Source organism: Oncorhynchus keta, chromosome 12 (genome assembly GCF_023373465.1).
Source record: "Oncorhynchus keta strain PuntledgeMale-10-30-2019 chromosome 12, Oket_V2, whole genome shotgun sequence".
In the NCBI taxonomy this organism is placed as follows: Eukaryota; Metazoa; Chordata; class Actinopteri; order Salmoniformes; family Salmonidae; genus Oncorhynchus; species Oncorhynchus keta.
Window position 1 is genome coordinate 3,465,920 of NC_068432.1, and position 121,373 is coordinate 3,587,292.

At 41.9% G+C, this 121,373-nt stretch overlaps 1 protein-coding gene across 3 annotated transcripts; it reads right to left on the bottom strand.

The window, feature by feature from the left end:
* Positions 1-23,062: 23,062 nt before the first annotated feature.
* LOC118390876 (gamma-aminobutyric acid receptor subunit gamma-2) lies at positions 23,063-94,107 on the bottom strand. Of its 3 annotated transcripts, none has more exons than XM_035781587.2 (10): positions 93,335-94,107; positions 86,491-86,633; positions 82,599-82,666; positions 72,159-72,379; positions 71,461-71,543; positions 69,663-69,800; positions 42,107-42,259; positions 36,516-36,721; positions 32,329-32,352; positions 23,063-29,757 (listed from the first exon to the last, which is right to left on the bottom strand). In XM_035781587.2, the coding sequence occupies exons 1-10, from the start codon at positions 93,448-93,450 to the stop codon at positions 29,476-29,478; spliced, it is 1,434 nt and encodes a 477-aa protein (XP_035637480.1). In that variant the 5' UTR covers positions 93,451-94,107; the 3' UTR covers positions 23,063-29,475. The 3 variants fall into 3 exon arrangements, with proteins under 3 accessions (XP_035637480.1, XP_035637481.1, XP_035637482.1); XM_035781588.2 differs by having other exon boundaries at positions 23,063-29,754; positions 93,335-94,105; XM_035781589.2 differs by lacking the exon at positions 32,329-32,352 and having other exon boundaries at positions 23,063-29,754.
* Between the last annotated feature and the right edge of the window lie 27,266 nt (positions 94,108-121,373).

The window sequence follows — 121,373 nt, forward strand, 5'->3', positions numbered from 1 at the left end:
CCCAAATAAATACTTCACAGAGTTCAAGTAACAGACACATCTCAACATGAACTGTTCAGAGGAGACTGTGTGAATCAGGCCTTCATGGTCGATTGCTGCAAAGAAACCACTACTAAAGGACACCAATAATAAGAAGACATTTACTCGGGCCAAGAAACACAAGAAATTAACATTAGACCCATGGAAATGTGTCCTTTGATCTGGAGTTCAAATTGGAGATTTTGTGTGTCATTTTTATTTTATTTTACCCACTGTAAAGCATGGAGGAGGTGTTATGGTGTCGGGGTCCTTTGCTGGTGACACTGTCTGTGATTTATTTAGAATTCAAGGCACACTTAACCTGCATGGCTACAACAGCATACTGCAGCGATACGCCATCCCATGTGGTTTGGGCTTAGAGGGACTATCATTTGTTTTTCAACAGGACAATGACACAACACACCTCCAGGCTGTCTAAGGGCTATTTTACCAATAAGGAGACCTGGCCTCCACAATCCCCTGACCTCAACTCAATTGAGATGGTTTGGGATGAGTCAGACTGCAGAGTGAAGGAAAAGCAGCAAACAAGTGCTCAGCATATTTGGGAACTCCTTCAAGACTGTTGGAAAAGCATTCCAGGTGAAGCTGGTTGAGAGAATGCCAAGAGTGTGAAAATCTGTCATCAAGGCAAAGGGTGGCCATTTGAAGAATCTGTTTAAGACTTCTTTGTTTACTACATGTTTCCATATTTGTTATTTCATAGTTTTGATGTCTTCACTGTAATTCTACAATGTAGAAAATAGTACAAAATAAAAAAAACGGTATATATTTTTACGTCTGTCTGTCTGTCTGTCTGTCTGTCTGTCTGTCTGTCTGTCTGTCTGTCTGTCTGTCTGTCTGTCTGTCTGTCTGTCTGTCTGTCTGTCTGTCTGTCTGTCATTCTACAGTAAAAATAATCATCCCTCTTGGTGTTTTTCCTATTTTGTTGCGTTACAACCTGTCATTTGAATGAATTTTTATTTGTATTTCATGTAAAAAATAGTAAAAAATAAAAATAAAAAACTAGTTTAAAATTTTTGGGAAAAATACAAAAAGGAAAAGTGGTGCGTTCATATCTATTCACCCCCTTTGCTATGAATCCCCTAAATAAGATCTGGTGCAACCAATTACCTTCAGAAGTCAGATTATTTGTTAAATAAAGTCCACCTGTGTGCAATCTAAGTGTCACATGATCTGTCACACGAGCTCAGTATATTTACACCTGTTCTGAAAGGCCCCACCGTCTGCAACGCCACTAAGCAAGGGGCACCACCAATCAAGCGACAACATAATGACTAAGGAGCTCTCCAAACAGGTCAGGGACAACGTTGTGGAGAAGTACAGGTCAGGGTTGGGTTATAAAAAAGTATCAGAAACTTTGAACATCCCACGGAGCACCATTAAATCCATTATTAAAAGATTTGAAAGAATATGGCACCACAACAAACCTGCCAAAAGAGGGCCGCCCACCAAAACCACGGACCAGGCAAGGAGGGCATTAATCAGAGATGCAAAAAAGTGACCAAGGGTAACCTTTAACTTCTCTGGGATACGCTAGCGTCCCACCTGGCCAACATCCAGTGAAAATGCAGAGCACCAAATTCAAATTAATTACAATAAAAATGTAACTTCGTATTTCGTCGTCCTAACGTAGTCTACACTGCTATCTGCCCAGCAGCTAGCCAGCTAGCAAACGTCCACCGTCTACCGAATAGCAGCACTGTAGAAACTATTACACTCAACTGAACGACTTGATTAGTGTAGTGTTAGCTAGCTACATAGTTGTCTTTGCTGTCTTCGTATCCAAGATAATTGTGTAGTTTAGAGCGTGTAGTCTTAGAGTGATTATCTTAATTTACCGAGGTTAGCTAGCCAGCTATTTGTCGTCCTTAACGTAGGAGACACTGCTAGCTAGCCAACAGCTAGCCAACGTCTACTGAATAGAACTTCCGCACTCAACAACCCGGTCGCATTCCGCTCGCTCCACAGGTAGTATCACATTTTCATTTCATTTCATTACAGCACAACGGTTTGATTTGTTTGATCGTAGCTAGCTACATAGCTAGCTACATAGCCGTCTGTGTATCAAAGATAATTGTGTAGTCTAGAGCGATTTTCTAGGTTAGCTAGCCAGCTATTGTCGTTCTTTTAACGCAACGTAACGTAATCAACACTGCTAGCTAGCCAGCTAGCCCCGAATAGCAGCACTGTAGAAACTATTACACTCAACGGAACGACTTGATTAGTGTAGTGTCAACAACGCAGCCACTGCCAGCTAGCCTACAAAGTCAACAACGCAGCCACTGCCAGCTAGCCTACTTCAGCAGTACTGTATCATTTTAATAATTTTAGTCAATAAGATTCTTGCTACGTAAGCTTAACTTTCTGAACATTCGAGACGTGTAGTCCACTTGTCATTCCAATCTCCTTGTATTAGCGTAGCCTCTTCTGTAGCCTGTCAACTATGTGTCTGTCTATCCCTGTTCTCTCCTCTCTGCACAGACCATACAAACGCTCCACACCGCGTGGCCGCGGCCACTCTAATCTGGTGGTCCCAGCGCGCACGACCCACGTGGAGTTCCAGGTCTCCGGTAGCCTCTGGAACTGCCGATCTGCGGCCAACAAGGCAGAGTTCATCTCAGCCTATGCCTCCCTCCAGTCCCTCGACTTCTTGGCACTGACGGAAACATGGATCACCACAGATAACACTGCTACTCCTACTGCTCTCTCTTCGTCCGCCCACGTGTTCTCGCACACCCCGAGAGCTTCTGGTCAGCGGGGTGGTGGCACCGGGATCCTCATCTCTCCCAAGTGGTCATTCTCTCTTTCTCCCCTTACCCATCTGTCTATCGCCTCCTTTGAATTTCATGCTGTCACAGTTACCAGCCCTTTCAAGCTTAACATCCTTATCATTTATCGCCCTCCAGGTCCCCTCGGAGAGTTCATCAATGAGCTTGATGCCTTGATAAGCTCCTTTCCTGAGGACGGCTCACCTCTCACAGTTCTGGGCGACTTTAACCTCCCCACGTCTACCTTTGACTCATTCCTCTCTGCCTCCTTCTTTCCACTCCTCTCCTCTTTTGACCTCACCCTCTCACCTTCCCCCCTACTCACAAGGCAGGCAATACGCTCGACCTCATCTTTACTAGATGCTGTTCTTCCACTAACCTCATTGCAACTCCCCTCCAAGTCTCCGACCACTACCTTGTATCCTTTTCCCTCTCGCTCTCATCCAACACTTCCCACACTGCCCCTACTCGGATGGTATCGCGCCGTCCCAACCTTCGCTCTCTCTCCCCCGCTACTCTCTCCTCTTCCATCCTATCATCTCTTCCCTCTGCTCAAACCTTCTCCAACCTATCTCCTGATTCTGCCTCCTCAACCCTCCTCTCCTCCCTTTCTGCGTCCTTTGACTCTCTATGTCCCCTATCTTCCAGGCAGGCTCGGTCCTCCCCTCCCGCTCCGTGGCTCGACGACTCATTGCGAGCTCACAGAACAGGGCTCCGGGCAGCCGAGCGGAAATGGAGGAAAACTCGCCTCCCTGCGGACCTGGCATCCTTTCACTCCCTCCTCTCTACATTTTCCTCCTCTGTCTCTGCTGCTAAAGCCACTTTCTACCACTCTAAATTCCAAGCATCTGCCTCTAACCCTAGGAAGCTCTTTGCCACCTTCTCCTCCCTCCTGAATCCTCCCCCCCCCCCCCTCCTCCCTCTCTGCAGATGACTTCGTCAACCATTTTGAAAAGAAGGTCGACGACATCCGATCCTCGTTTGCTAAGTCAAACGACACCGCTGGTTCTGCTCACACTGCCCTACCCTGTGCTCTGACCTCTTTCTCCCCTCTCTCTCCAGATGAAATCTCGCGTCTTGTGACGGCCGGCCGCCCAACAACCTGCCCGCTCGACCCTATCCCCTCCTCTCTTCTCCAGACCATTTCCGGAGACCTTCTCCCTTACCTCACCTCGCTCATCAACTTATCCCTGACCGCTGGCTACGTCCCTTCCATCTTCAAGAGAGCGAGAGTTGCACCCCTTCTGAAAAAACCTACACTTGATCCCTCCGATGTCAACAACTACAGACCAGTATCCCTTCTTTCTTTTCTCTCCAAAACTCTTGAACGTGCCGTCCTTGGTCAGCTCTCCTGCTATCTCTCTCAGAATGACCTTCTTGATCCAAATCAGTCAGGTTTCAAGACTAGTCATTCAACTGAGACTGCTCTTCTCTGTATCACGGAGGCGCTCCGCACTGCTAAAGCTAACTCTCTCTCCTCTGCTCTCATCCTTCTAGACCTATCGGCTGCCTTCGATACTCTGAACCATCAGATCCTCCTCTCCACCCTCTCCGAGTTGGGCATCTCCGGCGCGGCCCATGCTTGGATTGCGTCCTACCTGACAGGTCGCTCCTACCAGGTGGCGTGGCGAGAATCTGTCTCCTCACCATGCGCTCTCACCACTGGTGTCCCCCAGGGCTCTGTTCTAGGCCCTCTCCTATTCTCGCTATACACCAAGTCACTTGGCTCTGTCATAACCTCACATGGTCTCTCCTATCATTGCTATGCAGACGACACACAATTAATCTTCTCCTTTCCCCCTTCTGATGACCAGGTGGCGAATCGCATCTCTGCATGTCTGGCAGACATATCAGTGTGGATGACGGATCACCACCTCAAGCTGAACTTCGGCAAGACGGAGCTGCTCTTCCTCCCGGGGAAGGACTGCCCGTTCCATGATCTCGCCATCACGGTTGACAACTCCATTGTGTCCTCCTCCCAGAGCGCTAAGAACCTTGGCGTGATCCTGGACAACACCCTGTCGTTCTCAACTAACATCAAGGCGGTGGCCCGTTCCTGTAGGTTCATGCTCTACAACATCCGTAGAGTACGACCCTGCCTCACACAGGAAGCGGCGCAGGTCGTAATCCAGGCACTTGTCATCTCCCGTCTGGATTACTGCAACTCGCTGTTGGCTGGGCTCCCTGCCTGTGCCATTAAACCCCTACAACTCATCCAGAACGCCGCAGCCCGTCTGGTGTTCAACCTTCCCAAGTTCTCTCACGTCACCCCGCTCCTCCGCTCTCTCCACTGGCTTCCAGTTGAAGCTCGCATCCGCTACAAGACCATGGTGCTTGCCTACGGAGCTGTGAGGGGAACGGCACCTCAGTACCTCCAGGCTCTGATCAGGCCCTACACCCAAACAAGGGCACTGCGTTCATCCACCTCTGGCCTGCTCGCCTCCCTACCACTGAGGAAGTACAGTTCCCGCTCAGCCCAGTCAAAACTGTTCGCTGCTCTGGCTCCCCAATGGTGGAACAAACTCCCTCACGACGCCAGGACAGCGGAGTCAATCACCACCTTCCGGAGACACCTGAAACCCCACCTCTTTAAGGAATACCTAGGATAGGATAAAGTAATCCTTCTCACCCCCCCCCCTTAAAAGATTTAGATGCACTATTGTAAAGTGGCTGTTCCACTGGATGTCATAAGGTGAATGCACCAATTTGTAAGTCGCTCTGGATAAGAGCGTCTGCTAAATGACTTAAATGTAAATGTAAATGTAACTTTCATGAAATCACACATGCAATACACCAAATCAAATCTACACTTGTTGTGAATTGAGTCAACGTGTCAGATTTCAAAAAGGCTTTACGGCGAAAGCAGGCGATGATATTATCTGAGTACAGCACCCCAGCAAACAAACACAGACAATCATATTTCAACCCGCCAGGCGCGACACAAGATGCAGAAATAAAGATATAATTAATGCCTTACCTTTGACGAGCTTCTTCTGTTGGCACTCCAATATGTCCCATAAACATCACAAATGGTTATTTTGTTCGATTAATTCCATCGATATATATCCAAAATGTCAATTTATTTGGCACATTTCATCCAGAAAAACACCGGTTCCAACTCGCGCAACATGACTACAAAATATCTAACAAATTACCTGTAATCTTTGTCCAAACATTTCAAACATCTTTCCTAATACAACGTTAGGTATTTTTTCGCATAAATAATCGATCAAATTTAACACGGGATAAATTGTGTTCGGAGGAAAACAAAGTGTAGAAAGCTTTTAGGTCACGCGCCTCTAACAAAGAGCACACTTCTCTCTACCCTTGTTCTGAACAGTGCTACTTCTTCATTTATCAAAAGAAACTCTGGAAATCTGGATTACCGAAGAAAACCCATTGAAAAGAGTGACTCTCAAAGAAAATGTCTGAATGGTTTGTCCTCGGGGTTTCGCATGCCAAATAAGTTCTGTTATACTCACAGATATCATGCAAACAAGTTTAGAAACGTCACAGCGTTTTCTATCCAAATCTACTAATTATATGCATATCATAGCTTCTGGGCCTGAGTAGCAGGCAGTTTACTTTGGACACGCTTTTCATCCTGACGTGAAAATGCTGCCCCCTAACCCAATAAAGTTAAGGAGCTGAAAAGCTCCAGAGCGGAGATTGGAGTATCTGTCCAATCTGGACCACTTTCAGCCGTACACTCCACAGAGCTGAGCTTTACGGAAGAGTGACCAGAAAAAAGCCATTGCCAGAAGAAAATAAGCAAATACGTTTGGTGTTTGCCAAAAGGCATGTGGGAGACTCCCCATATGGAATTTGTTGCCCTTAGTTTGAAGATGTAATCTCGAGACAGGTGTTTATCCATCTCCTTAGCTATCATACTCGAATTCCACTGATTTCAAAATTCGCAAACATTTAGAAAAAACATTATGGTGTATTGTTGATGATTGATGAGGGGGGAAACTATTTTATAAATTTTAGAATAAGGCTGTAACATAATGTGGAAACAGTAAAGGGGTCTGAATACTTCCGAAGCCTTTGTATGTATTGGAAAGGTCTAAGAAAATACAGTAATGAAACATCTATATCTTCATCAAGCTTGAAAATGTTATATACAGTACATTATTTTGTTTGTTACACATCAGAATAGTTATGCGGTGAAATATGAAAATATATTTATTTTGGAGGACATAGTCTAGAAGAACCTTTACCCTTTACCCTGGCTATTGAATGCCAGAATTCTATAAACCTAACAACATGCTGAGGACACAGCCCCAGTTAGGCCTATTAGCCTTTTGTTGGTATGCTAATAAATTGCAATAATGAGACCTTCTGTAACCTTAGGAGAAGTGTTACAGCCCCATCGCGGACATCGATGTCTTGCTCCCAGACAAGCTAAACAAATTCTTTGCTCGAATAGACACTGCAGCCAACGTGAGTAAAACATTTAAATGTGTTAGCTGCCGGCCCAGACAATATCCCTAGCCGCATCCTCAGAGCATGCGCAGACCAGCTGGCTGGTGTGTTTACAGAGATATTCAATCAATACTTATCCCAGTCTTCTGTTCCCACATACTTCAAGAGGGCCACCATTGTTCCTGTTCCCAAGAAAGCTAAGGTAACTGAGCTAAATGACTATCGCCCGGCAGCACTCACTTCCGTCATCATGAAGTGCTTTGAGAAACTAGTCAAGGATCATATAACCTCCACCCTACCTGACACCCTAGACCCACTCCAATTTGCTTACCACCCCAATAGGTCCATAGACGACGCAATCGCATACACACTGCACACTTCCCTAACCCATCTGGACAAGAGGAATGCCTATGTAAGAATGCTGTTCATCGACTACAACTCAGCATTTAATACCATAGTACCCTCCAAACTCGTCATTAATCTCGAGACCCTGGGTCTCAACCCTGCTCTATGCAATTGGGTCCTGGACTTTCTGACGGGCCGCACCCAGGTGGTGAGGGTAGGAAACAACATCTCAACACTGGAGCCCCACAAGGGTGTGTTCTCTGCCCTCTCCTGTACTCCCTGTTCACCCATGACTGCGTGGCCATGCATGCCTCCAACTCATTCATCATGTTTGCAGACGACACTACAGTGGTAGGCTTGATTACCAACAACAACGAGACAACCTACAGGGAGGAGGTGAGGGCCCTCAGAGTGTGGTGTCAGGAAAATAACCTCACACTCAACGTCAACAAAACAAAGGGATTGATCGTGGACTTCAGGAAACAGCAGAGGGAGCACCCCCCTATCCACATCGACGGTAGTGGAGAAGGTGGAAAGTGGTGGAGAATGTGGAAAGTGTTAAGTTCCTCAGCGTACACATCACGGACAAACTGAAATGGTCCACCGACACAGACAACGTGAGGAAGAAGGTGCAACAGCCCCTCTTCAACCTCAGGAGGCTGAAGAAATTTGGCTAGTCACCAAAAACACTCACAAACTTTACAGATGCACAATCGAGAGCATCCTGTCGGGGTCTATCACCGCCTGGTACAGCAGCTGCTCCGGCCACAACCGCAAGGCTCTCCAGAGGGTAGTGAGGTCTGCACAACTCATCACCGGGGGCAAACTACCTGCCCTCCAGGATACCTACAGTACCCGATGTCACAGGAAGTCCAAAAAGATCATCAAGGACAACAACCATCCGAGCCACTGCCTGTTCACCCCACTATCATCCAGAAGGCGAGGTCAGTACAGGTGCATCAAAGCTGGGACCGAGAGACTAAAAAACAGCTTCTATCTCAAGGCCATCAGAATGTTAAACAGCAATCACTAACATTGAGTGGCTGCTCCCAACATACAGACTCAAATCTCTAGCCACTTTAATAATTAATAATTGGATGTAGTAAAAGTATCACTCGTCACTTTAAACAATGACACTTTATATAATGTTTACATACCCTACATTACTCATCTCATATGTATATACTGTACTCTTTACCATCTACTGCATCTTGCCTATGCTGTTCGGCCATCGCTCCTCCATATATTTATATGTACATATTCTTATTTCTTTACACTTGTGTTTATAAGGTAGTTGTGAAATTGTTAGATTGCTTGTTGGATATTACTGCATGGTTGGAACTAGAAGCACAAGCATTTCGCTACACAAATCAAATCAAATCAAATTGATTCATATAGCCCTTCGTACATCAGCTGATATCTCAAAGTGCTGTACAGAAACCCAGCCTAAAACCCCAAACAGCAAGCAATGCAGGTGTAGAAGCACGGTGGCTAGGAAAAATCCCTAGAAAGGCCAAAACCTAGGAAGAAACCTAGAGAGGAACCAGGCTATGTGGGGTGGCCAGTCCTCTTCTGGCTGTGCCGGGTGGAGATTATAACAGAACATGGCCAAGATGTTCAAATGTTCATAAATGACCAGCATGGTCAAATAATAGTAAGGCAGAACAGTTGAAACTGGAGCAGCAGCATGGCCAGGTGGACTGGGGACAGCAAAGAGTCATCATGTCAGGTAGTCCTGGGGCATGGTCCTAGGGCTCAGGTACACTCGCATTAACATCTGCTAACCATGTGTATGTGAGCAATAAGATTTGATATGACAAAATATGTGTATGAATACATTAGCGGATCTCCTCAGCCTGTGTGATATGGCTGCTTACAGGATCCAGACTGCATAGATTAGAACCTACAGTAGGTTAACAATGCAGCCCTGTCTGATATCGCTGTGGTGCCAGTAACTAGAGGTTGGATTAAAATCCGTATAGTTGAAGTTTCAAGGAAGGTCCAAGCTAAAATGTAAAGGTAATTTCCGATTGAGCTGAGGTATGCAGCATTTATCATGAATGCAGTCTCCACTACTGAGGGAACATTGCCCTTAATTATCAACCGAGCAATAAAGTGGATCGTTAGCACTACGGATTGAATAGAGCCCTATGTTTACTCTCCACTCCCGGGTGCATGGGCAGTAAACACAGGCCTTTGCCGTTTCACTGTGCTGCAGATTTGATTTCCCCTTTGACGGGGAGCCCGGGCGGGTGCTACAGGGGTGTAAAGCACTCTGTCACTCCTGGCCTCACGCCCCATCAATCCTGCCAAAGCTCATTGCCATAGTTCATCTGGAACCCAACATGTGAAACGGTTGGTAATGGTGTCTGCCTGCCTTTTCCAACTTTGATTATCTTTAATAGTCACCCAATGCTGAGCATGAAATGATGTGCAGCCCAGACCAGGTTTGGAGAGTCTTATTTCATTAGTTATAAATAACAATAAGACAGACACAACTGGAAGTGCTTGCTCTCACAGGAAAGAAGACAGAAACAGTGCAGTGATCTTCCCACCTGGGTCATATTCACTAGCAACCAAATAGAAAAATGTTTACCGAAACAAGGAGGAGCTATGAACTTGTCCACTAAGAAACTCTAGTTTTCATTGGAAAACATTTTGGTAGTGTGCAGTAATTAACATTACCCTGACTGTATGTAATGTCCTGTAATAACATTACCTCTTTAGCATTGACTGATCCAGAGCTTGTGTCCGGGAACTTCTAACTTCTCCAGGTTCAGTCATAGTGAGGAAGTCACTGCTGGCAGTCTGGCAGATTATGGATTAAACGTTTGCATAATAAGCAGCCATAGAGAATGATAGAGGCCTCTAGTGTCCTAAAGCCTGTGTTTAGCATAGGCAGCGCCATTGAGAGCTTCCACCATTTCTATGTAGTCGACTGGATGGGACTTCCAAATTCGTTGGCTGATCCCTCCTGGTAACCCTGTTCTAGTCATGTCCAACCAGTTTATCAGGAGGGATCAGCCAATCCTGAAAAATAAAATGGACTACTTCAAAATGGAGATAGCCTTAATGCCGCTAACCCATGTTGTCATAGACGCGATAACGGCACAGATACAAAGATGAGTCTTCTATCTATCTCTATGTAAGCAGCATATCAGAAAAAATGGGTGGACCTTCAGATCTGAAGAAAATGAAACACCGCTTTATATTATTTATTCCCAGGGATGTAGCTTTCACAAAGTGTCAAAATGTCAAAGTAAAACCAATGCTCATACCAAAGAACTGTAAACGTGTGCGGTACCAGAATAGACATTTCATATGTATTTGACATATGGTTTCATTCATTTATTTTCAACATGTGAACTGAATCTGATGATGCCTGTTCAACACCTTTCATGGCTCGGGGATATAGGTTGCAATGAAGTCAAAACACACACACCTCCCATATTTAAACACTTTCCCCCCCCCCCATGTCACATAAAATTCACAGACTGTTCTTTTTTTGCATAGTAAACATAGCAGGTAGACTCCCTTTACAGGTTGATGCTTCTTGTTTAAAGAATAAGATATCCATGCACTGTATGGACAATGTTGCACACATCTTTCTATGGGAGTGTTGATGGCATCTGGTCTGTAGTTTTGATCTGGACATGATGAGACGTGGATGTTAGTTATTTGGACATAGTAGTGTACTTGTCAAGTCAGCTGCCACCACAGTAGCATGATATAAATATACACAAGACCAACCCACCGTGAAATCGTATCCAAAGTTTATCACAGCTATTTGCCTTTGAATTATATAATAATTCAAATGTGCATGTTTGGCATCCAAACAGCAAGTCCAATGAGGTAGAAAGTCTGCCTCTCTGCAACTCCCAAGTGTCTCTCCGTGAGGGGTGGCAGCTGATGCTTGCTAGGCAGCGTTGTCAGTCCCCTCCATGGTCTCTTTCCATCCTGTTCTTTTTGAGGACACATTTTTCATAAAATATTAAACTGGATAAATTATGAACTTCCCCAAAAGCACGATGGAATAACATAAGTTTGAGATGCGTACATACAAACAGGTGTATGTGCCGTTGACAGCTACCTAATTGGGGTGACAAGTAGCCTAGTGGTTAGAGCGTTGGACTAGGAACTGAAATATTGCAAGATTGAATCCCCGAGCTGACATGGTAAAAAAAAAAATGTCGTTCTGCCCCTCAACAAGACAGTTAACCCACCATTGAAAGGCCATCATTGAAAATAAGAGTCTGTTCTTAACTGACTTGCCTAGTTAAATAAAGGTTTAAAAAAATCCATGAATTCCACATCCCATTTTTCACTCCAAAGTTTAATGGGATCTTATTTTTATTATTTTGCTCAATGTGACAAACTTTGGATTGGCCAAGTCATTCAGCAGGGGAAAGCAGCATCGACTGTTTTCTGACTATCACCCTAAGCGTAAACATTCAAGTTCAAAACAAAACACCAGCTGATGTCATCAATATTAACTGCATCAAATATGTTTTTACAAGTTCAGCCAATGTAGTATTGCAACCCTGGAGATGATTAGGGTTAAGTGCCTTGTTCAAGGGCACATCGAAAGATTTTTCACCTGGTCAGCTAATCAAACCAGCAAAGTTTCGGTTACTGGCACCAATGCTCAAACCACTAGGCTAACTGCTGCCCTAATCACAACACATACTGCACAGTATGGTACTAATCATAATCAAATGAACAAATAACAACGAGCAAACACTTTGGAAAAACATTTGGAAACTGCAATGAAAGTGGAAAGTTAAATAGCTCACGGATCTCAGGGTTAGTTTTGTTCAGTTAAGGTTCATTTAACTTCTGTGGCCCTTGAGTGCTTTAGGAGACTGGGAAAATTCTGTTCACAGGTGAGAAAGCATCATGCCTGGCTCTCATGGTATATGAGCAGAGGACTCTACCATCTGGATTCGGGTCAGGTGGGTCTATAAATAGAAAAGCACTAACGCTCTCTCCCTTCAAGTGTCTTCACCTACTGTGCACTATGTCTTCTGGAGGAAACAATCTATTATCATGTGTTTATCATAATGTACGGTCACTGCCTATGGCATGGTGGCTAGAGTGGCTGGTGCGTCCTATCTCCTACCATTAAACTAATGTTGTTTTCGTGAACATAATCACCAGAGGTTCAATTAGTATGTAACAAAAATGAAAGGCTTAATAACTGGAGAGCGCCACAGGTTTCCTCTTTGAACTTCCAAATGTGTTTGCTTTCAAAAATAGACATTTAGAGGGAAATTAAGGGCATTCGGAAAGTATCTTGTGGACTTTGATCTTATACCTAAATGGGTTCTCAGGCAGTTACAAAGTTTCATAATATTTTATTTATTTTTTATTTAACCTTTATTTAACTAGGCAAGTCAGTTAAGAACTAATTCTTATTTACAATGACAGCCTACCCCGGCCAAACCCTAACCCGGACGATGCTGGGCCAAATGTGCGCCATCCTATGGGACTGCCATTTTAGAATAAGGCTGTCACTTAACAAAATGTGGAAAAAGTCAAAGGGTCTGAATACTTTCCGAATGCACCGTAGGGGAGAGTGGTATAAGTTGATTCAGCATCACTCCGTCAAGGGAAATATAGTATTATTTCAAACAAAGATATCTACATATTGTGGCAGACGGTGGGGAAAGGTGAGGGGAGTGATGATTGAAGAAAGATATCTTGCAGCCCGCTGGCTTCACCCCCGATCCTTATATTGACTTCCTGTCCCATCGAGGCAAGCCGGTGGTTCGTTAAGCCATTGAGTGCATGGGGATAAAAGAGGAAGCAGGCTGCACAAAGAGGGAGAGGACCGAGAGGGAAACAAGTGTTATGGAGAGTGTGAGAAGCGAGATAATTATCTGTACATTTACCCGTTGTGAGCTGGTTGCTGGATTCCCGCCATGTGCAAATATCTCTAATAAATTTCCCATTTTCATTCTAGTTGTGCTTCTTGTGCGTGTTTGGTTATTGAGCTTGGTGATGTCGAAACCCCACACCTTTGTGCCTGCTACAATATATTTCACGATGTTGTGTATCCCTGGAAATAATCAGAATTCATGTAAACAGCAAAATTGTGAAAACATGGCTTTCCCCAGGGTAAATTGAGCCTCGGGACTGAGTAAGTAAAGCAACCTACACATTTATGTACTGAATTAAATGTTACCACTACATTTTTAAAAGCAAACACATTTCAACACAATCACGTTCACTTTTTTGTCTTGTAATCATTTTAAGCATCTTTTAACACAAGTTTAACACCAAACAAAACATTGTACTTTTAAAACAATTTTAACATAGGCCAGGCCCTGTTGCTTCACAGATTTTAAGTAGCAGACACATCTCAACATCAACTGTTCAGAAAAGACTGCGTGAAACAGGCCATCATGGTCGAAAAGCTGCAAAGAAAGCACTACAAAAGAACAACAATAATAAGAAGAGAGTTGCATGGGCCAAGAAACACGAGAAATGAACATTAGACCGATGGAAATCTGTCCCTCTCCTTTCCAAATTAGAGATGTTTTAGTTCCAACCACCGTGTCTTTGTGAGACGCAGAGAAGGTGAACGGATGATCTCCACATGTGTGGTTACCACCCACATGCAGGAGGAGGTGTGATGGTGGGAGGGGGGTGCTTTGCTGGTGACACTGTCAGTGATTTATTTAGAACTCAATGCACACTTAACTAGCATGGCTACCAAAGCACACTGCAGCGATACGCCATCCCATCCAGTAGTGGGACTATAATTTGTTATTCAACAGGACAATGACCCCAAAAAACTGCAGGCTGTGTAAGGGCTATTTGACAAAGAAGGAGAGTGATGGAGTACTGCATCAGATGATCTGACCTCCACAATCACCTAACCTCAACCCAACTGAGATGGTATGGGATGAGTCAGACCACAGAGTGAAGGAAAAGCAGCCAACAAGGGCTCAGCATATGTGGGAACTACTTCAAGACTGTTGGAAAAGCATTCCTCATGAAGCTGGTTGAGAGAATGCCAAGAGTGTGCAAAGCTGTCATCAAAGGATGCTACTCGTTACTACGTGATTCCATATGTGATATTTCACAGTTTCTTCACTGTTATTCGACAATGTTGACTAAGTTGACTGTGCCTTTAACCAGTGTGGGAAATTCCAGAAAAGTATGTCATGGCTTTAGAAGCTTCTGATAGGCTAACTGACATCATTTGAGTCAATTGGAGGTGTACCTGTGGATGTATTTCAAGGCCAACCTTCAAACTCAGTGCCTCTTTGCTGGACCTCATGGGAAAATCAAAAGAAATCAGCCAAGACCTCAGAAAAATCTCTATAATCTGGATCATTCTTGGGAGCAATTTCTAAATGCCTGAAGGTACCACGTTCATCTGTACAAACAATAGTATGAAAGTATAAACACCATGGGACGATGCGATGACCGTACTTTGGTGCAAAAAGTGTAAATCAATCCCAGAACAACAGCACAGGACCTCGCGAAGATGCTGGAGGAAACAGGTACAAAAGTATCTATATCCACAGTAAAACGAGTCCTATATCGACAAAACCTGGTCCGCTCAGCAGGGAAGAAGCCACTGCTCCAAAACTGCCATGAAGATGCCAGACTACGGTTTGTAACTGCACATGGGCACAAAGGTTGTACTTTTTGGAGAAATGTTCTCCGGTCTGATGAAACAAAAATAGAACTGTTTGGCCGTAATTACCATCGTTATGTTTGGAGGAAAAAGGGGGAGGCTTGCAAGCCGAAGAACACCATACCAACCGTGAAGGATGGGGATGGCAGCATCATGTTGTGGAGGTGCTTTGCTGCAGGAGTTACTGGTGCACTTCACAAAACAGATGGCATCATGAGGGAGGAAAATTACGTGGATATATTGGAGCAACATCTCAAGACATCAGTCAGGAAGTTAAAGCTTGGTCGCAAATGAGTCTTCCAAATGGACAATGACCCCAAGCATACCAAAGTTGTGTCAAAATGGCATAAGGACAACAAAGTCAAGGTATTGGAGTGGCCATCACAAAGCCCTGACCTCATCCTATAGAAAAGTTGTGGGCAGAACTGAAAAAGCGTGTGCGAGCAAGGAGGCATACAAACCTGACTCAGATACACCAGCTCTGTCAGGAGGAATGGGCCAAAATTCACCCAACTTATTGTGGGAAGCATGTGGAAGGCTACCCAACACATTTGACCCATGTTAAACAATTTAAAGGCAATGCTACCAAATACTAAGTGAGTGTATGTAAACTTCTGACCCACTGGGAATGTGATGAAAGAAATAAAAGCTGAATTAAATCATTCTCCCTCCTATTATTCTGACATTTAACATTCTTAAAATATAGTGGTGATCCTAACTGACCTAAGACAGGGAATCTCTACAAAGATGAAATGTCAGCGATTGTGAAAAACTGAGTTTAAATGTATTTGGCTAAGGTGTATGTAAACTTCCGACTTCAACTGTATATATATATATATATATATATATATACAGTGCCTTGCGAAAGTATTCGGCCCCCTTGAACTTTGCGACCTTTTGCCACATTTCAAGCTTCAAACATAAAGATATAAAACTGTATTTTTTTTGTGAAGAATCAACAACAAGTGGGACACAATCATGAAGTGGAACGACATTTATTGGATATTTCAAACTTTTTTAACAAATCAAAAACTGAAAAATTGGGCATGCAAAATTATTCAGCCCCCTTAAGTTAATACTTTGTAGCGCCACCTTTTGCTGCGATTACAGCTGTAAGTCGCTTGGGGTATGTCTCTATCAGTTTTGCACATCGAGAGACTGACATTTTTTCCCATTCCTCCTTGCAAAACAGCTCGAGCTCAGTGAGGTTGGATGGAGAGCATTTGTGAACAGCAGTTTTCAGTTCTTTCCACAGATTCTCGATTGGATTCAGGTCTGGACTTTGACTTGGCCATTCTAACACCTGGATATGTTTATTTTTGAACCATTCCATTGTAGATTTTGCTTTATGTTTTGGATCATTGTCTTGTTGGAAGACAAATCTCCGTCCCAGTCTCAGGTCTTTTGCAGACTCCATCAGGGTTTCTTCCAGAATGGTCCTGTATTTGGCTCCATCCATCTTCCCATCAATTTTATGTAAATGTAAATGTAAATGTAAAATGTAAATTTTAACCATCTTCCCTGTCCCTGCTGAAGAAAAGCATGCCCAAACCATGATGCTGCCACCACCATGTTTGACAGTGGGGATGGTGTGTTCAGGGTGATGAGCTGTGTTGCTTTTACGCCAAACATAACGTTTTGCATTGTTGCCAAAAAGTTCAATTTTGGTTTCATCTGACCAGAGCACCTTCTTCCACATGTTTGGTGTATCTCCCAGGTGGCTTGTGGCAAACTTTAAACAACACTTTTTATGGATATCTTTAAGAAATGGCTTTCTTCTTGCCACTCTTCCATAAAGGCCAGATTTGTGCAATATACGACTGATTGTTGTCCTGTGGACAGAGTCTCCCACCTCAGCTGTAGATCTCTGCAGTTCATCCAGAGTGATCATGGGCCTCTTGGCTGCATCTCTGATCAGTCTTCTCCTTGTATGAGCTGAAAGTTTAGAGGGACGGCCAGGTCTTGGTAGATTTGCAGTGGTCTGATACTCCTTCCATTTCAATATTATCGCTTGCACAGTGCTCCTTGGGATGTTTAAAGCTTGGGAAAACTTTTTGTATCCAAATCCGGCTTTAAACTTCTTCACAACAGTATCTCGGACCTGCCTGTTGTGTTCCTTGTTCTTCATGATGCTCTCTGCGCTTTTAACGGACCTCTGAGACTATCACAGTGCAGGTGCATTTATATGGAGACTTGATTACACACAGGTGGATTGTATTTATCATCATTAGTCATTTAGGTCAACATTGGATCATTCAGAGATCCTCACTGAACTTCTGGAGAGAGTTTGCTGCACTGAAAGTAAAGGGGCTGTGGGAGTCCCATAGTGTGGGGCACAATTGTCCCAGGGTAGGTCGTCATTGTGAATAAGAATTTGTTCTGAACTAACTTAACTGTTTTACGACTGCTGGCGCGCATGGTAATTGCAATAGTTGAATAATCTGCGCCGTGCGGTTAATATTCTTTATTTGAGGATGAATATTATTTTTTTTTTGCTGTGTTACAAACTGTCATATTATCACAATGTTAATGTGTTGGCTACTCTTGTGCACCATGCACAATAGCTTGTTGAAAGTATGGTGTTAGCTATTGAAATTAGTGCATTTCCTCTTGAACGCTGTTGTGTTATGGTTTGTTTAGCAATTATTTCTAATGATTGTGTGCTTGGGAGTTGGTGGGAGTTTCAGGTGATAAGTGAGTCCACTTTGCTTGATTTAGTTGGGTGGAACCAGCCTGATTCTGCATGGAGAGCTCACATCTCTGTTTTTTTAAAGCGGTGTGGTCATGATTTATGCTTGTATCTATTCAGTTTTGGGGGGTTGGAGTTAGACACATGCTCTGCTGTACAATAGACAGTTTAGTTTGAGTCGGGTCCCTCTCCGTCCTCCCTGCCCCCCCCCACTCTCTCTCTTGCGGTGATCTGGAGCAGTGCTCACAATATTCTCCTACTTCTATTTTCTAATAGTTCTATTGCTTCCGTTTTCTTATAACTTTGCAAAAAGAGAATGGGAACCATTTTAAATGAGGAGCATGGCACTCTATCACCCTCGGCTTGCATGCCTGCTCCGGTCCATGTCAAACACGTCTTTCAGACTTGGTTAATTGTTGACGGCAAATATTTCAATATAGCAGGCAGGAGTGAGTACACAATCATTTGATTGTGTTGTTGTATTGGGTGTATCTACCAACGACCTGTATAGATCCGGAAAGATCCGTTGTTTTGTTATTTTTTGTTTTACTTACTCTGCATGCAGAGTGTTTATGTATTATTTCTTACATTATGTGACCAATACAATTTGATTTGATGATTCAGAATCCATTGAAGAGCTCGAACGATTCATCGACGAGAGATAGTTATGAGCTCAAAGAAACAAGTCACTGGATTCTGAGAATTCGAGCACTGTTAATAAAGACAACAAATCCAATCAACAAGACAAACCAAAGCCAAGTTGGCCAAGCGGTATCAGTGATGGCATCAAACCATCCCCAAGCCTGTGGGCGCGTGTGGAGAGGTTTACTGATATAGATGTTGAAATCCATCAATGAAAAAACTTGCCAAACCTGATATCTAACACTGTTCAAGATTTTATGTCAACTCAACTGAAACTGCTCACAGATGTCGTGCGTTATGTCACTTTCTCCAGAGTCCACATTTGGGCTATTATTGCATGTTTTGAACGTTTTAAGCAAAAGGAAGTTGTCACGACTTCCGCCAAAGTTGGTCCCTCTCCTTGTTCGTTCAGACGTCGACGTCACCGGCTTTCTAGTCACCACCGATCCATGTTTCATTTTTGTTTTGCTTTGTCCTCATATTATACTCACCTGGTTACCATTCCATAATCAGTGTTCCTTATTTAACCCTCTGGCTTCCCCTGTTGTTTTGTGCGTGATTGTTTTTGTCAAGTGGTTCCGTGTACATGATCTGGATTGTTGATGTTTATCTTTGGTGGATTATTGTTGAATTTGAGTAAATATCGTGGCTTTACTCATACCTGTGTCCTGCGCCTGACTCTGCCTTATTCCATTGACCTAGAACACTGACAGAAGTGGTGAAGAGCGGCGGCAGAAAACTCCGAAATACTGATTTTTGAATGAATGATCACTTCCCCACGGAGGTCAATGAAAGGAGAAAAAACTGAACTGAATCCCATCATGAAAGAAAATCATTGCCTGAACCAACGAGTCTCCTTGGTGATGGATCAAATGTACACCAACGGGCAACTGTATCGGGATTCTAGAGCAACTCCCTGGCTATTTTCATCCAACTGTATCGGGACTCTAGAGCAACCCCCTGGCTACTTTCATCCAACTGTATCGGGACTCTAGAGCAACCCCCTGGCTACTTTCATCCAACTGTATCGGGACTCTAGAGCAACCCCCTGGCTACTTTCATCCAACTGTATCGGGACTCTAGAGTAACTCCCTGGCTATTTTCATCCAACTGTCAAATCGGGACTCTAGAGCAACTCCCTGGCTATTTTCATCCAACTGTATCGGGACTCTAGAGTAACTCCCTGGCTATTTTCATCCAACTGTATCGGGACTCTAGAGCAACCCCCTGGCTATTTTCATCCAACTGTATCGGGACTCTAGAGCAACCCCTGGCTATTTTCATCCAACTGTATCGGGACTCTAGAGCAACCCCCTGGCTATTTTCATCCAACTGTATCGGGACTCTAGAGTAACTCCCTGGCTATTTTCATCCAACTGTATCGGGACTCTAGAGCAACCCCCTGGCTATTTTCATCCAACTGTATCGGGACTCTAGAGCAACCCCCTGGCTATTTTCATCCAACTGTATCGGGACTCTAGAGTAACTCCCTGGCTATTTTCATCCAACTGTATCGGGACTCTAGAGCAACCCCCTGGCTATTTTCATCCAACTGTATCGGAACTCTAGATTAACTCCCTGGCTACTTTAACCCAGTTTTCAAATCGGGGCTCTAGAGTAACTCCCTGGCTATTTTCATCCAACTGTATCGGGACTCTAGAGTAACCCCCTGGCTATTTTCATCCAACTGTATCGGGACTCTAGAGTAACCCCCTGGCTATTTTCATCCAACTGTATCGGGACTCTAGAGTAACTCCCTGGCTATTTTCATCCAACTGTATCGGGACTCTAGAGTAACCCCCTGGCTATTTTCATCCAACTGTATCGGGACTCTAGAGTAACTCCCTGGCTATTTTCATCCAACTGCATCGGGACTCTAGAGCAACCCCCTGGCTATTTTCATCCAACTGTATCGGAACTCTAGAGTAACTCCCTGGCTATTTTAATCCAGTTTTCAAATCTGAGTTTGTGTGTTGCAGTGTATCATGACAACTTCAACTATAACGAATACATCATCTATTTATCTTCACCTGACAAGAAAAGGGCTGCGTATAGCTCAGGTCAATTTATGTAGCCTTCCTAACAAAATACATGAGGTTTTTAACTTAAAATAAATAAATGATATTCATATTTTAGCTTTAACCGGAACACATTTGGATGCATCTGTAAATAATGGGCAAATGAACATTCATTGATATAGTCTACTGAGGAGGGACAGGAATCATTGATATAGTCTACTGAGGAGGGACAGGAACAGGAATGGTGGGGGTGTAGCACTGTGCATTCAGAATCATATACCTTTTAAGAGGAGGGATGACCTTAATGTGTGTCAATAGATGCACTATGGGCTCAAGTACATGCCCTGGGGCGGCAGGGTAGCCTAGTGGTTAGAGCGTTGGACTAGTAACCGAAAGGTTGCAAGTTCAAATCCCCGAGCTGACAAGATACAAATCTGTCGTTCTGCCCCTGAACAGGCAGTTAACCCACTGTTCCTAGACCGTCGTTGAAAATAAGAATTTGTTCTTAACTGACTTGCCTAGTAAAATAAAGGTAAAATAAATAAAAATAAACATCTAACTCACCAGGCACCCATATTGGTAGGATGTGTGTATCGACCTCCTAGCTCTAGTCTAAGATGTCCTATCTGGATGACTTATGCACTGGATTTGACCAGGCCACAGATAGTAACAGAGATATATTTATTGAGGGTGATTTTTATATCAATTGGAAGGACCCTAATAATTCAAATATAACTACTTTAATGAGATATGACGAGAGCTGTGGTTTGAAACAAATGGTTAATGACGGTACTAGATCATCAACTAAGTTAGGTCACCGTTCGGAAAATACAAAAAAAATGTAAGAGATAAGAATAACAAATAATTAAAGAGTAGCAGTAAATAACAATAGCGTGGCTATATGCAGGGGGTACCGGTACAGAGTCAATGTGGGAGAGTCTCACTCTCTCTCTTTCTCTCTCTCTCTCTCTCTCTCTCTCTCTCTCTCTCTCTCTCTCTCTCTCTCTCTCTCTCTCTCTCTCTCTCTCTCTCTCTCTCTCTCTCTCTCTCTCTCTCACACACACACCCATTGTAATAACTATGAAATGTGTGTGCTGTTCACAGCAGGCTTTAAAATATTTGACCAAAACTGGTCCTTTGCTTAGGCTGCTCATCACTTTTCAGGAATTGTATTTTATTGTTTGTCTGCATGGATGCATGCAATGGTTTATTATTTGCTTTTTATTTTATTTGAGTCATTTAGTAGACAATCTTATCCAACGCGTCTTACAATTAGTGCATTCATCTTAAGATGGCTAGCTGAGACAACAACACATCTGAATCGTTTCATGTACATTTTCCCTCAAACAAAGTGTTTATCAGCAAAGTCAGTGCTAGTGGGAAAGGGTGATTTCCCCCCAATTTTGGGAGGGATCTACTCAAAACAACTTATGTCTAGTGGACTTTTTCCTGGACATAGATTAAGCAACATCTTTGACTAAAACATGCTCAATGGAGCTATCAACCATGTTTAATTTCATCTATAAATCTAAATGCTGTGTTATTGACTCTCCAGGCCCATATAGTATTTTATAGGTAGCCTGTAGGATCAGAGACATTTATTTTTTGGACAAACTTCTTTAAAGTTCAGCATGTCTTATTATATTTCACATTTCACTAGAATCCCTCTTTTGTTATGTCCCTGGAAATACTTTGCTCTCCAACCACCTAGCTTATGTAGGTTAGTTAACCTCTATCTTGGCTTGCCAAGCTACAATCCCGGTGAAAAGCAAGTCCTATAGGGTTGAGTTTATGACAACATTCCAGGGATATGCACACTTCAATCAACGTACTGTAAGAGTGAAATGTAACTCCAGCAGCATAATAAATCCTGGATATTGCCTCACCTTGCCATGGACCAGCTAGAAGAATGTTTGGCACCAAGATGATAATAATGTTAATTAAAAAATGAGTGGCTGTGTTGCATTAGAAATGGTGGACCCTTGTAGTTCCAGCTTTTCTTCAGAAGAGCTTGTACCGCTGCAGATGAAAGGCTACCTTTTGATAGTGCGTTGTGTAATAACCAGGGGGATTCGCTGCCATCTCTGGCCCAGCAGCTGCGACTCAACCTCAGGGGATGAGGTGCCAAAGCAGAGGTCTCCCTGCACCAGCCAGCCTAGCACGCTGCTGCCCTGAAACACATCAAACACTGGGCTCCTGCTAATGCTCCCATTACATCACTGAACACCTCAACTCGCAAACCAAAAAAAATGGTTCACATGCCTCCAAATATGCATCTTGTTTTGTTCAGGAACAGCAGCAGCCACTTTATCGCGGTTCAACAAGGATTTTAACCTGTTCTCACAAGTATTCGATGGTCTATACAGCGTGAGAAAATCAGCAGCAAATGTTAGTCATGTTTGATGTATGGTCACATTTGTTTTGTTATAGCATGCCATTCCGTAGAATAACACAAGTCATTAAATGTGACAAACAAGACACATTGATAATGCAATCATTTTATTGCAAAATTCCACAACTGTGTGCAATTCCCTTATGAAAAGGATTTTTTCAGTACATTTAGTATATTATGCAGACCCTAACAATAATTAATCAGTGTCCCTTTTGTACAATACTCAATAAATATACAGAGATGGCAAACAACTAAGATATGAATGGAATTCATAATAGATGTATTTTGTTTTTGGAAACCAGGTACCCAGTACTGCAATTATGGTGTGGTATACTGTATACAGTAACAGTTGAAAGTTTGGACACACGTATCACTCCAGGGTTTTTCTTAATCTTTACTATTTTCTACATTGTAGAATAATAGTGAAGACATCACAACTATGAAATAACACACATGGAATCATGTAGTAACAAAATAACTGTTAAACTATTAGATTTTTTTAAATTGAGATTTTTCAAAGTAGCCACCCTTTGCCTTGATGACAGCTTTGCACACTCTTGGCATTCTCTCAACCAGCTTCACCTGGAATGCTTTTCCAACAGTCTTGAAGGAGTTCCCACATATGCTGAGCACTTGTTGGCTGCTTTTCCTTCACTCTGTGGTCTGTCTCATCCCAAACCATCTCAATTGAGTTGAGGTTAGGTGATTGTGGAGGCCAAGTCATCTGATGCAGCACTCCACCACTCTCCTTCTTGGTCAAATAGCCCTTACACAGCCTGGAGGTGTGTTTTGGGTCATTGTCCTGTTGAAAAACAAATGATAGTCCCACTAAGCGCAAAAGAGATGGGATGGCGTATCTATGCAGAACGCTGTGGTAGCCATGCTGGTTAAGTGTGCCTTGAATTCTAAATAAATGACTGATTTTGTCACCAGCAAAGCACCCCCACACCATCAAATCCTCTCCTCCATGCTTCATGTTGGGAACCACACATGCAGAGATGATCCGTTCACCTTCTCTACATCTCACAAAGACATTGTGGTTGGAATCCAAACTTTGGATTTATTAGACCAAAGGACAGATTTCTACCAGTCTAATGTCCATTTCTCGTGTTTCTTGGCCTAAGCAAGTCTCTTCTTATTATTATTGGTGTCCTTTAGTAGTGGTTTCTTTGCAGCAATTCGACCATGGAAGGCCTGATTCACGCAGTCTCCTCTGAACAGTTGTGATGTCTCTTTTACTTGAACACTGTGAAGCATTTATTTGGGCTGCAATTTCTGAGGCTGGTAACTCTTAATGAAATCCTCTGCAGCAGAGGTAACTCTGGGTCTTCCTTTCCTGTGGCGGTCCACACGAGAGCCAGATTCATCATCGAGCTTGATGGTTTTTCCGACTGCTCTTGAAGAAACATTCACAGTTCATGAAATGTTCCGGAATGACTGATCTTCATGTTTTAATGTACTGATGGACTGTCATTTTTCTTTGCTCATTTGAATTGTTCTTGCTATAATATGGACTTGGTATTTTACCAAATAGGGCTATCTTCTGTATATCACCCCTACCTTGTCACAATACAACTGAATGGCTCAAACAAATTAAGAAGGAAAGAAATTCCACAAATTAACCTGTAACAAGGCACAACTGTTAATTGAAATGCATTCCAGGTTACCTCATGAAGCTGGTTGAGAGAATGCCAAGTGTGCAAAGCTGTCATCAAGGCAAAGGGTGCCTAATTTGAAGAATCTCAAATATAAAATATATATATATATATATATATATATATATATATATTTGTTTATACATGATTCCATGTGTGTTATTTAATAGTTTTGATGTCTTCTCTATTACTCTACAATGTAGAAAATAGTGGGGGAAAAACTGGAATGAGTAGCTGTGTCCAAACTTTTGACTGGTATATTTTTTTTCTCCAGTCTGACAAAGTATATAACTATAGAAATTATTTACATGTGCTCTTCAAATAGGTCCTATTTGTAGTTTCCCCCAAATAAAATATCTCTGTCTTCTTTTATCGTTGAATGCTCTGTCCTCCTCTAACCTAAATTAGGTCATGAGATGGTCGAATAGATGGAGGCCAAATTAAAATAAGCTGAGCAATACCACATGAACTAAATGTTAAATATATTCATATTTGTGATTGACCTATACATCGTGTGCAGACTATCTTTTATGATTATCTCCTTCAAAGTACCAGGAGAATTCCAAAACCTTTAACTATGTGTAATACTGTATGTACCATATGTGTGTAAACTAACATAAGAAAATAAAGAAATCACAAAAATACAATATAATGTTTTTTTTGTGTATAGTAAAGCAACATTTAAATAGTTGATATAAATAATCAAATTTAGTATGCCAGCACCGTTCAATATGACTGGTTGGTCATTGGGTATTTATAAACCACATACATACACTTGATACCTCAGTAAGTACTTTCTCACAGTTAAAAACATCTCTACTTTCTGAATGTGCTCGTTCAGCCTTTCTTTCAAACAAACAAAAAAAAGATGCTAACTCATTCTCTTTATCAAAGGTTATACTTGAATGGATGAAAAGTGTGTCTCTGAGACAGAGGCATTAAGATAAAGCTAATGCACGTTTGGTCCTTGTGCTTTGATATTTGTTCATAAGCTATAGACCATGAGATAATGTTCCGTATGGCTCAGTTAGTAGAGCATTGCACTTGCAACACCAGGGGTTGTGGGTTCAATTCCCACAGGGGACCAGTACAGAAAGTGTACACACTCAGTACTGCAAGTTGATCTGGATAACAGCGTCTGTGAAATGTAATAATGGTAAATGAAGGTATACAAATAATGTCTCGTGTATGTATGTGTTAATAGTAAATTATATCTGTTAAATATTATTTCTCAAAGAACACAAAACGCGTTTCTCCCATTTCGCACATACTTCGCAAAATAACAGTTCATTTTGACTAAGAGATCATTGAACACTATTGGTTTCTGAATGGATGTATCACATTTGTGTCAAAGTTTGGCACTTAAAGTTGTTCTTCCACACCCTTACATTCCTCTCCATTTCAACTGAAGTAAACTATCAAGTTGCCAAAAAATCCATTCCTTTCTGTTCAAAGTGAGAGAAAAAAACACACACACCCTTAAGACAAAACCTTGTACTGAGTGATAGCTTCGCAACAGGTACAAAATAGAGGACCACTAGTGAATGCACAAGGGGAAGAGCTTCAAATTCCACTCACTTTCCACTTCATTCAACTGACAATGGGTAGTACAGTTGTTGCTAAGAAACTTTACAATTTAATGCAGAAACTCTGACGGCCACTTTAGACTAGAGTAGCACGTCTGTTCAGTACCTCAGGGAGTAGCTAATATAACAGTTGAATGTCTGAAAAGATATTGTCAATTGAGGCTGGTTAATAAGTAACTTCGCCACCTACCTTTTTAGTCATACCATTCAGTGAACAGACTATAACTGGTCTTTAGAGCCTATGTAGACCACAACATAGAAAATACAACAACAACAAGATAAATTCATTATAGAACGAAATTATGTCTCTATGATATTGTTGACAAAGGACATTCTCCATCTCTGTTTCGTTGAGGGCTTTCTAAATAGGGAAACACAACGATTTCCTTGAAAAAATACCCTACAACACTCAAACTCTACTCTGGACCTCAAAGCCAGTTTTTTAATTGTTCCCCTCTAATCAAGGACTTAGTGGGCACCAAGTGGGTGCTATTAATTATCAGGTAGAACAGAAAACCAGCAGGCTCCGGACCTCGTAGAATACACCTGCCCTACAATATCCCACACAGTCCAGCATAATGATAATAATGATATCAATGAAAGGGGATACATGAAGAAAATGAAACATATCATTGCCCCTTTCAAAAATTGAAGGGTTTGATAAGTGTTTGTTTCCTTTTGTGATCTACTATGTACACAATATCATGTGATTTACAATATGTACAGTAAAATTACTTATTCATTTCGATCAGGGTTTCCCAAACTTGGTCCCGGGTCCTCCCAGGGGGGCAAGTTTAGTTTTTTTGCCCGAGAACTGCACAGACGATTCATATAATCAAAGCTTGATGATGAGTTATTTAAATCAGCTGTGTAGTGCTAGGGCAGAAAACAAAAGGTGCCCCCATGGGAGGCCCCAGGACCGTGTTTGGGAAACCATGGTCTAGATTAAAGCACTGCTTTAACATCCTCTGGCTGCCTTTAGCTAAGGTACTCTTTTGGAACAGGTTGGCCATGATTTGGGTATACAAGTACCCCATAAGTTGCATTGTAAGCGTTCCATTAGCACATGATGTGAAGCACAAATAGTTTGAGTACTTATGTTGACATTCACAATGTGCCACACTATAAATGAGTAATGGTGTATTGACACATTAATGATTTAGTGATCCATTGTAAACACAGAAAAGCAAAATGAACAAAAAAAATAAATTCCTGAACTTCTCCCAGATCTTTCAATACATTTTCAGCGTCAGATCATTGTACTTTCCACAGTGTTTCTCTTCAAAGAGAGTAAGGCTTATGCATCTGGTCGGGTCACAAGCAGATGCTTTCTTCTCCACGGAGCTGTCATGTTCATCAATATTCCTCAAGTTAAATGGTTTGTTTTTGCCTTAAGTCCCTCTAAACCACCCATTGAGACAGATGGAATGGATCCTGTTTTAATGCGGTGACTAAGTAATGCAGTTCAGTCTTATGACAAATGGGAGTTTGTTTTCTGTCACTGTTAGTTTTGGCATTTTGACGGGTGTACGCATTCAGAACTACAGCCGCTTCCATTGTAGACACACAATTGTGCCAGCTGAATGAAGTAAAACACTGCTTGATGTGTTGGCGTGAAATTCACTTCCACCAAGTGGTTGTGGGGTAGAGAAAGGGAGCAGAATATGTCTTGATGTAAGAAAATATGTTTTGATGTAAGAAAACCATACATTTGTTTTTGATGCCTATTTCTTATCTACACACTTCCCAAAGGAGCCAGCACACTTGTGTGTCAATTGAAGATAGCCATCAATAGCAAAGTGTTTGAAAGGGAAGAGTTTTACAGAGCAGTCTACAAGTTAATAAAAGTTGATTTAACAACGTTTTCCCTGTAAGGTCTGGATTGATCCTCTTGTAATACATACTGGTAGAGATTAGCGTTCATTTATAAGACTAAATCTGACTTTGTCTCATTTTCTACTTTTCCTAAAAAGTAAGACGGAATCCAGATGGATAATCAGCAGTGTTCTTTTTTTGTATCCATAGCCAACAATAGAAGACCTTAAAGGGGCTATCCACAGTTTAAACAATAACAAACAGATACCCCACCTCTGTCTTTGCAAAAAGCTGAGGGATGGGCCTGAAGAAATGTAACCACTCTTAAATGTACAGACAGGGTTGTTGATGCAAGGACTGACCATCCATGAAATCTAAATGATGGATTTAAACATATTTTGAGGCTAAACAGTGTTTGTTTACATTTACAATGTTCACAAACATTGGAGTAAAACAAGTTTATATGCTGGGTTGGGATGGGGTAGGACAGTTGAAGTAAGCTCATGAGGCCTTTATAACTTATAACAAGTATCAATGAGAATATCGTTCATTTATGTGTCGGTAAATGGATGTAACAACTGTGAATTGCCCCTTTAAAACATGTGTTGATTTTGGGTCTGAAAGGTGCATGCAATAAATAAATGAAAACCACTACATAATAATAAAATATATACAGTGTCTGTACAGTTGACCATTGACCCATAAACAGTATTTTCTAGCGCTCCTGACCACACATTCAAAAAATGCATGTTTAACTGTGTAAAAGTAAAGTTTCACAGTTCGATGAAAGAAACCGAGCTATCAAATTATCATTGAAAATCATACTTACTGTTCAACCTACATAGCTATTAAAGTGCTTGAGATTTAGCTTATTTTGTATTTTGGATGGACGGAATACAGCAATATAAGTAAATATGCATATTTTAAAAGATGGGGAAAATAAGCTGATGTCAAATCTTCCGTTTTTGTCTTCTACGGCGCATGCGCGACTTGTTGCAAGAAATCGGGAACATGCCTTTATACTTTTTCAGTTTGAATGAAGTTTGTTTACCGTGAAAATGTTTACTGTGATCTAATATACTGACTAAGGGCAGATACAAAAAACAACAACATTGAAGCGGCCCTGACTGCGATTACCTTCTACGTAAACCAATTATCTGATCAAGGGGAATCTGGAAAATGTAGTCCTGCAGAATCACTACGGTGAACTTAGGTTCTTGCCTTTACCCAAAGCACAGTCGTAGTCCCCACTATCGGACTCCAGATCCCTGCATGCCTAATGGTTTTGCTACAACTTTTGCTTCAACCATATAAAGAAATTATGAGAAATATGAATTAACAAACATAGAAAAATCAAACAGAAACAAAAGGAAAACATTTCAGTGGGTCCCCTTCTGAAAAAATGGTCAAGTTGGAGCAGAACATATATTCTAAGTCTGGCTACACGCTGGATCTAGAGATAGAGATAGGAGATCCAGTAAACCAGGTTAAAGAGACCGAAAGCGGTGGGGAAACCGATGCGAGCGTACGAGTCTATCTTGGCGACACGGATATGCAACCGCCCGTGCCGCCAGGCCCCGGAGCGGCAGTCCTCGAAACAGCAGAAGAAGCTGGTGCAGTCCTTGCCGTCTAGGCACTCGTAGCCATACTCCTCATCCCGCTCCTGCATGTGGGTGGCGTTGTTCATCTGGATGGCGGTGGCTGAGCGAGGGCGTATGTCCACCGTAGGTGTCTGCTTATAACAGAGAGAGCACAGTTAGCGACTAGAGTCTAAGAGGCAGCACAGGGGACCTAATTTAGTCTCTCTTTATGTTAGTATACAAAATGTAATTTGCACCTTCACTTGCCGATGGGTTCTTTTTAAGCATGTCAGCAAATACATGTTTACATATCAGTGGCACCTGCATTTAATTAGAGTGGCTTAAAGATGACAGTGGACTATTCCCTTTGGAACGCGTAAGGCAAATTACACCTTAGGGTAAAGAAGTTTAGCTTCTGTCAGAAACATTGTGTAGTTTCGCTTTGTTTAGCAGAAAGATGATGCTAGTGTTGGGCAACCCATTATAAGCTCTGCTGTTGCACATCATGGGAAAACACGAGGAGTATCGTGGTTATCATTAGTCCTAAAGCTAAACCATAGTCCCCTTTCGCATTACGATTCACTCAAATTACATCAGTCCTGCACTATTTGAAGTGAATATTAGGAAGGCTTCATAAAGCAATTAAATAGGCTTATTAAGCACTACATAAATGGGTCACAAATCATCTCTAACCGTATTTCATGCAAATGTGAACAAATATCTGTACGGTTACGTCACACACGTATGCCACATTATGAATCTTTATAGAGCATGACATTTGTTAATAGATTATTTGTGAAGCATCTATGTAGTGCTTATGAAGTCTATATGAAGGCTTTAAGAAGACTTCATGAGATGCACTTCAAATAAAGCGGGACCAATTCTTGTTCTGTACGTGGATGCCCTTGTATGGATTTCAGAGGGAGGAAATCGGAATTTATTGTAAATCGCTTATGATTTAAGCTGTATGATAAGAAAGACTCCTGGGCAGGGACTCACTGTTCCTCCATCCTCCATTTCCTGTCCCTAAATGGGTTAAATCAACTTCCATTTAAGCCTGCTCACCACTTCAGGGCACAGCGTTTTATTTCGGATGATTCCTAAAATAGGTCAGTGACATCAGCGAGTCCTTTGCTCCATCAGTCAAAAGAGGCACAATTAGCATTCAAACAGGGCATTTTCATGGGCTTTTATCGCAAAACAACACGCCACCTTTAAAAAAATAAAAAATAAACTCTCATGATCAACTTTATTAAGAATGAGCTTTCTCTGACCCAGCATCATATTTTCTGTATGAGTCACTTAGAAATAGAATGACGTAGCTACATGTATTGCCCCGCTTAAAATAAACTGAATGGAATCGCTACTGACTGAACGGAGACCATGTGATGCCGTGCCAGTACTATGTTTAGGTAATCATACTACTTTCCGAATATTTGGTCTTTATAAAATGAATCATACGTGTGTCAAGTACCACTTCTCAAATGCCATAAGCATTGGGGTAAACTGTTTAAGGCATGTGTCATCATAAAAGCTCAAAACACTGATTTGACTTTAACTCGCTCCCTGCAGCTCAAATTTGCCCAGCACTAGAACACAAGAGTTGTTGTCGTCCCTTTGAAAACGATACATGGCTGGTTCCACAATATTGCCTGATTGATTGACAGCCGGCGGGGGATTTGCAGCAGGCGGCAGCATCAGGTCATGTGACCCGGGTCTCAAAGTGGCATTGCACGGGAGAAGGAAGGGTGTGGTAGGAGCTAGCTCAAGCAGTGTAACAAACACAGATACTGCAGCGTGGCCGGGGTTTGCAAAACAAAACATTGGCATTGCAGCTTTAACCGAATGAAAGTAGACAACCTCTAGGGAGGAATGATTGAAGGAAACACAGGCATCTGCTCTGGATCCGTACCACTTTAATCTAAGCTTAGTGTCAGCTGTAGTACATTATTGTTGTTGATTGTTTTGTTTTGTCCATTTTAAACTATCTATAGAAAATGCCCTTCCTATAAATGGCTGGTTCAAATGTTGACTTACAGTATTCTCTGACTAATGGTATTTAAATTGAGTCAAAGGACCCCATTAAGAAATGTTCTTTCATACCATAGATTAAGGGTGATTCAGGTTTTGAAAGCACACCATCTTCTTTACTTGAGTGTTAAATATAGCTCTTCAGTAGCACCCTCTACACTGTGAGTGGATGAAGATTATACTGGGGCCGAATCCACTCTGCTGCCGTGTGTAGCCGTTAAGACGATCACGACTAATGAGGCCTAGCACAGCGTAGGGGTTGTCTACTTCAGTCTGTTAAGGCTCTGCTGACTCTATAGGAAGCGTCAGGTTAAAAGCCCCACAAATACACGGGCAGGTTGAATGATAGTGGAGAAAAAGATGCCACCGGTTTACAGTCAAAATTGCACAGTGTGAGGCAGAAAGAAATGGGGAAAAAAAGCCAGAATGAAACCATTGCGTGCCATCTTTTTACTAGCGACATGTGTGGACTGGTTGAAAGAGCGCAATATTGCCACGACGCAAGTACGTCTGGCTGCCTCCGCACTTTCCCGTGAGCACTTTGTTTGATGGTATTGCGGAAGAGATTCTGGGGTAAAGGTAAATAAAGGGTATCTAAAACAGACAAGTAGCAGTGCAATGCGCTAGCTGGGGCCAGAAAGAGGCAAAATGCAGCAGACACATGCAGTCAATAGTTGAAACTGAAGGCAATATACCTTTGAGGAAAATAGCCGGAGGAGCTTTTGTCCCAACAGGAAACAAAGAATATGTGGAATTAAAAGAGAGCAACACAAAAAAGAACACATGTAATAAACAAAAACATAGAGAACATCAAAAGAACATCAAAAGTAGAAAGAGAACAGTATACTGTAGAGACACACATACAGGAGGAGGAAGGTGCATGACAGGACACATCACACTGGAGACCAGGTTGATCTCCAGCCAAATCTACCTTTAGAGATGTGCTATATCCATGATAAAAACAAACTTGACATCAATGGTTCAGGGGTGATATTGATCCTAGTAAGGCTCAAAGTTGACCCGTTGCACCAAAACAAGACAATGTCATTTTTTTTGTACAGTTAATGGCATTTGTATCTAAATAAAACACATTGAATATGGATTTGTAGTGCGTTATACTCTCTTTCTCCATCTAACTCAAAATACCTTAGATGACCTAATCAGTTCCAGTGCGCATACATTTAGTAGATTGATTATGAATGACCTGTTGTTGTTCTCATGCATAATGCAGATATCTGAACAAATACCATCATAACATGAAATAGGACATTATTATGTTTTATTTTTCATAAAATGGTTAGAAATCAAATGTATTTGTCACATACACATGGTGAGCAGATGTTAATGCAAGTGTAGCGACCATACAGTAATATAACCTAAACATTTCACAACAACTACCTTATACACACACAAGTGTAAAGGAATGAATACAAATATGTACAAAAAAATATATAAATGAGTGATGGCAGAACGGCATAGGCCAGATGCAGTAGATGGTATAGAGTACAGTATATACATATGAGATGAGTAATGTAGGGTATGAAAACATATGAAGCGGCATTGTTTAAAGTGGCTAGTGATACATTACATCAAGATGGCAAGATGCAGTAGATGGTATAGAGTACAGTATATACATATGAGATGAGTAGTGGGTTTGAGAACATTATATGAAGTGGCATTGTTTAAAGTGGCTCGTGATACATTACATCAAGATGGCAAGATGCAGTAGATGGTATAGCGTACAGTATATACATATGAGATGAGTAATGTAGGGTATGAGAACATTGTATAAAGGGGCTAGTGATAAATTGATTACATAAATTTTTCCATTATTAAAGTAGCTGGAGTTGAGTCAGTATGTTGGCAGCAGCCACTCAATGTTAGTGATGGCTGTTTAACAGTTTGATGGCCTTGAGATAGAAGCTGTTTTTCAGTCTCTCGTTCCCCACTTTGATGCACCTGTACTGACCTCGCCTTCTGGATGATAGCGGGTTGAACAGGCAGTGGCTCGGGTGGTTGTTGTCCTTGATTAACTTTTTGGCCTTCCTGTGACATCGGGTGCTGTAGGTATCCTGGAGGGCAGGTAGTTTGCCCCCGGTGATGAGTTGTGCAGACCTAACTACCCTCTGGAGAGCCTTCCGGTTATGGGTGGAGCAGCTGCCGTACCAGGTGGTGATACAGCCAGACAGGATGCTCTCATTTGTGCATCTGTAAAACTTTGAGTGTTTTTGGTGACAAGCTGAATTCCTTCAGCCTTCTGAGGTTGAAGAGGCATTGCTGCGCCTTCTTCACCACGCTGTCTGTGTGGGTGGACCATTTCAGTTTGTCCGTGATGTGTACGCCGAGGAACTTAACTCTCCACCCTCTTCACTAATGTCCCATCAATGAAGATAGGGGGCTGTTCCCTCTGCTGTTTCCTGAAGTCCACGATCATCTCCTTTGTTTTGTTGATATTAAGTGTGAGGTTATTTTCCTGACACCACACTCCGAGGGCCCTCACCTCCTCCCTGTAGGCCGTCTCGTCGTTGTTGGTAATCAAGCCTACCCCTGTACTGTCATCTGCAAACTTGATGATTGAGTTGGAGGCGTGCATGGCCACGCAGTCATGGGTGAACAGGGAGTACAGGAGAGGGCAGAGAACACACCCTTGTGGGGTGTCAGGTAGGGTGGAGGTGATATGGTCCTTGACTAGTCTCTCAAAGCACTTCATGATGGCAAAAGTGAGTGCTACAGGGCGGTAGACATTTAGCTCAGTTACCTTAGCTTTCTTGGGAACTGGAACAATGGTGGCCCTCTTGAAGCATGTGGGGACAGCAGATTGAATATGTCTGTAAACACACCAGCCAGCTGGTCTGCGAATGCTCTGAGGACGCGTCCTGGGATGCCGTCTCGGCCTGCAGCCGTGCGAAGGTTAACACGTTTAAATGTTTTACTCACGTTGGCTACAGTGAAGGAGAGCCCGCAGGTTTTGGTAGCGGGCCGTGTCAGTGGCACTGTATTGTTCTCAAAGCGGGCAAAAAAGTTGTTTAGTCTGTCTGGGAGCAAGGCATCGTGATCCGCGACAGGGCTGGTTTTTCTTCTGTAGTCCGTGATTGACGGTAGACCCTGCCACATACCTCTCATGTCTGAGCCGTTGAATTGTGACTCCATTTTGTTTCTGTACTGACGCTTAGCTTGTTTGATTGCCTTGCGGAGGGAATAGCTACACTGTTTGTATTCAGTCATGTTTCCGGTCACCTTGCCCTGATTAAAAGCACTGGATCGCACGTTCAGTTTTGCGTGAATGCTGCCATCAATCTACGGTTTCTGGTTGGGGAATGTTTTAATAGACGCTGTGGGTACAACATCACCAATGCACTTGTTAATAAACTCGCACACCGAATCAGCGTATTCGTCAATGTTGTTGTTTGCCGTAATGCGGAACATTTCCCAGTCCACGTGATCGAAGCAATCTTGAAGAGTGGAATCCAATTGGTCGGACCAGTCGTTGAACAGACCTGAGCGCAGGAGCTTTCTGTCTATAGGCTGGGAGCAACAGAATGGAGTGGTAGTCAGCTTTTCCGAAGGGAGGGCCTTATATGTGTCGCGGAAGTTGGAATAACAGTGGTCTAGGGTTTGGCCAGGCCTGGTAGCACAATCGATATGCTGATAGAATTTGGGGAGCCTTGTTTTCAAATTAGCTTTGTTAAAATCCCCGGCTACAATAAATGCAGCCTCAGGATATGTGGTTTATAGTTACAGTCTCGGATGTCTCTCTGGAATGCTACTCTTGCTCGGATTTTGTCTACCTTGTTGTCAAGAGACTGGACATTGGCGAGTAGCATGCTCAGCAGCGGTGCGCGATGTGCCCGTCTACGGAGACTGACCAGAAGACCGCTCCGTCTGCCCCTTCTACGGCGTCGTTGTTTTGGGTCGCCAGCTGGGATCCGATCCATTGTCCTGGGTGGTAGGCCAAACAGAGGATCCGCTTCGGGAAAGTCGTATTCCTGGTCGTACTGTTGGTGAGTTGACGTTGCTCTTATATCCAATAGTTCCTCCCGACTGTATGTAATAAAACCTAAGATTACCTGAGGTAACAATGTAAGAAATAACACATAAACAACTAAATACTGCATAGTTTCCTAGGAACGCGAAGCGAGGCGGCCATCTCTGTCGGCGCCGGAAGTAGCACACATCACCCTCACTGAGTGACCCTTACACCCAAAGCCTATGAGAAATTAAAGGATGTTATTTCCTCGATTTCCTCTTTTATTCTTAACTATTCATGAGGATCAAAAGGAGCTCAGTCAAAGGCTTCTGCATCACATCTTGGCAGACCATGTGAAGAACCTCAGTGAGAACAACCTCGGTGAGAACATCCAGATCATTACTCATTCATCCCGCACACATTTATATCCAAAAGCAAATCTTAGTTACAAAGAAGCTGAAACAGCATCATCCCACAGCCTGTTAAGTACCTTGCTAGCTAACTCCGGTGCTTTCACTTTAGCTACCATGATGTTGTGGGGATTTGAAGCCCCTAAGAAAACGTCTGGTCATGTGACAAAGGTGTAAATTACAACTGCACAGCTGTGGTGTAGATTAAGTACAGGTTCAATCTATCCCGTGCCTCTCACGCAGACTGCATGGCACTCACAATGACTTCTCCCTTAAGGGAACCTAGTAGTAGTTGGCTATACATTACAGTAATACAGTGAGAGTGATTGGTAAAGCTTTCAGAGGCTGGAAATAAGGTTAGAACTCTGTGAAAACACTCTAAGCTCAAATGTTAAATTCTTTGAGGAGAAATGTACACATATACTATAAGTTCCCTGACAGAAAATCTGACCATTTTTTATTTACCACTTGTGGGCCGACTTTGTTTTGGATATACAACACTCACCGGGTTTTTATTTTTCTTGTCCTTTTTTGTGCTTGGCTTCCTGTTGCTCACAAAGTAGTGCAGTGTTCCATACTCTATCAGAGCGGCGAAAACAAAGATGAAGCACACGGACACAAAGAGGTCCATGGCCGTCACGTAGGATACCTTAGGCAGCGACTTCCTGGCTATGGTACTCAGCGTAGTCATGGTCAGCACAGTGGTAATGCCTGTCAATGGACAAGAGGGTCAAGATGAGGGTAAAGAGGTTATAGCAGCAACGGGTAACATATACCATTTGTGACCTATTTAAGAAGCTACAATTGAGCAGTTGGCGTACAGTTGAAGTCGGAAGTTTACATACACTTTGGTTGGAGTCATTAATTAAAACTAGTTTTTCAACCATCCACAAATTTCTTGTGAACAAACTATAGTTTTAGCAAGTCGGTTAGGATATCTACTTTGTGCATGACACAAGTCATTCTTCCAACAACTGTTTACAGACAGATTATTTCACTTATATTTCAATGTATCACAATTACAGTGAGAATTAGTGTTTACATACACTAAGTTGACTGTGCCTTTAAACAACTTGGAAAATTCCAGAAAATAATATCATGGCTTTAGAAGCTTCTGATAGGCTAATTGACTTCATTTGAGCCATTTGGAGGCGTACCTGTGGATGTATTGCTTGACATTATGGGAAAATCATAAGAAATCAGCCAAGACCTCAGAAAAAGAAGACCTCCACAAGTCTGGTTCATCCTTGGGAGCAATTTTCACGTTCATCTGTACAAACAATAGTACGAAAGTATAAACACCATGGGACCACGCAGCTATCATACCGCTCAGGAAGGAGACGCATTCTATCTCCTAAAGATGAACGTACTTTGGTGCAAAAGTGCAAATCAATCCCAGAACAACAGCAAAGGACCTTGTGAAGATGCTGGAGGAAACAGGTACAAATGTATCTATATCCACAGTTAAACAGGTCCTATATCGACATAACCTGAAAGGCTGCTCAGCAAGGAAGAAGCCACTGCACCAAAACTGCCATAAAAAAAGACAGACGATGGTTTGCAACTGCACATGGGGACGAAGATCGTACTTTTTGGAGAAATGTCCTCTGGTCTGATGAAACAAAAATAGAGCTGTTTGGCCATAATGACCATTGTTATGCTTGGAGGAAAAAGGGGGAGGATTCAAAGCTGAAGAACACCATACCAATAGTGAAAGCACGGGGTGGCAGCATCATGTTGTGGTGGTGCTTTGGGGTGCAGGAGGGACTGGTGCACTTCACAAAACAGATGGCACCATGAGGGAGGAGAATTATGTGGATATATTGAAGTAATATCTCAAGACATCAGTCAGGAAGTTAAAGCTTGGTTGCAAATGGGTCTTCCAAATGTAAAATGACTCCAAGCAAAATGGCTTAAGGACAACAATGTCAAGGTATTGGATTGGCCATCACAAAGGCCTGACCTCAATCCTATAGAAAATGTGTGGACAGAACTGAAAAAGCATGTGCAAGTAAGGAAGCCTACAAACCTGACTCAGTTACACCAGCTCTGTCAGGAGGAATGGGCCAAAATTCACCCAATTTATTGGGGCAAGCTTGTAAAAGGCTACCCAAAATGTTTGACCCAAGTTAAACAATTTAAAGGCAATGCTACCAAATATTAATTGAGTGTATGCAAACTTCCGACCCACTGGGAATGTGATGAAAGAAATAAAAGCTGAAATAAATAATTCTCTCTACTATTATTCTGACATTTTACATTCTTAAAATAAATCGGTGATCCTAACTGACCTAAGACAGGGAATTTTTACTAGGATTAAACATCAGGAATTGTGAAAAACTGAGTTTAAATGTATTTGGCTAAGGGGCAAGCTTGTAAAAGGCTACCCAAAATGTTTGACCCAAGTTAAAGAATTTAAAGGCAATGCTACCAAACATTAATTGAGTTAATTGAGTGTATGTAAACTTTTTTTTTTTAAGTATGTGTTTTTTTGGCAGAAATCAAATTGTTTTGGTCACATACACATGATTATCAGATGTTATCGCGAGTGTAGCGAAATGCTTGTGCTTCTAGTTCCGACAGTGTAGCAATATCTAACATGTAATCTAACAATTCCACAACAACTACTTAATACACACAAATCTAAGTAAAGGAATGGAATATGAATATATACATATATAAAGAGCAATGACCGAGCGGCATAGGCAAGATGCAATAGATGGTATAAAAATACAGAGATGAGTAATGCAAGATATGTAAACAGTATTAAAGTGGCATTATTGAAGTGACTAGTGATCCATTATTAAAGTGGCCAATGATTTCAAGTCTGTACATAGGCAGCAGCCTCTCTGTGTTAGTGATGGCTGTTTAACAGTTTGAATGCCTTGAGATAGAGAAATGCCTTCTTGAACATGTGAACTCCCATGTGCCTTAATAACAAACGTGTATGCCATTTGTAAACACGAATACAATTGTTAAATTACAAGCCTAGTTGGTTTAGCCACGGAAAAAGTCAGGAACCTTCCCGCCAGCCATTATTGGATGAGATAACGGGGGGCTTGACATGCCGAGTGATAGGTTTGGATTAGTCTGCCATGCAGCTCGCGTCTGTCTAACATGAACTGCTCAGTATGTGTAGATAATCCTTGCTACCGCTGATTTTTTAAAAGCTATAATGTTAGCCATGGTGGTGTTGCTACTACTCTCAACAAAATGACTGTACTTAATTTAGCAGGCACTATCGTCAAAGATGGAGAAAAGGAGAAAGTTGTGATAGACTACTTTCTGCACACGGTCAGTGTAAACTGGAGTGACTTGACACAAAGGGCCAAACAAGCTACAATTTAAACAGAGAAGACACAGGACGTCTTACTTAAAGTGGTTCCCGTCTGCCATAAAGTTTTCAGATATTATAAATTCATAATTTTGTCAGGCAGTCGTTTTTTTGCAAGTTAAATCGTACTGTTCGCTAGCTAAAAAAATTGCTCGCTGTCTCGCAAGCTAATGTTACGCGTATAATCTGAGTAGTAATTGGATTAGTATCTCCGAAAACCATTTACATTGCTAGTTATAGCTTAATGTTAGCTAACTAACATTGAATCTACTTGATTAGCTTTAGCTACCTGCAGAATCATCCGACAGCATTTCATGCATGGTGGCTAGCTATGACATTCAGTTTGTACTGTAGCTATGGGGTTGGGATTATGGTTTATGTTTAGCTAGCTAACTTCATTATTTAGCTAGCTAGCAGTGACCAACCACCTAATCGAGGTGGTCGGTCACATTTTTAGGGATGTTGGTCACTTTTTTAGGGATGTTGGATTCTAGGATTTGGGGATATTGTGCAGTGGAGGCATTAAACAATGTAGAAGATGTAGAAGACTAACATGAAAAGTTGTGAGAGAGTATGCCTTTGTTTATTGAGGATTTATCTACTATTCAATGGTCTCAGAGATGTGAGGAAAAACAGTTTACAAAAACTCTAAATAAACTTTCTGTACAAAAATGTGTTTTCTCATAGGAGATTATTAGAATGGAGGAATCTCAGACTGGTTGAACAAAATCAAATATGCATGATATACAGTGGGGATGGTTGAACAAATTTAGCACTCTGCAAATGACTAGAGCTTGCTATTTTATCCTTATGGGTTTAAAATGCATTACATACTTCATTCCAGCAGGTTATACCAAAGTGCTTCATCTGGACACATAATCCATATCATAATTATACCCCAAATAAAAAGGAACCAAATGAAACAATATCATTTAGTATAGTGATCAGAAAAAAATATTCTGGAAAGGGTACTGGATTACACGAATCTAAAGGATTATGAAATGCACTGTCTGTTTAATTGCAACCAATTGACACAGTATGACGAGTAGTCTCCCATAACGGATGGCATAGGGACCAGCTGTTTTGGTTCGCTTGATCCACAACATATCCATGCTTTCGAATTCAGCCAATATGTTCATACCATGCCTTTACCACCAGCCATCTGGTGCATATAAGAGGCATGATGATGTTGAGGGAGATACTTCATCGGGGGAAACCCTTTAACGAAGCACACAAGAGAGCACAGATATGTGTTTATCGTGTACATCTTCCAACATCCCTGCCTCAAACACACACTCCAGCTCTTCAACAAGTCACTCTAATATATCATGAGGGCTTTAGGCTAATCTGGTTGTTATTTATCTATTTTTTTATTCAAAACGAGAGACATCATCATGCCTCAAGATTAATGTTGTAATATCCATAGGGGTGCCTGGAGTGATTGTGATATTTGGTTGGATGGCACTGAAGGATTAAGAATTATGTCACAGCCATTAATCCTTCCAGCTAGCTAACCAACATTTACCTCCCTGTTATCTTTGGGAAGGAAATTAAGCTATTTGACTCCATTTACATTTTGGCAGGCAACTCAATTTGTCATGATATTAGTCAAATGTTATGAAGATTATAAAAATAAAAAATAAATATATATATATATATATATAGAAGATATAGACACTGGTAGTACATTTAATAATAAATCAACCTCTCACAGTAATAGGGTATAACATTGTTTCTAAAAGTCAAAAAGCTCTTCTATGATAAGAAGTGGATGTCCGTGTGTCACGCCCTGGCCTTAGTTATCTTTGTTTTCTTTATTATTTCGGTTAGGTCAGGGTGTGACATGATGGATTTATGTGTTTTGCCTGGTCTAGGGGTTTTGTATGTTTATGGGGTGTTACCTCGTCTAGGTGTTTATGGAAGTCTATAGTTGCCTAGATTGGTTCTCAATTAGAGGCAGGTGTTTATCGTTGTCTCTGATTGGGAACCATATTTAGGCAGCCATGTTCTTTGGGTATTTTGTGGGTGATTGTGTCATTGCACCAGATAGGACTGTTTCGGTTTTCACATTTGTTATTTGGTAGTGTTCACGTTTATTGTCCTTATTAAATATGTTGAACACTAACCACGCTGCATTTTGGTCCTCCTCTCCTTCAACGGAAGAAAAACGTTACACCGTGAACTGGATTGATTCACATTCAGCGAAACTTTCAAGGATCCTGGTGTGAGTGCTTGTGGTCAGGGTCGAGAGGCTTGGAGGTGCACAAGCAGCTAACTAAGGAATATGTAACTAAAAGACGACGTTCTCTGAAGATGGCCACCCTTTCGGAGACAGGGGCAGGTTCAATAGCTCACATATTCTCCTCACACATCCCCCCCTTTTGCTTTAAGCAAAGTTTGGCCCCTGCATTTTTACATAGAGGCTGCATCTCCCCTGAGCTTTGCATAAAACATATGCGTACGGCTGGGCTCATAGAATCAAGATGGACTAGTTACTGAAGCAGCTGCCCTCTCTGGGTGCTAACGTTCGGTCTGGACCACAACAGGTCCTATTTTATGAGAGACCGTGATTAATTAGGGACCACACTGCTAATGAACTCCACTGATAAAGCTGCAAAAACCTATGTTTGCGTTGGGGCTAGGTTGGCTGATTGTGAATCTGATGAGATTAAATACAGAAGAGAGGCAGAATTTTCACTCTTTTATTCTCTGTTTATTTATCTTGAATTCGATTGATGAGATTTGTATTGCTTTGTTGTTACCTAAGGATGTTCTAGCAGGTACAGCATCCTTGTTGATCCAAAAGGAGACCCAGGAGAGGACAACGATGAGGGTGCAGGGGATATAGGTCTGAATGGTGAAGTAACCCATCCTCCTGCTCAGGTCGAAGAAGACTGTCAGAACAACGTAGTCTCCTAAAGACGAGAGACGACAAGAGAGAAAGCAGAACATTGAATCACCATATGGAAATTACACTGAACTAAAATATAAACGCAACAAGTGTTGGTCCCATGTTTCAAGAACTGAAATATAACGTCCCAGACATTTTCCATACAGACAAAAAGCTTCTTTCTCTCAAATGGTATGCACAAATGTGTTTTCATCCCTATTGGTGAGCATTTGTCCTTTGCCAATGTGTATGGGGGAGGGGGGGGGGTATGTGCTGCTGAGGAGTATTTATGTCTGTAATAAAGCCTCCCCATTGGGTGGTCCTGGCTGCCAAGTGGTTGGGCCTATGCCTTTCCAGACCCACCCATGGCTGCACCTCTACCCAGTCAATGTGACATTCATAGATTAGGGCCTAATGAATTAACTTCAATTGACTGATTTCCCTATATGAACTGTAGCTCAGTGAAGTCTTAGAAATTGTTACATTTGCATGTATTCTTTGTTCAGTAAAGATAATATGCAGAAAGGCAATGCAGTCAATACAACTTGAATCACCATAGAGAAATACATAAATGCCATACAGTCAACACATCAACAGTAGACAGGAGTAGGTAAATATGTGGGATTTTAGTAATGCGTATACTGGAAATTCCGATTTGCACATAACATCACAACATCCATCCTGAAGACTACATCTCCCCTTATCACAGGGTATCCCTGCCTCCTACACCTTCCGGGATCTGCTCAATTCTGTCTGCTATACTGAGTTACAAAGTTCGTGAGAGTGCCAAGCAGCTCACCCTGCGTGTGTAGGTTTACAGAGAGCTCACCGTATGTTGTACACTAATTGATTAACACCACGATGTAAGCCGTGTCAGAAACACCCCTGTCCCCTACTATAGTTTTGTGCTCGTAAGCCTGTGAGGCATCGAGCATACTCTCCTAGCCCCTTTTCTGCACGGCGAGTGGGGCAGCGCTGCTTCTCGGATGGAATGAGAACAGCTGGCTTTATTAATAAAGCACCAAGCAATTTGGCAACCTGGTAATTTATCTCACGAGTAAAAAAAAAAAAAAAAGAAAAAAAGAAACACACGTTGTCTGCCATTTCTGCAAAACACCAACATCTGTGTGTGCACACAGCAGGACTTTGTGATCAATCCCAGGTCACACCTTTCCTCACCTCCACACTGATGGCATCATTAGATAGCCGAGTACAGCGGTAGAGAGGGAGAAAGAGCACCATTACCGCTCATATCTCCATGCTATTTTCTGCCGATGAGGCAGTCGGTAGGAGGAGAGAGAGACATGAAGGATGATCTGAGGGGTCTGTGGGTCCACTATTTGTTTTTTATTAACATTACATAAGTTAAGGCCTGGAAGTTGCACAGAGAGCCCCTGGCAGCTGAGAAACTGCCAGTTAATACATTTATTGAGCTTGGTCAGCAGTGGCCTAGCCACATTGCATTACCCTCCACTATTTATAATGATGGGCTTCGCCAACGGACTCAAATACTACCTTTAGTGCAAGACACCCCCACTGCACAACAGTACAGAACATCTCTGGCAGTGTTTCCTACAGTCATTACAGAGAACAGTGCTCTCCTGATAGAGACTTGAGGTGAGGATATCGACAACCTCCTCCATTAGGGATCAAGGCTAATGTATCAGTAGCAATTCAAAAATGCCTTCCTGTTGTCATGTAACACTCAGCTTTCTTGTGTATCACCTTGTTAATTTGTGTAGCTCAGAACCCCATTATCTCTCACCACGGCAAACATTATTATTCCTTCAATGGACAACACAAGAGTGGAGCTAGCAAATGAATGAGAGGTAAAATGGAGATACGAATGCTAGATATACAGTTGAAGTCGGAAGTTTACATACACTTAGGTTGGAGTCATTAAAACCTTCCTTTCAAACACTCCACAAATTTCTTCTTAACAAACTATAGTTTTGGCAAGTCGGTTAGGACATCGACTTTGTACGTGACACAAGTCATTTCTCCAACAATTGTTTACGGACTGATTATTTCACTTCTAATTCACTCTATTACAATTCCAGTGGGTCAGAAGTTTACATACACTAAGTTGACTGTGCCTTTAAACAGCTTGGAAAATTCCAGAATATGATGTCATGGTAGAAGCTTCTGATAGGCTAATTGACATCAATTGAGTTAATTGGAGGTGTACCTGTGGATGTATTTCAAGGCCTACCTTCAAACACAGTGCCTCTTTGCTTGACAATATGGGAAAATCAAAATAAATAAGCCAAGACCTCCGAAAAAGAATTGTAGACCTCCACAAGTCTGGTTCATCCCTGAGAGCAATTTCCAAATTCCTGAAGGTACCAGATTCATCTGTACAAACAATAGTACGAAAGTATAAACACCATGGGACCTCGCAGCTGTCATACTGCTCAGGAAGGAGATGCGTTCTGTCTCCTAGAGATGAAGGTACTTTGGTGCGAAAAGTGCAAATCAATCCCAGAACAACAGCAAAGGACCTTGTGAAGATGCTGGAGGAAACAGGTACAAAAGGATCTATATCCACAGTAAAACGAGTCCTATATCGACATAACCTGAAAGGCCTCTCAGCAAGGAAGAAGCCACTGCACAAAAACCACCATAAAAAAAGCCAGACTATGGTTTGCAACTGCACATGGGGACAAAGATTGTACATTTTTGAGAAATGTCCTCTGGTCTGATGAAACAAAAATATGACTGTTTGGCCATAATGACCATCGTTATGTTTGGAGGAAAAGGGGGAGGCTTGCAAGCTGAAGAACACCATCCCAACTGTAAAGCACGGGGTGGCAGCATCATTTTTTGGGGGTGCTTTACTGCAGGAGGGACTAGTGCAAAAGATAGATGATATCATGAGGAGGGAAAATTATGTGGATATATTGAAGCAACATCTCAAGACATCAGTCAGGAAGTTAAAGCTTGGTTGCAAATGGCTCTTCCAAATTGACAATGACCCCAAGCAAACTTCCAAAGCTGTGGCAAAATGGCTTAAGGACAACAAAGTCAAGGTATTGGAGTGGCCGTCTGCAGAACTGAACCGCAGAACTGTAAGGAGGCCTACAAACCTGACTCAGTTACACCAGCTCTGTCAGGAGGAATGGGCCAAAATCCACCCATCTTATTGTCGGAAGCTTGTGGAAGGCTACCCAAAACGTTTGACCCAAGTTAAACAATTTAAATGCAATGCTACCAAATATTAATTGAGTGTATGTAAACTTCTGACCCACTGGGAATGTGATGAAAGAAATTAAAGCTGAAATAAATCATTCTCTACTATTATTCTGAAATGTCACATTATAAAAATAAAGTGGTGATCCTAACTGACCTAAGACAGGGAATTTTTACTAGGATTAAATGTCAGGAATTGTGAAAAACTGAGTTTAAATGTATTTGGCAAAGGTGTGTGTAAACTTCTGACTTCAACTGTATCTGGTTAATCCCATTTATGCATTGCATGAGTGCAGTAGACATTGTGATGAACAAAGTACATAGGGTGTAACGTTTGATACACACACCACTGATCAACACAACCCAATCATGTTTTGATGGGGCTGGGCACGGCAGCAGTGACACATCACACATTATCATGGCCCACGGGCTCACCATTCCTGGCTCTCCTCTTTTCTTTTTTCTGTGTTTCAGTAAAAGCCCTAAAAATAGCCCTCCCAAATTATTTAGTGAAATGTAATATTGTGTCCTTGGCATGTGCTGCATAGGTCTCCCTCTCTCTCTCTCCCTCCACAGAATCTACAAAGCTTCTGTGAGGGAAGTTGCCGGCTCATCCCAATGCATTTCTCAGTGCACTCCAGGACATCAAAGGGCCCTGTCTGCTTCTCCCTAATGACAGCCTAGCGTGTGCACACGAATGTCCGCACGAACACACACGCACCCACCCACACACGCACGCGCACACACACACACACCTCAAAGCTCCTCTCTTTCTGTCAGAAGATCTGATCTGTCAGCACACAGGATAATGGAACAAATGGCGTAGGTGTAGAAATGCCTGTCCTCCTTTAATCTTCACACCGTGGGAATGCATGAAGCAACGCTTCCTTCTCACAGGCAGGCAACTCTTCTGGTGGGATTATACCTAATATATTTATAATATTTCTTTTACTTCTCTTTGACGCAAGAAAATGCAAGGCCCTTATCCAGGAACATTAAAGATGGTTGGAAATCGGCTCAATGGTTTTGGTTGGATGATGCCTCTTCCATGTGCAGGTTGAGATACAGTAGACCTTGGATTCATTTAGCCTATGTGGGTTAAAATATTTCTCCCTCGTCTAGTGGTTAGCCTAACTGGTGGGCTATTGGTTGGAGATGCTCTGTTTTGTTCTATTCAAATAGACCTCTTCCTCTTCTATGAAACAGAAACATTTCGAAAAAATGATAATGCTGTGAAAAATCCACCATATTGCCTGAACAATGACTCAAAATCGAACTCATTGTTTATATTGAGATATTGCTTTCTGTGTTTGTATTAGTATAGCGGCACATTTTCCTGATGCAGGCAATTTAGTAAGAAACCTCACAGATGTAATCGTCTCCTCCTGTAAAGATTTATGGAATGCAATAATGTTTTGGCAAGGAAGATCATTCAGGGCACACTGTTAAAACCTCTGGGACTGCTAGATAGAATTAAACACACAACACAGGCCTCGCTCTGCTCGTACTCCTACCATCCGAGATCCCACTGCAACAAGATTACTGTGGTAAAAAAGCAGTTAAATTTCCTATTGTAGATGGAAAGAAATATTGTCTTTGGATGGGCGGAGGAAATGCTGAAACATCAGTCCCTGGAATGTTGCTGGCTGCATATTGCCGGGGCGACTGCTTTCAGGAGATGGGATATGGTAATCCCAGCTTGGGTTTGCTGACTAGTAGAAAAGCTGCTGCCACAGGAGAATCTCCCTCACCCCCTATAAATTGGCATGATGGAGACAGGCAGGCTTGGACCTGCGGCACATGTTGGCCGTCCCACGGTCAGAGGCATCTGGTGACAGGATGGCATGATGTCTTGCTAGGGCCTCAGCCTCGCTGTCAAGGGTCGGCTATGAGAGGAGACGGTATGCATAACCACAGAGCACAGTCTATGAGAAAGGATGGTAAGCATGACTGTGGGCTCAGCCACACTATAAGATGGGATGTTGAGCAGCACAATACACTGGGGAGTGGGGACACAGCCGTTACAGTGTCTGTCTAGGGTCTTTAGTAATGCCTATGTGCGGAGGATTATACAGCATGTCTTAGTCAGGGAATAGTGTGCCCGCTGTTCAAAGAGATTATCACCATGGTCTCAGGTCCAGGATCGGACTACCACATCTGGGGTTTACGTAACCACCCAGATCTGAATTTTAACTCCCAGTCCAGTCAGTCCCCACTCCCCATATCTAATACATTTATTTCCTTTTCTTCCTCTGCTTGCTACCCATTTGAACTGGTTTAGAGGGGAGACTTATCCCCTTCACAGAACAATCAGAGCGCTGATGAGCAAACTCTAATCCCAGATGTGCTAGGAAAAATAAGATCATCTGCAATTCAAAAAGACAAGATCTAATTAGTGAAGGCAAGCCATTGCGGTGGTTGGCGGTAGACCTGGAGCTTCGCCAGTAAGGAGATGCACCCTTATAGCTTAGAGGTATGCAGCACACAGTGCAATTAGGGAAGGCTTTCCAAACCCAAAACAGAAGGCATGGGGTCTGTTCAATCAGACTCATACTGTACTGCACATGCTGTCATTTTCTAGTTGTCATAGCAATATTTTCTCTACGCACGGATCCATCCTCACAAAGTAATACATTTAGAGGGGTTTTTCGAGGAGCTCCTACAAGCTGAGAATATTTCACATTTCATTTGGACATGGGAAAGGTGCAAAATAGCTTACACGACAGCTCAGCTGTAGTCGTGGAATTATATCGCAGAGATTCACGTGGAATGTACCTGGTACTACTATCTTAGAGAAAGGTCATCCTCTCATTGCCTGCAGTCTAAGTGATCTGACATCTAATGTATAGTCTCGGAAATGTGAGGAAGAGATGACATACTATATCACAGTACTACGGAGCACACTTTCTTTTGTAGTAAACAATTTTTTTTTAAATGATGTCATAAACTAATCAGCCATTAGTGAGACCAGCAAGTCTCCTCTTGTCTCATCATTTCCTTGTTTATTAGCTTGGAGAGCTATGAGGGCTAGAGTGAGTAGGGTGCCATAGATTCCTGTCCATAGGGGGCACTAAGGCACGTGACCCCCTCAGATTTGTCCCTGTTCCATATTTTTTCAGATGTTTTGACTGAACTTAATTTTTAAGCCCATGCTTTATCATAATCCATTCTCCCGAGTAAGTAGTGCACGGAAACAAAGATACCGGACGCTAGATGCTCGAGTGTCTGCAGTATCGTCAGTGGAGGAGGAGAGAGAGAGTATAGAGTGAGACTCACAGCGTTGGATTTGATCAAGCTATGGAGCCTATTGATTCCGTGATGAATAAATAAAACAAACTTTGTTTTTGTTTTTGTTTTTTCTCTGTAATACTAGCCACCGAGCAATTTTATTTGATGGAAATTCATAGACATAGATTGAAAGGCATTTAGATTGTTCTTTTCAAAACTGAAATTACATGTACATAATTATTGACTAAAATTAATGTAATTATTCGGTTATGATACTATATACCAGTGTGGTAATTCTACTAAACTTCTAATGATTAGAAGTTCTTAAAGAATCAACGTGCAACATGAATAAATAAAAATTACAGTTAAAAAGGTAAAGAGATATGCTTAGACAAACTTTGAGGAAAAAGAGACATAATGATTATGGTTCTAGATTGCTGTTTCAGGTCTTTGAAAAATGCTCAACCCCCCCCCCTCCATCCTCACGTACTTCCTGCCCCTCTAAAACAGTGGGTGCATGATGTCCCTGCTAGAGCAGTGCTTCTACACCTGCATTGCTTACTCTTTGGGGTTTTAGGCTGGGTTTCTGTACAGCACTTTGAGATATCAGCTGATGTACGAAGGGCTATATAAATACATTTGATTTGATTTAGAGCAAAAAGGGGAGCCCTGGACTCCTCTCCTCAGGAATATGATGGCAATTTACTGAGCTCTCATAGACTTTGTTTGCCTGGATAAATTGATAATTATCTCTACGACTCTCCTCTCCTCCTACCTTGACTGCACTGCTTCTTGCAGCTTAAAACTCAATGTACTGAGGATACTGGTACCGGACTGGCTGCTGTGCTGTCTCAACAGTGTAGGGTTAGGAGTGGAGAGAGGACATTTAAGTATCAACGATCATAAAAATGTATAAATGGTCAAAAATACAGGTCTGATAAATGTAACAGCTGCATAATGGAGTAAGACACTCAACAATTTTTTTATTTAAAAAATCCATGAAATATTGACAGTATTATAGTACATGAACTATTGGATAATGAGAGTGTCACGCCTTGGTCATTGTATTTTGTGTTTTCGTTATATTATTTGGTCAGGCCAGGGTGTGACATGGGTTTATGTTGTTGTATTTCGTATTGGGGTTTTGTATTATTTGGGATTGCGGTTGAGTAGGGGTGTTGTATAGGCTTGGCTGCCTGAGGCGGTTCTCAATCAGAGTCAGGTGATTCTCGTTGTCTCTGATTGGGAACCGTATTTAGGTAGCCAGGGTTTCATTGTCTATTCCGTGGGTGATTGTTCCTGTCTCTGTGTAGTTTCACCAGATAGGCTGTATTAGGTTTCACGTTCCGTTTGTTGTTTTGAATTTGTATAGTTATTTCATGTGTCACTTTTTTTCATTAAAGTCATGAGTAACCACTACGCTGCATTTCGGTCCGACTCTCTTTCTACAAACGAAGAACGCCGTTACAGAGAGACAGAAAATGAATGGATTCCAGACATTTTGGTGGGACTTCATGTATTCAATTGAATGTCAAATATGATAATTTTTTCTTCTTTGAAATTATATACAGTGGGGTAAAAAAGTATTTAGTCAGCCACCAATTGTGCAAGTTCTCCCACTTAAAAAGATGAGAGAGGCCTGTAATTTTCATCATAGGTATGGATACTTCAACTATGACAGACAAAATGAGAAAACATTGTAGGATTTTTAATGAATTTATTTGCAAATTATGGTGGAAAATAATTATTTGGTCAATAACAAAAGTTTATCTCAATACTTTGTTATATACCCTTTGTTGGCAATGACAGAGGTCAAACGTTTTCTGTAAGTCTTCATAAGATTTTCACACACTATTGCTGGTATTTTGGCCCATTCTTCCATGCAGATCTCCTCTAGAGCAGTGATGTTTGGGGCTGTTGCTGGGCAACACGGACTTTCAACTCCCTCCAAAGATTTTCTATGGGGTTGAGATCTGGAGACTGGCTAGGCCACACCAGGACCTTGAAATGCTTCTTACGATGCCACTCCGAAGCCCGGGCGGTGTGTTTGGGATCATTGTCATGCTGAAAGACCCAGCCACGTTTCATCTACAATGCCCTTGCTGATGGAAGGAGGTGTTCACTCAAAATCTCACGATACATGGCCCCATTCATTCTTTCCTTTACACGGATCAGTCGTCCTGGTCCCTTTGCAGAAAAACAGCCCCAAAGCCTGATGTTTCCACCCCCATGCTTCACAGTAGGCATGGTGTTCATAGGATGCAACTCAGCATTCTTTGTCCTCCAAACACGACGAGTCGAGTTTTTACCAAAAAGTTATATTTTGGTTTCATCTGACTATATGACATTCTAGCAATCTTCTTCTGGATCATCCAAATGCTCTCTAGCAAACTTCAGACGGGCCTGGACATGTACTGGCTTAAACAGGGGGACACGCCTGGCACTGCAGAATTTGAGTCCCTGGAGGCGTAGTGTGTTACCGATGGTAGGCTTTGTTACTTTGGTCCCAGCTCTCTGCAGGTAATTCACTAGGTTCCCCCGTGTGGTTCTGGGATTTTTGCTCACCGTTCTTGTGATCATTTTGACTCCACAGGGTGAGATCTTGCGTGGAGCCCCAGATCGAGGGAGATTATCAGTGGTCTTGTATGTCTTCCATTTCCTAATAATCCCACAGTTCTTCAAACCAAGCTGCTTACCTACTGCAGATTCAGTCTTCACAGCCTGGTGCAGGTCTACAATTTTATTTCTGGTGTCCTTTGACAGCTCTTTGGTCTTGGCCATAGTGGAGTTTGGAGTGTGACTGTTTGAGGTTGTGGACAGGTGTCTTTTATACTGATAACAAGTTCAAACAGGTGCCATACCCTTACCACCTGGGGGCGACCCGTCAGGAAGTCCAGGATCCAGTAGCAAAGGGAGGTGTTTAGTCCCATGGTCCTTAGCTTAGTGATCAGCTTTGTGGGCACTATGGTGTTGAACCCAGAGTCACTGGTGTGAAAAGCTAACACCTTATGCATGGAACCAATAGGGTTAACCCACTTGGTGGAAATTGCAACATGGCTCATATAGCAAGGATCGCTAACCTGCCCCTTTCGAAAGGGAAAGTCCAATTGCTTTGACTACTGAGCCCTCTTACATGTCTGGCCATGCATTCCGATGCCTCATGACCGCGATCCCACTTCTGACACCAGTATAGCGAACGACGGGGCAGGGATGTGATCCCGGGTCAATGACTTGACGGGCAAACATTCCTATGCATCGCACCAATAGGGTTAACCCACTTGGTGGGAATTGCAACGTGGCCCATATAGTGAGGACCGCTACAATATATACAGGTAACTGCCAAAATATAGGAAACACCAACATGAAGTGTCTTAATAGGGCAGTGGGCCACCACGAACTGCCAGAGCCGCCAGAATGTGCCTTATCAATGCGCTTTGGCATAGATTCTACAAGTGTCTGGAACTCTATTGGACGGATGCGACACCATTCTTCCACAAGGAATTCTGTAATTTGAGATTTTGTTGATGGTGGTGGAAAACACTGTCTCAGGCGCTGCTCCAGAATCTTCCATAAGTGTTCAATTGGGTTGAGATCTGGTCACTGAGACACACACACACACACACACGGAAAGAGATAGAAAGAGAAGTCCATTGAAAAAAAGACAACTCTTCAATTTCAAAATCTAGAGATAACTTGTTAATCTAACTGTGAGTTTTCATGTCATTTCGATATTTCGATATATTAGATGTTTGACAGAGTGAAAAACTTGTCAGACATTCCCATTCATATGAGCGTAGCCAAGCTACGCAAACAAAATGGCGTTTTAGCTCTTACATCGTTTTATTTGACAAATGATGGCTCATTTTATGTGTATTTACATGTGTATATATGAACCACGCTAAATATATCTATTTTAGAAGGTTACTTTTCATGAAATGTTTATCTAACGGTGCACTGCTGAGGTTAGCTAGCTACCATTTCGCCCTAGGTTATGTTGTTGTTAGCTGTCCATGGGTTTTTGATACATTTAATACATAGGTGTATTTTACAATTTGTTTGTACAATTATCACTGTATAAATAAAGTTAATTAGATGTACTGTTGTTGCCTATACAATGCATGGGTGTATATTTAGCTAGCAGGTGGTATTGGACACCACCATCTTTACTGATTAACAAACACTAGCTAGCTAGCTAAATTAATAGTTGAGAGCTAAAGTAGCTATATGTCATGAAGACATTCAGAAAAACACTTTTATTTGTATTTAAGAATGTGTGCATGTGTTTGCTATTGTTATCTAGTCTAGTCACAACTTGCAGACTTGTTTTCGAGTTGCTGTGCGTTTTGTTGCCAACCTATTTTGCTACCTGACAACTTTACGGTTTTTACTTTTTAATTACCATTTATATTTTTGTTTTTTCCCTCAACTTCTTCACTCCGGACGCTTTATCTGGACACGGTTCGTCAGGACCTCCAACAGCCGAAGCTAAGTAGTAACATTAACATGATGCCTTCTAATTGCAGTCGCTGTACTCATAATATACAGGAGAACGATCGCCTTACGGCGAGGATAGCTGTGCTACAAGCCCAGCTTCAGACGCAATCGTTAGGCAAGGGTAATTTCAGTGTAGGAAAGGATGAAACAGCGTCTGTGCCACCAGTAATTACAGATAGTAGTATACTGTAAATCCCCTCGCACAGTCCCTGCAGCCGGACAACTTTCTCATGGTTTCTGGAAGGAAATGCTTGTAGGAATGCTCAACCGGTGTCGCTCATTCAGCCGACAGAAACTTTCAACCGGTTTTCCCCATTAAGCAGCGAGTTGGAGTCAGAGGCCGAGCCTTCTCTTGTCTCTACTCCTCCCGTTACGGGGTCTGAGACGCCGAAGCTTCCCACCATTAGCTCTGACAAATTGAAAACTCTAGTCATTGGTGACTCCATTACCCGCAGTATTAGACTTAAAACGAATCATCCAGCGATCATACACTGTTTACCAGGGGGCAGGGCTACCGACGTTAAGGCTAATCTGAAGATGGTGCTGGCTAAAGCTAAAACTGGCGAGTGTAGAGAGTATAGAGATATTGTTATCCACGTCGGCACCAACGATGTTAGGATGAAACAGTCAGAGATCACCAAGCGCAACATAGCTTCTGCGTGTAAATCAGCTAGAAAGATGTGTCGGCATCGAGTAATTGTCTCTGGCCCCCTCCCAGTTAGGGGGAGTGATGAGCTCTACAGCAGTCTCACAACTCAATCGCTGGTTGAAAACTGTTTTCTGCCCCTCCCAAAAGATAGAATTTGTAGATAATTGGCCCTCTTTCTGGGACTCACCCACAAACAGGACCAAGCCTGACCTGCTGAGGAGTGACGGACTCCATCCTAGCTGGAGGGGTGCACTCATCTTATCTACCAACATAGACAGGGCTCTAACTCCTCTAGCTCCACAATGAAATAGGGTGCAGGCCAGGCAGCAGGCTGTTAGCCAGCCTGCCAGTATAGTGGAGTCTGCCACTAGCACAGTCAGTGTAGTCAGCTCAGCTATCACCATTGAGACCGTGTCTGTGCCTCGACCTAGGTTGGGCAAAACTAAACATGGCGGTGTTCGCCTTAGCAATCTCACTAGGATGAAGACCACCTCCATTCCTGTCATTATTGAAGGAGATCATGATACCTCACATCTCAAAATAGGGCTACTTAATGTTAGATCCCTTACTTCAAAGGCAATTATAGTCAATGAACTAATCACTGATCATAATCTTGATGTGATTGGCCTGACTGAAACATGGCTTAAGCCTGATGAATTTACTGTTTTAAATGAGGCCTCACCTCCTGGCTACACTAGTGACCATATCCCCCGTGCATCCCGCAAAGGCGGAGGTGTTTCTAACATTTACGATAGCAAATTTCAATTTACAAAAAAAAAATGACGTTTTCGTCTTTTGAGCTTCTAGTCATGAAATCTATGCAGCCTACTCAATCACTTTTTATAGCTACTATTTACAGGCCTCCTGGGCCATATAGAGCGTTCCTCATTGAGTTCCCTGAATTCCTATCGGACCTTGAGTCATAGCAGATAATATTCTAATCTTTGGTGACTTCAATATTAAAATGGAAAAGTCCACAGACCCACTCCAAAAGGCTTTTGGAGCCATCATCGACTCAGAGGGTATTGTCCAACATGTCTCTGGACCCACTCACTGTCACAGTCATACTCTGGACCTAGTTTTGTCCCATGGAATAAATGTTGTGGATATTAATGTTTTTCCTCATAATCCTGGACTATCGGACCACCATTTTATTACGTTTGCAATTGCAACAAATAATCTGCTCAGACCCCAACCAAGGAACATCAAAAGTCGTGCTATAAATTCACAGACAACAGATTCCCTCTGTCTACCCAAGGACGCCAGACGACAAAAATAAAAAAAACGTTGATTTGCTTGCGTAATACCCTAGATGCAGTTGCACCCCTAAAAACTAAAAACATTTCTCATAAGAAACTAGCTACTCCCTGGTACACAGAAAATACCCAAGCTCTGAAGCAAGCTTCCAGAAAATCAAAATGGAAATGGCGCCACACCAAACTAGAAGTCTTCCGACTAGCTTGTAAAGACTGTACCGTGCAGTACCGAAGAGCCCTTACTGCTGCTCGATCATCCTATTTTTCTAACTTAATTGAGGAAAATAAGAACAATCTGAAATTCCTTTTTGATACTGTCGCAAAGCTAACTAAAAAGCAGCATTCCCCAAGAGAGGATGGCTTTCACTTTAGCAGTGATGAATTCATGAACTTCTTTGAGGAAAAGATCATGATTATGAGAAAGCAAATTACGGACTCCTCTTTAAATCTGCGTATTCCTTCAAAGCTCAGTTGTCCTGAGTCTGCACAACTCTGCCAGGACCTAGGATCAAGACAGACGCTCAAGTGTTTTAGTACTATATCTCTTGACACAATGATGAAAATAATCATGGCCTCTAAACCTTCAAGCTGCATACTGGACCCTATTCCAACTAAACTACTGAAAGAGCTGCTTCCTGTGCTTGGCCCTCCTATGTTGAACATAATAAATGGCTCTCTATCCACCGGATGTGTACCAAACTCACTAAAAGTGGCAGTAATAAAGCCTCTCTTGAAAAAGCCAAACCTTGACCCAGGAAATACAAAAAAACTGTCGGCCTGTATCGAATCTTCCATTCCTCTCAAAACTTTTAGAAAAGGCTGTTGCGCAGCAACTCACTGCCTTCCTGAAGACAAACAACGTATACGAAATGCTTCAGTCTGGTTTTAGACCCCATCATAGCACTGAGACTGCACTTGTGAAGGTGGTAAATTACCTTTTAATGGCATCAGACCGAGGCTCTGCATCTGTCCTCGTGCTCCTAGACCTTAGTGCTGCTTTTGATACTATCGATCACCACATTCTTTTGGAGAGATTGGAAACCCAAATTGGTCTACACGGACAAGTTCTGGCCTGGTTTAGATCTTATCTGTCGGAATGATATCAGTTTGTCTCTGTGAATGGTTTGTCCTCTGACAAATCAACTGTAAATTTCGGCGTTCCTCAAGGTTCCGTTTTAGGACCACTATTGTTTTCACTATATATTTTACCTCTTGGGGATGCCATTCAAAAACATAATGTTAACTTCCACTGCTATGCGGATGACACACAGCTGTACATTTCAATGAAACATGGCGAAGCCCCAAAATTGCCCTTGCTAGAAGCACGTGTTTCAGACATAAACTTTTAAACTCGGACAAAACAGAGATGCTTGTTCTAGCTCCCAAGAAACAAAGAGATCTTCTGTTGAATCTGACAATTCATCTTAATGGTTGTACAGTCGTCTCAAATAAAACTGTGAAGGACCTCGGCATTACTCTGGACCCTGATCTCTCTTTTGAAGAACATATCAAGACCATTTCAAGGATAGCTTTTTTCCATCTACGTAACATTGCAAAAATCAGAAACTTTCTGTCCAAAAATGATGCAGAAAAATTAATCCATGTTTTTGTCACTTCTAGGTTAGACTACTGCAATGCTCTACTTTCCGGCTACCCGGATAAAGCACTAAATAAACTTCAGTTAGTGCTAAATACGGCTGCTAGAATCCTGACTAGAACCAAAAAAATTGATCATATTACTCCAGTGCTAGCCTCCCTACACTGGCTTCCTGTCAAAGCAAGGGCTGATTTCAAGGTTTTACTGCTAACCTACAAAGCATTACATGGGCTTGCTCCTACCTATCTCTCTGATTTGGTCCTGCCGTACATACCTACACGTACGCTACGGTCACAAGACGCAGGCCTTCTTAATTGTCCCTAGAATTTCTAAGCAAACAGCTGGAGGCAGGGCTTTCTCCTATAAAGCTCCATTTTTATGGAACGGTCTGCCTACCCATGTCAGAGACGCAAACTCGGTCTCAACCTTTAAGTCTTTACTGAAGACTCATCTCTTCAGTGGGTCATATGATTGAGTGTAGTCTGGCCCAGGAGTGGGAAGGTGAACGGAAAGGCTCTGGAGCAACGAACCGCCCTTGCTGTCTCTGCCTGGCCGGTTCCCCTCTTTCCACTGGGATTCTCTGCCTCTAACCCTATTACAGGGGCTGAGTCACTGGCTTACTGGGGCTCTCTCATACCGTCCCTGGAAGGGGTGCGTCACCTGAGTGGGTTGATTCACTGATGTGGTCATCCTGTCTGGGTTGGCGCCCCCCCTTGGGTTGTGCCGTGGCAGAGATCTTTGTGGGCTATACTCAGCCTTGTCTCTGGATGGTAAGTTGGTGGTTGAAGATATCCCTCTAGTGGTGTGGGGGCTGTGCTTTGGCAAAGTGGGTGGGGTTATATCCTTCCTGTTTGGCCCTGTACGGGGGTGTCCTCAGATGGGGCCACAGTGTCTCCTGACCCCTCCTGTCTCAGCCTCCAGTATTTATGCTGCAGTAGTTTATGTGTCGGGGGGCTAGGGTCAGTTTGTTATATCTGGAGTACTTCTCCTGTCCTATTCGGTGTCCTGTGTGAATTTAAGTGTGCTCTCTATAATTCTCTCTTTCTCTCTTTCTTTCTCTCTCTCTCTCGGAGGACCTGAGCCCTAGGACCATGCCCCAGGACTACCTGACATGATGACTCCTTGCTGTCCCCAGTCCACCTGGCCATGCTGCTGCTCCAGTTTCAACTGTTCTGCCTTACTATTATTTGACCATGCTGGTCATTTATGAACATTTGAACATCTTGGCCATGTTCTGTTATAATCTCCACCCGGCACAGCCAGAAGAGGACTGGCCACCCCACATAGCCTGGTTCCTCTCTAGGTTTCTTCCTAGGTTTTGGCCTTTCTAGGGAGTTTTTCCTAGCCACCGTGCTTCTACACCTGCATTGCTTGCTGTTTGGGGTTTTAGGCTGGGTTTCTGTACAGCACTTTGAGATATCAGCTGATGTACGAAGGGCTATATAAATAGATTTGATTTTATTTGATTTAGCTTTCAGTGTATATTTCTTTAGTGGTAACACTGCATTATTGTAATTTCTGTTCTTTACTTAGCTAGCTATTTCTTTGAGAAAGTAGGTAGTTGTGTCTGCATCCAGGGGTGGAGGTGAAGACCTTGAGGAAGAATGCTAGAAACAAACTTTGAATCTAACCTCCTGTGAGTGACCTCAACGGCAGAAGGCCTGTTCCAGCCCACTCACATAGAATTACAATAGTTCAATAATCAATGTAATGATTGATCATTATTCTTTGTTGTAGTCACCTGAGATATCATGGATCTAGTAGCTTTCCCTATGTGCATTTACTTTGTTTTTTAACCAATCAAGATGATGAAGACTATATGATCCAAGAGGACCTTTATCAATATGCGTTGAAGGTCTTTGTGGTCAACAAATGGACGAGGGATCAAAATCTGTATCCAAGGAGCCAAGGTCTTGAACACTCTTTCTGAAGCAGTATAGTTATTTTGTGACTGGGTTTGATGCTTTCATTCATTCAACAACATTTTTGTTTTTTGATACATTATTCTGTTCTCTTTTAGACAAGCCACATGGAAAAATTAAAGATGCGAAGATAGTCGCGTCAATTATAGGGATTGGATGAAGCTCAGTGTTAAATTAAAATCTTCCTTTCACCATATCTAAACCCATATGACACCAATCTCGATGAAAAATCCGAATCAACTTGATTGGAGGTACACAACACACTCCTCATGCGCCGCTCAGCCGTTACCCAGAACCACATACCGTATTTGTTAACAGGGTCATTAGCAATTGATTTCACAGGGTCATTAGCAATTGAGTATTTCTTGCTCTTACCCAGCTCAAATTCTAGACTTCAGATTAAAACGGGACTATAGCATCCATAAAGTGACCATTGGACAAATAAAATGGCAGATTTACTAAATTTGTAGGTGCAACATTTTTATTAAATGTATAATTTATTGCTCTTACATGCTCACTTCTGTCCGTTAAGAACCAACTATGTGCTACCTTTTTGTAGCATTTCTGAAAATGCTAATATCTCTTTTAGCCGAAACTCTAACACAGAGTTGGTTGCTCGGCAACAACACAGCTGCTTGCACAACCATGCCACTGCCAGTCATAAGAAGTGTATGCGAACAAACCTAGGCTACTGATAATATCTGGCTATATGGTGGTATTCAAGCTTAGGTGAATCAATAAAGACAAACAGATATTTTGATTAACTAGGTAGCTAATTTTACGTAGCTAACCTTAACTTGATTGTACAAAGCCTAGCAGATAGCTTATGTACCTCGCTAACAGTAGTCAGTTGAAAGCTTGCTAGTCGACACACAGGCAAATAAAGGCAACTAACCAATGAAGGGTTTTTGTTTTGATTAGCTAGCTAATGGAACGTTATACCAGTCAGATGAGAGCTAACGCTGTGTAAACTGCTGATCTAGACACTTGTGTGTAATTGGAGCACAAACAAATATGTACAAATAAACTTGTGAACGTCATTGGCTGCTATGACAGCCAATTAACTTTAGCTAGCTAAGTAACCTTATCCATTATAGGATTGGAACATTAGCTAATGTGTCTGGCCAGTGTATGCACCACAATAGATGATACTTTCTTACACAAGGCATTAAGTTTCAATCCACCAGACTTTGGGAAGTTGCCATGCTACTCACGTTCATTTGCATTGCACAGACCAAGCTAAGCACGGTAAGATGAGGTAGCCAGATTTCAGACAGGTCAAACACTGCAAGTTAGCTATGCTACATTTCCTCGAAGAACAACCGAGACCACTCAAACCATAGTCAAGAAAGTAAATAGTTTTGTTAAGAAACGGTAAGCTAGTTATGAACCACATAGTAAACGGCTGAACCCCAAATGCACACGTAAACAGGACCTCAGTTGTGCAGACTTGACTGACAGCATCACTATTTCAAAAAAGATTTAGATGCACTATTGTAAAGTGGCTGTTACACTGGATGTCATAAGGTGAATGCACCAATTTGTAAGTCGCTCTGGATAAGAGCGTCTGCTAAATGACTTAAATGTAAATGTAAATGTGTAGAATAAATTCCAGCTCCGACATAAACTCTTTCTTCTGCTCTCCAGTCAAACGTGTGACTGGTCAACACAGTGTCAAGATACTGTTCATTGTGTTCACAGAAAATCTGAAGTAACCATGCACAAGTAAAAAGTAGTCGGGGGCCTGCACAAAGTGCACCAGTGTAAAACAACAACATCAAAATCACTGCATGCGCAACATGCTGTGTTGCAGCCTGATGCCATAGACTAGACGTAGCATAGTAAATGTAAATCCGGGACACTGAAATTAGTAGTTATATCACCTTTGGTATGGTTACTTAAGACAGAAGGCTACAAGGGTGGTTGGTTGGGAAGGAAGGGTGGGCATATAACACGAAAGTCTAGTAACCCAAAGGTTCAGTTTTCCAATCTCATTATGGAAAACTTGATCCTTTTAGCGAATTGCAACTACTTACTACTTTTTAGCTACTTTGCCACTAGCTACTGTAGTTGGTGAAAGCTGTGTGCTGGAAAACCTTGGTAGAGCATGGGTGGAATAGGCATTGTGGTGCTCATGTGAATTTCCTTTCTTTCTCCACTTCAGACCAATGCCTATTCTCACTTAAAACATAGATTTTTAGTTTTGAATAAAGTTTACACAGAGAAACAACTGCCATTTGTAAACATTGTTATTTAACTGAAATCATTACATGTTTTATTTGTATGTTGTAAACACCTGTTTAATAGTCATGCTGTTAACATTATGTCAATTTATGTTAGTGTAGATTCAGGACTGTGCTATAGAAAGGCATTAAAGTGTTATGACCATAGCCATACTGTGCAACATTACCTGGACTAGCTAAATACACTTTATGCCACAGTCATGAAGCATTATAACCTTCATGTGTGACTTTACTTGAACTAAGTATATACACTTTATGACACTGCCATGAAGCATTATGACCACCCTGTGTCACTTTACTTGGACTAAGTAAATACACTTTGACACTATTAAGAAGCATTATGACCATCGTGTGTCACTTTAATTGGACTAAGTAAATACACGTTATGACACTGTCAAGAAAATATATTATATAACAAACATACTGTTTACATGTAGGCTCTGGTATAATGGAATGACTTGCCTTGTGGGTCTAAATAGGTCTAAATGTATTTGTCATGACAGTGTTAGGACAATATTAGGAGTGATTATGACAAGTCATGTCAGCTGTTGTGACATATTATGACATGGTTTTAGACTGTTATAACATGTTATGATGCTTCAAATAAAGTGTTAGCAAACTTTTATATCTACGATTTCTGATGACTGCCCCGATTCTTTTGTGACATCGTTTCACACTTTTCCCAATAGTAAAGTCCAGGAGAAAAGGTGATTCGCACAGGTAATAGTATGAATATTGTCCGTTTCTATTTTGAACGCAACCGTGAATTGAAAATGAGTTGACAAATATACTGAAAAATATTAACGTGCCATGTTTCACGAGCTGAAACAAAACATTCCAGAAATGTTCAATTTTTCTCATATTTTGTGCTTGTCAGTGAGCATTTTTCATTGCCAAGATAATCCATCCACCTGATAAGTGTGGCATATCAAGAAGCTGATTAAACAGCATGATCATTACACAGGTACACCTTGTGCTGGGGACAATAAAAGGACACTCTAAAAAGTGCAGTTTTGTCACACAACACAATGCCACAGAAGTCTCAAGTTTTGAGGGATCATGCAAATGGCCTGCTGACTGCAGGAATGTCCATCAGAGCTGTTGCCAGAGAATTTAATTTTTATTTCTCTTCCATAAGCTGCTTCCAACGTTGTTTCAGAGAATTTGTCAGTACGTCCAAACGGCCTCACAACCTCAGACCACGTGTAACCACGCCAGCCCAAGAACTCCACATCTGGCTTCTTCACCTGCAGAATCGTCTGAGACCAGCCACCTCGACAGCTGATGAAACTGAGGAGCATTTCTGTCCTTTTGTAGGGAAAGACTCATTCTGATTGGCTGGGCCTGGCTCCCCATGGCTGCTCCCCTCACCAGTCATTATGGCCTAATGAATTTATTTCAGTAAAATCGTTGAAATTGTTGCATGTTCCGTTTTATATTTATTTCATTATTCACTTCTGAATCAGCCAAATGATGGCTTAGAGAGGTGTAATCTCAGGTTTGTGTGGCATGAGCCTTGCTACATGAAGTGATATTAAAGTGTGTGCTGGCTGGGCTAGTCTAGCCCCCTGATGGTCCCCAGTGCAGCTCTCCCAGCTAAGATAATGATATGCAAGGATGTGGCAGCATGGCAGCCTTGCCTTGCAGACTGCACCAGAAGACACTGGGGAGCGGGCCAACCAGCAGCTCCCTAACAGCCTGGCCTGTTTATACACTATACCCATCTCGCCTCGCAGCCTCCATCTCGCGCCAGCAACAAACAACTGTCACGCAGCCTCAAAATGTCCCACACTCACAAATGATTTCATTTCTGCTCAATGTATTCCTGTGTCCTAGTTTACTTCTCTGACTCGCGCCGAGGCAGGATGCTGCGGTTACACTTCAGAAAATGAGGGAGAGAATCAGTGGAAAGTCAAAACTGTTCGGAATTTCAAATTTCAATTTGTCTGTTTCTCTCTAGCCCCCCCGCTCCCTTTTCTACTCTCTCTCTATTTCACTATTCCCTTTACTCTCTGTTTCACGATATCCCCCTCTCTGGCGCTACAGAAGCTCCTAATATGCAGGTGTAAGTCAATAGTGAGGAAAACAAAGTGGTTATTTTCCCAATTCAATCTCTTCTTTGGCTTATCAGGAGCATCAATGTCCAGGTGTTAATTATAGGCTTATTAGACTGTCACAAGCTGGATGTATAGGGAGGTATTTTCCTCAGCAGAGAGGATTGTGTCTGAATCACAGCCTCAGTCTCCACTCCCACTCATCTACTCTTCTCATCACTGGCATCACCCAGGAGGAAGACAGAGGTTCAGAGACCTGCTCCTTTTGAAGCACAGCTGTTCCGCCTTGGTAAATTGATTATGCAGTACATTCGGAAAGTATTCAGAACTCTTCCCCTTTTCACTTTATTTGGAATGGCAAGCCAGACAAAATAAAACATGCTTATTTATATAATGAATATGAGTTTGGTATTGGTATATTATTAGGATCCCCATTAGCTTTTGCAAAAGCAGCAGCAACTCTTCCTGGGGTCCACATAAAACATGAAACATGACATAATACAGAACATTAATAGACAAGAACAGAACTACATCAATTTTTTTTTAAAACATACAGTGCCTTCGGAGAGTATTCAGACCCCTTGACTTTTTCTACATTTTGTTATGTTACAGCCTTATTATAAAATGGGTTAAATAAAACATTTACTCAGCAATCTACATGTCACGCCCTGACCTTAGTATTCTTTGTTTTCTTTATTATTTTGGTTAGGTCAGGGTGTGACGAGGGTGATATGTGTTTTCGTCCTGTCTAGGGTTTTTGTATGTTTATGGGGTTGGTCCTAGTCTAGGTGTTTTTATGTCTATGGTTGCCTAGATTGGTTCTCAATCAGAGGAAGCTGTTTATCGTTGTCTCTGATTGGGGACCATTTTAAGGTAGCCATATTCCCTGGGTATTTTGTGGGTTATTGTCTATGTATAGTTGCCTGTGTCTGCACTCGGTTTATTATAGCTTCACGTTTGTTTTGTTGTTTTTGTAAGTTAAGTTTGTTAAGTGTTCTTCCTTTTCATTAAAGAAAAATGTATTCTCATGATGCTGAGCTTTGGTCTCCTCTTTACGACGAACGTGACACTACACACCATACCCCATGATGACGAAGCAAAAAAAGGCATTTTGATTTTTTTGTAAATTTATTGCAAATTTTAAAAATAAATATCTTATTTACATAAGTATTCAGACCTTTTGTTATGAGACTCGAAATCCTAGAGAATCATCCTAGAGAGTCCACCTGTGGTAAATTAAATTGATTGGACATGATTTGGAAAGTCACACACCTGTCTATATAAGGTCCCAATGTTGACAGTGCATGTCAGAGAAAAACCAAGTCATGAGGTCGAAGGAATTGTCGGTAGAGCACGAAGACAGGATTGTGTTGAGGAACAAACCTGGGAATAGGTACCAAAACATTTCTGCAGCATTGAAGGTCCCAAAAAAACACAGTGACCTCCATCATTCTTAAATTGAAGAAGTTTGGAACCACCAAGACTCTTCCTAGAGCTGGCCGAACGGCCAAACTGAGCTATCAGGGGAGAAGGGCCTTGGTCAGGGAGGTGACAAAGAACCTGATGGCTCTAGAATTCCTCTGGTGATATGGGAGAATCTTCCAGAAGGACTGCAGCACCAATCAGGCCTTTATGGTAGACTGGCCTGACGGAAGCCACTCCTCAGTAAAAGGCATGACAGCCCACTTAGAGTTTGCCAAAAGGCACCTAAAGGACTCTCAGACCATGAGAAACAAGATTCTCTGGTCTGATGAAACCAAGATTGAAATAGTTGGCCTGAATGCCAAGCGTCACGTCTGGAGGAAACCTGGCACCACCCCTACGGTGAAGCATGGTGGTTGCAGCATCATGCTGTGGTGATGTTTTTCAGCGACAGGGACTGGGAGACTAGTCAGGATCAAGGGAAAGAATAACAGTGCTAAGTACAGAGAGACCCTTGATGAAAAGCTGCTCCAAAGCGCTCACCTTCCAACAGGACAACGACCCTGAGCACACAGACAAGACAATGCATGCGTGGCTTCGGGACAAGTCTCTGAATGTTCTTGCGTGAACCGGATCGAAAATCTCTGGAGAGACCTGAAAATAGCTGTGCAGCGATGCTCCCCATCCAACCTGATAGTCGTTGAGAAGATCTGCAGAGAAGAATGTTAAATCCCCAAACACAGGTGTGCCAAGCTTGTAGCGATATACCCAAGAAGACTAGATGCTGTAATCACTGCTAAAGTTGCTTCAACAAAGTAATGAGTAAAAGGTCTGAATACCTTTTTGCAAACATAAAAAAACAGTTTTTGCTTTGTCATTATGGGGGATTGTGTGTAGATTGATGAGGGAAAAAACGTATTTAATCAATTTCAGAATAAGGCTGTAATGTAACAAAATGTGGAAAAAGGGAAGGGGTCTGAATACTTTCCAATGCACTGCATACAGTGTGTATCCTTCCTAACCCTTTTAACACAAGGGTACATGAGTCCTGGACTTTCTGACGGGCCGCCCCCAGGTGGTGAAGGTAGGAACCAACATCTCCATTTCACTGACCCTCAACACTGGGGACCCACAAGGGTGTGTGCTCAGCCCTCTCCTGTACTCCCTGTTCACCCATGACTGTGTGGCCATGCACGCCTCCAACTCAATCACCAAGTATGCAGATGACACGACAGTAGTGGGCCTGAACACCAACAACGATGAGACAGCCTACAGGAAGCAGGTGAGGGCACATGGAGTGTGGTGTCAGGAAAAAAAAACTCACTCAACATCAACAAAACAAAGGAGATGATCATAGACTTCAAGAAACAGCAGAGGGAGCACCCCCCTATCCACATCGAAGGGGCAGCAGTGGAGAAGGTGGAAAGTCAGTACAGGTGCAGGCCGGGTACAGGCGAGGTCAGTACAGGTGCATCAAAGCTGGGACCGAGAGATAGAGGCTGTTTTTCAATCTCAAGGCCATCCGACTGCTAAACAGCAATCACTAACTCAGAGAGGCTGCTGCCTACATTGAGACCCAATCACCCAATCACTGAGCACTTTAATAAATGTATGACTAGTTACTATAAACAATGCCACTTTAATAACGTTTACATATCTTACATTACTCATATCACATGTTTATACAGTATGTGATTTTTTACCAGATTAAAGGCAAATAAATATGCTAAATAGATAAATGTGCTAAGCACATTACTGCCATCGCTGAGTAAATGTTTTTATCTGGAAAGGAGAACCTGAAATAGTGTAGATGTACTGTAAGTATAGTTTATGCACTTGTGTTCCACATAGAAATATCTGTTGGCAGGAATATGTTCTTTTATTTCTACTTCATTCATTCCACTGCCCTGTGAAAGGGCAACTTTGAGCTTTCACTTCTTCTTGGTCATCTTCTTTCCTTAATCTCCTTTTGATTACTCCTATCGAACCTGAGACCATTACCACAGTGCCCCTGGGATGATTCCCAAACCTCTCCCCACCACAGTCACTATATTTCCACAAGGTTTGTCTCTTCACCCTAAGTGGGGATTGCCTCAGAAAACATCCTGTGTTGGTATTTGGGTTTTGTTTGTTTCTTTCCCGGGCCCCCATTGCGGGACTGAAGGGCTAAAGAGGGGAGAGAACAATGACGCATTAACCAGGCGGGCGGGCGGGCGGCGTTATGCCCTGTGTGCTGTGCTTGTCCCTCGTCCCTCACCCTTCGACCCGACCACTTCCTTTCATCCACAATGCCTCCGGATTTCATCTGCAAACTGTGGGGCTCCATAATCGGAGGAGGATGATGATGTGTCCCGAGGCTTTTTTGACTCCAGCTAAATCACACAGACTGACGCACACTGACAACAGAGCTGCACGCCACAGCATCTAAAAGGTCACTCTAAGAATAGCACTCGCCCACAAAAAAAACACACACACAAATACATAACAAATTAACCATCAGCTACTCTGTTTAAAACCGTACTATGATTCATCTTAAAGAGATAGAGGGGGGAATGTGGAATATGGGAAATTGAAACCTGCCAAATGCAGCTGATTCTTTTTACGGTTGAGAGTATAGCTCCAACCCGGGCTCTGTTAGAACAACGGTTTTCCAATTCATCTATTCAGCTATTTGCTGCACATCCTAATTCTGTTATTTGCATATCTTAGTCCTGTGACCTCCGACCTGTATACGCTAATCATTTTATAGATAACTCATAGCACAGTGGTATAACACATGTCCCAACCCCATTCACTTTTTTCCTACCGCAAACTTGAATCGAGTTTGGAGGCAGACACTGCAATTACTTACAGACAAATCCTCTAGTGTGTTGTCTGGTTCTCACTCTCGGACTGCTTGCCTATGTAAAGCTAGTTCCTTAGTTGTCAGCAGCCATGGACAACAGCAGGGGGCTAGATCAGGACACTGTCTGAGGAGGACGTAGGGATCCGCAGGTAGACTGGTGGCCCTCGAGGGGCCTTGATGTGATGTGACATAGTGAAGGTCTAGGTTTGTTGACATTGCCAGAGGATGAACACCAAATCAAAGCAGACACGGCCTCCTTATAAAGCAAACCTTAGTAAGAAACAAACATCTTGTTTCTCTGTGTCCTTGTGCTCCCCCTAACTGACCTATTTTACAACCGGTATAGAACTCAAAAATCACGCTAATCAAGTGACTCTAATGCCTTTATGTGCTTATGGCCAAACTTAAAATAAAACTCCAGCTATGTGCACTGAATGTACAATATACCTAATGCCCTACCAGTAGTCAACATTTCCCATATCAGCACAAATGGAACGGTAGTTAAAATGCAGAGTGCAAGGGCATGATCCCTCCTCTGCTACCTCTGAATACATTTACACCAGATGGTGAGTTCCAGAATCTTAAACAAAGGCAAACTCCACAATGGACAACACCATTACAACAGGGGCATTCACTTTCCCTTGTTATGTAACAGAACACCTATTTTGTTTACCTAACCAATATGTCAAAAGAATAGACAAATACTTTCCACTTAGTCCTCCCCCGCACAGCATCTATTGCTTGAAAGTAAAATCAGTCTGATTTATAGTAAACTATTTCCAATCAATGTAATTACCTCTCGGTTGCATCGACAGTGAGTGACTTTCCAAGACATTGTATCGTACCTCTGTTTTGTTCACTGACTTCAGAGAAAGTGTTATCCCAGGGATCTGAGGCTAGCATGTGAATATAAAAGGCAACAGCTGCCGGAGCAGCTGCGCATGGTAGATATAGAGCGCCGCTTTGTCATTTATTATTTGTTTTTAATCTACGAAAATGAGGTGTGCCAGGTTGTCACACTGCATGCAGACACTGACAGGTCTGAAAGACTGTGGCTGCCCATTCCGTTTATCTCCTCCATACACCGCTTTACACTTTCAACAGTTCAGGTTACATTTCACTATCTATACATGCTATAGTTGACATGATATACAGGCTACTTAAAAGAGTACCTCAAACATAACTCCCTGATAACGGCTACATGCCGAAAAGGAGTTGGATCTGTTGTCATCAAAGACATTCAGTTCATCTTTCACAATACTCGTTAGGACCACGACGCAGAGTTTTTGAGAAATGACATCTGTACACTCTTAGAAAAAAGGGCTCCAAAAAGGGTTCTTCGGCTGTCCCCATAGGAGAACCCTTTTTGAGCCAAAAAAGGTTATTCAAAAGGTTATCCTATGGGGACAGCCGAAGAACCCTTTTAGGTTTCTAAGAGTGTAGCCTAACAATCATGTGTGTAGTTAAAGTCGTACTTCATGTCCCCTTTGCAGTAAATGGAAAACTAACCGGAAGTGTCTTAGAACATAGCAAAATGTGTACCTTTCAGTACAACAACAATTGCCTAAATATACAGAGATGTAATCTGAAGAAAATGTAAGACCTAATTGCTCTACTAAAGCATGTCTGATACAATCACGTCTGTTTCTTTAGGCCAGGGAGATAGTCCTAAACAGATGAAATATAGATCCATTCTGCGTGATCAATATCCATTTAAGCGAAACATCTAAATAAATGGGAGTATCTTTTTAAGATCTTTCTTCATTTGCATTCCCTCCCCCCAGAAGCCAAAAAGACTCTTGCCATGTTTCATGATAATTGTAACAGATTGTGTTTCCTCTGGTTATCACTTCTTCTTTTGTAGCTGCCATTTAGGGGAAATAACTGCTAAAATGGCATTATATCTTCATGACTGTCACTATTTAGGTTTGGCCTTTTAGAGGAAACTCGTCAGCCATTTTGTGTGGGCCAAAGGTAAAGCTCCCTGTCAGGCTGTACACCAAAGAATATCACAGTGACTACCCAACCAATCCACGCATTTCTATACAAGCCTCTTAACACACCGCCACTTATATCAAGCATTCAACAACTAAAAACAGCATCTGGTAAACTTTAGCTGCCGAGGAGCCATTTTCCTCAGGTTAATTCATTTCCTGCTTTGTTTCTCGCGGAATGCGCCAACAGACAATGTGTGCATGCAAAATGTCCTGTGTGGCTCAGTAGGTAGAGCGTGGCACTTGCAGAGCCAACGTCGTGGGTTTGATTCCCATGGGGGACCAACACAAACAGAATACGAATATGTATGCACTCACTGCTGTGAGTCGCTCTGGATCAGATCGTCTCCTCAAATAATGCGTATGTTTTCCTCTGTTAGAATACTCGGTGCCTAGTAATTCACCAGGGTGCACATATCATGCACGCTGCATGCGCCAGAAAGGGGGGCTCCTTGAGTAAACCACAGCACATTCAGAACAGGGAAGCACAGAGAGACAGAGAGAAAGAGAAAGAGAAAAAGAACGAGACCATTACCTGACACGGTCCTGACGATCTCGGAGGTGTTCCTCAGGCCAACAAAGGAGAACTGGTAGAGCCTCCAGGAGCGGATGTCTCCCACCTCCACGGAGCTCCTCTTCCACTTGTACACTATCTCCTCTCTGGGGTAGCCATCTGAATGTGTTGCACAGGTGATGTGTTACACTATGTACTTCTGTAGCACTCCAATGGCTATTAGGTTTAAGGCCACTGTAATGTACAGTGGACAATGAATATTCAGTAACATCATACGGTGCAATCCTAAATAGTGACTGGACACTAATAGCGACTGGCCTTGAGTCAAGTCTTTGTTGATTTCTGTCCAGAGAAGAAAACAACAATGCATAGGGCTACATCATGCTAAATGGGGTGATTTAATGCATCTCAACTTTCCCTAGTGCAAGCTGTAGTGGGTTTGTACATTTTTAAACACATAGGTTTGAAGGTTGTAGTCTTTATCTGCTGTCCACATTAAGGCCATTCTATCCTTCCAAAGATGCTTCCATGGCTATGCTTTCAGGATACATTACAAAATGGTTGCAGTGAATGTGGCACTCTTTCTCAGTGCGTGCTGAAAGAAAATATGCTGCATCGTGTGCTGCAACTGAGGGAAGCTAATGCACTTCAAACTGATTTCAGCCACTGGAATCATCCGTGGCTTTCATCAATTTTAAATGTGTTTTTCTCTTCTGTTTTTAGGGCTTCAAACTCTCATTTCTCTTTCTTGTTGCCCTGGAGCTATTTAGGAACCTCTCTCTCTCTCTCCCAAGACCGTCCCATGGTGCATCTGTAGCTCACTTACAGGCTCATTACCACAAACCCCATCCCCACCAGATCCTCATGAGGAACACTGATTTCTCTGGCTGTGGTCTGTCTCACCAACCCTGCCTGCCTGGCTACTGAATAGCGGTGTAAAGTACTTAAGTAAAAATACTTTAAAGTACTACTTAAGCTGTTTTTTTGAGTATCTGTACTTTACCATTCATATTTTTGACAACTTTTACTTTTACTTCACTACATTCCTAAAGAAAATTATGTACTTTTTACTACATACATTTTCCCTGACACCCAAAAGTACTTGTTACATTTTGAATGCTTAGCAGCACAGGGAAATGTTCCAATTCACAGACTTATCAAGAGAACATCCCTGGTCATCCCCACTGCCTCTGATCTGGCGGACTCACTAAAGACAAATGCTTCATTTGCAAATGATGTCCGAGTGTTGGAGTGTGCCCTTGGCTATACATAAATGTAAAAAACAAGAAAATTGTGTTGTCTGGTTGACTTGATATAAGGAATAAGAAATGATTTATACTTTTACTTTTGATACTTAAGTATATTTAAAACCAAATACTTTTACACTTTTACTCAGGCAGTTTTTTACTGGGTGACTTTCACTTTTACTTGAGTCATTTTCTATTAAGGTATCTTTACTTTTACTCAAGTACAACAATTGAATCATTTTTCCACCACTGCGACTGTACTGGATCTAAACTTCTACGGTTTGGAGGTCAATGTAAAAACGTATCGCTTCTCCCTTCTCAAAATGTACTGCTGTCTCTTTCCTTTCCCCCTATCTCACAATAGTAAAAAGGTGGGAAAAAACATGGGAGCATCATGTCCACTGTGCTGATGTCTTCATCAGCATGGCATGGTGCTTGTTCTTGGCTGCCACTGCCGTTGCAGTTGGAAGCGGGCATGTGGACGCCATGCAGAGAGATATATAGAGTGTGTGTGAGCAAGAGAGAGAGTGAGCGAGACGGTGGGGTAGTGGAGAGCATATGGCCAGACTCACAGCTTGAAAACTCCAGGGGACAGGAGTGCTCATCCATTGGAAAGTTGTTCAGTTTAAGCTGGCACTCGGCATCAATAGTCAACCTGCAAACAGAAAGACACACCACTTACTGTGCTGGTTGGGGTTGTCAACAAAGCGTCTAAACATACCTCTGTTTTGTAACAAATCCTGTCTGATTTCTACCATTCAGTGGACTTGAAAGTCAGACTCATTAAACCTTCTAAATGACAAAATGGGCAATAATGACATTACTCATCCATCCACTTTTGTCATGTATCATTCTATTCAGCATTAGGACGATACAATTAGCCATTGGTGAGGTTGAAGTTCTCTAACGAATTAATGAACTGTGGTTGCATTCTGGGAGAACATCAATCACAGCTGGGTTGAGGAGTACAGTCCAGCATAATTCCTCCACTAATTAGACAGTATGAGAGAGAGAGTTATCTAGCTAGATAGTAGATACCGTTCATCCTAGACCACTGCATTCTCTAGACTAGACCACATCAGTACTGCCAGGCTGAAACTACTCTCCTTCCTTAACCGGGGGCACCAAATTAGGATAATTAACGTGGTCCAAAGCTCAACCAGTGCCGATAGAGAACTACCGCCTGTCAGATACAGTCAACTGGAAACAGTCTCTGTTCCCTCATTTGTGTCAGGGTCATCCATCGCTGATTCTTCATTGGAAATCTCACCGCAGTGTGTAGAGTATCCGTCCATCGTTCCAGATCCGAAGCATGCGATTGGGCGTGGTGATCCAGTGGGCGTCGGCCTTCTTGGAGTTGCGAAAGAAGGTGTCGGGGATCCAGATCTTGCCCACCATGTTGCTGTTGAGACGCAGGACCTTCATGGTACTGTTGAACTTCAATCTCCGGTCATACCACGTCTGGGCAAAAAAGATGTCGATGGTGTACTCCTGCGGAAAACAAAAACAAAACAAACAACACAGGCTCGATTCAATCAAACCGGCATTGTGGTATTACTCAGTAGCTATTTCTCCTAAGGCCAAATGAGACCAGAGAATGTTTTTGCTACTGTAACAACCTGCTGCTACTACAATGTAGACAATCCTCACAGGTAGATGTATCCCATTTCAGAATAAGAACTACGTGCACAGGCAATAAGATAATAACGGCAGCTAGAATAAGAACTACGTGTTCATAAACTATTGGGCTTTGTGCCAAAAGACACAAAGCCCATCACTATGGCAGTTTTGAATGAATTCCATCCACAGTCATCCTTTATCTACATGTTAAAGTCTGTGTTGAAATAAAAACATTACCATTGAGCACCCTGGGATCCTTAACTAGAGTGCCCTGAGACCCTGAACAGGAACGAGAGTCATCCAGAACTGTCACTACAAATCACTCTCCAGGTTCCACCAAAACCGTTTATTCTGAGGGCAGTTTTACAACGACATTGAAGCGTAGTAATGCTGCCTGCCATATGTTGGAAGAGCACTTTCTCTAAGAAAAATGGCTTCCTTTCAGGCCATGAATCCTTTGTCCTGATGAAATAGTGGTGCTGAACTGGACCATCTCCACCTGAAATTGAAATGTTTAACGGGGCAAAGAATGGCTTCCCTGTGGGGCGGCAGGTCGCTTAGCGAGCCAGCAGCTGGAGGCTTGCCAGTTCGAATTCTGAGTCTGACAGGAAAAAATCTGTTGGGAAGTGCGCTGGCAACCAGAGGGAATCAAATCCTAGAAGTCATTGCCTGCTGCTGTGCCCTTGAGTAAGGCGCTTAACCCCCCCACAATAACAGCTCCCTGGGTGCCCAGTGTGGCAGCCCACTGGATCTCTCCAAAAACCCGTGTGTGTCTTTCGGAGGGGTTGGTTTAAAAGTGAAAGTCACATTTCGGTTGGATCTTGTGTGCAATTAACAAATAAAGTGATCTTAACTTTCCGTTGTAAAGCAGTAACATTATCTAGCCTCATAACCTCCCTGAAATGTGTTTTCTGCAGTGATCACTGTCTCCCATTCAACAGGGCTGGGATATACAGGTAACTTCCTCCGCTTCTCACAACTCCTCCAGTCCTTCTCTCTCCTCCTCCCCTCATTCTCGTCCTCCTTGCTTGGGGCCACCACAAGCTGCCAGGACAGCATCAATGCGCCCTGGCATAGTTTCTACACGTGTCTGGAAATCTATTGGAGGGATGCGACACCATTCTTCAATGAGAAATTCCATCATTTTATGTTTTGTTGATGGTTGGGGAAAAAGTCTGTCTCAGATGCACAATTGGGTTGAGATCTGGTGACCGAGACACACACACACACACACACACACACCCTTGAACACCCCTATGCTCCTTTGAGACCCCTCTTTCAAAGTCACTGAGAACTCTTCATGATCCTAAGCATGATGGGATGTTAATTGCCTAATTAACTCAGGAACCATACCTGTGTGGAAGCACCTGCTTTCAATATACATTGAATCCCTAATTTACACAAGTGTTTCCTTTATTTTGTCAGTTACATCCATGCAGGGCCTTCAGAAAGTAATCATACCCCTTGACCTATTCAACATTTTGTTTTGATACAGCCTGAATTCAAAAATGGATTTAACAGATTTCTGTTATCACCCATCTACACACAAAATCCCATAATATCCCATACATTTTGTAAATGGAACATATCTATAGAAATATCTAATGTGCATACAGGACCAGTCAAAAGTTTGGACACACCTACTCATTCAAGGGTTTTTCTTTATTTTGATATTGTAGACAAATAGTGAAGACATCAAAACTATGAAATAACACATATGGAATCATGTATTAAGCAAAAGTGTTAAACAAATAAAAATCTATTTTATAATTGAGATTCTTCAAAGTAGCCACCCTTTGCCTTGATGACAGTTTTGCACACACTTGGCATTCTCTCAAGCAGCTTCAAGAGGAATGCTTTTCCAACAGTTGAAGAAGTTCCTACATATGCTGAGCAGCTGTTGGCTAATTGTCCTTCACTCTGCGATCCAACTCATCCCAAATAATCTCAATTGGGTTGAGATTGGGTGATTGTGGAGGCCAGGTCATCTGATGCAGCACTCCATCCTTCTTGGTCAGATAGCCCTTACACAGCCTGGATGTGTGTTTTTTGTCATTGTCCTGTTGAAAAATAAATGATAGTCCCACTAAGTACAAACCAGATGGGATGGCGTATCGCTGCAGAATGCTGTGGTAGCCATGCTGGTTAAGTGTGCCTCAAATTCTAAATAAATCACAGAGTGTCACCAGCAAAGCACGACCACACCATCACACCTCCTCCTCCATGCTTCCCGGTGGGAACCACACATGCTGAGATCATCTGTTCACCTACTCTGCGTCTCACAAACACACGGCAGCTAGAACCAAAAATCTCTAATTCGTACTCATCAGACAAAAGGACAGATTTCCACCGGCCGAATGTCCATTGCTTGTGTTTCTTGGCCTAAACAAGTCTATTCTTCTTATTGGTGTCATTTAGGAGTGGTTTCTTTTGAGCTGCAAACTGAGGTGCAGTTAACTCGAATGAACGTATCCTCTGCAGCAGGGTCTGGGTATTCCTTTCCTGTGGTGGTCCTCATGAGAGCCAGCTACATCATAGCACTTGATGGTTTTCTGCAAGTGCACTTGAAGAAAATGTAAAAGTTCTTGAAAGGTTCTGTATTGACTGACCTTCATGTCTTAAAGTAATGATGGACAGTCATTTCTCTTTTCTTATTTGAGCTGTTCTTGCCATAATCTGGACTTGGTCTTTTACCAAATAAGGCTATCTTTTGTATACCACCCCTACTTTGTCACAACACTACTGATTGGCTCAAACGCATTAAGAAGGAAAGAAATTCCACAAATTAACTTAACAAGTTAATTGAAATGCTTTCTAGGTGAGTACATCATGAAGCTGGTTGAGAGAATGCCACGAGTGTGCAAAGCTGTCATCAAGGCAGAGGGTGGCTTCTTTGAAGAATCTCAAATATAAAATATATTTTGATTTGTTTAAGACTTTTTTTGGTTACTGTAGGATTCCATATGTGTTATTTCATAGTTTTGATGTCTTCACTATTATTCTACAATGTAGAACATAGTAAAAATAAAGAAAACGCTGTATTAAGTAGGTGTGTCCAAACTTTTGACTGGTACCGTAAGTATTCACACCCCTGTGTCAATACTTTTTTTAGAAGCACCTTTGGCAACAATTACAGCTGTGTTTCTTTCTGGGTAAGTCTCTAAGAGCTTTCCACACCTGGATTTTGCAACATTTGCCGTTATTCTTTTCAAAATTCTTCAAGCAATGTGATATTGGTTGTTGATCATTGCTAGACAACCAATTTCAGGCAGATTTAAGTCAAAACTGTAACTCGGCCACTCAGCAACATTCACCGTCTTCTGAGTAAGAAACTCCAGTGTTGATTTGGCCTAGTGTTTTAGATTGTTGTCCTGCTGAAAGGTGAATTCATCTCCCAGTGTCTGGTGGAAAGTATACTGTACCAGTTTTCCTCTAGGATTCTTTTTGCCTGTGCTTAGCTCCATTCAATAGATTTGTTTTACCCTGGAATACACCCCAGTCCTTAACAATTATAAGTATACCCATAACATGATGCAGCCACCACTATGCTTGAAAATATGGAGTGGTACTCCATATGGAGTGGTAATGTATTGTATTGGATGTGCCCCAAACATAACACGTTTTTATTCAGGACTAAAAGTTAATTGCTTTGCCACATTTGTTGTAGTATTACTTTGGTGCCTTGTTGCAAACAGGATGCATGTTTTTGAACATTTTCATTCTGCACAGGCTTCCATCTTTTCACTCTGTAATTTAGGTTAGTATTGTGGAGTTACTACAATGTTGTTGATCCATCCTCAATTTTCTCCTAGCACAGCCAATAAACTCTAACTGTTTTAAAGTCACCTTTGGCCTCATGGTCAAGTCCCTCAGAGGGTTTCTTCCTCTCTGGCAACTGGGTTAGGAATGATGACTGTATCTTTGTAGTGACTGGGTGTACTGATACACAATCCAAAGTGTAATTTATAACTTCGCCATGCTCAAAGGGATATTCAATGTCTGCTTTTTTTTTACCCATCTACCAACAGGAGCCCTCCTTTGAGAGGCATTGGAAAACCTCCCTGGTCTTTGTGGTTGAATCTGTGTTTGAAATTCACTGCTCGACTGATGGACCTTACAGATAATTGTATGTGTGGGGTGCAGAGATGAGGTAGTCTTTCAAAAATCATGTTGAACACTATATTGCACACAGAGTCCATGCAACATATTACGTGACTTGTTAAGCTATTTTTACTCCTGAATACTACTTATTGACTCAAGAAATTTCAGCTTTTCATTTTTTGTTAATTTGTAAAAAATGTTTAAAAAAATTAAACTCTAAAATCACAATTCCACTATGACTTTTTGGAGTATTATGTGTAAACCTGTGACAAAAAAATCTAAATTGTATCCATTTTAAATTCATACACAGCCAAATGTGGATAAAGTCAAGGGGTGTGAATATGTACTGTATATGAAGGGTATTCAATAGAGCACTGAAGAAAGGGGAGAGCAGTGTGTGTGTGTGTGTGTGTGTGTGTGTGTGTGTGTGTGTGTGTGTGTGTGTGTGTGTGTGTGTGTGTGTGTGTGTGTGTGAGACTCTCCCACAGAGATGAGCTTGAGAGTGTGAGAGGAGAGAGAGAAAGGCAGAAAAAGAGGGAAAGCGAAAGAGAGAATATAGAGATGGGCAGAGAGGGGGTATCTTATTTGATTAATATTTGACAGTTTTATTTTTTTCATTATGTTTTATGGAACGGTAGAGCCCTGAGGTTCAAAAGTGATGTGCGGGTAGAGACAAATCTGGGGACTTGTGTGTGTGTGAGAGGGCATAGAGGCATTACATTTTCTACAAAGCTTAGCCCAACAATAAAGCCCAAAATCCACACCAAAGAGTCATAAATGAGATAAAAAGCAACTCTGTTACCCAGAACACACGTATGCCAATTCAATAGGCTATATAAAAAAATATATAAATCAACAGACAGCCCAAAGCCAATGACATGGCTCTCATGCCTTTTCATTTGAGCCTTGCCAAGAGGGAGCTCAAATTTGCTCCCTTTCCCACCTCTGTCTCTCAACACAGTAGGGGGGTCCATCCTATTCCACTCCAGCCTGATCTATGTCTCAGAGCTAATGGTCTTTCACAGTCTAAAAAAACAAGTGTAATCAAACAGTCAGGATATTGAGGCCTACTGTACATGAAGCCTCAGAAATCAATCCAGTCCATCCTGCATTGCTGATCCTGTACATCAGTATAACTTCTACATCACATACTTTGTAGCATTTCTTTTTTTAAAGAATAAGCTACTTTATTTAGCAAAGAAGCATTCTATACGCAACAATTGTTGTTATAAAATATACGTCAATATATAAATACGTGTTCATTAACAATACTCTACATTTGGAATGAAAACATAGACTATATATACAAAAGTACGTGGACCCCTTGCAAAATTCAGATATTTCATCCACACCCATTGCTGACAGGTTTATAACATCGAGCAGACAGCAATGCAATTTCCATCGACACACATTGGCAGTAGACGATTCTGTGGTTCCACATTTGTGGCAACCGTTTGGGGAAGGCCCTTTCCTGTCTCAGCATGACAATGCCCCTGTGAACAAAGCAAGGTCCATAGAGAAAGGGTTTGTCGAGATTGGTGTGGAAGAACTTGACTGGCCTGCAAAGAGCCCTGACCTCAAACCCATCGAACACCTTTGGGATGAATTGGAACGCCGACTGCGAGCCAGGCCTAATCGCCCAACATCAGTGCCCGACTTCACTAATGCTCTTGTGGCTGAATGGAAGCAAGTCCCTGCAGCAATGTGCCAACATCTATTGGAAAGCCTGCCCAGTAGAGTAGAGGCTGTTATAGCAGCAAATGGTTGGACCAAAATCGTATTAATGCCCATGATTTTGGGAAGAGATGTTTGACAAACAAGTGTCCACATACTTTTGGTAATGTGGTGTATTATGCATAACCTCTACGTTCCCTGTTCGGCTGACATGTTTCTTTCTTGAAAATATTTGTGTTAACTACTGATAGTTATTAGGTCGAATACTGTAGGCTGTCTGTCTCGTAAAGGGAAAACACACCGCTTCTGGTGCTGCTTGCTGGCTGTCAATCAAATGGCAAGGGGCTTGCCCAGATTCCATATGACACTTAGGTTGGAAAAACGTCTGCCTACAGCTTAAAAAATATGTCCGTCTCATATCAAACAAGGGATTCCGTGGCTAAGGTGAAACAGTAATTAAATTAATTGATTATTCATGTGCATGAACTATACATTGACACATTAAACCCAAAACTAGATGTATAACCTGGAAGCAGTCTTTATTGCCACGGGAGATTTTAACCAAGCAAATTTAAAACAAATGTTTCCAAAGTATCACCAACTGTATCCTGCCCTTTGAGAGGAAACAATGTGCTGGACCATGTGTACGCAAACATGCGTGATGTGTACAAAGCCATCCCCCACCCCCATTTGGCCAATCAGGTCACGTCTCTCTGTTCCTATTCCCCGCCTACAAGCAGCAACTCAAGTATTAGTCACCAACACAAAGAATAGTGAGATGCTGGACGGAGAAGGCAGACTCAATTCTGCAGGACTGTTTTGAGAATACTAATTGTAAGATTCATCCACCCAGGACTCATCTACCAACATTGAGGAATATACAGTACATAATCAGTCACAGGCTTCATTAGGGAATGTGTTGATGATGTTGTACTCGCAATAATCCGGACATACCCCAACCAAAAACCCTGGATGAACAGAGAAATCCGTACAATGCTGAGAGCCCGTAAGGCAGCATTCAATGTCAGCAGAACGAACCCTGATGACTCGCTGGCACGCAAAATGTACAAGGCAACCAGGTATGAGCTCAACAAAACCATTAAAGATGAAAAAATATATATACAAACTCAAACTTGAATCGATGTCCGACAAGTCAGACTCACGACGCATGTGGCAAGGACTACAGGCTATCACGGATTACAAAGGCAAACCCAGCTGTGTGGTGCCCACCAGAGCTTCCCTCCCAGACACGTTTATCACATTCTATGCTCGCTTTGAGGCAGACAATATTGAGCAATCCAGGAAGACTCTCACTGCTCTGGACAACAAGGTGCTTTCGCTCTCAAAAGAGTAAATATTCACAAAGCCTCCAGCCCAGATGGTATCCTTTGCCGCATCTTCAAAGTGTGTGATGACCAGCTGGCTGGCGTCTTCTCGGACATCTTAAACCTGCCCCTGTTCCCGTGCCCAAGAAAACCAAGGTGACATGCCTAAATGACTATCGCCCCGTCGCATTTTCCGCTGTCACCATAAAGTGTTTTGATAGGCTGGTCATGGCCCACATCAGGGCCACCATGCCAGGCACACTGGACCCACTCCAATTTGCCCACTGCTCCAACAGATCCATGGACGATGCCATTTCCATTGCTATTCACACAGCCCTAACACATCTGGAGAAGACGAACACCTAAGTGAGAATGCTGTTCAATGACTACAGTTCGACATGTAACACTATTCTTCCGTCTAAGCTCCACACCAAGCTCTGACCCCTGGGTCTGGACACTGCAACTGGATCTTCCTGATGGGAACACAACAGGCTGTGAGGATTGGCAACAACACCTCCTCCACACTAACTCTTTACACAGGGGCCCCCCAGGGGTGTGTCCTCAGCCCTCTGCTGTACTCCCTGTTCACCCATGACTGTGTGGCTTTGCACAAAGCTAACTCCATCATCAAGGTTGCTGACGACAACATGGTTGTAGTTCTGATAACCAATAACGACGAGTCAGCCTATAGGGGGGAGGTAAGTGAACTGGCTTTTGGTGCCAGGACAATAACCTCTCCTTCAACATCAGCTAAACAAAGGAGTTGATTGTTGACATCAGGAAGCAGAGGAGGGAACACGCCCCGATCCACATCAACGGGACTGCAGTAGAGAGAGTCAGCAGTTTTAAGTTCCTCTGCATCCACTTAACATGGACCAACAACACCACCACTTTTGTCAAGAGGGCAAAGGCGTGGAAAATCATGTATACTGAGACTTTGTCAATTCTTTAAAAAATCATCTTTATTTAATATTGATTCATTATACCCACCACATCTTGTCTATGGAATGCAGGCTGTAACTCAATTGTCAGCTCAAGCCCCCAGAGGCCCAACTCAGTCCCATAGACACAGGTGAGAGAAAACTCGTCGTAGCTATTCAATGCATTATAACATAATCTTGTCATTTTTCTCTCATAGCGCAACAGCGCCTCTACTTCCTAAGACAGCTGAAGAAATTTGGCATGCCGCCACTGGTCCTCTCCAAATACTACAGCTGCACCATGGAGAGCGTCCTGACCGGTTGCATCACGGTCTGGTATGGGTGGTGAAGATGGTCCTGTACATCACTGGGGCTGTGTTCTAACCCATTCAGGACATCTACTCGAAACAGTGTGTTGGGAAGTCCCCCAACGTCATCAAAGACCCGACACACCCCAGCCATGAGCTCTTCACTCCCTTACCACCAATCAGATGATATTGGAGCATGAGGTCTGATACCAACAGGCTGAGAGACAGTTTCTATCTACAAGCCATCAGACTGCTAAACACTTGAACTGGACTGACCACCTGCACCTTAGCACACATGCACTCACTCACGCACACACCCATATATACATGCATGTTACACACACATCACAACTACAGCCACCAGACTCTTATTTACTATTACTAATACTGTACAATTTAAAACTTTTTCACCCAATCCCCCCTTCCCTGACACGTGTAAATATTGGACTATAAATGGTGTCTTCCTGTAATTATACTTGTGCTAAAATGTCTATTCTACGAGCCATTTACTTTATGTTGATATTCTTATTTTATTATTTATTATTGTTGTTGCATTGTCGAGAAGGAACCTGGAAGAAAGCAATATGACAACAAAAACTTTGAAACTATCTTTGCACAGGACATTTCAACTGACGACCCACCCAAGCAGGCCTTGCTCCAAACGGACGATCCTAAGAGCTCTGGCAGAGTGAGTAGTCCTAGTGCATACCATACTATTCACCATTATGTTCATGCTTTGAGACAACCCTGCATCATCAGTCGACCCATAATCCTCTTCTCTTTAGAAAAGCTTGTATCCTCACCACAATTTCCTCAACAACAGCCATGTGATTTAATGTGAACGTACCTACAGCACTGATTACCTCTAAATGTACAGTAATCAATGTGGTCTTCACACATGCATGTGCATGCACACACACATAGGCACGCTCACATGCAGACAAACACACAACGCACACATACACAGCCTCATGGTGATTAACAGGAGATCAAGACATTGACTGTCTCTTAACCCTGTGATGAGAGTAAAAGAGACACACTTGTGTTAAGACTTTCTGTGGCTTGGTGCTCGCCGATGATGGAGATGAGAGAGAGTTTTTTCATTTTTTTACCTTTATTTAACTAGGCAAGTCAGTTTAGAACAAATTCTTATTTTCAATGACGGCCTAGGAACTGTGGGTTAACTGCCTGTTCAGGGGCAGAACGACAGATTTGTACCTTGTCAGCTCGGGGATTTGAACTTGACACCTTCCGGTTACTAGTAACCTTCTGTTGTGCAGAATTACAATGAAAGCAGGGATTTCAGTTAGAGTACAAGCTCTTCAAGCCATACCCATCCTGCCCTATTTTTACTGCCCAGCTTAATGCCTGTACTCTACAAATAGCAACAAATAGCTTATTCCGTCAAGTTTGTATGGGCCTACTCCATTTAATTCTATATGTTTATCCGACAACCATAGCCAAGGAAATGCAACAAAAGCCATGATATTACCTTGAGCAGGAATGAGGACATATTATCTCAAGTTTGATGGATGCCACACCTCATGTCATGACATGAAAGCAACACACGGACAACGCAATTATGTAATTCATTACATAACGCAATTCATCAACATTACAACTTCAAATGTACCTAGGACACCAAATGTACCGAACAAGTGCAATGATGAGACGATAAACAAAAAACAATTCACCAGCTACCGAGATAAAATATTACTGTAGCATCAGAGTGCAATTTGAGAGAGAGGACGAGTATACTCACCATATTGATAGCGTTTACTGGGCCGATACTGTTCACAAACATGTCCGTGTGGATCACGGTTGGTTTGACTGAAAGAAGAAAAAACAAGTGTAATGATGCACATTCGATGAACGATACGGGTTTTCTGTGTTTAGGTGTTGTTGATGTCTATCTTTCTGTCTATCTTACGTCAAGGCTATATAGCTTGTGGTGCTGTAGCAGTTAGTGTGTATGAGTGTGAAATTATGGTATGGTGTTAGCTGCCCATGGTGCTGAAAATAAACTTTACCATACCGTGAACTGAATGCTCTCTCTACCTACCTACCTACCTACCTACCTACCTACCTACCTACCTACCTACCTACCTACCTACCTACCTACCTACCTACCTACCTACCTACCTACCTACCTACCTACCTACCTACCTACCTACCTACCTACCTACCTACCTACCTTCTCTCTCTCTGTCTCTCTCTCTCTCTCTCTCTCTCTCTCTCTCTCTCTCTCTCTCTCTCTCTCTCTCTCTCTCTCTCTCTCTCTCACTCTCACTCTCACTCTCTTATATACACTGTTCAAAAAAATAAAGGGAACACTTAAACAACACAATGTAACTCCAATTCAATCACACTTCTGTGAAATTAAACTGTCCACTGAGGAAGCAACACTGATTGACAATACATTTCACATGCTGTTGTGCAAATGGAATAGACAACAGGTGGAAATTATAGGCAATTAGCAAGATACCCCCAATAAAGGAGTGGTTCTGCATTTACATTTACATTTAAGTCATTTAGCAGACGCTCTTATCCAGAGCGACTTACAAATTGGTGCATTCACCTTATGACATCCAGTAGAACAGTCACTTTGCAATAGTCAATGGATAATAATTCTGCAGGTGGTCACCAGACCACTTCTCAGTTCCTATGCTTCCTGGCTAATGTTTTGGTCACTTTTGAATGCTGGCGGTGCTTTCACTCTAGTGGTAGCATGAGACGGAGTCTACAACCCACACCAGTGGCTTAGGTTGTGCAGCTTATCCAGGATGGCACATCAATGCGAGCTGTGGCAAGAAGGTTTGCTGTGTCTGTCAGCGTAGTGTCCAGAGCATGGAGGCGCTACCAGGAGACAGACCAGTACATCAGGAGACATGGAACATCCTCCAGCATGACCGGTTTTGCAGTGGGTCAGTCATGATGTGGGGTGGCATTTATTTGGGGGGCCGCACAGCCCTCCATGTGCTCGCCAGAGGTAGCCTGACTGCCATTAGGTACCGAGATGATATCCTCAGACCCCTTGTGAGATATGCTGGTGCGGTTGGTGCTGGGTTCCTTCTAATGCAAGACAATGCTAGACCTCATGTGACTGGAGTGTGTCAGCAGTTCCTGCAAGAGGAAGGCATTGATGCTATGGACTGGCCCGCCCGTTCCCCAGACCTGAATCCAATTGAGCACATCTGGGACATCATGTCTCGCTCCATCCACTGTGGTTGCACCACAGACTGTCCATAAGTTGGAGGATGCTTTAGTCCAGGTCTGGGAGGAGATCCCTCAGGAGACCATCCGCCACCTTATCAGGAGCATGCCCAGGCATTGTAGGGAGGTCATACAGGCACGTGGAGGCCACACACACTACTGAGCCTCATTTTGACTTGTTTTAAGGACATTACATCAAAGTTGGATCAGCCTGTAGTGTCGTTTTCCACTTTAATTTTGAGTGTGACTCCAAATCCAGACCTCCATGGGTTGATACATTTGATTTCCATTGATCATTTTTGTGTGATTTCATTCATTCAGATCTTGGACGTGTTATTTTAGTGTTCCCTTTTATTTTTTTGAGCAGTGTATATATATATAGAGAGAAAGAGAGAGTCTTTGAAAAACACTCAAAATATGGTGGCACACTAAATTAAATAAAGACATTCCCCACCACTTTTTAGAATGATAACATTAATGCGGTTATAGAAACAAACTTCTACTTCTACATCCTGGGAATACTCATCAAAGGTGCAATGACGTGTAGAGCCTGAAAAGCAAAACAATAAATGAAGCAAACTATCAGTACGTCCATTTGGATGTCCGATTTCATTTCACTCCAGGATGGCTCCACATTATATCTTGTTTATAGCTGCACTCTATGAACCACACCATTTATTTTCACCCATAACGACAATCCAGCCTGTGCCCTTGTGATATCATAAATCGAGGAAAGGAAAATATCTTTCCAAGTCCACCTCTCTTGTTCGCTATACATAGACTGCAGCAGCATTCAAATGGAATGAGCTGCAAAATGGACTTCAAAAGAACTGTGGCACAATCTGCAATGAATCCAAATCCCAGTGTTCAGTGCTTGGAGGAGAAAAAGCGCTCTTGGTTGTTGTTAGCTAATTATAACCCACTGTATCTGTGCAGTGGTTTCAAGTACTTAAAGGGATACTTCGGGATTTTGGCAATGACGCCCTTTATCTACTTCCCCAGAGTCAGATGAACTGGTGGAGACCATTTTTATGTCTCCGTGTGCAGTTTGAAGGAAGTTGCTGACTAGCGCTAGAGAAATGACTAACTAGCGTTAGCACAATGACTGGAAGTCTATGGGTATGTGCTAGCATTCCAACTGCCTCTGATCTGGCGGACACACTAAACACACAGGCTTTGTTGTAAATTTCCCCCTGGCTAGCCGTAAATAAAACAAAAAAAAGAAAATTGTGCCGTTTGGTTTGTTTGCTTAACATAAGGAATTTGAAATTATGTATACGTTTACTTTTGATACGGGTATTATTTTAAATCAAATAATTTTGTACTTTTACTCAAGTAGTATTTTAATGGTGACTTTCACTTTTACTTGAGTCATCTTCTATTAAGGTATCTTTACTTGTACTTAAGTATGAAAATTGGTTACTTTTTCCACCACTGTATCTGTGTAACTCTGACAGTATGGGAGAACATGACAGGGTGCAAAATCAGATCATGTTTGATGGTAAGATGGTGGCGGCTGCCTCAGTACACAAAAGTGCTATCTAGAACTTTTAAGGGGACCCTTTGAATAACCCTTTATGGTTCCAGGTAAAACACTTTTGGGACCCACCCTTTCTACAGAGGGTTCTACATGGAACCCAAAAAGGTTATAACTTGAACCAAAAAGGGTTCTACATGGAACCAAAAAGGTTTCTGCTATGGGGACAGCTGAAGAAACCTTTTGGAACCCTTTTTTTCTAAGAGTGTAGATATACTGCAGCTACAGATGTAGGATCTTAATTGATCACTCTGTTGTTGCTGAGAATGTTCCTGCACCGCAGGAAATGCAGATGAGCTTAATGATATACACAAATTCACTTAACACCTGCACTAACGCACGGTTACATTCACATTATTTCACTTTTCTCGTAGCCTAATTTTGGTCAGCTAGTAGCCTAACCACTGATCATGCAACATTATGGACTAAACATTCAAATCCTGTCGATGCAGAATAATTTTCCTGCGACGATACGGGTCAAATTAAGATCTTACACCCGTATATATGCATTCTCTGTCTGAACATGGAAGCTGAGCCCAGCTGCCAGTCAAAGTGAAGGGAGAGAAAGCTACTTCACTGGCTCTATACTTGGCCCACAGCAGTGCAGTGACGGACAATGCTAATAGGCCTATGATGCATTACCAGCCCGTCCTGGTTTCACAGCTGACGCTGCCTCTGCATAACAATGCTACATGAGTCATACTGTGGTGGGCCTATGGTCTATAGTCTGAATAGGCTCTTTGAAATGAGAGGGCTGTCTTTGACGATGCTATCAGTGATGATGGTGTCTGTTCTTCCCTCATTAGCTTGTGTTGACGATGTTGATGAGAATGGAGATTGGTAACGGGGAGGGCAGCCATAGAAGCAGGAGCAGCCAATCAATGTGCGTTGATATGACACCTACCTCCTATATCTGGTCGCAGTTTGTTATCGTAGCCATCTAGTAGGCTGTTTAGGATGTTGGTGACATCGCTCTCGTACACTTTGGGAGTCAACACCCAAGTTTTGTTTGTCACTTCATCATCGTCGTTTTCAGTCTGGATGGAGCTGAGGAGAGAAAATGGGAACAGAGGAAATATGAATAAATTATTTTTCCACCAGCACTATAAGCAGCGAGGTCAAATGAAAAGAGGGAAAATCAGCAACTTTCTACAACATCAGCACAGCAAAGACCACGACATCACGCTAGGCTAAGCTTGCTATGTGTTTAGGCTCTGTTCTTACAAATGTGCACTTCCCTCTGGTTGAAATCAAAGGACAAGCCAGAAATGGGATAAAAGGGCAGAACTCCTGCTGATCGCCACTGATCTCTATGTGTTGCCCTACATGAACGTCCTCACAAACTGACACCAGTCCCACAGCGCAGCTGGAACTGAGGATGACGGCAATGAATAGTGCCATAGTCCCCAAAAACACAGTTGTGAGAAAAAACTGGACGTGAGAACGTTCCGTTACCAAAACCCTTTCATAAAACATTGAATAAATGCAAGGCTACAAACATTTGATCTGCTGTTCCATTTCTGGGATTTTGTAAAGACAACCAAGAGTGCCCGTAGTCCCCAAAAACCCAGTTTGGGGAGAGAGCACTCTCTTTTCAGTGCTCAAGCAGAAGGGTCAGTCTTGTGACTTGGCTCACATCTGTAAAACATCTCAATGCATTAAGATGTCTCAACAATCCTCAGAAACGTTTGCTTCACTCAGCCAAGAGTCAGCTAACTGAATTGCATGCAGAATAAAAAGGTGTTTTGCAATGGGTCTGGGAAACGGAGGCTGGAGACATGCATAGGCTAATAATGGTGCATTGGAGTACACCACAGATGAGCTTGATCTAGAAGTGCTAACGGCAACAAACTGCCATGAAGTGTGTGATCAGCCTAACAAACACAGATCGTGGGTTCTGGGAGGTTGTTACTGCCAATGGCACAATAGGATGGAATATGAAGGATATAGATTGTATCAAAACTCACAGCTCCAGAGCTCACCCCAACTCAGTAACCATGGAATCTGAGGGATATATAATAAAACAACCTTGAGAACAGCCAGCCACCGGAAGCCCTTTGAGCAGAGAGGCTTTTGAGCTTGGAAAAATGTTTCCATGGTGCAAAAACAAAAGACACACATCACATATCTCTCTAATGGCTTTTTCATGCACTTAGGTATGGTGCAGGATATCGTGTTTTGACTACCAGTCTTCCTCAGGCAGCGTTAAGTGCTCAATATTCCTATATGGCGTCACCACCCTCACATTAAAACTTCATAGATGGATTCAGGACGGCTTGGATCTTGGACACTGTAAATGGATCTGATTCAAATCATAGAACTAGAATGTACGTTGAAATAGAATGAACATTTTAGATCTGTGGGTTTTAATCTACTACAGAGTTGAGCCAATGGAGTTCAGGTGCTGTTGCTCGGTTTTAACAGAACTCTGTGCTGTCAATGGAAGTCCTCCAGAAGTGGCTGGGTGAAAGAGAAATCTGTGCATGTACCTCAGACAGATTTGAAGTATCAGTGGTTCATTTGGTAAAGGGAGGCCCATCAATATGTCCAAGCTAGAGTGTGATGCTGGAGTGCACTGGAGTGCACTAATGTTATTGTAGCTACCTCTATTGAGAAGGGCCTAGCGAACCACAAGAGGGCTGTTTCCTATTGTATACTCAAATGTTTGAATTGTCTTTTACGGTGGTTGCATCATGTGAAAACTGCTATCAGATGAAAAGAGAACTCAAATGTCAGCATGTGAAACACGGTCTTCGTGAAACCATTTAGGATGTATTTGAAAATGCAGGTTACTTGAGTTCTGTTAAATATGCTGCCTGATTACATGTTTATCAAGAACCGATAATGAATCAAATACCAATACACATTTAAGACACCCAAATCAGTGACTAAACCATACTTTCAAATGTCACAAAAAAGGCGGTGGTAATTTCGATGTATACTTAAAATGGTCTCTTGAGCATAATATTATCATGTTGAAAAATCCCTGCTTCCCTGTTGATAGTATGTCACATTTCCGTAAGCTATCATTTCCCTGTGTTTGTGACTGTGGCTAATGCTGGCACGGCCCTCCGAACTCTCTTCCCATGCAGCCAACCACACACAAGACACTAGGCAATCACTAGTCACCATTCTTACAATCATTACACCTAATGAAGACTCATTATGCTAGCTAGCACAATCTTAATGAAATACAATAACACAAACTGCCTTAATGGCGGTCCTCATACCACTTTCCGTGTCATTGCTATAGTGAAGGTACTGGGATATCCCTGGTGGAACAAGGTGAAAATGCCTATGTTTGTTCATTTCATGGAGAGTGAGATTGCAGTTTAGCAGAGATATTGTAAAATGGCTTCCCTCCCGGTGCCCTGTCCTGAGGACACAGAGCTATTAGTGATAGATCAACTGCCTTGATTAGCTCACCTCTTGCAGCAGCGATATTCGTGGACTCAGATGATCCTAACTAAATGGAATCAGACCGATTAGAAACATGAGGATTTTTTTTCCAACAATAAAAAAAAATGAAAAAGAGATGTTCTCAATGAGACTAACCTGGAAAAATAAAGGTTAAATAACTAAATAAACAATGATGATATAAAACCTAGGGCAGATTAGGCCAATTTGAGAGGCACAAGACGCTTGGTTTCATTTGTATAAACAGTTCAGATAAGAAAAAGGGACCAGAAGGCCTATACACAGGTTTGTGAGGGAACTGACGAAGAGGAGTAGTAGGAAGGATCGGAGGACCAATGCGCAGCGTGGTAAGTGTGCATAGCTTTTAATTAAGTACTAGAACACTGAACAAAACAATAAATAACAAACGAACAGTCCCGTAAGGTGAATGACATAAACGCTAAACAGGAAATAATCATGCACAACTCAAAAGTGAAACCAGGCTACCTAAGTATGGTTCTCAATCAGGGACAACGATTGACGGCTGCCTCTGATTGAGAACCATACCAGGCCAAACACAGAAATCCCAAATTATAGAAAAAGGAACATAGACTGCCCACCCCAACTCACGCCCTGACCAGACTAAAACAAAGACAAAACAAAGGAACTAAGGTCAGAACGTGACAACTAGCTAGCAGAAGATGGCAAATCCAACACACTGAGGCTCAGTCCCTCCAGGATTTCTCTGGGATTTTTTGTGATATTTTCAGGCAAAAATGTTTTTGCTGCAGCAATTCTGACATTTTTGCATGGAAATATGCAATGGTTTTGTCCAATTTGTCGCAAAAAAATGCGTTGATGAAGGAAAACGTTTTGTTGACGAGTCGCTTGATTGAACCATGTTCTGCTGTAAATGTGCGGCGATTGGTTGAAATTGCAAGCTTTTATTTTTGTACTGCGGTGATGGGTCAGTTTTCTGCGATAATATTGTGACTAACAGACTTTTTTTATGCGGAAATAGTACAGTGACGGGTATAATGTGCAAGCCCTCCCATAACATGCAGGGAATTCTGAAACAAAACAAAAGTGATAGCAGAATCCCGGAAGGCCTGAAAGCTGATAGGTTAAAACAGAAAAGTTAAATTGAAAGATGGGACTACCTAGGCCTACTGTAATTCCCTACACATTAAGTGTCGTGCAGGTGGGAATTTAAGGAAGTAGGTTATATAAATGCTTTTTCACAGTATCATCCTCAGTTTACCCACTACAGTAGGCTTATGCCCTGTGCCCTGTGCCCTTTGAAAATAAACTTGCTTTTTAGGATTAAGAATAGGCCCTATTCAGTGTCTTTCAGGATCATTGTAAAACATCATTGTAAAACACTACCCGCAGGCTAAAACAGCAGTGACCATCCTGAGATACCTCACCGTCAGCGGTATCTTATGCACCAGGAAAATGAAGTGTCTAATGTAAAAGCATATATAAATCCCTATGGTCCTACTTCAGGATTATTGTAATACCGACTGGAAGGTCCTGGCTACATGTGTTATCAGTTCAACACTGAGACCCAAATCACAGTCGTATCCCAGAATCTAAAATTGTCCTCACATTTCCCCCATGGGTATCTGAGAGAACAAACTCTGAGTCATGGCGGAGAAGTAAAGGTTTTACCTATATATTACATTACCTATGTATTACATTACATTACCTATACATTACATTACCTATATATGACATTACGTTCTTCACATATAAATGCTTTCAACCAGGGAGAGAGAAGATTCATCTCTTCGTATTTTGTGAACAATTGTAAAAATGTGTTTCCGAAAATAAGGCAGACATACCCAAAGCACATAAATAGATGTGCATGGCCAAACCTACAGGCCTTTCTATCTCCAATTCCTCCCATCAAAGAAAACAGAAAGAGCCAGCCACTTCATTGAAGTTTTGCCCTTTAGAGACGTGAGACACCTTTAGGTCATTATAACATAGACATTCTGAGTGATCACACTATAGATGCAGTTTGTCTGCCATATAAGTTGTGTAATAGCAACAGATGCTATGATCAGGGCCAGTTTAACCCAATGGGCAACATGGGCTCCAACCCAGGGCATTGCTTCTGGCATGCCCATACAGTGACTTACTTGACTTAAGCCCTTGGTTCCTATAAGCCTGTTGACAAATGTCCTCCATATGCCATACTGTAGTTGTGTATTGTTGTCATCTTTAACAAAAGGAAATTCAACCTGTCCAACATACATCCAACATTGTTGACTATGTCAAGTGAGATGAAACAGCGAGCGGACACATTGAGAGGAGCAAATTAACAATAGATATTTTGACAGTAGCGCCATGCTGTGTTTTTGCTGTACTGGAGCTCTGACTTGACCATCTAGTTAGTACATGGTGTGGGTACAGTGTGATTGCCTGAAATGGTTGCATAATGTATCAAACACGACACATTTATTTGATAAGGCACACCAATGTGATACAGCTTAATACACCTATTGTTTTCTATGCCTCTGGCCTAGGGCCCACCTTAATCCAGCACTGTCAGGGCATGGCTTAATAATCATATTGTGATAATCCACTCAACACAGATTACCTGACCTGTGATGATCTATTGGCCTTTTGAAATCAGAGACATCACAACACAAAATGCCTGGGTGGGGTGGGGTCCAAGGGAGGGCCACTAGGCTACAGGTAGTCTCTCATTGTGACACTACTTCGTGCTGGCAAGGCCTTGGCACTTCCTGGGTTTACAGATACTTCCTGGGGATTACATCAGAGGGCATGTGTTTCCCCTGGGTGCCGACGCTACCAACAGTGAACTATGGGTGGTCGTGGAGCATGGCCCAGTATACTGTAAACCAAATAGTTGGAGTGGAAGTTTGTTATTGTTATGACTATCTTATTGTTATGAATATCTTATTGTTCCTCACAGTGGTTTCATAGGTCATACTCAGTATTGAGATTCAAATAGCTAGTAAGGAAATTGTAGGAACAGCTATACCCTTCAAATAAATGTGTCAAAATAAAATCCCTATGCCTTTTGTAGGGACAGGCCAACCCTTATGTTGTACCTAGCCTTGACAGCCAATACAGTGTTTCTCTTTCACAGGTGTCTATGTATGTATCATGTAAGTATTCCTCCTAGAATTTACTAACTAGAATGCATCTTTACGGTGTCTTTCTTTGATAAACATGAGCCGCAATCAAGGTGTTCATTACATGTCACGCATCTAATTAACATGCTCGTGTGATCTGTGATATGACATAACCAAAGTACCCAGATGCATATACAGATCCTACTGTACATTTCGGAACTCTTAACCACAGAATCCTTTTAAATTAGGGTTGAATCACATTAATAAAGTCCGAAATATGTGTGAATACAATTGCGCACACAGTGCAGACATTTTAATCTGGGCCAGAGAGCTCCATGGTCACATTTTCCACGATGGTGATTGAATGAACACTGATCTATCACCCTCCATTTCTCACCCTCAAGGAGCACACAAGACAGAAGCGATGTGAGCCCTTAAACCATCTGCTTCCTTCTCAAGTGTTCATATTCTCTTGGTGCAAATGGCTGCCTTTTCGTGACAAGTCAACTGAGCATTTTCTTTCCACAGATTCAGGAGTTGGCAGTGAATCAGTATTAATATTCTCAAACGTTAAGGCATCAGGGTGGTCGTAGTCACAGTCCATCACCTTAAAAACATGCTGGGAATGGTGATGCTTTGGATCTTGGAACATAAGGAACATACATCAATAGACTATGCCTTCACCAGGTCTTCACATGTGCAATTAGGGTATACAGTACATGCAAAAAGTAGCTTACATTTACAATGGTTCAATATATAGATATGGTATGCTATTTTATACATATTTGTTCATGGCAATGGCTTTAACTATTATTCAGATCTGAATAGCATTGCCCAGTAGCCCACAGAACCGTGATTATATTCCTTCTACAGCGAATACACCCGTGGAAATAATGGACATCCTGCAGATCCTCCCCAAAAACGGCTCTATTGGAATCACGTTAAACATTACAGTGAACTCGTATGGCGGGGCCAACACTACCTAACCAACCTGTTAACATCTCATTACAATGTGTGAAAACAATGGTTGACACGTAGCCTAACTAAACGAGTTCTGGTTCTGTAACAAGCCCCTATAATAAGCGACAGTGTATGGTCGTGTCTGAGAGAAAGCATAAGACGAAGATTCGAGAAAACATAACATGTTGAAATAACTGGGCTGGGCTCTCATTCTAGGAAGCAAAAAACAACATATTCGCCCGGCCATACATGTATCTGGTGTCGGCATTTTAATAAAAGCCTTACCTTGTAGGAAGATGAGCGAATAAAAACACCCAGAGAAATAGCTTCACCGGGAAGGAAGCATTCGCCATCGCTGTCGAGCATTTAGATGCTAAATTTGTAGGAGCCATTATCACCATCTTCTTTTCCTCTTTATTGCAGATGGACGGGTCCCCTTATTTACTGTCTATCCTCACGGTGATACATTACGCGAATAGCATAAGCGGCTCGCGTTAGCATTCGGTTTGGGAAAATGTAGACCTGCTGCAGTGTTGAGGAAAACGGTCACAAAACTGATTGAATCGAAGCAAGCTTGACCGATCATACGAAATAATAGTAAAAACTACATAAATACAACGGTTCCGGAATAGCCTAATATCCCAAATCTGAGAAATATATTGGATCGTCAGTCTGAATGCAGATTAACTCTGGGGTCAAAGAGGAACGGATGCACGTTGCTGCAGCACAGATCAACACATGCGTGGTTTCATCGCGCGGAAGCAGATATGTGGAGAGATGAACATAAACCTTAGCTTGCTACTATCCTTAAAATATGCACCCTAAATCGTTTTGGTTGCTATTTTGCTAGACTAGAAATGCCGCATAAAATGTTGAGAGAGAGTTGGTTTGGCAGGTTTGAGCGTCCGACAGACGTGTATTCAATTGGGTGGTACTAAATAGATCCAGCAAACAGCTGATATGGCGGTAAGAAGTATGCTATAGCTAAATCGTTCACATAGTAAACAATGGTCACAATATGTATTTCACTGAGCTGAAAATGTAATCTAGGCAAGTTGCCACCATGTACAGATCCCCTACGGTTTTGCTTTCAGCACCCCGGACAGCTCCCCCCCAGGTTTCCGCTTGCGATTGCAAACCTATTATCAAGAATTACGTTACGATGGTTGTGAAATGAAGATTTTATTTTATTTTATTAATCTTCAAAATGGAAGCTAGACTATGACATTGTTTTTTTTTTTTGCAAATGGGTATATTTACATAGGTAAGAAAATGTATGACACGTTTTAGTTGTCAAGGTGCTTGATACAGGTTACACATTTAGAAAAAAAGGTGCTATGTAGAACCTAAAAGTGTTCTTCGGCTGTCCCTTAATGAGAACCCTCTTGAATAACCCGTGTTGGTTCCTAGTAGAGCCCTTTTGGTTCCAAGTAGAACCCTTTTGGAGTCCATGTTCTACATTGAACCCAAAATGGTTCTTTATTAGAACCAAAAAGGGTTTTCCTATGGGAACAGCCAAATAACCTTTTTGGAACCCATTTTTCTAATAGTGTATTTGGTCTTGGAGGTTTGTAGCTCAGTGCTATTTTAACAACTGCCTTGTTCGCTGTAATGTATGAACACTGTGGTGTTCACTGGTCTCTTTTAGAGTCTCCAAATGTGTTTAACACAGGGATTAATGTTCTTATTCTTATTTGCTGTAATTCATTCTGAGGTCACCTTGGGTAATTTACTATAACATAAAATCAGATAATATAATTTGTCTGACAAATTATCTGATGGGAGACGGTTATACCTAAATGGACACTCCCCATTTACTCTCACCTGGGGGAAGATCCCCCCCCCAAAAAAAAGTGTCTGCAAGTTTGTGATGTCATCAAAGGCATCACATGTGCTTAGCAGTCCTTTGAGGGTTGCCACTTTGGCTCTGATCTAAAGCAGCATTGTGCTCCCTGGAAGAATATGTACAGTACACTATATGCATAAATTAATTTGTGGCACATTGGCACATCTAAGCAGCATATCCAGTAGCATAGATTTCTAGAATGTATTCCATGGGAAATTGCTTCAATTAAAGTACAAGGTATGTATTTAAATCAACCAAATGCATAGCCTACACCATGAGACAACACATGCCATTTGACCCTGATGTCATGTGCTGTTCTAGGGTTTGTCTTGTGTTTTCCCTTCACAAATCAAATACTTTTGCCCAGCACTAACATGCTCAGTGTTTCCAAAGAAGAAAATATGCTGAATTGAAAACAAACATTGTCAGAAAATCTTTGTCACAAAAAAAGATAATATTTCTCATCTGAATTCAACAGGCACAGATGTATCCAGTAGTATACATCTTTTAATGGGATGCTTGCCAAAATCCCTCTGAACACTTAGCCCACACGCATACACAACAACAGACACGCATCGCTGAGGGTCCTATGAGGATAGCGGTGATTAACTGTTTGCATGTATCAATTCCACGTTGCAAAGTAAATACTGTTTCATTCAGATACACATCAGGATCCAGTCTCCTTGCATCAACCCATATGCATATTAGCAATGACAAATCAGTGGTTAAAATTCATCCCATTGAATGGCTAGCCTTACCAGCTGCCTGTGTCATGCATAGACAGTGAGGTGCCTTGGTTTAATAATCAAAACCATGTACTCGTTTGTAACAATTGAAGCTTGGAGTGATATAATTATCTGTGGGAAATTTGAATGCTGGTTCACCAGGTCTACAATAATATCTTCAACAAGCACCCTTATTGAAAAGAAAGAGAGTATGCTGTCATATTTTTTTTTTGCGCCACATGAATGGTTTCGAACCCAATTTCTCAGCTGCGCCTGATGCTTAAGTTATCAGATTCACAAGCAATGTACTGCATGCGACATGTGGAAAAGCTAGACGTTTCAGTCTCATCGCCACCCACATATCTACACTGATGAGGAACTACATTTGGAGTGATGATAACAAAAACCTCACGTGCCCATGTTTATATAACCCAGCAAACGTGTGCTTTTTGCACTGACCTGGAAAATAATTGGGATTTAATTAAATACAGAATCTAGTCTCAGGCAAGCCTCATGTTCCCCGGCAACGCCGGCCATATAGCGTCACTGGATCTGTTTTGTTCCTAAACATTCCATTGTGTTTCTATTCGATGACTTTTTTTAAAAAAAAAGGAGATTCTGAATTATTTTACATATCATAACCCCAATATAATTCTTCATTGTTCCATTTGTTTTTTTGGGACAAAATACATAGTTACATCTGGAAAAAGAGGTCTTTGTAGATGATATGTGGTAACAGTGAAAGAGCTCTGCGATGTGCAGAGGGGAGGTCTTGGTTTGATCTACAAGGGCAAAGAAGACAGAGGACAGCATTATTATTCATCTCCTACTGTCGTTGTTTCTTTATATTCTCGCAATGACCCCTTTAACCCGTAGCCAACACATGGTACACTGACGTCCAATGGAGAGTGAAGAAGTCTATACTTAGCTTTGAACCTGTGTAGAATAAAACGTCTGTTGGAGGCTAATTATAATACATTTACAACTAGTGGGTGTAAAGTCCATAAGCATTTAATGTCACCTGGAACAACAGAACGAACCAGATAATACCGGTATGTATTTTTTGATGTTATTTCTTGAGGGGAGGCAGATTACACAACCTGAGTACACAGCCCAGGTTGAGGGCTTTATCAATCAGTTGTCTGCAGATTAATTCAACTCTTCTTGTTTAGTTCGGTGTTATATAAATGACACAGCTCTCCTGGTCACCTCACATGGACAGACATGATGAACAAAGAGCTTTACAACAGCTTGGAATGATTGCTGGATTTACTTACAGATTCTAGGGCTTTGTGTCAATTTTCTGTCAACTAATCTGTGTACTATACTGGTGGAGCACGAATTCCAATAGTTGGTCACATACATTGTTTGCATTTTCATATATCAGAGGGATTAATTAATTATCTACATGGGCCCTATTTATACATGAATGTATAAATAGGAACATTTGTTTAAATTGCATAGTGGGGGAAAAATCCTTTGTACAGATCACTGATAGGCTTAATTCTTTATCAGCTTCGGTAGAATCAGCCACGGCATAACTCACTTCCACTGTGGTCTTTGTCTAAAAAGTATTAGTACAGTCTCAACCACTCCTTCCTATACCCAGCCTCCATGTTCTGAGGTCGTCAGAGCCCTCTCTATTTGTCATCATTAAACGCAAGATAATAAGGCACCAGTATGCTAATGTGAGCCTGACTGACTGCTCACATGGACCTAGTCTCTATTGTTGTTCATCTGAAAACATCCATAATAGCACGTACCCCAGGGACTGATGCATCAGCATCACACTCCCAAGCAGGCCACCATGTCATTGGTACTGTCATGGACACTGCTCAGGTCACTGCTAATCCCCAAAGATGGTACAGAGATATTGATTTGGTTGGATGTTGATTAGATGCTTATTTTCCAGCGGTCATTGCTGCTCATTTTAATTCATTCAATATTTAGGGTAAAGTAACCTCTTATGCACTTTGACAGCTACCTTTTATGTAGCACTGCACATGTGTATATCTATATGAAAATCAATGCACACAACTGTAACTGTGTCCTTTCAATGAACACGAGTGATTGTAGTTACAGTGGTTTAAACAGGCCAACTGCAGTTGCTCAATACACAATAACCATTGAAGATGGACCAAGATAGGATTTACCTCATAACACTGTCTGGGCACTCAGTCAAGTCAAGCATAGGTTATTTAGGATTTTAAGAGAGGCAGGTTGCATGGTGAAAGAGATTCAGGAAATGCTCCCTCCACACGCATTCATCTGTCCTGCCACTCATACACCTGTGCTGTACTGCCTCCCTGGATTCTCTCCCTGGGCTCCCTCCGAAGAGTGCCTCCCTGTACTCGCTCCCTAATACTCACCTGGATATGCACCTCAGCAACAACCACTTTACATTTCAGCCTCCTATTAGCTACACCACCCCTTCACAGTCTATTGACTAGATTAACTGAAGGAATTGGTCAATTGTTGTGTTAGGTTCTTGTTCCTGTTCAATGTGCATCTTTGAACACCAGTCATAGCGTTAAGTGCATCACCAATATTTCAACAACAAAAAAAATCTTTCTTGTATCATGTATTTTTAAGGGCATTCTTTTAAAGGGATTCTTATGCATCTTTGATAGCCTGCCATTTTGGAGACTGTGCAGTTTGAATACATTGCGAAGATGCCACACTTAGGTTACACCACTAGCCTTTCAGGCGGATATACTTAGATCATTGTAATGAGGGTAATCAGGTTCTGAATCATTTACTCTGTAGTTTGGTGGTTCCAAACTTCTTCCATTTAAGAACGATGGAGGCCACTGTGTTCTTGGGGACCTTCAATACTGCAGACATTTTAGGTAAACTTCCCCAGATCTGTGTCTCAACACAATCCTGTCTCGGAGCTCTACCGACAATTGCTTCGACCTCATGGCTTGGTTTTTGCTCCAACATGCACAGTCAACTGTGGGACCTTATATAGACAGGTGTTTGCCTTTCCAAATCATGTCCAATCTATTGAATTTACCACAGATGGACTCCAACTAAGTTATAGAAACATCTCAAGGATGATCAATGGAAACAGGATGCACCTGAGCTCAATTTCGAGTCTCATTGGAAAGGGTCTGAATATTTATGTAACTAAGGTATTTTTTGCATAAATGTCTAAAAACCAGTTTTCGTTTTGTAATTATGGGGTATTGTGTGTAGATTGGTGAATGGATTCAAACCCTTTTAGAATAAGGCTGTAATAACAAAATGTGGGAAAAGTGAAGGGGTCTGAATTCTTTCCGAATGCACTGTATACACAACTAAGTTTGTTCAAGTCAGAGCATTGTTTTACAAAGAAGGGTAACGCCAGAATTACCATTGGTAAGAGAGGAGCAAACATGTTTGTCTCCAGTGAGTGCTTTCTTATGTACATGGACTTATGGGACCATTAGAGATACTAGACCATGCAGCGTCTGTCAGACAGAGTTTACCTCAAAATATTTGAGCAGTCCGGGTGATGAAAACTCATCTCTGAACATATCAACCGCCGTTAAAATTGCAGATCACGACATGTCATATTTTTTATGTTGGTTTTCAAAAACTATTTATGTTTTTGGGCCGCCAATGGAGGCACTCAAATTTGAGATAAAATCAAGAGGAATATGTACTTGTTTCCTAAACATCAGGTAAAAAGTACATATTCCATTTGTTTTTCTGGCGCAGAGGTCTGCCTGTTTAGGGCATAGACAGCAAACTGGGCTACAGTTTTAAGTCTCTGCACCTGGAGTAGTTTGGCAGTGACCACACAAACAAACCTGCTCCCAAGACTGTTAACCCATATCATGATACCCAGGAAGTATATTTACACCACCCTATATCTAGGTTGATGTATTGCTCTGGTCCAACCTATCCAAACTAAATAAATGCAATGCATCTCCTCCACCCGAGTGTGCTGACATCACACACATCTGTAGTATAGTGATGCAGATACATTTAACACTTAACCTTTTACTGCAGTGGGCTGAATCAGGGTCACACAGAGTGTTTCTTGACAGTCTTAAACAGATCTACTTTGAAATGGAAGTATACACCTCACAAACATGGTTATGGGCTTAAAAAAAAGAAGATATACATTTCAGAGGTGAAATGTATTCCGTTTTGAGTTTGCATCCTAACGTTGCATTTTTATAGACTGAAATAAAATAAAAGCCGTTTGACATAAACCCTGGGGCAGCAGGGTAGCCTAGTGGTTCGAGCTGGACTAGTAACCGAAAGGTTGCAAGTTCAAATCCCCAAGCTGACAAGGTACACATCTTGTCGTTCTGCCCCTGAACAAGTCAGTTAACCTACTGTTCCTAGGCCGCCATTGAAAATAAGAATTTGTTCTTAACTGACTTGCCTAGTTAAATAAAGGTAAAATAAACACACAATTTTCAAAATAATATAATATAATTTTTTACTGTTCATTTATAAAATTGAGACCACGAGGTCATTTGACTGCTGGAAATTGCCAAGTAGCCTATATCACAACAAGGATAAATAATACTGTAGTCATAAGAACACAATCATGCCATGAGAGGTTGATGACCAAAAAAGTTCCTAAACTGGAGTCGAATGAAAAATTGCACATCTTGTTAGCACACTAAAGCTACGTTATGTCTCTTTCTGCAAGGCTGGCATCTCTTCCTTTTGGACTGTGAGCAGTGGGGGCGCCTGCGTCGCTATTTCTAACCTCTCTCTCTCTCTTTCTTTGCTGTGATTATGAGAGACGTCAGCAGGATGATTTAATTGCTGCTCTGATACAGTATTTGTGCTGCTTAAATTAAGCAGGTATAATCTCTCCTCCCTTAAGGTAGATCATGTTGAGTTTCTCCTTCCGGCTTAGATATTATTTGCGGGGCATCTCTGTAGGGTGGTTGCAATTCAAATAGACATCATAAATATTGCCTTGTATGTGAGGCTTTTTAGCTATACCCAAAAGGAAATGACAGATGGGGAACAGGTGATTAGCCACGTTAACGTAGACTAGAGTATTATAAACAAAAAAAGAACTGTGTCTATAGCAGGCCTTTTCAGTCCTACACCAACCCTTAATTAATCAAAGATGGAATCTGATATACAGTATAAGTAATATCAACACACACACACAGTATGTCATTCTGTTGTCAAAAGATTCAGCTGCTTTAGGATGTTGCTTTAGGATGTTGCTTTAGGATGTTGCTTCAGGATGTCGTCAAAGCGCTTTTTCCCTCCCGATCATTCATGGTCTGTATAATCAAGATTAGCATATCCTCCGGCAGATTGCAAACTCCTCGACACCCTATGGATTTCTCTGATTACGAGTTTAAATCTCCAACTCCTCGTGTTCTTGTTTTTATCCACACTCTCTCCTAAATTACGGAACATAAACTAAACTGTTTGCTTGATGAAACGCCAATCTAATTTTGTAATAAGATGCCAGCATGAATCTTTTATTTGAATTGTCATCCAAAAGTATTTACGCCTCCATAAATAATACGAAATAATCCTCTGAACTAAATTGCCCTTTCATCACATGCAGCAAGATATGTTTGATGTGGATAAATATGTAAATGAGAAGAGTTACTAATCAAATGGTAAAAAATAGGAGTCTGTTGATATTTGAAAAAAAATATGACTTCCCCTGCCAAGAATATGTGATTATTGCAAAGATCAACACTCCTTTACCAAGTGAGACAATGCGAGGTATAACTTCATATCCACGTACAGTATTTGCTTCATTCAAGTACTGAGACTGGGCCAATTAGACCTAATATAAAAAAAAAAACAGATTTAAATAGAGACTATACCCAAGACCAACACAAAACAGTGACTTTGGCAGTACAATGCCATTTCTGCTCTCTTTCTGCTCTCTTTCTGCTCTCTTTCTGCTCTCTTTCTGCTCTCTTTCTGCTCTCTTTCTGCTCTCAGGTTCGTGAGCCCAAAATAATTAATATAACTTCAACTTCGGTTTACTATGGAAGACAATTAGCCATGTTCCAGTGAGGTTTAGGGTCCTTTCCCTGTCAATGTCTCTAATCAACTAACTAAATCAAACTAAAGTCAAATAATTATGTTTCTGTTTCTTGAGGTGAACATGAGGTGCCCATGTATGTATGGCCTTGTTGTTACTCACGACAAAACAGCAGAGTAGTTCTCGAGAGCAGCGTGACTCATTTCAGGTTTCTTGGAGCAGCAATCTCTGAGATGGTATTGCTCTGCCAAGTTATGGTGAATTATTTAGTTTTCCCCACTCTTCTCCCATGCCTCCACTAACCTCTTGACCCCCTCTGACAGTGGGGCAGGATGATATCGAAGGCTCTCAGAAATGACTATTATTTATTCCAGAAACTATAACAGTTTGTTCACGCATCGCATCCTGCCATCAAAAATCATTGAAAAGTTAGATTTCTCTTGGCTTGTGAATCCATGATCTCCAACCCTTCGCACCATTCTGTAGGATGACACCAAAATGAAATAATGAGTCCCTGATCTTTCCTAATGTTTATGTAATAGTGAGGATGAATTTTACCCATGCCAGTAACTGAGTTTTTATAGCCAGGGAACATTTAGCCACATACACTGTCATCTGCTTTGGATTTTAATGACAAATGGAGCCCAATGCCTGGAAATGCATGAGGGACAATCATAAAGTCATTTAGCCCTGAAATGTTACCACAATCAGTACAAAGACAGAATGTGCCATCAAAGCCAATGAGATAACAGTGAGGAATTCAATTTGTAGCGCCTGCAATTGTTCGTGTCTCATTTAATTAATAACGATAAAAGGTGTCCTTCATAGAAGTCAGAACACCACAAAACGGTCAGCAGATCACTGCTGTCCCTGGGTTGAGCTGATGCAATACAGTATCTTCGAAAAACACGACATGTCTCCAAACAGGAAAATAATTCCGCAGCAATATTTATCCAAATTGACATGCATGACCGACATGGCTGATCTGTGGGCACACACCATTCACAGCACCCTCCACATGTTGAGTTATGAGCATTGTGACAACCAACCTGTGTGGCAACCAGCCCCTGAAATAAGAGGATGACATATATCTCTGTGTTCAGTATTTCTCAACGCTGCCGAAATGTGATGAAAATCCAATTCATTGCCCAAGAGATGTTTGGTAGATCCCAAGCCTTTTCTGCATTCTCATCAGGCAGTTATATAACTCTTGTTTAACCCAAACCCATAGATTTCTCTCACTGTGAATACAGACAGCAATAGTTACTCAGCCAACAATTTTTTGAGTGTCCAACATTTTCTCCCCGACTAAGGGGATAAAGGCGAGTGCACTTATCGTCGCCAGTGGAAAAAGGTGATGAATAGCCTTTACAACTGTTTCTACTGCTGAATATAGAGATCTACCCTAAAGTTTAGCTGCTATGTCAAAATAATACTTGAAGAAAAAGCATTTAATGAAAAGTGTGTCAACTCAAATGATGAAATAAAGAACGTATTATAAAGCCCTTGACTTTTCCCATATTTTGTTGTGCTACAGCCTGAATTTAAAATAGATTCAACTGAGATTGTGTGTCACAGGCCTACACACAATACTGTGAATGTCAGAGTGGAATTATGTTTTTCTGAATTTTAAGAAATGTAATTAAAATTAAAAGCAGAAATGTCTTGAGTCAATTAGTATTCAACCCCTTTGTTAGGGCAAGCCTAAATAAGTTCAGGAGTAAAAATGTCCTTAACATGTCACATAATAAATTGCATGGACTCACTCTATATGCAATATTAGTGTTAACATGATTTTTGAATGACTACCTCATCTCTGTACCCCACCCTCAGTCGAGCAGTGAATTTTAAACACAGATTCAACCACAAAGGCCAGGGAGGTTTTCCAATGCAACAAAGTGTGGAATACATACAATGCCTACTTTCTGAGGGCACTGTATATGTATGTATGGTTGATTTTGTGAATACGGCACAATTAGAAGTTAAATGTTTTTGAAAATGAAACCTCTTGAAACGGCTTTTTATCTATCAAACTATTTTCTTCACTGTCTGGAAACAAGATGTAATAGTGGCTGAAACCATGCTATTTAATAATATAAAGATGTTTATCAGTTCCCCCAAATACCTTGAGGGGAAATGTCATCACCACCACGTCCTAAAATTAGCTATTTTAGTTGAAAAGGAAATTACATAACTTGTGCCTAAGGTATTTTATATAACATTTCACCAGATTTTTTTTGACATTTTTATTCTTTTTACAATTCGGAAGTTTTCTTAATTATATGTATTCAATGTTTAATGTCTAAATGTCCATAAATGCCTTGATGATACTGAGAAACATGTATTTATCACATCAAAATCTTAGCATGGCATTGCACGTGGGGATCTTATGCTTGTGTACAGCTGCTTGGCCATGGAAACCCATTTCATGAAGCTCCCAACTAAACAGTGATTTTGCTGACATTGCTTCCAGAGGCAGTTTGGAACTCGGTAGTGAGTGTTGCAACTGAGTACAGACAATTTTTATGCGTTTCGCACTTCAGCACTCGGAGGTCCCGTTCTGTGAGCTTGTGTGGCCTAACACTTTGTGGCTGAGCCGATGTTGCTCCAAGACATTTCCACTTCACAATAACAGCACTTACAGTTGACCAGGGCAGCTCTACAAGTGTAGAAATTTGACAAACTGACTTGCTGGAAAGGTAGCTCTTCATTATTGCTATAGTACTGTCAGTGTTTGTCTATGGAGATTGCATGCCTATGTGCTCGATTTTATACAACTTCAGCAGCGGGTGTGGCTGAAACTGCCAAATACACAAATTTGAAGGGGTGTCCACAAACTTTTATATATACACTACAGTTCAAAAGTTTGGGGTCACTTAGAAATGTCCTTCTTTTTTAAAGACCATTTTTCCATAAAAAATATGCCGTTTCCAGCTTCATTGGTCATTTACAACATTAACAATGTCTACATTGTATTTCTGATCAATTTGATGTTATTTTAATGGACATTTTTATTTCAAAAACAAAATTTCTAAGTGACCCCAAACTTTTAAACGGTAGTGTATATATATATATAGTGGAGGTAGTAAGTCACATAAATAGACATTAAAATCACTCAATCATCCTAACATATTACAAAATGTGATGGTCTTATTTAGCAAATAAGTGTTCAATTTCAACATAACCATGATTGTATATGTCATTTGTGTGTCTTTTCACACCTTAAGATAAGTAAAAATGTATGAAAAAATACATTTTGCCATTACCACCACATTCTGTCCTTAACATTACAGTTTATTATGTGGTGGGAATTACATTTCTATGGCATTTGGTAATAAATAGTAGGGATTCCAGCATGCCAACTCTAGTTGAACAGCTACCATACAACATTTACATTTACATTTAAGTCATTTAGCAGACGCTCTTATCCAGAGCGACTTACAAATTGGTGCATTCACCTTATGACATCCAGTGGAACAGCCACTTTACAATAGTGCATCTAAATCTTTTAAGGGGGGTGACAATGTACAATACAATACAATACAATTGAATACAATGTATCCTAAATACACAGAATTAAAACATAATTTAAAAAATCTAACATAATTTGATGAAATTATAGCCTATTTGTTAATGATGTACAATGGTCTTATTTACCTTTATTTTTCTATGATATCCCGGCAGCAAATTGTTTTATTTCCCTTCATGACATCCATGTGCTCCACTGTCACTATTCATATTAATGGTAACCAAGTACACAAACTTTTGATAAAAGGTTATTATGTTATTATGTATTAGGTTATATTGTTATTATGTAATTGACTTGTCGTGGTGGTAATGACACAATACTTAAAGACCACTGTATTTGGAGTAAAAAAAAGTAACAAATGGCTTATTCACATTCAATACGTATATCATTTCCATTTATTTGACTTTTTTTTTAAAAAACAGGTGCATTAAATATCTATTTATCAAGAATTTTGCAAGTGGGGTACATAGCAGAATGTCAAAAGTCTGGGTGTGAGACAGGACCAAAACACAGCAAAAAAGTGAAATCCAGACATGAAATGGTTTTGGATATTAAATCAGAAAACATATTGAAAGCTGGAAAAAAAAGTTTAAGGTTATATTAGTCTCCACTTAACGGATGTGAAGAAAGAAAAAAATGGATGTGGAGAAAAAAAATCTAAATGAATCTTGAGACACAAGACGACCCATCATTGCAAAATCACCCTCATATGTCTGGAGGTTGTACCACATACATTTGTGAATTCGGGAAGATGAAGAGATGTATTGCAATTCATCGATTAGCACCTGATTGTTAGAGACTGCACAATTTAATATTTCTGATTTTTTAATATCAAATTGCATTTCTAATAATCTTTCATGTGAATTTTTAATCAGTGCAATTTAGACCGCCTTGAGGGCTCAATTCATGAATTGCAAGGTTGGATGTATATTTGTATGTTTCACAACATATTGGAATGATTTGGGTTTTGAACTAAGGTAAAAATCAGCTGTTGTGTTCTTTTTGTGGTGGCAGACAAAATTACTTAATTTCTTACCTGCCAAGCCAACTATTTGACTTACTCATCACCATGACACAGAACACTTAATTAAGAATATCACAAATATATATATCTTTTTTACAAAACAGAGTTAAATGGAATGGGTTAGTGCTAAATCCAGAATGTTAAGTATGGCCCTGTGTCATCTTAGGTAAATATGCAGTATACTGTATATCTCTCTCGGTCTCTGCTGCTCCATGTGCTAGGCTGTGTGTAACAAGGGCTCTTTATCCCTGGGGGTGCAGCAGCAGGAGGTGGGGAAAGGTTAGGCCTCGTGCTCAGCGGCCTTCAAAGACCCCATGCGAGAAGTACAGCTAAAGCTGGCTTGTTGAGGCCTCAACCCCTGGGCTTCGCTTCACCTGCCAACTGTCAACACTGCATCACTGGCTACAGTGCCGGTGCGAAGAAGTGGAACACGTCAGGACTGGCTCTGACATGACCTTAGATACACCTCCTGGCTCCTGAATACACTAGTTGGCCCAGTAGAGAATGGACAGTCTAGACGTCTAGATGACAGATGTTGACAGATTTTTTTTTGCTCTTGAGAAGGCCAGGCGTCACAAACTGGTTTGTCCTTTAATAATTCTTTGACACGTCTAAAACTTGACTTTGGAGAAGATATGCACTTGACTTTGTTGAAGATATGTCACGATGAGTGTCTTTATGCCTGCCGCCTTACCCCAGGCCACCATGTATCACCTGGCAAGCCGAGACAATGTTGGGTCTAATTTGGGAGAAGTGCCTTAGGCGGCATGTGATGCATGTGTTCAGATTTAGACTCTGTCCACCTAACGAAGTGTGCCTGAGTAACTGCATAGCCCATGTCAAGGCTTCTGAGGCACAGAGCATTGATATTACATTTGTGTTTATTGTTTTACAATGTGAGTGAACACTGCACTCTTAGGAAAAAGGTTTTGGATAGAACCAAAAAGGGTTCTATGCTTACTTCATATATTTTATGGCATCCTTAAGTTTTCTATATAGAACCAAAATTGGTTTCATATGGAACCCAAGTGTTCTATATGGTTAATTGCAGAACACCTGGGGGTTCTGATCAAAGATCCCTGTAAAAGGGTTCTATATAGAACCATTTGTGCCATATATGCCATATATGAAGCAAGCGATAAAACCCTTTTTGGTTCTATCTAGAACCTTTTTTTCTAGCAGTGTGTTCTATTCATCTTCAATTAATGTACTGATACAGTAAAGAAATAAATGTCAGACTCAATTTGTTCGTCAGAACTGATCATTTGCACAATGCTTACAAATGAAATTCTGAGAAGGCCAAAATGTTGATTTGAAAGATTTTCAATTATGCACCACCCCTTTTATGCCCACTTGTAAAGGTAAATTTCAGCTTCACACTGTGAAGGTTTGAGTCATACATCTGGAGCTGCACAGTCATTTTTTGTACTTGGCCAGAACGAATGACAAATAATGCACCCTGGCAGCAATGTGTATTAACTTCTGATTTGTGCCTGTATTGGGTTATTTATGAGTTAATCAAATATGCATTAAGCCTAATTTACAATATCTCTGTCTGGTTGAAAAGTGCTCTGGCTGAGATATGCAGCTTTTCTCTCCGCATTAGATGCACTTATTTTAATTGGTCCACACCTTAGCCGAACCCTCAGCTGTCTACTGTCTCGGTCAGGGGGCCCTTTTTTCCAACGGAAAAAAAAACAATTACTCGGCCATATGATTACATTTAGTGGAAAGGAAACCCTCTCACTTGAGCATAATAGATTTAGGTAAGAACTTTTATGGAGAGAACGTTCAAACCTGGATTAGAATATTTCCGCCTCTCTGCCTCCACTACTCGTACTCCAGCGTTGAGTGCAGCATTCAGCATCTCCGGCTCCGTGGGCTGGGTGGGAACAGGTGGCGTGTCAACAGAGGGGGCCATGAGATAGCGCTGCCCTCGCCTCCCCTGTCAGGGGCGTATCTGATCCCCTGTCAATCAGCAGCTAACCCGCCGTAGTCTGGCCCCAGCGGACCCACAGCCCGAGTACACGCTCTGCTGCCTAGTCTGTGTTGGGAAGGCTCAAAAAGGAAGCCTTGTGCTCCATTTCAGCTTTGACACATGCATCTTACAGATCGTTATCTCCCCGTCACACCACTCGGCTATTTGTGTCTCCTCCTCACAGGTTTCACAGCGATAATGAAATATTTAGAGCTAACATTTTACCAATGTAAACCCTATGACCTGAATTTAGTTGGAATCGAGTTGAAAGCAGCAATGTCAGTGGTCATTATGCCTTTGGGACATGGCAGTGGGACATTATTCAGTGCTGAAAAATCAACTTCTCCCGCTGTAGTGTCAGTGAGCAATAGCAGCAGAGTCCCTGGTTGCAGCAGAGTCCCTGAGACTGGGCATGTGTTATTAATGCAATAGAAAATAAGACTTCATATCACCCCACAATAACCAGCCCAGGGCATAATGTTTTTTTTTATGATTCCGAAAGAACCAACAACACAAATATATGTTATTCATTACAGTATGCAGTATTAATATATCATCTATTTCCTCTAAACCATGGGTGAATTCCTTTTTCTCCAAACTCAAGTACAGAAGAACACAGAAGACATTACACATCATATGAGCTCAGATGCAAACTCGGTCCTGCAACTCAAACAAACAGATATCCATACTGCCAAGCTATCCTTCACCACAGCTCTGCATAAAAGACACCTCAACTCAGACTCTCAGCTAGTCTCACCTGTGAGACCAGAGAACTATAGCAGGCAAAATGTCAGTGCCTTCCAAGTGCAGGAAACATTTCATGGAGCTGTGGCCAAGATGGGCTGCACACCTCCAGTGAGCTACGACAGCCAGTGACGGCCTGGTTAATTTACTGCCACAGAACTCCTCTGAGTTGACAGTCCCTTGCTGCGCTTGGTAATATTGACTGGATTGATGGAGCTAGGCTGTCTGTGACTGTACGTGTCTGCCTGCCTGACGCATTGCTTCACACACCACCAAATATTACAACAACTCCCCCTGCTGGCTTTACTGCAGTGAGATGAGCTGATGAATTATTGAGCGTTTGCTGAGATTCTCTCCTCCTCTCTTTCCCTCTCTCTTCCACTCTTTCTTCCACGTCCCCACCCCTCTCTCTCTCTCTTGCTCCCTCTTTCTCTTTCGTCTCTTTTTCTCATTCTCTCGCACTCACACTCTTTTAAACTCTCTCTTGCACTCTGTCTCTTTTTCTGCCCTCCTTTGTTGCTATTTCTCTCTCTCCCTATTTCTCCCCCTCTCTATTAATTTTGTTACATCAACTTGCCTTTTTTCCCCCTCTTTATTTGTTACTTCACTCGTACGACGTTTCTTGTATTTGGCAGTGTAAAGCATAGTCTTCACTGAAGGTAATAAACTGTGGAAGAGAGGGGGAATGGTCGCCATGCATTCTGAGTAATACTCAACGACAGTATTTGTCCATTTCTCAAATAGTGTTGGAACGGTTTGGTCATACGGCTGGAATTTGAATATTTATGAGAGTTGATGTCACCCAACTGCAATGGTATGAATCAATATGGACTGGCGTCCTTCTCAAAGTCAGCCATCAGTATTCTAACAGTGTGTGCAGCGTCACACACAAAGTCAAAGGACAACCAAACTAAATGTGATTTTTGCTTCACGATAAAGACTAAAGTCGGACTCTTTCAGTGGCTGTCGTCACGCCAGGGGTGCGCGAGCTGTGAGCCAGATCAAACAATGTAAATAAACAGATGAAGAAAAGGTCTGTGGGGGGAGAAAAAAAACAATCAACATAAACAGGCAAGTGTGTAAAGGTTTTCCTGCAGCAGAGCACACCGGTCAATGACTTGTGAATGAGGACATTTCATTTACATCTCATTTATAAACCCCAGCCAAGTTCCTGCATCTTCAAAAGAAGAAGGAGAAAAGGTGTGTTCTGAATCTACTGGAGCTTCAGTGCTTCAAAAAACAATAAGCAAGATTTTCATCAAATCAAATCAAATCAAAAATCAAATCAAATTTTATTTGTCACATACACATGGTTAGCAGATGTTAATGCGAGTGTAGCGAAATGCTTGTGCTTCTAGTTCCGACAATGCAGTGATAACCAACAAGTATTCTAACTAACAATTCCAAAACTACTGTCTTATACACAGTGTAAGGGGATAAGGAATATGTACATAAGGATATATGAATGAGTGATGGTACAGAGCAGCATACAGTAGATGGTATCGAGTACAGTATATACATATGAGATGAGTATGTAAAAAGTAAACAAAGTGGCATAGTTAAAGTGGCTAGTGATACATGTATTACATAAGGATGCAGTCGATGATGTAGAGTACAGTATATACGTATGCATATGAGATGAATAATGTAGGGTAAGTAACATTATATAAGGTAGCATTGTTTAAAGTGGCTAGTGATATATTTACATCATTTCCCATCAATTCCCATTATTAAAGTGGCTGGAGTTGGGTCAGTGTCAATGACAGTGTGTTGGCAGCAGCCACTCAATGTTAGTGGTGGCTGTTTAACAGTCTGATGGCCTTGAGATAGAAGCTGTTTTTCAGTCTCTCGGTCCCAGCTTTTATGCACCTGTACTGACCTCGCCTTCTGGATGATAGCGGGGTGAACAGGCAGTGGTTCGGGTGGTTGATGTCCTTGATGATCTTTATGGCCTTCCTGTAACATCGGGTGGTGTAGGTGTCTTGGAGGGCAGGTAGTTTGCCCCCGGTGAAGCGTTGTGCAGACCTCACTACCCTCTGGAGAGCCTTACGGTTGAGGGCGGAGCAGTTGCCGTACCAGGCGGTGATACAGCCCGCCAGGATGCTCTCGATTGTGCATCTGTAGAAGTTTGTGAGTGCTTTTGGTAACAAGCCGAATTTCTTCAGCCTCCTGAGGTTGAAGAGGCGCTGCTGCGCCTTCTTCACGACGCTGTCAGTGTGAGTGGACCAATTCAGTTTGTCTGTGATGTGTATGCCGAGGAACTTAAAACTTGCTACCCTCTCCACTCCTGTTCCATCGATGTGGATAGGGGGGTGTTCCCTCTGCTGTTTCCTGAAGTCCACAATCATCTCCTTAGTTTTGTTGACGTTGAGTGTGACGTTGAGTGTGAGTCCACAGGTAGAATGTCATATTGAGTCTCACATTGCCACACCTCCAAAATCACGTCAGTTTGAATGGTCCGCGGAAAGATGTCGACTGGTTGTTACATTTCAAGAACCCTCCCCCACATGACCGCAGAAGGGGTTCTGAGTGTTATGTGCGCCACTGTTTTCCGTCCGGGTAGTTGTTGCCTCTGCTAGTTTCAAATGCTAGTTTTCAAGTTATCAAGTGTGGCCGACGGTCTGCGATTTATATTTATTGAAATTGGAAGTGGATTACGTTGGTAAAGTCAAACGTCACAACACGTTCTAAACCGCTGTGGTGACAAACACGCTTTTTTCCCTTGTCTCCATTCGTCTGCATGGCTGCAGGTTTTACATTGTTAGCACAAAAAACATTGTGAAGATTGCTCATTATTTAGTTTTTGAATGGGGCACAGAAAATGGAGGCAGTGGGAGTGCCTATTCAAATAAGTAAATGCATGTAAAAACATGATGTAGGCCACTTTGTAGGCTAACTCAACTAAGCTGCTAGTTAACTAGCTAGCTTCACACACTGTTTAGCTAAGTGAAGTAAATGTAATCAGCTAGCTAACGTTGTACTAGCTAGCTTTCTTAATGTGATCATTGTGAATTAGAAATGGGCTCAAAATGCATTTCGAGATATCAGCCATGGAAGAGGGTGACATTGCGGCTCCAGCTGTCAGTTAAAGGGAAAGTATAGGCTACTGCACAGGGCAGGGACTTAAAAGATTATCCAGTTCAAGTCTCTAGAGGGTTCAACTTTGAGGACGGAGAGATAATAGCGGCATACATTGTTTCTTTGTCATGTTTGAAGATGAAGAGTGAGGTCCCAATGAATGTCCAAAGAGACTAAGGGTATATCCTATATGACATGCGTTATACAGTGCCTTCAGAAAATATTCACACGCCTTGATTCTTTCCACATTTTGCTGTGTTACAGCTTGAATTGAACATTTATTAAATAGATTTCACCCATCTGCATATGATACCCCATAATGACAAAATTAAAATGTTTTTTAAATTTGTTTTAAATGTTTGCAAATTGATTAGTCAAAATTGTAACTCAGCCACGCAGGGACATTCACTGTCTTCTTGGTTAGCAATTCCAGTGTCAATTTGGCGTTGTGTTTTAGGTTGTCTTGCTGAAAGGTGAATTCATCTCCCAGTATCTGGTACAAAGCAGACTGAACAAGGTTGTCCTCTAGGATTTTGTCTCTACTTAGAGCCATTCCAGTAATTTTTTTCATCCTGAAAAACTCCCCCGTCCTTAAAGATTACATGCATACCCATAACATAATGCAGCCACCACTATGCTTGAAAATATGGAGAGTGGTACTCAGTAATTCGTTGTATTGGACATGCCCCAAACATAACACTTTGTATTCAGGACTAAAGGTAATTGATCTGCCACATTTTTTGCAGTATTACTTTAGTGCCTTGTTGTAAACAGGATACACGATTTGGAATATTTTTTGATTCAGAGAGGCATCCTTCTTTTCACTGTCAATTAGGTTAGTATTGTGGACTAACTAGAATGTTGTTGATCCATCCTCAGCTTTCTCCTATCACAGACATTAAACTCTGTAAATCTTTTAAAGTCACCATTGGCCTCATGGTGAAATCCCTGTGCATTTTCCTTCCTCTCCGGCAACTACTTCTGTGCGAGGCATTGGAAAACCTCCTGGTTTTGTGGTTGAACCTGTGTTTGAAATTCACTGCTCGACTAAGCGACCTTACAGATAATTGTATGTGTGGGGTACAGAGATGAGGTAGTCATTAAAAAAATCATGTTCAACATGATTGTTGCACAGAAAGTGAGTTCATGCAACATATTATGAGACTTGTTAGGGACATTTTTACTCCTCTTCAATGGCTGTGCGAAGTTGCTGGATATTGACGGAAACTGGAACACGCTGCTGTACACGTCGATCCAGAGCATCCCGTACAGGGGACTGGGACATGTTCAGCTTCCAGAAATTGTGTACAGATCCCTGCGACATTTGGCCTTGCATTATCATGCGGAAACATGAGGTGATGGCGGTGGATGGCAGCAGTATTTCTGTGCATTAAAATTTGCCATCAATAAATTGCAGCTGTTCGTTGTCCGTTGCATGCTTGCCCATACCCTAACCTAACCGTCACCATGTGGCTCTCTGTTCACAACGCTGACATTGCAAACCGCTCACCCACACGATGCTGTCAGCCATCTGCCCGGTACAGTTTAAACCGGGATTAATCCATGAAGAGCACACTTCTCCAACGAGCTAGTGGCCATCGAAGGTGAACATTTGCCCACTGACGGTGGTTACGATGCCGAACTGTAGTCAGGTCAAGACACAGGTGAGGACAATGAACACGTAGATGAGCTTTCCTGAGATGGTTTCTAGTAGTTTGTGCAGAAATTCTTCGGTTGTGCAAACCCACAGATTCATCAGCTGTCCGGGAGGCTTGTCTCAGACGATGCCGCAGGTGAAGAAGCCGGATGTGGAGGTCCTGAGCTGACGTGGTTACATGTGGTCTGCAGTTGTGAGACCGATTGGACATACTGCCAACTTGGAGGCGGCTTATGTTAGACAGAAATGAACATTAAATTCTCTGGCAACAGCTCTGGTGGACATTCTTGCAGTCATCATGCAAATTACATGCTCCCTCAAAACTTGAGATATTTGTGGAAGTGTGTTGTGACAAAACGGCACATTTTAGAGTGGCCTTTTATTGTCCCCAGCACAAGGTGCACTTGTGTAATGATCATGCTGTTTAATCATCTTCTTGATATGCCACATCTATCAGGGGGATGGATTGTTTTAGCAAATGAGAAATGCTCACTAACAGTGATTTGTGCACACATTTTGAGCGAAATTTCTGGGATCTTTTATTTCAGATCATGAAACATGGGAACAACACTTTACATGTTGCGTTTATATTTTTGTTCAGTATATGAACCTATTATAATTGGAGCAGGCCAACCCTGCTGGATGTCTGCTGGTTGCGAAGGGCTCTATATCAGCTCAGCATTAACACACCTGTTTCAATACTAATGAGTTGATAATCAAGTTTGGTGACTTTGTGTCTCCTGAGTATCATGCTGTACTGTTTAATTATAAGCCACCAGTCCTGGCCATAACCCTGTATAGGCCACATAAGCACAGCCTCACCTTCTTTACTGATTCCTCTAAACTCTTAGAGAACTATGATGAAATCATATTACATTTGCACTCCCTGTACTTGCTTCCCGACTCCCAACGTACCATACCAACGGCCATACTCTGGACCTGGTTATTACCAAGGGGCTTTCTATTGCCCTACCTATATTGTTGATGTTGCTTTATCCGATCACCACTGTATATTTTCTACTACCTTGTTGCCCATATCAAAGGGTAATACGAAGCGCATTATTATGAAACGCTATCTTACCTCTGAAGTTGCTACAGATTTGATTTAGTGTATGAACAATACTCCATCACCTATTCTGCCATCCTCTTGTGAGGATTTAGTTGATCTTTTTTTTTTTTAGCAAATTAAGGGCAACACTTGATGCTAAAAGCTCCAGTAAAGTCGAAAAAGGCCACATCCAAATGGAGAGTCCCCTGGATGACGTGAGGAAACAAATCGATTACAGAGAAATTGTAGAACGGCAGAGAGGAGGTGGAGAAAGTCAAAGTCGCAGGTCCATTATGATATGCTGAGAGAGCAACTTGGCATAATCACATAACTTTTTTTTTTTTTCGGGTATCAGTCAAGCATGACCTGACGAGAAGTTTGATGACATGTGCCCAGCCTACCAAGCAAAGGCACTATATATTTATTTTCCCTGGTTGACACACAGACATGCTGAGGAAAGTGATATCACAACTTAAATATTCTACCTGCCTTCTCGATCCCATCCCCACCACCTTCTTCAAAACAGTTTTTAATTGCACATCTAAAGAAGTGCAAGCTGTTGTTAAATCACTACCGGCACTTTCCCCACTGCACTGAAAGCTGCTATCGTGAAACCCCTTCTGAAGAAAAATAATTTCGATTATTCACCTCTTAGCAATTTTCGGCCAATCTCCAACCTTCCATTCTTAAGCAAAATTCTGGAGGAATTGGTTTTCAAACAGCTAAATGATTTTCATAAGTGCCAATTGTATTTTTGAAAAATTCCAATCTGGTTTTCGGGCCCAGCACAGAGACAACCTTAGTTAAAGTGCTAAATGTTCTTAGAGCCAACACAGACGCCAAACAGCTCTCTGTTCTTGGATTTAAGTGCTGCATTCAGCACTAGCGACAATGATGTCTTTCTGGCCAGACTGGAGAGTTGGGTTGGCCTCTCCGGTCCAGTTCTAAATGGGTTTAGGAGCCATTTATTTGAGAGGTTTTTTTTCAGTCTTGGTGAACATGACTCAGCGAAAATACATATCACACGTTGCGTTCCACAATGTTTTATTTTGGGTCTGATACTGTTCAGTTTATATAGTATGTTACCCCTCTGCAGTGTTATCAGAAAGCACATTATTGATTTTCACGATACAGAACTTGACATTTCTGTGTCACCAGAGGAATTTTGCTCCATGGATAAGTTATTAGACTGTGTTAGTGATTTATATACTTGGATGGCTCACAACTTCCTCCAGCTAAAACAAGACAAGACTGAGGTACTTATTGTTGAGATAATCTGGCCGCACATTTTAATTCACGAGAAATAAAGATAAAACACCAGGTGAATAACATAGTGTGTTATTTTAGATTCTGAACTCACACATTAGGAATGTGACCAGAATAGCTTTTTACCACCTGAGGAACACCGTCAAGCTGCGGGCGTTTCTCTCTCAGGCGGATGCAGAGAGACTCGTTCATGCTTTTATTACAAGTAAGCTTGACTACTGTAACGCTCTCCTGTCTGTTCTACCCAGGAAAGCTATTGATCAACTGCAAAACACACAGAATGCTGCAGCACAGGTACTGACCAAGACCAGACGGAGATCACACATTACACCGGTTTTAAAGTCTCTGCACCGTGCCTGTGAGTTTTAGAATAATTTTAAAGATTATTCTATTGGTTTTTAAATCAATCCACAATTGTTGAACCCCAATCATGTCAGACATGCTTTGAGTTATGTACCCAGGAAGTCCCATGCCCGAGGTCCTCTGGCACTGGCCTTTTAAGTATCCCAAAGCCTAGGACCAAGAGGCATTGCTGAGGCAGCCGTTAGTTACTATGCCCCCAGCCTCTGAAACCGCATGCCAGACAACCTGAGGGTGGCCGAAACTGTAGATATATTTCAAATAGATCTTAAAACATTCCTTTTTAGCTTATCTTTTTTTAGTCGTTCAGTTTTTGTTATTCTTTAGTTTTACAAAATCCTCTTATGTTTGTTGTGTAGTAAATATTAATGTTTTTATTCATTTTTTTCCCCTGTGAATCACATTATGTTGCATTCCATGTCTGAAATGTGCTATATAAATAAAGCTTGATATGATTTGATTTGTTGTCATCCAACAAATGTAAACTCCTGGAGTTTGCGAAAAGGCATTGGCACTTGGATTGGAACCTGTGCTTTGGTCAAGTGACATGAAAATAGAGCTCTCCCAGACATGCCCACCATGCTAAAGATCCAGGCTGGACAAATGCACTGGGCCAAGGTCCGTTTCCTATGCTGACTGCCCGCCAGCTGAGTCAGATATCCAAAGAGATCCTATTAAATTACTATTATTGCTAGTATTCTAATTCCTAATTCTACGAATGTATCGCCCTGAGGGTGGGACAACCCTCAGGTTTAAGGCATTGGTCACTCACGTACAAACCCAGTGCAGTATTCAAAGCTTTAACAGGCACACCACTCTAACATGTTCAGCATTGTTCTAATAGCCTCATTTAAAAAAAAAAGGAAATGGTGCTATTTTACAGTTTTACACAGTATCCAAAGTGCCCCAATTACTGTGAGAATTCGTTATTTATCCGCATGATCGCTTACACTTGCAATTTAATGGGATAAAGCCCTAACATTTACTCTTCTGTCTTAGAGATGTATGTTCACAAGGAAAGGGGTCAAGACGTCCGAATTGTGGATTCACAGCTGGCACAAGGAAACTAAATGAATGTAATGCAATGATCCTAAAAAAAAAGAAGGAATTTCTAATTATGTTACGTAACTTCTGTTATATAATGGTCTGTAAACACACAGCGTAGGTCTAGCAGCTCACAAAAAATAATATATTTCTGGTCCTGGACGACAGAATGGCCATTCTCATTGTTTTTTTGGATCAAGTTTATTCGCCATCTGCACCGGATACAACAGGTGTAAAACAGTACAGGGGAAATTCTTACCTCGAGAGCTCTTTCCCAACAATGCAATGAACATAACAATCGTTTATACAGTAACAGTCAAAAGTTTGGACACACCTACTCATCCCAGGGTTTTTCTTTGTTTTTACTATTTACTACATTGTATAATAATCGTGAAGACATCACCACGTGCTTTTGAAAATGTATGTCCTTTCAATAAAACGCATTTCATGTCATTCTGCGCCATTTTACATAACTGGAGATTTTGGCATAACTTTAATACGGCTTTCAAAACAACTGGAAACTCTGAGCTGGAAAATCTCTAACTTCCAATATATATATAATATAATATATAATATATTAGTGCGTTCACGATAACTGGGAAATCGGGATTAAACAAAGCTCCGACCGGGAAAATGTGTTTTGAACGGTCATCCAACTCGGAATTCCAAGTGGGGAACTCTGGCCTCTTTCTACAGCGTCCACTTTCAGACCTGAAGATATCTGACGTCATGATTCCACCTCTTTTATTTCAGAGTTCCCAGTTGTGTTGAAAACACCATAATTACCGCACAAATGATTGAAATGACAGGCTACTTTGACACGGACAAAACAGAGAATCTGAGATCAATGAAAACGACCTTGTCTTGAATCCATCAATAGCCTTGGCCAAGGTGTGTGGAGAGACATATTGTATGTTACAATATGAGAAGGAAATGATTGTCCTTTAAAATGCTTTCCAGTTTCACTGACTCATCCAATGATGCGCAGCTCGCTAGCTGGTGATGGCCTATGCGCTCACGCCAAAAGCCTCTCACTTTTACTTTGTACAACAATATTTGGGTAGCCTACAGCTGACAGATTATAGTCTTCTCTTTTCAGCAGAAGCCATTTGCTTTCCAAACTGTGTTTTCCCACAAGGAAGGCTATTTTAAATATCATTTTAAACACGGCCAGTTATATCTGCATGCTGTTTGTTGACTGACAGATTTTTCCCGACTGTAGACTGTGCCTTGTTATCGGGCTACACTCCACAGCTAGGCTACTTTTAAAATAAGCTATTTATCCTCTGTGGCAGGAGAATTAACTAAGAGGCACCTCGAATGAACTTTGATAGTGTTTATTATCTTTTTTACATTGCAAAAAGTGACAATTATTTTCATGCCAGGAGAGGTACCAGATCCGGCCAAATAGGTTTCTGGAACGAAACAGTCCAAAACGGAGAGGTGGCAGATCCTGTTCCGGCAGGATACGGCTCAATTTAAGCAATGGATGTGTCATATCGTTCCCTGAGGACGGATGCCTGTGACATCCGCCACATGCAGACACAAAGGAGGCAGGGGCGGTGTGATGCCAAGGTCTTCCGCCTATCTCCATCTCTCAGCGTTCCTGTACACGACAGCCAAATGAGTGGTCATCATCCATGCACACCCAGCCTACTCCTAATCCTATCCACATAGTTGGTTACATAAATGAAACATCAAAACCAGAGTGATTTTCCACACAGAATCGCGGGAAAATAACACATTTGGTATTATACAACACACACAGCCATGCACGCACACATACACATAAAAAACATCCATGATCTCACAAGCTTTTTCTTTCTCTCGCACAAAGGGTAACAAAAAGTCAACAGTAAGTAAGTGCTCTTTGAACAGGATGTGAACTCAACGGCAGGTTGCAGCACAGGGATTCCTTCCTTTTCTCTATTTACATTTTTCATCTCACCCTCTTCTCCGTTCCTCTCCCTCTCTCCAATCCCCCCTCCCTCTCCGGAGAGACAAAAGTCAATTACGGAAGTTGAAACAGATGAGTTGTTTGAGTAGAGGATCAATGCGATCTGCCTGCGGTCAGGTTGACCCGAGTGACAAGTTCAAAAAACAAAGCACAGGGCCCAGAGTGAGAGAGGGTCTATGCATTCTAATGAGAGGCACCAAGGACATACATTCTGCTGATGACATCATTATGGCCTGGTCGGATGAATCCCCGTCCTCCCCTCTCCGCCAGGCTGTCTTTTTGCTTCATTATTTGATCGTGATGCGCTGCAAAGTTCAACCAAGTAATGGGAAGTCCATTTAGAGGGAACCTGTCACAGTGGCGTTCCCAGCATCTATTGTCTGACTAACATTATCTCTAATGCAACAACCACTGTAGAGCAGCTCTTAGGTTAATGCTGCTGTCTTGCACTGCCCGCGACATCCACGTCCAGCATTTCATTTTGTGTGGTATGTACTGTAGCATTATCGCCATGATAACACCCTTGGGGTATCTCACTATTTAGACCCCTAACACATTTATACTGGATTGGAAAGGCTTTCCCAACCCGCTGAGGTTACTGCTATATATAATATATTATAGGATCCTCTAATAATGTGAAAATGTTTGCTTTTGTATTGAAGTAACATTATGGTGTATACTTTTTTGTTTGTTTCTTTTCTATACATACCTTCACTTTTTTATCACTTTGGTGCAGTCTTCACTAGTATGTCGTATATCTTCACAACTCTAAGCACAAAACTGCAAACAGATCATTTTGCTATTACTTAATCCGGCATTTCTTAATTGATGATGATTTATCCGTTTGGTAAAACTATAGATTTTAAATTGGCTTGTCTACTATAGTATGATATACTGTATGTACAGTATATAAAGTACCAGTCAAAAGTTTGGACACACCTACTCATTCGTGTTTCTATATTTTTACTATTTTCTACATTGTGGAATAATAGGGAAGACATCAAATCTATGAAATAACACATATGGAATCATGTCGTGGGCAAAAAAAGTGTTGATGCAGCTACATAAAATTATTGGGAAATATCCAGTCTTTGCTATGTCCTTAATTTCCATGCTGATAATTTGAAATGGCATTAGATTTATTTTGTTCTGTTAAAGTCATTTAATACATGTTAAGTATATTTACTTAACATGTATACAGGGCAAGACCCAGATGCAGACACAGTAGTTATTAGCAAACCCCAGAAACCGTTGCAGCTGCACACTGGACGTGGGCTGGGGCGAATCCACCACCGCTCTCACCTTTTCCGGATCCATCTGAACATTCCCTTCAGCGATGATGTATCCCAGAATGGAGAAAATGGACCAGTGGAACTTGCACTTCTCAGCTTTTACAAACAACTGGTTTTCCAGGAGACCCTGAAGGACCTGTCGAACATGGAGAATGTGTTCCTGGGCTGAACGAGAGAAAACCAGGATGTCATCGATTCAACATGTCCCAGAGCACATCGTTGGCCGGCGCCTGGAAGACAGAGGGCGTGTTGGTGGTACTCATAGTGTCCACTGGCAGTGTTGAAAGCCATCTTCCACTCGTCTCCTTCACGTATCCGCACAAGGTGGTAGGCATTCTGAAGGTCCAATTTGGAAAAGATGGTTGCCCTCTGGAGAGGTTTGAAAGCCGAGGAGAGAAGTGGTAGAGGGTGCCGATTTTTGATCGTAATGTCATTGAGGCCCCGGTAATCAATGCATGGACGGAGGGTTTTGTCCTTTTTCCCACAAAGAAGAATCCTGCTCCAGCAGGAGAGGCAGAAGAAGGAACGCTCCCAACAGCCAGAGAGTCCTCGATGTACTCCTCCATGGCCTTGGTCCCAGACAGGGAATACAGCCGACCTCGAGGCGGTGTGGTGCCCTGGAGGTCAATAGCACAATAGTAAGGACAATGTAGGGGGAAGGGAGTTAGCACGAGCCTTGCTGAAAACCTCCAGGAGGTCATGGTACTCTGCGGGAATGGCAGAGAGATCCGAGGCCGTCGTCACTCCCTGAGGCAGACGTTCCGGGGAAGGCTGTGCCGCCTTCAGGTAATGTGAATGGCAGAAT

Coding starts and splice junctions, on each gene's coding strand:
- LOC118390876 (XM_035781587.2), bottom strand. CDS start 93,450: ATGGTGATAATGGCTCCTACAAATTTAGCATCTAAATGCTCGACAGCG. Junction 72,380..82,598: donor CAGTAAACGCTATCAATATG/GTGAGTATACTC, acceptor TGTTTTCCGCAG/GAGTACACCATCGACATCTT. Junction 71,544..72,158: donor CGGATACTCTACACACTGCG/GTGAGATTTCCA, acceptor TTCTGTTTGCAG/GTTGACTATTGATGCCGAGT.